General features: G+C 46.5%; 2 protein-coding genes and 2 long non-coding RNA genes across 7 annotated transcripts; 3 read left to right on the forward strand and 1 right to left on the reverse strand.

Annotated features, from left to right (window-relative positions):
* Positions 1 to 22806: 22806 nt before the first annotated feature.
* FANCB (FA complementation group B) lies at positions 22807 to 33642 on the reverse strand. Of its 2 annotated transcripts, none has more exons than XM_064152127.1 (9): positions 33548 to 33642; positions 31634 to 32666; positions 30626 to 30778; positions 30071 to 30163; positions 28650 to 28778; positions 27678 to 27844; positions 26435 to 26889; positions 25382 to 25619; positions 22807 to 23317 (listed from the first exon to the last, which is right to left on the reverse strand). In XM_064152127.1, the coding sequence occupies exons 2-9, from the start codon at positions 32567 to 32569 to the stop codon at positions 22867 to 22869; spliced, it is 2622 nt and encodes an 873-aa protein (XP_064008197.1). In that variant the 5' UTR covers positions 32570 to 32666; positions 33548 to 33642; the 3' UTR covers positions 22807 to 22866. The 2 variants fall into 2 exon arrangements, with proteins under 2 accessions (XP_064008197.1, XP_064008198.1); XM_064152128.1 differs by lacking the exon at positions 33548 to 33642 and adding an exon at positions 32892 to 33213.
* Positions 33643 to 33716: 74 nt separating this feature from the next.
* MOSPD2 (motile sperm domain containing 2) lies at positions 33717 to 63532 on the forward strand. Of its 3 annotated transcripts, none has more exons than XM_064152129.1 (15): positions 33717 to 33797; positions 33985 to 34051; positions 42136 to 42291; positions 42965 to 43051; positions 45187 to 45341; positions 48721 to 48781; positions 49648 to 49686; positions 50420 to 50544; positions 51930 to 52094; positions 54216 to 54328; positions 57540 to 57636; positions 58427 to 58523; positions 59156 to 59285; positions 60874 to 60976; positions 61493 to 63532. In XM_064152129.1, exons 1-15 carry the CDS (start codon positions 33789 to 33791, stop codon positions 61637 to 61639), a joined length of 1551 nt encoding a protein of 516 aa, XP_064008199.1. In that variant the 5' UTR covers positions 33717 to 33788; the 3' UTR covers positions 61640 to 63532. The 3 variants fall into 3 exon arrangements, with proteins under 3 accessions (XP_064008199.1, XP_064008200.1, XP_064008201.1); XM_064152130.1 differs by having other exon boundaries at positions 33718 to 33797; positions 33988 to 34051; XM_064152131.1 differs by lacking the exon at positions 33717 to 33797 and adding an exon at positions 33819 to 33897.
* Positions 63533 to 79704: 16172 nt separating this feature from the next.
* On the forward strand, positions 79705 to 83733 carry LOC135180037 (uncharacterized). The gene is made up of 3 exons (XR_010304256.1): positions 79705 to 79786; positions 81603 to 81792; positions 82475 to 83733. It is a non-coding gene; the product is annotated as an uncharacterized LOC135180037 (long non-coding RNA).
* Positions 83734 to 109131: 25398 nt separating this feature from the next.
* On the forward strand, positions 109132 to 112821 carry LOC135180038 (uncharacterized). The gene is made up of 2 exons (XR_010304257.1): positions 109132 to 109464; positions 111458 to 112821. It is a non-coding gene; the product is annotated as an uncharacterized LOC135180038 (long non-coding RNA).
* The last annotated feature ends 29627 nt before the right edge of the window (positions 112822 to 142448 follow it).

Below are 142448 nucleotides of genomic sequence, written 5' to 3' on the forward strand. Positions count from 1 at the left end.
GGGACAGCGACTCCACCACCTCCCTGGGCAGCCCATTCCAATGCCAATCACTCTCTCTGCCAACAACTTCCTCCTAACATCCAGCCTAGACCTCCCCAGCACAACTTGAGACTGTGTCCCCTTGTTCTATTGCTGGTTGTCTGGGAGAAGAGACCAACCCCACCTGCCTACAACCTCCCTTCAGGTACTTGTAGACAGCAATGAGGTCTTCCCTGAGCCTCCTCTTCTCCAGGCTGCACACCCCCAGCTCCCTCAGCCTCTCCTCATAGGGTTTGTGTTCCAGGCCCCTCACCAGCTTTGTTGCCCTTCTCTGGACACCTTCCAGCACCTCAACATCTCTCTTGAATTGAGGGGCCCAGAACAGGCCCAGGTGTGGCCTGACCAGTGCTGAGTACAGGGGAAGAATAACCTCCCTTGTCCTACTGGCCACACTGTTCCTGATGCAGGCCAGGATGCCATTGGCTCTCTTGGCCACCTGGGCACACTGCTGCCTCATCTTCAGCTACTATCTACCAGTACCCTGAAGTCCCTTTCCTCCTGGCTGCTCTCCAGCCACTCAGTCCCCAGCCTGCAGTGCTGCTTGGGGTTGTTGTGGCCAAAGTGCAGAACCCTGCACTTGGCCTTGTTCAATCTCATCCCATTGGCCTCTGCCCACCCATCCAGCCTGGCCAGGTCCCTCTGCAGGGCTCTCCTACCTTCCAACAGATCAACACCTGCTCCTAGCTTGGTGTCATCTGCAAACTTACTGATGCTGGACTCAATCCCCTCGTCCAGATCATCAATAAAGATATTGAACAGGACTGGGCCCAGCACTGATCCCTGGGGCACACCACCAGTGACAGCTGCCAGCTGGATGTGGCACCATTCACCACCACTCTCTGGGCTCTGCCATCCAGCCAGTTCTTGACCCATATCAGAGTGAATCTGTCCAAGCCATGAGCTGCCAGCTTGGCCAGGAGCTTCTTGTGGCAGACAGTGTCAAAGGCTTTACTGCAGTCCAGGTAGACTCCATCCACAGCCTGCCCCACATGCACCAGGCAGGAATCTGATCATAAAAGGAGATCAGGTTGGTGAGGCAGGACCTGCCCTTCCTAAACCCCTGCTGGCTGGGCCTGATCCCTTGGCCATGCTGTAGGTGCTGTGTGATGGCACCAAGATGACCTGTTCCATGACCTTGCCTGGCACTGAGGTCAGGCTCACAAGTCTGTAGTTTGCTGGCTCCTCCTTACAACCCTTCTTGTGGGTGGGATCCCATTGGCAGCTTCCAGTCTTCAGAAACCTCTCCAGTGAGCCAGGACTGCTGATAAATGAAGGAGAGTGGCTTGGCCAGCTCAGCTGCCAACTCTCTCATCACCCTAGGATGGATCCCATCCGGTCCCATGGACTTGTGAGGATCCAAGTGGCTCAGCAGCTCTCTTACTGCTTCCTCATGGATTAGAGGGGGACTGTACTGGTCCCTGACTCCATCTGCCACTTCAGGAGTCCAGCTGTGCTGGAGACAACCTGTCCCACTAGTGAAGAATGAGGCAAAGAAGGTGTTAAGCACCTCTGCCTTTTCCTCATCCTTTGTCACTACATTCCCCTCTCTATCTAATAGGGACTGGAGGTTGTCCTTGCCCCTTCTCTTGCCATTCATGCATTTATAGAAACATCTTTTATTCTCCTTACCAGCAGTGGCAGCCTAAGTTCTAAATGGGCTTTTGCCTCTCTCATTTTTTTCTACAAGACCTAGCAACATCCTTGAACTCTTCCTGGGACACCTCCCTTTTTCCAAAGGCGATACACTCTCTTTCAGGGGAGACCAGCAAGAAGAGCAGAGACAAATGTCTGTGATGAGCTAATTAGCCTCTAGACAAGGGGAGTGAGCACCTTCTTTCTGATAAACTAACCAACTCTGTCCTCTGGGAGAGATGTGGGACATCATCAGTGCAGCTCCTAACATGGGCTGCTGAAGATGCTCTTCAGAGGAGGAGCAAAGAGCAGGACTGCTGTTGAGGCATCAGCTTAGAAAACAGGAGCTGAAAGAGCTGCCTGCTGCAGGCGAGTTTGGCTTTCCTTTTGTGTGCTTTGCATTCATTGTAACGGGGCCATGAATGAATCTTCACAGCTTGGAAGAGGGTCAGGATCTTCCACTAATGCACCAAAGCAGCAAAGGCAGAAAAGTCTTTCCTTGGCTTCTTTCCTTCTAGTAGCTCAAGCGAAAACCAAGAGAAACTTTTGTGCTTATCTTGGATGCAGTCTGGAACGTTTCAAGTCGTTGTGAAAGCCTCAGCCTGGCCGGGATGCCAGCCTGCATCTCAGCTGATGCTGTTAGGACACTTTCGGGTCTCACCTGGGAGCCCAGTGACTTTGTTCCCTTGAGTCACTGCAAGGACAGGCTTTCTCACCAACTGTCCTGGTGTTGCAAATGCAGTAGTGAGCACAAAAAAAAAGAAGAATTTGCTGAGCAGCAATAAGAATTTCAATCACATTTTGCTCTGATCAGAATCTGTGTGCTGCAGAGGCCTTTCCCAAGTTGAGCTGGTAGAGGTTAGAGAGCATTTCAATCTTTCCTTTGGTTCACAAACATGAGCTCGGTTTGTGATTCGCAGAGAAGTGTCCTGCTGATACCCACAGCCTCCTTTTGTGTTAGACACCCCAAGTATCACCTCTTCTGTCTTTCAAGGAACTCATTTCTGTGCAGTCGCTGACCTTTTGCAGGCATCAGCAAGCCTCAGAATGTAAGCCCCAGTCCTGGGGGCAGGGGGGAGTTTGGTTTGGTTTTGATTGTCTCGCACTTTTATTCCAGCTGTAGCTTTCTGTGTATCAGCAGGCAGGCCTGGGGTTGTAACACTGAAAAAACAGAGGAGACTATAGAATCACAGCATCAGTCAGGGTTGGAAGGGACCACAAGGAGCAGCCAGTTCCAACCCCCCTGCCATGCCCAGGGACACCCTACCCTAGAGCAGGCTGCACACAGCCTCAGCCAGCCTGGCCTCAAACACCTCCAGCCATGGGGCCTCAACCACCTCCCTGGGCAACCCATTCCAGCCTCTCACCACTCTCCTGCTCAACAACTTCCTCCTCACCTCCAGCCTCACTCTCCCCACCTCCACCTTTGCTCCATTCCCCCCACTCCTGACACTCCCTCACAGCCTAAAATGTCCTTCCCCAGCCTCTTTGTACTCCCCTTCAGATGCTGGAAGGCCACAAGAAGGCCACCTGGGAGTCTCCTCTGCTCCAGCCTGAACAGTCCCAACTCTTCTAGTTTGTGCTCACAGGAGAGTTGCTGCAGCCTCTGAGCATCCTCCTGGCCCTGCTCTGGACACTCTCCAGCATCTCCACATCCCTCTTGTCCCAGGGGCTCTAGAACTGGATGCAGGACTCCAGGTGGGGTCTCAGCAGAACACAGCAGAGGGGGAGAATCCCCTCCCTCAACATGCTGGCCACGCTGTTAGCATGAAGGACATTTGTGCACTTGGCTCCCATTTGCACACACTGCAGACTCACACACTCCCGTCCTGCTTTGCTTCCCTTAATCTGATTACAGTAGTTCTGTGGCTGACACCCCTGGATATTCCTGGTGTCTTATCACAGAACAAACTCTACCTTACATATCTCTGTCCTAGTTGTGCAAAACATTCAGAAGTTATCTTCAGCCTGATTAATCCAAGCCTGATCTGATAATATACTGCCATAGATTAAGTGTGTGTGTGTATATACACATAAACTGAAATAGCTGAGGCATGGCTCAGACATCCTGCAAATGGCAGCACTCACAAGTACCTGCAGTGGGTTTTGCTTAGCAAGCATCTGCACAGTGCTCTCTGATGAGGTTTCTGGGGCACACCTCAATACATTACAGAAGGTGTGGCTGTGGTCACCACTGAGGTACATATTTTCTGTTAATTAAAATGCAATATTAATAAATCACAAGGAAAACAAACTAAGAGGCCTGAGAAGAGCTCTTCAACCTCTCCCTCTGCCTGCTGCTGGCAGAAGAGCCACAACGACACAGAAGGACTCCAAAAGCCCCATGTGCATCTGGGGATGATCCCCATGGCACTGGTGCTAGAGAAAGCACCTCCAGCCTTGCAGGGCACAGGGGACCCTTGCAGGGCAGACAGGGCAGTGAGCACCTAGATTAAGCTGTGAGTCACGCAGGGTATGCTTTTGCCATCACAGGTTAGGCAAAATGATTTTTGAGGCTCTGAAGCCCCAGGGTTCCCACTGGTGTCTTCCAGGTGTGGCTAAATGGTGGTGTGGCTGCACACTACTGGCTTGTGCAGCTGCCTCATGCACAGCTCTCCTCTGGCCACTTCAGCCTGGTGGGGTTTCTGGCTGCGCTCCTGCCTCAGTAGCTGTTCTGCCTTCAGACTGGGTGGGAGAATTGAGCCAGGTCTGCTGTAAAATAAGATGCAGAAACCCCCCACCTGTGAATGTCTAACCACACAGAGTCTGGCCAGCCTGGCCATGCAAGCTCGAGATGTTCCCTACGACCTGGTGCAAGGGCAGAAGGGTGCAAGTGTTTGCAGTGCTGTATGTGCAGGGAAAGTGTAACTGTAAAGCATATAGAAGCAGGTTTTGGAGAGACCTCAAAAGAGCAGAGGCCTCAGGGAGGTGGGAGATGAGAACACGGGTTGGAGAAATGGCTGTGTCCTGGGGAAGACAAGCAGGGCTCCACCAAGGATACTGTCACCAACTGCTCTTTGGAAAATCACTGGGCAGATTCCCAACATCAGGCACTCACTCAGAGGGGCATTGCTGTGATTAGGGCAGTCAGCTGGGACAGGGGCCAAGCTTTGTATTAGCTCCATTCCTGGCCAGCTCTAATGGGTACTGGAGAGCATCTCCGGGTGTTTGGAAGTCTGACTGCATCTATCGCACAGTACTCCAGTGGTCCTCTCTTTTAAGAGGGTTATCGCCGCCCCCTCAGACACAGAGCTGAAGCACAACAAAACCACACCAAAGCAATGTCTTTTGCATCTGCTCTTCCATCAGGAAGCTCTCCCTGACACCCTGCCCTGGAGTGGCCATCCAGGGAAGGATGAACGGCTAGGACCTGGAGGGAAATGAAGAGGGAAGCATCAGCAGGCAAACCGAAGGGAAACCTTTTGTCATGTACGTTTTTTTTCTCATTTATACACCCTCGTGAGCAATTCCTTTTTCAGCTTCCTTGCTGACGACTCCCATTTGCTGGGCTTTACAAAAGCAGCTGGGAAATTGCAACTCCAGACATCCATCCAGCAATAAACAGCTGGCTGCAGGAGCCACCACTTAGCTTCACAGTGTGGAATGTGCAGGTATTGATCCAAGCTAGGGACCATGCCCAGGTGAGGACCTCCCGAGCTCCCTGGCTCCTGCTAATTCCTGGAGAGCTGCTGTTTGCTAAAGCACAGCAGGGCCTGCTCTGGGGTGTTGCCTCATTGGGAGTCTTTTCTTTCTTAATTATAACTTTGCAGCTCTGCTCGCTGGGCTGCAAGGAAGGAGTGTTTGGTTATTATGATGTTCATGCATCGCTGGAGCATCTAAACAGTCTCCTACAGACGCAGAACACCAGGCTGCCTGTAGTGAGCGAATCCCTCGTCCCCAGGGATATGTTTAGCTCTTCTGTGTCACTGAGCAGGCAGCTAAATGCTAAACCCAGAACTTTCATTAAAGATTAAAGAAATATCGTTTCATGTTTCACCTGCTCCACTAATACCAGATATGAGCTCTGTCTTCTGTGGCACAGCTGAAGTGCAGCGTGAGATTCCAGACATGCCATGATTTAATCTCTCTTTCAGAGAAAGGGAAAAAATGCTCAGAGCCCTTGAAGAGCTGTGTCTCAGCCGGCAATATGCTTTGTCCGACCATTTTAAGTCAGGAAGGAACATCCCAGCCTTGTGCCTTTTCAATAGCTGCCTTTCTTCATGCACCACTTGAAATGTGCTAAAGGAGACATCATTGGCAGGGAATGCTGAGACATTACTCTCTGAGCGCAAGGACTCCAAAGACTTCTCTGGTGGAATACCCAAGAAGTGAGGCACTCAAAACCATTAAATGTTTTTGGAAATCTCAGCTTTAAAGATTATTTTTTTGTGCCTGGAGTTTTTCCCAGTTGTACAATCACAGAATGGCTCAGGTTGGAAGAGACCTCAGTGCTCATCTGCTCCAACCTCCCCACCACAGGCAAGGACACCCCTCAGCTAGACTCAGCTGCTCAAGACCTCACCCAGCCTGGCCCAGAGACACCCACAGCCTCCCTGGGCAGCCTGTTCAGGGTTTCAGTGCCCTTGTTCCCTAGCAGAAGCCCACAGGTTTCTCAGCCAGGACTCTTCATGCTCACTATCTTATGCACCTTCCCAGTGCTTTGGGCCTCTTCTTTTTCCACCAGCATGCACAAGAGTTGGCATGGGGCAGGCCTGGGCACTGGGCACAGAGGGGGTGAGAGTTTCCCTCTGGGACAGAGAGAGAGGTCCTGGTGCACGATCACAGCTGTGTAACGTCCGAGGATGGCTGAGGTATCCTCGGCACCCACCTGTTGAACAGTGCAGCAGCAGCTGCCCCACTCAGCCCTTCCTTGAAGGTGGCCTTCTCCTGGCTGTGGTCAAGCAGAAGAGCTTTGTGCAAGGCAGTGAGCCCTGCTTTAGGGACAGCATGGCAGTAATGAACATGAAGGGGGAAAGGCTAACCCATCTTTACTAAGCTACAGCCCAGGGCAGCACAACAGAGAGTCTCTGTGGTGCCAGGAGTGGCTTTTAATCTGCACAGCACTTGCAGGAAGGAGCTGCAGTCAATGGCCACAAAAGACCTGACTACCTGCTCCTCACCACCCCAGACCCTGCCATGAGGATGAGCAATACCAACATCCTCCCACTTTGCTTCTCACTTCCCTGGGCCAGGGCAGGCCTGATCTCCTGGAGGCTGCCTGCTATGGCAGTTCTGGCTTTCCTCCTCGAGATGGGTGCAGAGTTGGCTCGTCCACAGGAGAGCCCTCCTTTGACCCTGCCCTGCAGTGGCCAGAGGCAAGGGCCAGCTGTCCCCAAGTGTTCCCAGCTGCCTTGGCCACAGAGCTCGCAGATGCTGGGGCAGTTCAGGCAGGGCTGCCAAACCCACAGTGACAGATCACGGGGTCCCTGCAAACATTAATGTGATGTTTACTGCTTCTGCTGAAGTGCCACATGGGCTGCAAGCTGTTTCCTCTTGGCTGAGCGCTCCAAGGAAGATAAGCCCAGCTGCCCAGTGAGCAGGGATTCCTTTCCCTGTCACCAACCAAGTGGGGCAACAGCATCTGCTTGCTTTTTGTTTGCTTGGAAGTCCCAGCAGAGATGCCTCACATTTATCTCAGCTCCTCATAGCAGTCTTCTTCCTGCAGATGGTGAGGGAAGTGAGGGTTTGCAGAGGGCAAGGCTCTCAAATGCACAGCCTTGAAAAGTCTCAGCTGGAACTCAGCTTCCTGGCTCTGCACAGGGCTTGTCAGACCTAAGCAGGATCTTAACCAGCAGCCTTCCCTCCACAGCCTGACACTGCCTCCCAGCCTAGTTCTCCTGACTGTCCTTCAAATGCTTCTCCAAGGATTCCCAATCTTCTGACTGTCCTGAGACTGGCAAAGGTCATGTGTGGTGAGCAGGCAGTGGAGGGCAAGTACAGATGGGCTCCTCACTGGCCCCAACCTGCTTCTCAACTCATTAATTGCTCAGCAGTGCAAATAAGTGGAAAACAAACTGCTTCTGTTGGAGGGAAGACTGTGAGAATGCCTGAATTCATTGGGAAAGAGAAGCCCTCCAGAATCCAATTATCCAGACAGGACTTGAGTTGAAGATCTGTGAGGGAAGGAAAGCATCCCAGAGCGGCTCCTGTGCCGAGGCTGCCGGCGCTGGGAAGTACACGTTTGAGGTTCACCTGAGCTTGTTTTGCAGTTCCTCACACAGCCTTTTGAACCCCCTGAAACCCCAGTTGCTACCCTTCAGCTAAAGATTTTTGGTGTGATTAGTGCTGAAATAATTTAGGACTGGCAAATTTGACCTTCAAGAGTACTATGGCATCCATTAAAGAGAAACCAAGGAATGTTTTGGTAGTCCAGAGTGAGAACAGGAAACACTTTGGGTTTAAATATTTCAACCTGCTGGTCTGGCAAAATCATCTCATAGGAAACTCAGTGGATGGGAGCAACTCAGTCAGAGCTCACCTGCCAGGGGTCACTTAAGGTTGCAAGGTGTGTAAAGTCTCAGGGTGATGCCTCCTTCCTGGACAACATACAGGAATAATTTGAATAATCACCATTTGAACTGCAATCCTCTTCTTGTGACAGGGCCTGGGACTGTGAGGTTGTTGGGGATGATTCCAGGGGTGATCCTTCCCAGAGAATCTCCTGAGAAGACTCCTTCTGTCCTTCTGCTGGAGTTCATATCATAGAATCATAGAATCAACCGGGTTGGAAGAGAGCTCCAAGCTCCCCCAGGCCAGCCTAGCACCCAGCCCTGGCCAGTCACCCAGACCATGGCACTCAGTGCCCCAGCCAGGCTTGGCTTCAACACCTCCAGGCACAGCCACTCCACCACCTCCCTGGGCAGCCCATTCCAATGCCAATCACTCTCTCTGGCAACAACTTCCTCCTAACATCCAGCCCAGACCTGCCCTGGCACAGCTTGAGGCTGTGTCCCCTTCTTCTGCTGCTGGCTGCCTGGCAGCAGAGCCCAACCCCACCTGGCTACAGCCTCCCTGCAGGCAGCTGCAGGCAGCAATCAGCTCTGCCCTGAGCCTCCTCTGCTGCAGGCTGCACCCCCCCAGCTCCCTCAGCCTCTCCTCACAGGGCTGTGCTCCAGGCCCCTCCCCAGCTTCATTGCCCTTCTCCAGACAGGGGGGTGTCAGGGGGTACAGAAGGAGTAAAGCAGGGGAAGTGATCTTGAAGGTTGTGAGTTACAGCAGAAGAAGGTTGCCCAGCTCAGGCACTGGTTGTAGTTATCTGGTGACCTGGGTGTCCTAAAAGCAGTACCTTATGAACTGCTGCTTCAGTGCCACTGCCCCTGCAGCCAGGCCTGATGGTTACAGTGCCAAATGAGAGACTTGAAGTTCCAGACTCTGAGGGAAAACACAACCCAACCAGCCAGAATTAATCCCTTCATCTCCCTCCTGGAAGGACAGGCAGTTCTCAGCTTGCACATACTTCTAGTGGCTGCTGGCTGGAGTCTGGGCTACATCTTGCCCTCAGCCAGAGGAGGGACAGGTTAGGCAAGGTGACTGCGGTGACTCTAGAGTGCAGAAGGCTTTATTCCCCTGCTGCCACTGGAATGACTGATTTTAGCTCTCACAGCACACCCAAGGCTTCTACCGATTACAGCACCAGCAGAATGCGTAACAAGAAAGGAGTCCACCTTAGCTGCTCCAAAAGAAGCTCTGTTGTCGTTGACCCCCCTGAGCTAGGCTCAGTCTGTGCTGACACCCTCTTAGATTCCAGACTTGCATACAGAACTGAAGGATTCCAGAAAGGTCTGGAGCAGGACACTGGAGCAGGGAGTAGCCCTAGTGCAGGGGGCAGGAAGGACCTGGGGTATCTCAGATCGGCATCTCTCTAGCAAGAAAGCTGCTTTGCAACAGGCTTGCACTCAGTGCCTCAGCCAGGCACACGCAGAGAAGATGACAAAGTGAAGAGGAGTAATTCAAAGGAGCCTGCCATGCCGTGGTGATGTGCCACTACCTCCAAACCATGCACTGCATCCCCAGAGATCTGCAGCTCAGGCTGCATTTCAAAGACAAATACTTTAAGGAATGAAACCAGGCAGCTGGTCTTGTGTATGGCCTTCAGTCTACCTTGCAGTGACACCTGGAGGGGAAAAGATTAGCAACAAATCACTAGAAGATGCATTTCGGATTGATGCTGAAGAGACAGGAATCTCTAGTCTGGGTGGAGAGACAACCTCGTGGTTTCCTGGAGCACCTCATGGGGCTGTGGGGCTTCACTGCACTGCTCCTGCCAGAGAGCTTTCTGTCCAGCTGGGCTGCTTCTCAGATCCTTCTGCACACATCCCATACTTCTACATGCCACATTTTCCCTTTCTGCAGAGGAGAGGTTGCAGGTATCTTGTGACTTCCAAACAATGCTAGGGGCTCTCAAAGAGAGTTGAGGCCCTGGCAGCAGCAGCAAGCCACAGCCTTGTGTGTGCTGCCAGCTCTTCTGCAGCAGCTGCAGGGAAGCCCTTTGTGTGGGAAGGAGCCTGAGGGTTTTGTACACCTGGTGCTATGCTGAACCTTAGCAGTGAGGCTCTGTGCAGCAGCTGCCCTGGCTCCTCTGCATGGTGCAGCCTGTCAGTCTGCTCACCACGAGTGATGAGAGACAGCTGGGCTGCCCACTGTGGAAGTCCCTCCCTGCTGGCAGAAGTGGCCTGGGAACCACACAGCTGCATCTGCTGCTGCCAGCTCCTCTGACCAGCAGCACTCCAGCTCCTCTGCACATGGCCAGCCTGGGCCCCTCCTGCTCATTTGCACAGCTGGCATGGGGCTAGCTCTCACTGCCTTGTCATGGGTTGAGTGCTGAGGAATCTCCTCACCACCAGCAAGGGGCTTGAACAGGTTTTGGTGAGAAAAGAGGTGTGTTTGTTTGTCACCATATTCTTCTGTCTAACAGGCTGCTGGGCACAGGTTGGTGCCCTGTAGCCCCCATAAACTGTGACTGTGGTGCCCACAGCACTGCAATGCAGCATTAAGAGCTGGCAGCTTCCATCTTCCAACCTGAGTTGTGACCTGTGTCACTAGATGAGTGGAGCCTCAGCCTTCAGGAACTGTTACTTACAGACTTCCTTCGTGTGGGCACTGCTGGGCAGGCCTTTTAAAAAGGAATGGAAACCAGCTTCCAGTTGTACAAGCTGCAGCAAGCAAGGGCTAGCTCTGTGTGTGCCAGCCTGTGCCACAGAGGAGTACTAGAAAAGGTCTGGAATACCATTTCATCCTCCCACAGCAGCTTTTCCCCACCACTGCCCCCTCCCCAGCAATGGTGCTAAATAATACAAATGTGCTTTTGCTGCTTCACACTGTGTTCTGTTTCAGGTGTCAGCCTGGGACTCTATTTCCTTCCCTTCCCTGAAATTCATGGTCTGGGAGGGAGAAATTCTCTCTTCCAGCAGCATCTGAAGAATGAGGAACTGCCAGGAGCACATCTCTCTGCCATCACCATCTCCTAACTGAATCAGATGGTCAGGGTCTGCCATGCCATCTGCAGTGTGCCCTGCAGGTGGCTGTGCCATGCCAGGAGATTTTGTCTGACAGCCTTTATTCATCCGGCGGGTCTAAGGGCGGCTCATTACTGAATGATGAACCTTCCTGTTCTTGGTTAATTATCAGCTTCACAGCCTCTTGGGCGAGATCAGCTCTCTCAGGAGTGACTATCAGCTCTTGTAACAGGATCTACCTTCTTTTCCTTGGCTTTTTTACTGCACCATTGCAGAGTAACCCAGCAAGTCAGAAGCACTAACCACAGGTGTCTTTCAGGTTTCTGTGTAGACACATCTGTTTTAAACGTGGCAAAACAAGAGGCTGCCAAGCCCCAGACCAGTCTCTGCAGAGCACACTGCTCATCTTGGGTGAGCTCTCTTTCTGCTCTGAGGCATCCCCACTATCAGCAGGGAAGGGCAGACCCTCTCCTCCTGTCCCTCCACCAAACACCAGAGGTGCACAAAGAAGAGTTCGGCCAAATGATCTCAACATTATTTTTTTCCTTTGTGGATGTGTGGTGGGTCAGGAAACCTACACACAGAGTTGGGGCTCACCAGAGCAGCTCAGACTACTGGGAAGTAGGAAGCAGCTGCGTTTGCAGCAGAGCTATATTTACAAGCATGTATGCACGGTGTATTTACAGGCATTTACTACTAACAAGCACATATGCATGGTGTATTTACAGGCAGTTACAACTAACAAGCACATATGTGTGGTGTATTTACAGCTAACAAGTATGTATGCATGGTCTATTTACAGGCATTTACAACTAAAGGCGGGTGAGAAATTATACAGAAACACAAATTCCCTCCCGGAAAAAGAAACTGCCCAGAAGGGGCTCAAAGCCTCTCTCTCTCTCTCTTCATTCCCAGACAGAAAGCAAAATAGCAACCAGCCAGGCTTACTTGTGTTCTGGTTAGCCAAGGGTAGTGGAAGATGCAGAGTGAATGAGAAGTGAAAGGAAGCAGTGTCCCAGAACAAAGTGGGACAAGTTGTTTATGTTTGGCTTTTCATCCCTTTCAGCAGACCAATGAATTACACAGATTTCTTCATTATTTTCTTTTCACAACCAATGTTCTCATTTATCTCATTAAAACATTCCTGTTAGCCTCAAGCCAGCACAGGACGTAAAGACACAAACATAAAACCTGGTGTGCAGGATTGGTGCCCCGCTCTGTTAGAAGCTGTGCTGCTCATTTCAGGAGCTCACACCCTCTGGTCTGGGCACTATTCTCTGCTCTGTGTGGATGGAAGATGGAAGCATTCTGGGCACCAGTTTATGCTGGCACTGCACCATACCACCACAGCCAGTGAGCACAGGGGGGTGCTTAGCACCCTGCAGCATCGTCCAGCCAGCTCCTGCACTGCAAATACTGCTTCCTGCGATGCAGACTGCCCCAGGAGACTGGTCCTTGTAGGAGATGCTCCTAGGGGAGGGATCATCCAGCCAGCTCCTGTGCTGAAGATACTGCTCCCTGTGATGCAGACTGACCCAGAAGGAGATAGATGCTCCTGGGTGGTATGAAGGTACCATCAAACAGGGGAAAACTCAGCAGGGAAATGCAGACTTGGGAGTGCAGCAGCTTGCTAGAGGAGAGCTGCTGGTAGAGAATGGGGTTAGGGAAAACAAAGCAACTCCTCGGCACAAAGTGGGTGCCTGCTTTGTGTTACCTCTGCAAACAGAGTGACATAATGCTGGAGCAAACACACCTTTCAACCCACAAGTACAGCTAAGACCACACAAACAGAGATGCTGCAACCTTCCATGGCAGCATTCAGGGTGGATTTTCCAGGCAGTGTCACCTATGTGGGAGGCAAAGCAGATATCCCATGCTATCCAGCTGGCTCTCCATCAGCCAGGTGCTGCCTGTACAGCTTGTGTGTAGAGCCCACAGCTCATATGCAGTGGGGAATGTTTCCCTGGGGACAATTCATCTCATCCCAATTCAGTGACACTCCACAACTTCATAGTGCTCTAATCAGGAGCCCAAAATTGATTTATTCAGAGAAAGCATTGATTTTGCCTGGACGAGGCACTTAGTGCCATGGTCTAGTAGATTGGACAGGGTGGGTGCTAGGTTAGACTGGATGATCTTGGAGTTCTCTTCCAACCTGGTTGATCTTATGATTCTATGATTATTTTTTTGGTAACAAACTCCTCTCATCACAGAGATAAGCGATCTGTCTTCACCCATCACCCTAGCAGTGGGCTTGTGGCATGCAATACGAGTGCAGAGATGGAGCACAGCTCCTGCTGTCAGCACCAGGGGACATCTGGCTGCGCTGGAAGAGCTGCGTATCTGAGCGCTGGGGGTCACAAGTTGGGGGACAGGCTCTGCTCACTTGCTCACTGGGATAGGACAAGGAGCAATGGATGGAAGCTGCAGCACAGGAGGTTCCACCTCAACACAAAGGGTAATTTCTTGACTGTAAGGGTCACAAAGCACTGCAACAGGCTCTCCAGAGATGTTGTGGAGTCTCCTTCTCTGTGACCTGAGCTAGATTGTATGGTGTTGCTCTGGCAGAGGGGTTGGACTCCATGATCTCTTTGGGTCCCTTCCAGCCTCTAACATCCTGTGAGTCTGTGATCAGCTGGAGCACTGCATTTTATACAGGGTGATGGAAGGGAAGCAGCAGCTCAGAGACAGAAGTTAAGGTGTGGATGGGTGACAGATATAGATCCATAAAAGTGATAGAAGAAATACTCAAACCAGGTCATTACAATACTTCCAGATTACTCTAAGGTGCTTGACAGTAAGACTAAATCCTGGTTGAACTTGTCACTGAGAGAATAGGCACTGTTGGAGTGGTGGCTGTGTCCCGGTCATCAGTTGATGCCAGCTGAGTGAGATCTAGGTTCATCCCTTGGCTTGCTCCTGGGCTCCTGTAACACAGAGAAAAGTCAACAGCCACGGGACTCCCTCAGGAGCAGCTCAGGGTGCCCCTAGGTGCACCAGAGCAGCCACATTCAGACCACAGCTGCAGGGGCCACATCGGCCTGTGCTGCTGCTGTGTGCAGATCTTCCCTCCAGGCAGGTGTGCCTGCATCTGGGTCACTCACCTGATGGACTCAGAGGGCTACAGGAGCACACTGGTGTCACCAAACCCAGCAAGATCAGAGTGAAGCAGGTCTCACCAGCTAAGAAGCTACCAGACAGCAGGTTACTCTGTCTTCTCTTGTACAAACCACTTCATACTGACAGATGTAAGGGCTGCTGTGTCTCTGTGGTGCATGTGCGGATGAATGTGGCGTGCCAAGAGGTGTGCTGGACACAGCTTTGCTCTCAGCTGGAGAATTTCACATCTCCTGTTAGTGTTGCTGCCTTCCAGCTCCAGCACAGGAGTGTAAAGACCATCTAGAAAGGGCTCTGTGTTTTGTTTGGCACTTGAAGGACAACATCGAGGAGGAGGAAAAGCCTTTGCAAAGAAAAGAAACTAGATTTTGCCTGCCCTTTGGCAAGAGTTAGAACTGATCCCAAACATCCACTCTGACTTTGCTTCTAGAATCGCTTTGCGACACTCACTGCCTGGGCACGGCGGGAGGCTGGGAAGGGCTTTACTTTACATGCAGGCCTGGCCTGTTTCTCACCAGGAGCAAAGAATCTTCATTTATAATAATATCATGACAAAGCAGAGAAGGGAAAAGAAAAAAGGGGCAAATAAAATGCTTGCGGGAAAGAAACTTGTTTTCCTACCCATTTTCCTTCCCTCCTCTCTAAAATGGAAGGCAGGCAGCTGGTTTTCCGCTGGGCAGCAAAGTGCTAGCAAAGCTGTAGAAGCAGAGGGCTCTCGGCAGCCATCTCCCTGCGCAGCCAGCTGCGGACACAAGTGCTGCGATGTCCCTTCCCCAGTATTTGCAAAGCATCTGAAGCACAGGCGGAGCTCCCGGGCCCGGGGCAGGGGCGCAGTGCGCTTCTTCAGCCGAACAAACACCGGCTTCCCTCCGCCACCCGCCTGTGCTGAGGAGCCTGTCTGACGGCCGAGGAGGAGGCCATTTCTCAGGAGAAGGCATGCTCCCAAGCCCTGCACTGAGCCATTTGTTACCTCTGCCCCTGCCGATTGCCCCCGTTTCCGTGCGGCTGGAGCCTGAGCTCTGACCCGCTGAGGGAGGAAAGCCGCAGAGCTTTGCGACCTGCTGCATGCTGCGTTACCTCCTTCACCCTGGCCTCTCTCCCTGGCAAAAAGCAACAGACTCATGGGGTCCGCCTGAAGGTGAGAGGGCTATGTGAGGCCGATGCATGAACCTGCTCACCACAAATGAGTCCTCACCCGCATCCTGATCATCACAGACACACACACTGCCAGCCCTCAGCCACCGTGTCACAAACAGACCCTTCCTGCGGTGCTGCCTGCAGCCCCCACCAGCAGCAGAGTGCTTGGGGAGCAGATCTGCCAGTGCTGGGGACAGAGGCAGGCAGTGACACTTTGTGTTCAAACTGGACATGGAGATGTGGACTCTTGCACTCTTGCAGGGTGACATCTAAACATCCACCCCACCAGAGATGGGCTTGCTTCAGCTCTGAATTGCAGAAGCATCTCCAGGCCAGTCTCATCTGTGTCCTGCAACCAGATGAACACACAGCTTTGACTCTGAGCCACCAGTGAAGCAGTCCCCAGATAAGTCCTGCCTCTTAATCGGGAAAACTCTGTTTGGTCATTACTGCTGCAGGCAAGAAGCTGAGAGTGATGGAAGAAACCGAGGGCTTTTATGAATCAGGTTGTGTGGAGGGGAAAAATGCCCAGCACAAACCTGCTGCTGTGCTACCAAGCTGCTGGCACTTCCAGAGGCATAAATAACCCTGGGCTGCAGCCCTGTCCCTGTCCCTTCAGCAGGACGTGCAGCTGTTTGTATGTGCAGGAGCATGGCTCCTGCAGGCACAGCCCCTGAGTCACACAGCTGCTGCAAAAGCCACCTTCCTGTGGCCTTATGGGGCCATGCAGGGACAGCCAAGGCTGGCATGGCGTCAGCATGGCAACTGAGGAGTGAGGAGCATCCCCACTGACACTGAGTCCAAAATCACAGGGAACCCTTCCTGAAGACAGGAGGGTGAAGAAATAATGGGGCTAACAAAGCTCCAGTTCAATCAGCCCCTCATGGCTCCTGCTCCTGATTGCTCCTGCTCCTTGGTTTCTGTTATCACTCTGTGGTAACTTCCCACACTGCCATTTTGGTAGGGCCTGGAAAGGCACAGAGAAGAGACCAAGCCCTCAGCATTTGGCACTCTGGGCCCTGTAGCACCCTCCAGCTGGAGCCCAGCAGAGTGGCACTCCAGAAGCACTGCTTCTGGATGTGCTAATCTCAGCTTCACCAGTCAAGCTCAGTGTGTTTGGAGCCATCCTGCCTCCTTCTCTGGCGGCTGGCAGAGCACTCCTGGGCAAAGCAAGGAGGAGGTCAGCAGTCACTAGAAGGGTTTTGTTTGCATGGAGGAAAGAGTGAGCCACCTCCAGGGACACAGATCATGTCAGTGATAACTCAGCCAGGCCCAGAACTGCTTCTTCTTGCTTCTGCATGGGGAAGCCGTGTTCCTGCCAGAGTGGTGGAGCTGCAGCCAAACTGTGCCTGGGACTCATCCTCTGCCTGGCCTGTTCCCTGGAGCTACAGATGAGGAGCATCTGCTGACCTCAGCCAAAACTGTGCTGGGAAGCACTGAGTCATGCCAGGCCCTGGACAAACACCACCTTCATGGCTATGGACCCTGCTCCTCCAGCCTTGCCAACTGGGAATTGACTGCAAAACTACTTCCAGCTGTGCCCACGCCTGCCTGGCAGAGCAGAGTCTGCACAGCAGAAGACTGCATGAGCAAGGCAGGACATGGAAAGAGGTTTCATGGCCATGCGGACCTCCTGCCTGTCCCACTGCCACAAAAGGCAGGCTTGCAAAGCCACTGTGCAGCCATCAGGAGTGTCCCTGTTGTTCACAGGCAGGAGCAGCCTCAGCAGCCCCTGCTCTGCACACCCAGGAAGGGCAGTGCAGGCAGATGCTGGCTGAGCGAGCGGCACCTTCGCCTGCTCTTGACCACTGATCAGCCCATGTGCTGCAGGTTGAGCTCAGGTCCACGTCAGAGGAAGATGAAACACTGAAGTCTTCCCAGAGTATCTGAAGGACCAGGTTTTGCCTACTTCAAGCAACATACCAAAATAACTTCTTTTGGAAATACTTCATTTTGCAGGCATCAGAGGAGCTTTGCTACTCTTTCTTCAGTGACACACTCTTGGTCTCGAGACCACACCACTGTAACTTCAGGGCTTTGCTTCTGAGAACACAAACTTGCAAATGGTTCTGTGCAGTGTGCTGCAAACGGAGAAGCTCAGCAGGGTTTGCTGAGGTGAGATTTGTTCTGATTCAGAATAGACTGATAAGAGACTGGCAGGAAGCTGAGGGAAATCAATGTGCATCAGCTGGAATAAAGATCAGCCTTGTAAACTGATGAGGAAAAAGATAAGGCCTGTTTAAGCTTACAGAGAACAGCAGAGAGATTTACAGGCTTCCTTTTTCTTTCTAGTGAATGCTGCAAGGTACCAGCACCATGCAGCACCCACGGATGGCTTTGAAGCACTCTATCAGCAGGATCTATCTTGAAGCTCTGCAGGCTCTGTGCTAACATCACTCTCTACAAGGGATCACAGAAGCATGTAAAGAATGTCTCAGAGCTGGTTCTCAAACTGCAGTCTCACAAACCACCAGAATCACCTCCGGGTATCCTACAGCTACCTTGCTGCTGGCCTAATGCTCAGCTGCTTTGGCAAGGCTTTGCCCTAAGCTGCAGCACTGCACTTGGAGAGCTCAGTGCCTGTGACCAAGAGCCTTCTTCTGGCGCTCCCAGTGACCACTGACTTGTGCCTGTCACAGGGCAGCTGTGACCTGCGAGCAGGAGGGCAACAAGCAGAAAACTCCTTGTGCTCTGGCTGGCATACTCAAAACAGTTTGGCAGCTCCTTCTGGAGATGTTTAGCTGGGTATCAGTAAGGACAATTTGCCTTTTGACTTACACTTTGTGTCCTAAAACGTCACATTGGAAGTTGGAAACATGATTATATTAGTTCTCTGCCTTTACCTTTGGAAATTCAGCCAAGCTGTGCCTGCCCAAGCAGCACTAGCTCCTGAGGAAGGCCTGGGCACACACTTGTGAGGCTGGGCATTGGGAAGCCCACCAAGTCCCCCTGTGGAGACAAGAAGCAGATTCTGAGTCATGCTGTGGATGCTCAGACGTTGGAGGAGGCAAGGATTGAAGCCCAGGAGCAGAGGAGGCCTGTGAAGGAGTTCAGGCAGCGGAGAGCAGCAGGCCCTGCGCTGGGTCTCGGGAGGAAGGATGGCTCTGGCTGCACACAGGTGAATTACCAGCTGCCAGGCGTGGGGAAACAGAAGGCTGGCACGGCAGAAGTCTTGGCCTTTTCAAAACAAAGATCCTTGGCTTTGGGGGTACAGCACCGATTACATCGCACAGCTGCAACGGCTGCACTGGAGGGACTGGAGGTGAGATGAACAACCCATGGTGAGAGGGCATCAGCAACAGCACTGCAGAAGGTTCTGACCCAGGGCAGTGTGAGAAGTAGACTCTCTCCAGATTGGCTGGGCACAATTACACCCCCTGAGCTTGCCAGTGTGCCACAAACTCCAGCACGAGGCACTTCAGATGGTGCCAAAGAGCCCATTAAAAGCTCCTGGTTTCAACCTCAGGTCCTGTCACTGGGTACTGCTAGTGTGCTGCTGCTCAGGCATGCTGCTCACTTAGGGACCACCAGTGGGGCACTCAATCCAAGGCTTTTCAGCAGCCAGAAAGGAAGAGCACTTCACATAGAAGGGCTCCATTGCACAAGACTCCTCTGTTCCTCTTCTTTTTGCCTGCAATACGCCAATCTATCAAAACAGAGCAGGGCAAGGATTTACTTTCCCACAGCCTTTCCAGTAGTTTGTCTTTTTTTCAGAGATGGCTGTTAATTTCAGGGGAATACCTTGTTAGAACCTCATAAAACAAGCCCTTCCTGTCAGCAGAGCATGCAGCAAGCGAGGCTCATTCACTCATCTCCTGTGATGGCTGCTGCCAAGCCCCCTGCCTTGTCCAGCCCTGGAACATGGAGCAGGTCTGGAATTAGCAATCTCCTCATGAAGTCAAACAGGCTTCAGGTGAAATACAGTAGTCATCAGGCAATGCTCTGCATTCAGAGCACACCCTGTAAGAGTGAGCTGGGCTGAGGAGACGGGAACTGACAGAGTGATTCCAGAAGAGTGCTGAAAGCTGAGTCCTACCAGAACAGCACTGCTGAGCAGCTGTGCAGACTGCCGTCTGTCTCTTTGCTTTGCAGTAAGATGAGAACACAAAGTCATTACTTGAGGAAGAGAACTCTTTTTGCTCATGCACCTACAGAGGCACTCCTCTGGCCAAGTGGCAGGTGAAGCCTGCTGCAGTGCACATGGCTTGAAACCACCTGGGGTCGAGTGGAATTGTGCATTCTCGAGCAGTTTAGTTCAATAACAACTTCAAGGCCGTGTTTGGGTAGCTGACTGCAAATGATAGACTTGGAGTCAGGTACAGCACTAGGGAACAGTCCCAGAGAAACCATCATTAGGCCATAGGTGATTATCCCCCCCACCAGAACCTGCAAACCCATCTCTGTCCTGCTGAGGTGGCAATTACTGCTTTAATTACTGCCCCACGCAGGCTGGTGGCTGCAGTTAGTTTCCTGGCACTAATTCACAGAAAGGCTTTGGGTGTGACAGTGAAAGCTGACCCCCCTCCTCCATACAGCATGACCATGGGTAAGAACTCACAGTCAGGTGGACATGGCCATGAGTGTGGATCAGTGCTCACCCATGCTGCATGTACTCAGGCACTCCATGGCACCTGCCAGCCCAGCTGCCACTCCTAGTGGTTACTGCAGACGTGCTGAGGAGCACAGAACTGACACCAGGAGTGCAGAACTGGTCTGACTGAGTCTGACTGAGGCAGAGCAGGGTTAGGCTGGAGCTGAGGAAGAAGTTGTTTGGTATGAGACTCTGGCCCAGGCTGCCCAGGGAGGCTGTGGCTGCCTCCTGCCTGGAGGTGTTGAAGGCCAGGTTGGATGAGGCCTTGAGCAGCTGAGTCTAGCTGAGAGGTGTCCCTGCCTGCAGTGGGCAGGTTGGAGCAGATGAGCTCTGAGCCATTCTAGGGTTGTATGATCATTAAAGAATTTCATAGTAGTTTGGAAAAAGGAGAAAGATTCTGCTACCTCCACTGAAATCCACTTCTCTCTAGAGTTCTTAAAAGCTTGTGTATTAAAAATTCACATCTAAGTAGAGATTAAAAACGGTAGCAGCATCTTAACACCACTAATGAGTCCTGAATTTTCTTAAATGAGATTGAGAAGAGGCAAAATTAAAGCAAAAGTTTCTAATGTGGTAGGCAGCAGTAAAATCGACTGCCAGTAAGCAAAGCTGAATTAAAAATGAGCCTTAACTGCAGAAATCTTTAAACAAAATAATCCAACAGCTTCTACTGACAGCGAACCAGGAGCTGGTCATCTGGGACACAGTGTGGGCTGCAGGTCGGGGGTGTGCAGAGGAAGTGTTTTCCACTGTGTCCCATAGGCACTCAAGGTCTTCCTCAAGGTGTGCTCTGTGTCAGGGCTATGGCTCCTATCTGTAGCTATCTGACCCAGCAGAGTTCTGTCCTACAGGAAGGAGGCAAAGTCAGTGTTTTGCCTTTTAGAAGTGACTGTGTTAGCCATCAGTGTCTGATCCCTGGGGCAGGAGGGAAGTATGAAGGCTCTCACAGCGCCCCATTGGTGAAGCCTCTGGGAGCAGCACAGGCTGCGTAGAAAAGCAGACTCACCATCCATGAACTCTGCAAGGCTCTGTCAGCTTCTGCTTTCTGCCCTCACACTGCAGAGCTTTTCAAAGGCAGGATTACAAAAGAAACCATCACATGTGCAGTTCAAACCATAACTGGGGCTCTGAAGAGAGCAAAGGGGCAGGCACAGAGGCAGCACATGCTGGTTTGAAGGCCTCATAATTCACCACCTCTCCATTTAGACCATGATGATGAGGAGGAGTTGATCTGAAGCCTGTGTTGCCAACCTGTGAACCTGACCAAAATTCCACAGTGAAGCACCAGGTTTCTGTGAATGCAGGACTTCAGGCAGCAGCTGGGCTGATGCAAACCTGAAGCTCCAGCAGCCTTTGCTGTAGCTGCTCTCCTGCACCTATGCAGTACAACTGTCTCAATCCATCTGTGGGCTAAGGTTGTCACATACAAGAAACCTGAGGTCACAGAGAACACCAAAGTAGCATCACCTCCATAAAGCAAAAGTGAACATGAGTAAACAGCAGCATTAAACCTGCTACTCCCATGCTCTTCCCCTGGGAGGATCTGGCAGACACATGGATCAAAAAATGCCCAGCAGCATGCCTGGGGTGCAGAGGAGACAGCACTGAGACAGCACCTAAACAAAGTAACTCCCAAAAGAAACTAAACCAAACAACATGCCCGAGCCTTGACATCTATCCAAGGTCTTAAACCCTTGCATCTGCACTCACCTGCCACTTGCTTAAAGCTTCCCTCTGCCAGCAAAGTGGAGAAGGCAGAAGAAAACGGCAGTTTGGATGCTGCTTTTGCTGACCCTCTCACCTCTGCTCACAGTCTCTGCTGAGCCCCTCACTCATAGGTAAATGTGCCAGTATTTGTTTGCTCTGAATCATGCTGACTGTGCTGAGAAGAGAGCAGTCATAAGACTGTCACAGTTCCCAGACTGTGGGAAAACAGGAATTAGGAGCTGAGAGAGGTGGTTTGACTCTCAGTATGAGGACCATTCCAGCAGCCCGTGGGCTGGCCTGAAATATCCACAGAAAGTGAAAGGAAACTCTGCTACCCCACAAAGACTGTTCCACCTCCCTGAGAGCCCTGAGGAGGAGAGAAAAAACACTGCAAGTACATTTATTGGACCGACTTGGCTGGACAAGAAGAGTTCTTTGGCACACAATGCCTCCTGTCCAGGCCTCAAGCCATGCTGACTTCAGACGTGCTGGTCAGAAGAACGTGCTTAGGCAGGGCAGCTCAGACAGGAATGGACCTCTCAAACCTGAAGGCAGAGTGAATGTTGCTGAGTTATTGACATTTTGCAGGAGGCCTGATCTGTTTCTTCCACATCTGTCATCTGAGGGTGGGCTCTAGAAGGTACAATCTGTCAGATCTGAGGGTGGGCTGCAAGGTGCAATCTGACTTTTCCTTCTCAAGTGGTATCATTAAAGGTTATCTCAAAGGCTTGATCTATGAAAAAGATAAGCTGCCCCTTCTTCCAATCTGCCAAGCTCAAACTCAAGGTATTGCTTGCCTTAGATCCTTTCTATAGCTGCCGTAAGATGTCTGAAACCCTTAAGTTTTACCTGTGCCAAATGACCTCTCAAGTTTCATAGGACCATTTTGTACTTTTGCTAACATAGCTAATTGGTATTTCAGGAGTTAGGATTTTGGAATAGGACTGATTAGAAAATACCTTGAAAAGAACATTCCTGAAAACTGTAACCAAATGGCAACTCATCTGTATTTCAGACTAAATTTCTGCCAATCCAGCTATGAGACAGCAACCAACACAAAAGGATTTCTTTGCAGAAATAGGTGAGCTCTAGATTAGAAAGTAACATAAGTACCCATTCAAACAGAAATATTATTGACTAGTCCACTTTTAATAAAACTGCATTCAAAATACACTTCGTGCCTGGTTCCTAGGACTTGCTTAGTCTCCACACAATCATGTCTGAACTGAGCTGAGCTTCTGCTATTTTCCAAGTCACCTCCTGGTACAGGGCAGCAGTCATGGTCTGAGCCATGCTCAGCACACCCTTGTCCTGTTCACTCTGCAGCTTCTTTCTGAATTGCTCAACTCCTCCCTCTCTCTCCAGTAAGGAAGCCACAGCAGCACTGCTGACTTTCCTGTTAGGCGTGCTCCCCCATGTAAAAGTACTGTCAGCTTTACTTTCTTTTGAGAAGAAAGAACTTCCTGAGGTGAGTGTTGAGAAGAAAGAATTTCTTGAGGTGAGCATTTCTTTCTCCAAAGCCAGTGCCAGCTGTTCAGAAAGTGCCTCTCTGCTGCCAGATCTCAGCAGTTTTACTTCACAGCTCGCTGGCAGAACTCTTCTAAGGCTGTGAAGGCACTGGAACAAGACAGTCAGGTTTCTGTAAAACAAGATGATTATGATTTTTGTGATTGCTACCCTATAGCTTCAAGTTTCTGTAGTGAAAATAAATCAGAGGGACAAACTTGCAGTGCTGCTGGTTTCAGGTATTGTGTGCGCTGTGCATGCGAGAGTAAGCAAGGGCTCTCTAATGGCATGTAGAGGAGCCACTGGACATCAAAAGAACTGACACTGAGCAAGCTTCAGCAGCACAAACACTGTGCAAAAATAGCTGTCCATGAGTAGGATTTACATGACCATTACTTGTTCCCTTATGGAGCAGTCCACCTGTAAAAGCAGAAGGGAATTGTGTTGTCTGGTCTACAGCAAAGAGGTAGAATGAAAGTCACTTAGAGACTGAATGGCATCCACCAGGCCAAGGGCAGAGTCTTGAACCTGGGAAATAACAACCCCCAAAGATCCTAGCAGCATCCTCAAATAGGTAGTTCTGGGACACAGGCCAGAAAGGCATTTATACTTCAAGTACTTCTGTTTTGATTTACTGATCTTAACACTCCAGCACCTTAACAAATAGAGTTTGTTCTGGTTCTGGAAGACTGTGAATTAGTCTAGCCTGCAGATGACTCCTCCTCCAGAAATACCCTATTTGGGTGGGAATAAAAGGTTACGGAATGTGTAATACACCATAAACACACAGCTCACTGACAATGCACAAGTGGGTCAAGAGCAAACGGGATCAACTCTTGAGAAGAATCTTAAAATTTTAAAGGAAGCTTAAAATTTTACTAATTGACTCCTTGACCATTTCAGCCTTTCCTCTAAAAGAGCAGAGGAAATCTCAGCTTGAGGAAAGAGACTGAATCTCAGTTAGACACTCTGGAGAGATACTTCTTTTCTTTCTTTACTTTTTTGGCTTGAGCTCTTCAGGACAGGCAACCTTGGTCACTGCCCAAGAAGCATCCTTTGTGTAGTGAGCTTCACCCAGCTAGCTCCTAAATTCAGGCAGAATTATGAACCTGTGCAGCCTGGCTTGGCAAACTTTACAGACACTTGGCCAAAAATCTACACATGAACAGGAAATCACTGAGCCTGTTCAGATTATTTATGTATGAATTTGCATCATTTATACGCATTTAAATTTAGCACAGCTTGGGGTTTGTTGTTGTTTGTTTGGAGGCTCTGGGGTCACTTTTTTTTAACATCTCTTTAAGGAATTTTTTTAAGAAAATCAACATATGTAGAAACAAAATAATACTAAGGAAAACCAAAAATGAGAATCAACTGGTGATGCTGCGAGGTGGCCGCAGGCAACAGCAGCAAGCAGACAGTAACGGAGACTGGACTCAATTGTGTGCTTGTTTGAGACTACTGAGAGAAAGGAAACCCTTAGCTGTGAGAAGAAAGAAGACAACAGTACCCTGTATCACCCATTCTTCTGCTGAGAAATGCAACTAGTCAAAACACAGATCAGACACTCACTGCTCACACAGTGCTCAGCTCTCACTTCTGGCTGTGCCTTCTTTCTAGCGGTCTGCTCTGTGACTACCTCTGCCTTCACTCTGATCCAATCTAACCCTTTTTTCCTCTAACCTCCTTCTCGTCTTTTTGACATCTCACCTCAGATTTATCACATGAGAGATATGTGGGCTGATCTGGTTATTTCTGAAGGGAGGGAAAGGGGGAGGGGGAAGGGCGTACTGGGTTGGGAGCCTCCTGGGGATTCTGATTGTTTCTGGGAGGGGTATTGTATTTCTGTACTACTTTTAACTTGTATGTAACTGCTTGTACATTGTGGTGAGCTTGTATCCATAGCTTCATTCTTTAATTTCCAGCTGGCTGAGTCTAGTCTGGATGATTTTATCAAGTGTGGGGGACTGGGTAACTCCCAAACCATCACAAGCTGTAATTCTGTGCTCTAGCCTAGGCACAATCAAACACTGCAGTTCAGGTCCTGCCACAGCTCTGTTATTGCTGATGGTAACCACAGTCTCATATTTGAAGCATACTGGTTAAGATCTTGGGTGATTATAGTACCAGTAAGAACCAAAGATAAAAAAGTGTGCATACAAGATTAATATTCTTTACACCTTTGGAGCAGTTTTACCTGCAGAATAATGTCAGAATTCCTTCCAACGGATTCTTCAAGGTCCAGTTGAGAATTGTCCCATACACATTTCCTGCTTGGTGACAGAATAGGTTGGCTTTGCATTCCTTAAACGGCATGCACTCCATTTCTCCCAGTAACCAGGAGCTGACTGGAGTCAACGTGCATGCGGCAGACACAACCTGAAAGGAGAATCTGGAAGCCACAGCAAGGACAGCAAGTATGTCTTCCATGGAACCTGCAAGAAAATACAGTAAAAATACACTGAACTGAAATAGTTTTATTGTGTTGCATGTACCGAACGTGCTTAGATTGCTGGGTCACACTCCCAGTTTCAGGTGAAGTTTGTACCTCCTCTGGGAACTCTCTTCTCACTTAAATTCTGATACCTACTCCTGCCAAGCAAGGATAGCTGGCTGACTAACAAAGCCCAGCCTGTGAAGTGAAGTCGCTAAAGACAAGCATCACCTTGCCAAAGGCAGGCTCCTGTGACAGTAAGATGACATGTTGGCTTCAGTGATACAGCACTAGAGGAAGACAGACATTCAAATTCCTTGCAAATGATTCAAAGGATATTTTGCTACATGGGCAGAAGCTCAGTTCAAAATCAGTGCAATCAGGAATATGAAAAGAAAGGAAATTAAATGATCTCAGCAGATGTATAAATGAGGAAAAGCTGCAATTGCTGTGGTCTCATTTAAGAGGTAATACTATGCCAGCAATAAAAATCTATGTGTATAATCAACAGAAAGCATTTTACTTATAGAAAAGAATGAAGGCTTCAGCATCTTGCACCAACTGATCCACAACACCAACCTCTCCAGCCACACTGCAGCATCAGTGCTAGCAGAAAACCTTACAGCATCTCACTTGACACTTTTGCCACTGTGAAAAATGTCCCATCTTGTATTTCACCAGCTTTTGATTCCCAGCAGGTTTAGGATGTTCTAAGAGAGATGTGGTTTGACCTTCAGGACTTAGTTTGATATCTCCCAGAGCAAATGGAAGACTGAGCCATATGTTTATGAAGCCAAACCAAACCAATGCATTTACCTGTGCAGTATCCATTATCTCTTAGCATCTTTACTGAATGTTTTCCACTTGAAATATCTTCCAGACTCAAGGAAATCTTCCCACAGAACACAGCAATCTTTTTGCTCTGCTGTAAGCTGTCACTTTGAGGCTCCTGTCTCTTGGCATGCAGAAGAACAATACAATGCACACGATGAAAAGCCAGCAGTGGTGACAGGCTGGTCACAGCAGTGACTGACCTGCCTCCATCGAGCTCAGCTCCTGAACATCCCTTGGGAGACTCTTTCTTCAGATCATTGCTGCTACACAAATCCAGTTTCACCTTTTTTGCAGGAGGCTCCATTTGACATGGGGAGACAGGCAGTGCTGAGAAGGCTTTGTTCAGCTTGCTGACTTTATTTTGACACTTGATAATGGGAGCACTCAAAGAGAAGTCTTGATTCATCACCAAAGATAAACTGGCATCACTCAGGGACCTGTGGCAACACAAGCAAGAGGACTACACTCCCACTTTGTAACATGTCTTCTGACAAATACTTTGCAGGGATGTACAGATATTGGAGACTCTCACAAACTCCAACAGCATTCCAGGTGCAGTGACAAGCTGTACAAAGAGCAGAAGTCCCTCCAAGGACTGTTCTATCTAAGGTCGGTATAAAGTGAGAGAGCAAAACATGGACTAAGCTTCTAAGAGCTTCCAGGATTTGGATGCCTCATTTCAGCTGACAGACTCTGGATGTTTAATTCACCCCCACAGTGTTGGAAAGCTTACATAACCCATGGGATACTCTCTTCTATATACATCTCCATTTAAAAAACAATTTCTTTTAATAAAATAAGTATCCAATTCTGCTCTGTAAGGACTAAAAGCTCATTTGATGTTCTGTGGTGTTTGATAGCTATTCAAACAAAAGGTTTAAAATACCTCACTCCCATCAAGCCACCTTCCACAAGCAGTAATTACCTAAACTGTATTAAGTTAATTATCCAACACGGGGTTCTTTCAATGGAATCCTCACAACACTGCTTCAGATGCCCTCTTAGTGACTACTCTGCTGGCATCTTGGCTGCGTAGTGTGGTGTTTTACACGGGGTCAGAGACACAAGCAGCAGCAACAAGACACACACTTGAAGCAATTTATAAATAGAGAGATAGTTCAAAGTTCAAAGCTCAGAAAACCACTTTGCTACTGCAAAGCTTAACCTGCAAAGTCAGCTTCTACAAACCCACCCAACGACAGCAGATGGTAGAATTTTTACTTACAAGTGAAATGTTGCAGCCAGTTGCACTCCAATGACCAGGCTGTCCCCCACAACACGCTGCCACAAGTTCTCTACCAAGCGCTCTTGGACTTGGTGTGCCAGTGGTCTCTCTTGACCAAGAGAACGAGGAGGATCTTCTACCTCATCCCAAAGAGGGACAAGACCTTCCTTACAGAAAAATGGGGTTTAGAGAAATTCAGTGGAGGTATTAGTTCTTTTATTTGTACTTCCTTACTGGTGTTTCGCCACAAGTGACTGCTGGAAGAGCTTTGAAGACACATCAACTAAAATGCACATACATCAGTGTGCCTGCAACTGCTCAGAGTGAACTGTGGTTCCTTAACACATAGAAATCATGAAGAGCACAACTTTCTTTCCTTAGAAACACAACATGCCTAAATCCTAGACTGCTATGCAATTAGTTGTCCAAAGAAGATATAATCACTAACTGTTTGAAATGTTGATGTCTAAGCCTGGCTGGCTCAAGAGGGCCAGCATGAATTGGAAGGGATATTAACTCCATTTCAGGCAAGTCAGGAGGCTTATTTAGAGCAGTGTATGACAATGACTTTTGCCCAGCCTCCGTCACCTTCTCAGCCCACGGTTGGACCTGCCCCTATTGTCAAATCAATTTTACTCACACAGATCTGTGGCAGCTCTTTTTCTGCAGCATTAGATCCCAAGCAGATATTCAGTATCTAGGTGACTGTGCCAATTAAGACTGTCACTGCCTCTTCTTTAGAGGCTATTCCTCCATACAACTCAGTTGTCAGGAGCTATTGTGCAAATCCATTTCAAGTAAATACAATGAAATTTAGTCTCAAATAAAAGCATTGAAAGATTAAGGTAATGAATCAGAAGTAAAAGCAGATGAGTGAGTTTTGCTAATGAAAATAGGAAGTAGTTGATGGAATTCCCCTCTCCAAACAGCTCAGCAGAACCAAGAAGTGATCTGTCCTCTCCCACGTTTTACCTCTTTGGCAGTTGGTAGAACATGGGTTCTGCCCTCAACAAGATCCCTTAATGCTTTACAGGACTGAAGAATAACCCTCTTTTGGAGTGCTAAATGCTGCTGCAGCTCTCGAACAGCTGTGCAACCAGCCTGTAAAAGATACAGATGATCATTAAACGTATGCATGTGACAACAGAAGTTGAGGCTACCAAGACATCTTCTTAGCTTCCTATTTTTATGCAGGTATCACTACATCGAATCAGGTACACATCGCTTTGCTCCTAGCATGGATTCCCAGAGCTGTGCAGCTGGAAGCCGCTTGGTGCATTGCAAGAACAAAGGTACGTAGAACACCGAGCCATCGAGAGCAGGATGGGCAGCCTTTATTGTGGCAGTGGAAGCAGCAGAAAATGAGAAAGACTGGAACTCCTTTCTACTTTGCAGAGTAAGCTAATGTAGTAAGTAGAGAACTAGTGCAGAAGCAAAGAAACCAGTTAGAAAACAGGTGACTGTCCAGAAGAAGAAATAAAGGTATTTGGAAGGAAACTGGCACTTCTGCATGTGAAAGCCAACAGGCCTCCAAGACTGAAAACAGAAAAAGTGGAGGGTTGAAACAGACCTCCAGGGGTCCTCAAAATGAATCCCACTTCTACTTTCTTGTGCCTTCCAGGACAGAAAAAACAAAAGTACTGTCCAGCCTCTCATCACTGATGCAGTCAGACTTCTGCTACCTTCTAAAGCCTTTTTTTTTTTAAATTAAAATAATCTTATTTTATTACTTGTTACCCATTTGGTATAGGTCAAGGCACAATACTGCAAGGAACATCCTGGAGAGTGGAGTGTGCTGTGTTTACTACCAAGGTGACAGGCAGAAAGAGAGGCAATAACGTACTGCCACTGCTTGCTGAGACTCAGGCAAGTACCCCAGCTGCTTTTATAGATGATGGTAACTAAAAGAAAGCTGCAGTTTAGCTTCATTTTAGCTGTTAGCAACAGGAACAGACATCATTAGGTGGTGAAACAACAGCCACTAATTCAGGCATAAGTAAAAGCCAATTTGACTGAAGCCCACAGGCAAAGAATCAGACCACAATGCTCTTTATTTTCAGAATAAGCCACCACTCAAAATAGGACATGAGGAGCAAGCACTGATTTTATTAATCTGGTATTTAAGTATCCATGAGTCAAATGACTGCTACTAAGCTTTGATGGGATGGCCTCAGCATTGTCTCAAAGATTTAATTAAAATTAAATTAGACCCTTGCAATTACCCAACTCATTTGTAACAGCTGAGAGTACTCAGAGTACCACTTGTTCAACAATGGATACTTAGTTGTCTTCTCCCTGAACCACTCCTCCAACAAACATCATCTTTTTGAGCATGCAATGACACAAAAAAGTACTTTGGAGAAAAGATGGAGGGACAAGCATTGAGCACAAACCTGTAATCTTGTCTCAAGGGCTCGGACAGTAAGCAACCCATTCTCCTGCAATCCTTCTGCAGCAGAAACATTATGCTTGTAAGTATTATCACTCTGAAAAAACAAACCAAACCACTGAATTAATTAAAAGGATGAAAGTAAAGCACAGGCTATTACACAGCATTTTAAAAAGATGGGGGGAAACACAGAAACCCAGCAGAATTACAGCATGCCTTCGAAAGAAAGTATCCTATGCAGGCAATTACATCAATAGTACCTAATGGCAAGGCTCAAATACGCTAAGTGACAACCTCTGTGGCTTTCATTAAGAGTTCTTAGCCAAAAGGTAAGCACTGTAGCAAACCTGTTACATGTGAAGCGTTTTCAGATGCACTTTTTTCCCCAAAACATGTAGATGCTACCAAGGAAGCAGGATAATTTCTTCAGATAACTTATGACTGTATTCAGACTTCAGGGCATTTCACAGCAGACATCTGACTTCACACCAACGCTGTGATGAGTTCTTAATGTGGTAAGCACACACCAAGTAGCTGAGAAAAGGGAGGCTGAACTTACTGCATAGCTGACTGCTCCAAGATCTGTTATTGTGAATGTACTCAGCACATCTGGATTGGAACTATCCTTGAAGAGCAGTAACAGCTGCTCGCTTCCAGAGCCGATGAAATCATCCACCAGAACACACTTCACTTTTTGCCACTTGGAAGCCACCTAGAGCAGAGAGGTTTAAACAAATACAGATGTATGAGATGTAGCACTGGTGAAGCCTGTTTTCTGTGCAGAGACAGCCTGTCCAGGTGTGTACAATGCAGTATTAGAGGGCAGCTCAGGCTTTCACTCTTATTTCATCACTCAAAGCCTTTGTTATCTCTGGGGAAAAACAGCCACTTCCCTGTAAAGATTGCATTGCACAGTACATGTCACAGAGGAGATGGCAACTTTTCAGTGTACTCAGCGACAAAGAGCAGGATTCTCTAACACTTACGTCAACTAATAATACTTGTAGAGCACCTAAAGGCATTACATTTGACACTCAGAAGTATCTTTGTTGTATTGCACTCAAATATGTTGACGAGGCGAAGACAAATTTGTACAGTAACGCTGCCAAACAAAGAAGAAACTGCTGGGTTTTGCAAGTCTTCTTCACAGAGTACCATAAACCCTGAAGTTATCTTTACCTCTCCTGACTTTAGGAAACAAAAGGCCTCATCATACCCATGAAAGGATACTTTTTCTTACTGGGAAGTGAGACTCAAAAGGCTTTTAAATTGACCAGTTTAGTTTCACTGTAACACAAATCCTGTAGACACACTGTGACTGCCTTACAACTTCAAGCTCTTCTACTACGGAAGGTTTCGATTAGCTAGGAAGTAACAGAATCCAAGGTTTATTGTCAGATAAAAGAAAGCACAACAATCTCACACCTCAGAGACATCATTTTTATGGAAGCAACAACAACAAACAAATCTAACCCTGCCCCTTCTCAGCTGCAGAAACTTCCACACAGCCAATATAGACAACCCAGATCTAGAGCAGTGCAAGGGAGCTGATTAAAGTCACAAATACCTGCAAACTGCCTCTCCTCTGCACAACACAGACATTTCCAGAGTCAAAAGACACAACAAACAGTAAACCATTGCTGCTGGTTACAGCTGTGTTTACTGAGTATGGTTCCTCATAAGGAAGCTCACAAATGCCTCTGGGAAGACCACCTTGGAACCAGATCAGATGATTCTTGCGAGTTATGGCCACAAGTGATGTCCAAAGCTGTTTTCTCAGCACTTCACTCTTGCAGACACAGACAGAGGTCACCACGCTGCCATAAGCATGAGGCATAAAGCATGTGCCAGGCAGCATCTTCTGTGCTTTGACTGCATAGCCAAACAACTCGCTACCCCAGATAGCTTGGTCTGAAGTGGAAAACTCAGTCTCAGGTTCACTTTCCGTCAGGCAAGCAGTTCTTATCCCTAAGACAACAGGGCCTTCATCCCTGATTTCACCTGTCCACACAACAGAAGAAAGCTGAACAGGAGCACTGAGAACTGTGCAGGTGCTGGAAGAGATGTAGAACAGCTTGTTAGCATGCCTCCACAAGACTGAAGGGCCAGAAAACAGCCTGATGTCTTCTTTCAGCTCATAATCCAATTTAAACTGAAAGGACTGCTCAAACTGATTTGAGCTGTGAAGTAAAAGCAAAAGGTATTTAACAAAATTGTTCCTTTTTTTCCTTTTCAGCAAAATGCAGGGAAGGATAATCCCAGTTCTGGAATCTGTTGTGCAGCTACAACAAACGATTTCCATTTTCAAAGGACTGCCATGCATGCTGAATTCTCCAGAAGACTTCTGAACAAACACCTTAGTGTCTCTGTTGAAGCTCATTCTTCTGACACATAAATCCACTGTTTTATCAGCTGCTCCCTCCACATGTTTTGGTTGTGACAGCTGAAATATAAGGACTTCACCATTGTAGGACAAGAACTGTTCTTGCTCACTCTGCAGCATCTTTACATAGATTCTTCTACAACAGAACTGGATGCATCTCCATTCTTGTTAGCACTACTTCTCTGCAGACATTTTAACCTATCTGGATGTTTTCCACCTAAAAAAGTGAAACCCATAAAAAGGTAAATAGTTTTGGCACTAGCTGACAAAATTTATCCCCAAGAGTAAGAAAAAATCTAAATCCCAAAGCAAGGACATAGGCTTGTTTGAGAACATGAGGCCTGTATGTGCTCTACCTCACAGATTAAAATTAAGTTAGACGATTTGGTACGGAGAGACAGAACAGAAACACTGCAGAGTTGTATTCGAGCCACTTATTTACCAAGGCATAGATTTGCTGCTGATTCAGCTGCTATAGGACATAATATAAGCGGAAAGAAACCAAACCACACACAGTCTGCGTGATGCATTGAAGGTCTTAGCTCCACAAACAGCAAGGCAGCAGTGCTCTGAATTCTGAAATTTAAGAGCCTCCACTCAGCTGCAGGGTTTCTTAATGAAAGCTCTTGGCTCATTTATTCTTGGTTAAAGTTACACAGCCTCTTTAAGGAAAAAAGTCCACTAAAGAAGAGCTTATTTTGTCGCCAGATAAGCTCCTTTCAGTCCCCAGACAAACCCCCAGGGAGGCAGAGCAAACCTGCCTCAGCTTTCACTCAGCTTCCGGGGTACGCAGCTGCGCCCCCTGCCTGGCTCAGCCACTCCGACCACTGCCTCCCTCGGCGGGCTGACAGGCGGCAGCAGCCCCCCGCATCCCTCACACCCTCGGCCAGGTTTAGTCTCCCCGAACGGCTCCCATGGTGCTAAAAGTGGCTCAAGGCCTCAGGCGGCAGCGAGCTCCCATCCCAAACGCCGTTGACAAGCTTTGGCAGTCATTAACGCCCTCCCGACTCGGCCCAGCAATGGCCACAAAAGCTCTCACGGAGAAATCCGACTCGGAGAGACTCAGCAAGTACAGAGTCAGCACCAGCAAGGCCTTACCCTGCTGCCGGCCCCAGCCCAGCTGCGGATGGGGCGGGAAGCCAGCGGAGCGCCCAGGCGCGGCGAGCCTCCCGCGCAGGGAGCACGGCGGGAGTAGGGCGGGAGGCGGCGGCAGCAGCGCCCCACAGCCATTGGCTGCGCCGGCACCGCGGCGCTGGGCGTGGGGCGGGGCCGCCGTCACGTGCCGCGTCCGGCCCTACTCCCGGCTGCTGCGGCCGCGGCCGGGCGGCTTCGCTGGACCATGGCTGAGGTGAGCGCTCGTCCTGCCTGTCCGCCCCTTCGTCCGCCCGCTCACCTCCCGGCTTACGCCCAGGAGTCAGGCGGTGGGGACGGCCGGGCCCTCCGAACAGGTAAGGGCCTGAGGCTGTCTCGGGCCCTGGCTTTTCCCTTCCTTTTCCCTTACTTTCACGTTCTTCCTGTTTCTTGTTTCCTCTCAGCAGCGACAGGACAAGGCCGTGCTGATAAGCGAGACCAGGCGGCGTTTCGAGGCGGAGTACCTGCCAGGTGAGCGCTTGGGTGGTGGAGCTGGGGCGAGTGGGCTGGAAACGATGGGCCTGGCCCGGTGGATGAGGTCTCTGGGGCTTGACCTGTGCAGCACTTTTCCTGTGGGCTTCGCTGTATCTCCGCTTCCCTAGGTGAGCGCCTGTTCTTGCCTCTTCTTCAGGTGGCTGAAGCTGAGGGCTGGGCATGATGCACAAAACAGGAGTCTTTCTCTGTTGGCTCTTGGTGCTCTCCTCTGGGTTGCTGTCTCGGGCAACAGGGGACGTCGGGGGAAAGGTCTGGGTGCTTTTGACTCGTCGTTGTGTTTGGTTGGCTCTAGTGTGGGGTTTGGGACGTCTGTGCTTGGTGCTGTCCTCATAAAGTACAGGAGGGTGGGAAAGATGAATTTTGACCTCAGCCAGTTTGTCATCTGCTTTTCTAGAGTAACCTGCATCTCAAATTCCTGTTGGCCTTAACTGAAATACTGTGTTCAACTCCATTGTTAAGTGCAGATGTTCTTAAATTTGTCTGTGGAGGCCAGGAGGTGCTGGGGATGCTTAGTGCAAGGGGTAAACCTGGAGGAGTTTCACTTCATTGCAAGGTTGATTTGCATTGCTTATGAATATAAAGTAATGCACTATGCTAATAACTGCAATAAGCAGTACATTTTACTGTGAGTAAAGGCTTTCTATTAAAAGCATACTTCTGTCTTATTTTAAATGCAAATGCAATAAGAGCCCAGTGGTTTTGAGTCACCTGTGTGTCCTTCAATGTAAGCCATAACCCTGCATTCACATATGCCTTACCCTGATGTTCCTGATCAGAATCATGGAGGTCACCTGGTTATATGTTTTACTGAAGGGATGCACACTTCCATGGCGTCCTTGTGTTTGGCTCTAGCACTTCTCACCAGAACCTGAGTTTTAGTCAACTTTGTTTCACGTGATTACTCTGCTGACCTTCTTAAGGGAAACGTTGTTGGCCTTGGCCAGCAGCGACCTGTATTTATGGCAGACTTATTAGAACAGTGCCTTGAACAGGGAGCTTGTTTCATTACTTGGTGTTTCTGTGTAAAGAAGTCTTTGACAGCCTTAAGGCTTAGGCTGAGGCGAGTGGCAGATCAGTGTTAAATGATAAATTCTCTTGTCTGCTAACATTTTCAGTGAATATCTGTAGTTCCATATGGTGATTTATTGTTCTTTGTATTCTATTATCTCAGAATCACACTCATTAAAAAAAACGTCTCGGAAAGTCTAAAGCTGCTTTGGAACAATTGCTGCTGAAAAGGGAGTTAGCTTTGCAATTGAACCATCACCTGCAGTCTTGGGATTCCTGAGGTTTTTGTAGTTGTAATGAAGTCTCTGATGGGCTGGATGTTCCAGCCATTAAACTAATTGTACGCTGCTCGAAAGTAAGCTGTAATCCTAGCTGCAGTGTTTCGTACACAGGTTCCCAGTAAGCCCATTTTTGGGTCATGGTTTAGGGCTCTCATCCCTTTCAAGAAAATAGGATTTTTAAGTTTACATTCTTAAGTGTCTCTCTAAAATTTGGGAATGCCACAAGCAAGTTAATGTTGTCATGCCCTGTTCAAGTGTGAAATCCCCAGGGCTTCAGTTCTGTTGTGGTCCTTCGGCCTTTCCTGTGTATGTTTTAAAAGGTAGGGAGGGGTGTGGAGTGCCATGTGCTTTCTGTGTTGTGGAGGTAGGAATGGTGCTTCACATCCAGCAGTTTTAGCCTGCGTTCAAAACACTGAGAAAATGTGGGAGACTAGTGTGGATATAGTCGTGGGCCTTGACAAAGTGAGCCTAATTTCATTTATGAGTGGGTTGCAAGTGTTAACATTTGACTGAAGTTTTCAGGTGGTTTGGGGGTTGCAGCTACCACTGTTTTATTTTCCCTTTGAGTTCCTGATAATTCTATAACTTTAGTGTTTGTGTTATGAAGTGACTCTTCCATATGGAAGAAGTCACAGGTTCCGATTGCTGTCCTCCCCACCTATGATTCCGAGAATTGGCAGTGGTCACAAATGCTGTGATGGTTGTGCAGTAATGTTTATTTTTGTTGTTAAATTAAAACTTAAAAGGGCTCTGAAATCCTGATTTTTGGCTGTAATATTTTATTGTCAGTACACAACAGATAAATTAAAATAGACTGTACAGAACTGGCTGAGAAAATAAACTGCCATAGCCAAACCATTTTGGAGTATTTCACAGCAAAGTTTCAACCAAATCAAGGCTCTAGTCGTGGCAGTTGTCAGAGTGGCGTGATAGAAAAAGTTTTGTTGAGCAGGTGGAGAGCAGCAGAAGCACACAGTTGTTTCACTGGTGTGACCAAAGAATGGCTTTGATGGTCAGTTTCCAGATAGCAGTGTCACAGAACCTTAGTGACTCACTGTCCCAAAGCTTCACGAGAACTTCCTTGCTGAGTTTGTCCTGCAAATGTGGCCGTTGAGGAGCTGTCAAAGGAAGGTTTGGCTGCTGCTTACCTACACAGCACTGCCATGTGAACTGAGCTCTGCTGATAGTGTTTTCAGTCCATATTTTAGCTGTATTTGGAAGTACAGCTCTTGTGAGGAATACTTAGCAATTAAAAGCATCTTTCTAATGCTGAAAAGGTCCTGTTAGTGCAGTAGACTAGCAAATGCTTTCAGATGTGGTGGCCGTACAGACTCCACGTCTTGGCTGTTCTGGGCTCATTCCTGCTTTGTCTGTTTGGACGCTTTGTGAGAGTTGATGTGACTGATTTGTCTGGTGACAGGAACAATGAAAACAAAAGGCTCTTTTTCTAGGACTGGCTGGTACTAACAACATTTTCTAGCAAGCAGTCTTCAGTACATTTGTATTCTTCAGAGAATTCCTAAAGTCGGCCTTTATTTCTGGGCTGCTACTTTCTACTTTAGTATTGCAGTGGAAATTATAAATCATCAAATGTTGGTAGATTTTTTTTTTTCTTTCAGCAAGTCTTTTCCACACTTCCTCTTACGTATTTACCATTTCTTATTGCCTACATTCCATGCCTCTCCCCATTCAAATCCCCTTCCTTTCTCCTTTGGGCCAGGCTTTATTTTCATAAAGATTTTGCAAGGGTGATTTCCCTCTGTAATTACAAATGCTGAATTTCATCATGATGCTCTTTGAGTCAGGAGCAAAACCTGGGGGTTATTGGCTAATTGCAAGTCACCTTTTAGACATAGGAAACGTTCTTTTAAAACAGTTGTTGAAGACTCCTAAATCGTGTTTTGGATACCTGTGTGTTTATGCTTTGAAAAATCTGTTTTCTCCAGTTGTTGGCTGTCACAATGAGAAGTGCTGGAAACACCAGACAGGATAAACCCCATGCCTTTTTAGAGAGCTGTGAGACAGTAGTGCTTGAGCTTTCCAATGCAAGTGGTCCTTTTAGTCAGTGGGAGTCTTTGGCTTTGCTAAATGTTTAAATTAGTTTTAGAAGGGGATACTTCATTTGTTTGTTGCTACTTGAGTTCACTGAAGCAACTCCTTATTGAGCAGAAATATGTCCTCCCTGTCCCTCTTTTCTGACTTTAAATTGTTTTCAGTCTTGCCAGTTTCCTCATCCAGCAGCTGAAGGCACATACCGGGGTGGTATTAGTCCAGAGCTTGATGTTAGGCACCAACAGGCAATTAAAATGGGTTCCTCTTTCTAGCCAAGGTCAGAGCAGTGATTATCACAGAATTATGACCATTGCAAAGCTGAGTCTTTGCATCCGAAGCAGCTCCAGGCATCAGTTAAATTGCTAAGCTTCTTTTCCCCAGTTTTTTGTACAGTGGAGTGTGGGGCTTTCCTCTATTCAGAAGTATGTGGTTGCCATCCCTGCTTGGCTTGTTCTGTAACATTTATCCTTTAGATACGACTCTTCCCTTCAGGAAGACCTCTCCCTTGCAGTCTCAGAATTCAGTACTTCTCTGGGTGAATGTAGTGTGAATTAGGTGTGCTGCCTATTTCTCGTTCCTGGAGTCTCTTTTCTATATTCTTGCTCCATATTCTCAGATGTGTTACTTTCCCCAGAGTATGAATGTCAGAAGGAAACTCAGCAGTGCAGCATTGTTCTGCTGGTAATGCAGCAGGTACTGAAAAACAGGAAAGAAGGGATGTCACAACTTGTGCATCGCATCATTTCTTCCACTGAAAGCGGTGCAGAGATTTTGTTTATGTAATTTGCCATGACTCTGGAGTTCTTTTCAGGGCTGAATGTCTTTTCATTAACACAGTAATTACATTGTTGTGTCACTGTGAATTTTGTATCTTGGAGACAAATACTAAATGGCAGCAAAGAGCGAGCTAACTTAAAGCGAATAGGGAGGAAAGTCATAGGAACAAGCTGCTGTTGAAACAATTGTTTTCTGTCTTCTTCCTTGACTCCAAATGTTCACTGAGGAAACAAAGGTACCTTTAGCTATTTTTTTAAATAAAGGTAAATAAAAGTAAGAACTTTGAAACCTTCCAGGTTCATTCTGACACCTGATCAATCTCTTTACCCACTCAAATTTTCCTGCAGGGCGTTTGGGAATGAGGAGAGCTGGTTTTGACTTCTTGTGGTTGTCATTTCCTCCCTCGTGCATACGTTAGAACTGGATTTGAACGATCTGGTAAAGATCACGTTTGCTGAGCAGGTTCTTTCTCTGGCTTCTCTGGATCTGGGGCTTTTCTCACCTTCTGCACACCTTACCAGCCGAACAGAAAAGTCCTGCAGTGTCCTGGTTTGCATCTTCCGCTGGCTGTGGGGCTGTTGTGGGATGTGTTTGCGGCTTTCTTTTTCTGAACAGAAGCGTCTGTGAGTGCTGTTCCTTGTGTCACTTTGGAGACGAGCAGGGTGCGTTCCAAACGCGTTACCAAATTCTGCTTGTTACGGATTAGAGATACCCATCTCCCCAAGCAGCAGGTGACTGAGCAGTGTCTCAGCATCTTAGTGGCAGTTCTGCAGGTGTGAAGTATACCAGGCACTTAACTTTCTAGTGAGTATGTATTTACAGGTACCTGGGGTGCCTAGGCATGGAGAGTGTCTGAGGTAATGCACTTTGCCCAGGTTTCCATTTGAGTGCTCCTCAGTTCCATTTTGGCCTTTTAACTGTTGTGCTCACCTGTTTTTAAATTGTTGAGAACCCCAAAGGTCTCTCTTTTCCCCCCACCAATTCTGTTTTTACTCCAGAAATGTCTAATTACCCATTAACTGCAGTCAGGTGTTCTATGAGTGATCTTTAAATCCAGGTTATTTCACATCATAGTTTGAAAACAGATTTCCAGATGTTTCTAGAATTATGAGAAATATGACAAATCTGAAGAAGATTTCTGCTCTGAACTGACATTCTCAGTGGCTGCAGCAATTTCATATCACAGCTTTGGGTGAGATAAAACACTCTTCTTGTGGGCTCACAACTTCATTTGGAGTATTACTTAGTTTTGTAGCAAGAATTGGATGAATCAGGTAAGATTGAGTGATCAGTACTCCCATCACTCTTAGGTGAGTAAAATGCTATCATTCTGCAGGTATCTGTGAAGGCAAGATTTGGGCAGTTGGTCCTGGCTTAGTGTGCTGTGTGTATGTGAATTTGGATTGCTTATGTCATCCTGCAGAGCATTTAACTGCTGAAGAGAGGAAAAAAAGATTTTCTTTTTTTTTTCAACTATCCCTGTCTCTCAGTGCAGCTTGAATTTGCATTGGTGTTAAAAACTTGGAGGGAATGGTTTGGTTTTCCATTCCTCCTTTTTGTTAAAATGGTCAAAGTTTGTTGAGGTTTGGGGATTGTGATGGTTGTTTTTTGTCTTGGTTTTGTTTGTTGTTGGTTTGTGCTTTTCATTGTACAAGTTTAAACTTTAGGGGGAATTTGGTGTTCTGAGGCATGTTCCACATGATGCTATGTGCATGTTTTAAAATGATTTAAAATCTGCTGTTGTGTCACCCTGACAGTTCTGCTCTCAAACAGATCCCAGAGTAAGGAGAGCTTCAGGAAGTGTGAAACAAGCTTTATCCTCTTAGTTGTCACCTAGGTGTGTGGGTTTGCTCTTCAATGGCACAGTGCCCTAATGCCTTGTGCAAATAGGGACTGGCCTCAGACTTGCCTGGTTGATTAGATGCAGTCAGTCTTGGCTAGGAGCTTGCGGATGCTTAAGATAATGCAATCAAGTTGAATTCCACAAGCTCGGGCACTGGAGACCTGTGATACTGATGCTACAGTACATCTTTGCTCTTGCCAAGCCCTACCTTGCTGTGGCTGTGAGTGTAGGTGGCTTCAGCAGCTGATGCATTAACTCATCCCTGGCACAGAGCAGCTAGGGTGGCTAAGAAGCCAGTGCTGGCTGCAGATGTGCTCTACAGGACAGGATCTCTGAAGGAGATCTGTGTTGGGATGTGTGTTACATATGGAAAGGCTGAGGAGTTCTACCCTTGCAAGTTATCAGAACATGACTGGAAAAGGTGCTTAGTGGCCTGCTTGAACTCAGACGTTAGCCTTGCTGTGAGCAGAAGCTAAAACTGAGATAGCTTGTAGAAATCTTCTCCAATGTCATCTTTTCCTGGTTCTCACTTGAAGCTAGGTGCTGTTACTATGTCTCATGACAACATCCCTAATAATAATCAAATTTCAAATGAGCATTTGAGCCTTTACTAAATGTAATAGCCCAGATCTTTGCAATCTGTTCCACCTGTGCTTGACCTGCCGCAACAGAAATTAAACAGCATTTCGGTCTTGTGCTGAGCATTCACAGAATACATCTGGTTGGCAGAGACCTCAAAGATCATCCAGTCCACTTTATTTGGCTTATTCACTGGGGAGTTTTTAGTAGGTTGGAGGCTTTGAGTTGAAAGAAGCAAGACGGGTACTAAGATTAAGGAAAGTGGTATTTGACTCTAGGCATGGCTAAGGAATGTGGTAAGGTGGTGGGATGGGACCAGAGGAGGAAGAAATTGAAACCAGATGAAGGCACCCAGTAGGTTGAGTAGTTGAACTCCCCAGTGCATCTCTTCATGTTCAGCTGTAATAGCCTTTGGTGGATGAGACATTTAGAACAGGTATGTTCTGACAGTTGTCACCTCCTTGGGCAGGAGTGTAAGAAGGAAAGACAACTGACATAGGTCCTGTCTTTGCATGTGAACCAGTAAAACTAGAAGGGCTGGCAGAGTTTAGTGGTGTCAGTCTTCACATCTTCCTCAGGGTTAAGGTACCTTGACTGGAATACTCAACCCTCAATCAGCCAGTCACAGATCTAAGTCACTTGGCAGTTGTTTTTGTCATGATGTCCCTGAAGGTAGATCTTTTGAGGTTATTGCTGCAGACAGTCTTTCAAGTAGCTGAAAATTACATCTGTTTTATTCACAAACTAGGTTTCATGTTTTTGTCTTGCTGATCACAAATTTAAGTGCATAATTTAAGGTCTGTGGGGGGTTCAATAGTGTATAGGTGCTCGTTGCTTTCAGAAACCGTTTTTCTGTTGCAGGCTCTTGATTTACATTCCAGTTATGCAAGTTTCTCAAAGAGGCTCAATTGAAGCATATCAACAATCAAAATAAGCCCATTTAGGTGTTTGTACATTACAAATTTTCCTTCTTAAGAAAAGTTAAATTTAAAAAGGAGTAGCAGCAACTCCTGAAGTCCTTCCTAAAGCACGTTAACCTGTTGAACTGCTACAAAAGGAGTGCAGTCAGCAGAACATGGGTTCTTAGACTATATACTCGTATCAGTATATAGTCCATAGGATAACATTAGTGTGTAGAGGCATTGGTATAGACTAGATTATACTAGTAAATTAATACTACATATATATATTAGCATTGTATAATTTTTCAGCATTACTAATATGTTATATAGGAATTTGAGTTAATTGGAGAATCTTGGGCTTAAAAACCTGACACCTGCTCTGCCCACACGTGCTTGTTTTATCATAGTTTCTTGGATTAAGAATCACAACATTTCTGTGATGAGAATCATCTTGTACTCCTAAATACCATCAGAACAGATAAATGTTTTTAATCAGTTTCTCATGCTGTGCTTTACTGAAGGTTGAGGCTGTCAGAGGAGTTCTGTGTACTTGTTGGAACTTGATCAATTTCATCATAGTAGATGCTGTGTTCTTATAGCCCTTGCTTTGTTTGCTAGATAGAGCAGATAAATATGATGCTAGAGATGTGGAAAGGCTCCAGCAAGATGATCAATGGGTTGAAAGCTTTTTGGTTTGGCGTCACGATGTCATGGATGACACCTTGAAGATGATTGATGAGAGCTTGCAGTGGAGGAAAGAATACACAGTTAACGGTAAGCTGTGGTGTGCAATGGTTCTGGTGTTGGGTTCCTGTTGCCCTACAAGTGAATTCTACACGTGGTTCCCTTAAGCACACTTTAAAGTTGTTATAGGTGCCACAGAGTTGAGAGAAACTTCTCTGCTCCTTTAAAACCCCAAACAACAAACCTGTTCTGTTGGTGTTGACCAATGTTGTTCTGCTGCGCATGTGCCTACTGGGAGGTTCAGAGGAAGGAAGGCAGGCAGCTATCTCATGTTGCCTTTGTGGGTTTGCTGGAATGGACTCCTTAAAAATGAAGTGCACAACAAATTTCACAACCCCCTGGTCTCTGTTTGTCATGGTTGCACAGGTCTGACAACAGATCTTCCTCTGTGCAGTGAGCTCAGTCTGCAGGACTCCACAATCTAAATTAAAGAGTAGAGCAAGAGGGCCTGCAGACATCAGCCAAAAAAAAAAAAAATTGCAGTGATTCTTCTTGCATAAATGTTATTCCTAAGTACAGCATAAGGGGGAAGAGTAAGATTTCAAGAGCTTGATATTTGCATGAGTTTAAAGGCCTTGCAAAGTGGTGTATGGAAACGTTTTTTGTTTGCTACTAGAACCCTGCATTTCTAGGGACTTGTCTTAATGAATTTACAATGTGACTATTAATGCTTACTGAAGTAATCTTTCCTTTGGCTTTGCAGACTTGACAGAATCTGCCCTTCCAAAATGCTTGTTTGAAAGTGGCGCGCTCTTCCTGCACGGATATGACAAGGAGGGCTATAAATTATGTAAGTTACAGCACATCATAGTTCAGTCATCAGTAGCCTTTGTTTCCAGCATTTTAGCATCAATTCTGAAAAATATATGTATCAAAAATAGGAGTAGCAACACATTAGCAACTGCTTTCATTGGCCATGAGGAGAAGCTGTTAAGGAGTATCCCTGGAATAGAGGAGTGGAGTAGGGGAGCTTGGGAGCTTTCAAAGGTTGTTAATCATAATGCAGCTTCACTTCGGTTTCTAGTTTTGTGCTGGTGCACGACTGGTGCAAACGTTCATTTCTGCAGTGCATTGGCACTGCTTCTCTAGCAGCCCACGTTCTTGTGCAGGGGTCCACGGGGATCTGCAATGGTTTCCTTGGGTTTGGGTTTGTTGGGCTTTCTGGGTTTGGTGGTTTTTTGTCACTTTCTGATGCTTTTGAAATGCTCAGTAACAGCATGGACAGCTGAGAACAGTCGGAAAGCAAACCCCCAAGTTATGTGATTAAACTCTAGCAATTGAAGAATAAAATCTATAGGGAAATAGTAAATACTGCCTGAATGCTCCTGTGTTGTGTGTATCAGATGGTCAGTATTTTCTGTAAATTAATCTGTGCTAACATCTCACATTTACTTTTTCATTAAGATGAACTCCTATGAGGTGCAAGAGGCTTTTTAAACAAATCACTCACAAGGCTTTCCAGGCAATGATCTTGAACAACTAGACTAAAACAATCTGTAATTCTGTTTTTCCTTGCTTTACAAGGGCTAGTTTATAACAGACATAAAATAGAATTCTAGTCTGTTATAAAAACTGCTCTACAGAACAGTGTACTTCTTTGAATCATCACTTAAAACATCCTGCTTTTCTCCCATGCCTGTGTTTAGCCAAGCTGTCCCTTTTCCCACCATTTTAAGGTATCAGTGCTGTAGGAAAAACTGCTGCTTTGTTATGCTTCATGAGGTTTTGGCCTCCAAGGTAAGTATATTCAAGGGTACATGCTGGTAATATCTGTCTGTAGTGTTTAGAAAGCTGAGCATGGTTATGCTGAGCTGTTCAGGTTGGTGATACTGAGGGGAAAAGAGTATGAAAAAGACTTTTACATCAGTGCTTGGACTGCGAAAGTTCAGAATTGTTCCATGACAAGAATGTGTAAGCCAGTTCAAGAATGATTTCCACTTTATTGTGCAGTAAGTGTAACTAATGTCTCAATTGTCCATACTTGAAATGCTCCTTCTGTGTATGCTGACTGGGCTGGAATATCTGATGTGGTAATGCACATTCAGATTGCATCACAGCTACGAAGTCCTGCTTAGTTGGGGTTTCAGCCACATGCCCCATTCTTCTTGCTATGTAAAATGGACATTTTAAAGTATAAAGAGGCTGTTCCAGAGTAAGGGGTTACTTCACAAGAACTCTGTTTGGCTAGAGCAGTCTTTGTGAAATGCAGCACTTAGAGCTCCAAGCTAATAGGGTGTGTTTTTTTAAAAGCTTGTTTCTCTGCATGAGCCATAACACTTAGTTCCAGTGGAAGTAAAAGACTTGTAGGGCTTTCCAGGTTTGGAGAGAGAAACATTAGACTGCCCATACAAGTGATTTCAGAGTTTGTCTAACCTTGGTGCTGTGGAGGTACCAAACATGAAGGCTGCTCTTCATGTTGCTGCCTTGAATTTCTTTTACCACCTCTGCTTTCAGTGGAAAAACTTTGCCTCACCAGTTGCTCCTTGCCGAAGGGTTTGTGTGTAGCTTTCATTTATGGACTGTTGCTCAGCATATGGATTTTTTTATTTAGAAAAGTCTATTGCTTTTTATATGCTCCATGATACATATAGAAGTAGTTCTTCAGAATGTGTCAACTACAAAGACCTAATCAGGGAAAAAAAACAAAACACCAAATTCCATAACACAGCAATACTTAGGCATAGATTCTGAGGACCATGTGATATGACATGGAAGTATGGAATGATGATAGTCTAGATGAAAAGTGGTCCCTAAATGCTTGGGAAGTATTTTCCCACATTCTGCGGTACTGTAATTCTTCATATTTTTGATAATACCAGCCTGGGTGTGAATGTCAGTAAATCCTGTACAGTTATTTACATGTTTTCTATTAGTTTGGATTTTTTTTTTCAGCTTTTGTGTGTTTTTTTTCTTTCTTTTCACAAGTTTGGTTCAGAGTGAAACATCATGTAAGAGATCCTAAACAGCAACTTGAGAAAAAGAAACTGGTAGCTTTTTGGTTAGAACATTATGCAAAGAGAGATCATGGAAAGCCCTTAACAGTGGTATTTGACATGTCTGAAACTGGGATCAGTCACATAGTAAGTATTGTGTTTTTCAGATTGCTTTCTGCATTACACCTTTGTCCCTAGAAGGAGGGGAGTCTGTTCAGTCCTTAACAGCTAACTAACGGTTGCTAACATCAGTGGTGTGGAGCTTCTTCCCGTGATACAAGCAGTTTGTGTAACCTCTGTTGCTAGTATTCAGCTGTAGCACACTAAAAACTGGCTTGCAGTTAGGCTGGGCCAAAGGCCTTGTGTGGAGTTGTTGCTCACCAGCTCACTTTGTCATGAGTTACTGCAACAGAACTTGGTTTTTAAGCACCTAAAAGGCAATAGTCTGAGCCATTTCTATCAGCAGTACAGTTGCTGCAAGTTAACAGATCCATTTTCATTCTTTGGGATGAATTGGTCAAGCAAAGGATGGAAAATGGGGCGATGAAGAAGCATTGAACCCATAGTTGTAGTGGCTGAGATCTTTGTCTGTGCTAGCATGTCAGCATCTTCAGCTGACAGTCCTGATCTTGTCTTCCCATCCTCCCTGCTGTCCCTTGTATATTTGAGTTCTGTAATTCGCTTCCAAAGTCCCTGCATGCATCTCTCTCCACCCATTGAATTTTGCTGTGAAGAGAGGCCAGCTTAATGCAAAAGAGCAGCTCATCACGGAGGTGTTGTTCTCGGTGCTCATCTCAGCCAAAGTTATCTCCAGCCTGTTCTGTCTTTTGCTAACGTGTTCACGCGGTGCTGACACTAGTGTGGCAAAGAAACCTGCTTCCTTTGGCTGCCTTGCAGAGACAGGACAAAATGAAGTGTCTGGATGTGGGCAGATGTGGAATTCTGAATTGTAGGCCTCCCTGCCAGACTCAACTTTATACTTGGTCAGAAATACTTTGTCCAACCTGCAGCTTTGCTGGAAACTGCTTCCTCTAAAGTTGACCTTAAATAAGCAAGAGACTCCAACTTTTTATTTAGACATTTAACAAAGGTTCTGATGCATTTCTGGGTGTCCTTTGGGGCTACAAGCTGAAGGAGGAGCAGTGCAGATCAGTCATCTCTCTCTAAGTAGGGATCACTCCGAAGGTTGCCATTAGTTCTGCAAATTGTAGTGGGATTTCACTTGTGCTTTGGACATAGCAGTGGAACTGCAGCATGACAGAAGTCTTACTGTAGCAGACTTGAGCTGGGGATCTTTGGCTGCTGTCTGTCCACATGTTGGATGTGTCAGCACCAGTGTGAAGGCCAAAATGACAGCATGCTCCTTCTGGAATTCGTTGTTTGCAAATCTTCTGCAGGTGAAGGCAGAACTGTCAGCTGTGTGCTGAGGGTTGTCCTTGTGCTTCTCTTTTGCTTCCTTTGAGATGGATTTTTTTTGAGGGCAGTGCTTACTCTCCCTTCTCAGCACTCATCAGTACACTGACTAGCTGCATGCTGTCATCTGGACTAGAAGTTTTTTAAACCCCACACTTTATTCTCAAGATGGTTGCCTAGTTGAATTTATGCATGTCTTGCATCTGTTTCCAAAGCTGGTCTTGTGGTGAATATTTGATCACTCCTTAGGTCTGAGTGCACCAGGTGCACTCTTTGTGAGGCCTGATATTCACTACATGGGGGCATCTTCTGATCCACTGTAGGTGTGAGTCTGGGCATCAGCTTGTGTACAGCTTTCTCTGCTGCTGCTAAGTCTTGAATGAGACATTACTACCACCAGTAGCAGATGTCTGGTTAATGGCATGGAATGAAACTGCAGTTTAGCATTGGTTGAGGTCCTCTTCTGAAAATTCAAGGTTAAATTGTTGGGTGTTTTTTAAACTTGGGTATCTTTTAGAAGTGACTGCATCTTGTGCCATCCCTTCCTTTTTCTCTAGTTTCCTACCCATTAATGTCTTTGTCAGGAAAGCATAAATCTGTCCCCAGAACTTGCTACAGGCAGCTCTAAGATTTTCTTGTTTAGAAGACTAGAACAGTATCACCACCTGCATTTTTAATTGTGCTCAACCCGGAAAACCTCAAACTAGGATTTTAATGGTTTTGAGGAGTGAAGGGAAGTGACATATAAGTGACTTTAATGTGGACAGTCAAAAATACAGAGAGTTCTGCATTCGTTTTGGTTGGGTTCAGTAAAGTACATTTTTAATTTTTAGCACCTTCTTGCCCTTTGGTTTGTGTGTTGGTATGGCAAGAATGTGTTTAAACAAACCAAGGAGAAAAGCTTTCTTTCTACTTCTTGCAGACAAGATGGTTAATATTGCATCAGGACCTTGCAGCTGGCCAGCCACAAGCTTTTGAAATGATCTTTTGACAGATAGCCAAGGTGTAATTGATCTTAGCAAGGCAGAGTTGGTTCTCTTACCTGTGCCTTGAGAGCCATCTGTCCATTCCCCTAGAGATCATAGCGAGCTGTGGTCCCATGTAACAAAAACTACGTATGTGGAAAAGCAACTTGGTTTGGGGGATCCTGGAGCATATACTGAAGCAGACTTAAGAGCCCCAGAGATACAATCTCAGCAAGAACTGGAATATCAGGAGTATTTTCTGGTGGCTCCTTGTAGCCATATAGAGTAATTGATGAACCCTCAGACTGGGTTTCTGAGTTCTTTTCCAGACCATGCCAAGTGTGTTTTTTCCCCTTGCTATCTCCTGTGTCAGTTTTTGTTGCTGGTGGGCAGCAAGGGTGTCCTGCTAGCTTGTCCTCTGTTGCACTGCTTCAGGTAGCTGGAATAGGTGCAGTGATTGAATGGGCTGCTGGCATCTGTATTTCTCACTACAGACTTAAGTAGTGCATCTATGCTCCTGCTAACTGATGGTGCTGTTTTGGAGTAGGCAGTGGAATCAAGAGCAGCATCCTTGATACTTCACAAGGAAGTTGTAAGCATTGGTTGAAAATGGAGCACTGTTGATGTGGTGAAGCCAGAGGTACTGCAGGTAGTAGTACAGGCAGCAGTCAGATGAGATGAAGGTTTCTGCCTTTGAAGGCACCAAGCTTTCACTTAATTTCTAGTTATCAGATCTACTGATAGAAGCAGGTTCTAGGTAATCTCATATGGTTCAGTAAGGCAAGTTTCAATAAAGTTCAGGATGCTTAGTACTTCTGCCTTGCAAGGCTGTAAGAATCTCTCAAGCTTCTGTGCTGCTAAAGGTTTCCCTTCTATACAGATTCAACCCTGTTGATGCTCTGCAGTAGTTTAGATCTTTAGATTTGTTAACTTCTTTCTTAGATCAGAACCCAAAACCTGATCATAGTCATGCAGCTATCTAAGGAGGTGAAAAGTATTACAGTGAGGTGGGATGGTGTTTGTAGTCTGTGTAAAATTTCATGCAGCTACTTCCAGTGAGTGCTGCTTGTGCTGTTCACTGAATGCCTCTCAGATCCAGTCTGTGATGTGCTGATCTCTGCTGTTTGTCATCTCTGCTTTCATTGCAGGACTTGGATTTTGTTCGGTTTATTGTCAACTGCTTCACAGACTATTACCCAAACTTCCTCAGTAAGTACTGCATGGCGCATTCTAAGCACTGCAGACCTTTGTGGTGAGAGCACTTCACAGTGCTGCAGATGATGGGGAGACCAGGTTGTTTTTGTATGTGCTTTGTGGTAGCTGTATGGAACATAGAGGTGTTCCAGATTTGCAATGGCTTTGTGCTGGTGAGTCAGCACAGCTTCATCCTGTAAAGAATCTCCACATTCATCAACTCTATTTCCATGAAATAATCTAACACAGATTCAAAGTTCATCTAGAACTGAGCTGGCCTAGTTTTAGCTTTTTCCCTTGTTACTTGGGTGGAAGCTTTTCACACCTGCGTGACAGTTGGTATCCAGTAGGAGTCTTCAGGGGACAAGGCCTGTAGAAGTTTGCAGGGAGCAGTGGTTTAATCAGAAGAGAAGTAAGGCATGTTAGTGTGCACGCTTGCCTGCTAATTCTTTTAACCCCAGACAGTTTTTGATAGCTCAGCTTGTATGAGTTCTAGATTTAAGGTGAAAATGTGTCTGCAAATACTGACATTCTGTACAGCAACTACTTAAACTCTGCATATTAAGTTCAGCCTCCTCATCAGAGCTCAAAACTTTGATCCAGTACCAACTTCAAGGCAAGCACAACTTTATGATGCTGATGTTTATATCTTCTTACGACATTTAAGCAAAACATCTTGGGATGTTTCAACTTTTCAGATTTCTGTGCTAAATCAGAGCTCAGGGGAAATGTAGCTTTGCTGCTCTTGTTAAACTTTTTCTTACATTCGGTAGTTGTTCATATACAAAAGTAAGCAGGGAGGTTTCTGTCTGAATAGCCACTGTTTGTATGCCTGTTGCTGCTGTGCTGCTTCTCAAATGGCCTTTTCTTTGTTTCTTCAGCAAAGATAGTGATCTTCGAAATGCCCTGGATAATGAATGGTGAGTTGTAGAATCTGTTGTTCCCTTTGGGTGTTTTTAGACCATGATAAGGCTTCTAAATAGCTCGGGGAGGAGGCATATCTCTGCTCAGTTTGGGGACCCGGATGGAGTTTTAGACATGCACCTGTAAATCTCTCAGGTCGCAGGCTTCTTTCTGGTCATCCTTATAGTGTTACATGTGTTGGGTCCTGCTTGCAATGGAGTCCCTATTCATCCTGTTACCTTTTAAAGTTTGGGACAGTCATTAAAACCAGAATGCGCAGTTCTGAGAGCTGGGTGCCACTGGATGCACATGTTCTGCCCTGATGTGTCTGCTGAATTATCTTTCCAATGTATGAAAGAAACCACAACTCCTGTATTTTGAGTGTATGAATGCATCACTTCATGCTGGCTCTGCCTTTGCTGTATATCCATGTTTTCCCATCACTGCACTAAGCTGTCTGCAGATGCTCTATAGATCTAAGTAAGTGTCCCTCAAAGCAGCAGGACATTCTGCCAAGAAGAGTGCATCCACATCTCTCCTAACCTTTCCCTCAGGTGCAGGATGCAATTGGGTTTGACCCCTGCAGTACTCTCTGAACTAAATTCCCAGGTGGCAGAGTTGTCCTTTCATGAAGTCAAAGATGCTTTCTCCCTGTGTCCTTGTCTAGAGGAATGCATTCCTTACTTGTAATACTTTTCCTTGCACACACTGCAAAATCCAGCTGATGTATGCCTTTTGTTTCTGCTCAAGCCGCATTCAAAATCGTGAAGGGTTGGCTTGGCCCAGATGCCATCAGTATGCTGAAGTTCACCAACAAGAGCGACGTCCAGGAGTACATCAGTGGAGAGTATCTGCCCCCTCATATGGGTGGAACTGTGAGTACCTGAACGTTTTGTGGCTCTTCTGTGAGAAACTGAGACTTAGCTGTGTAACTTCACGGGTGGGGCTGAGAGTTGCTTGATGGATGTGGAACTTCCTGAAGCTGTTTTGCTAGAGGTAATTTCTAAATCATACTCATGTAAAACAAGGTAGCTTGGAGAGCTTGATATCTGACTAACTCACAGAGATCTTCTCCACATAACCTCAGGCTTTTGCAGTGGAAGTGGATAAGTTCTCTACTTGCATTGGAAATGACTTGGATTTTTTTGAGGGTGTGACAAGCTGGTTTAAACCTCATTCTTCCCTCAGCTTTTTCTGTCCCAGAGATTGTGCTGACTTGTGAACAGAGCATGGGCTTCATGGCCCTCTGCTCCAAAGCTGATTCAATCAAGACAATCCTCTTGCATCCTATTTGCCATTGTCTCTGGGACTACACTTTAAGTTGTGTGCAGAAGATTCTTTTCTTAGGACCATGTGAAAGCCCCGAAGGGTATGCTGCATGGATCCTCTTCTAGCACAGTTCAAGGAGCAAACCAGAAGAAGCATTTCCAAAACTAGGAAATCGGTTTGCATGATGCTCATGGTGAAATTTGCAGCAAGAGGATATTTTACTTTACATTTTTTGCACTATCTGTGGTAATGGAATAAGCTCCCTGCAGGGGATTTATCTTTACTTGTTCTTTCCTGTTTAGTGTGTTGTTTTTTTCTTCCCTGAAGTAACAGTATAGAGACAAGGAAGATCCTGCTTCAGCAATAGGTCATGTTCCTTTGTATGTGCACTGAAGGTGTTCTGGTAGCCAGTACATAATGAAACTTGTGTGGGGAACATAAAACACTAAGGTACCTTGGTTTGTATTAGACTGAAAGTAGCAGCCTTTAAAAAAAACAGTCTTCCATAAGATCAAGTAAAAGCTACCCCCCCTTTCCCTCTGGAAAGCTGCTGCTCAGCCTCCCCAGTCTTGTGTAAGAACTTTCTCATGTTCAAGTTGAAGTTGCTGAAATTCAGGAGTGAGCACTGAGGAAGGCTTGAATTGGCTTCAGTAAGGATTTGAATGGATCTAGCAGTGGGTTTGAGCCTAGCTCCCATGGTGGTGTCCTATTGTTGAGCTGGAGGTGAGTTCTGTTCTTCCCTCTCAGAGATGAGAGGTCTGAGCTACAGGATCCATTCGGGGTCCACACAGCAGATGAAACTGCACAGGGGCTTCCCATCAGAATGGAAGAATGAAAGATAAAAGTGCTGTGAAACAGCAAACAGTTAATGGCATGGACGTTGTAAAAACCCCAGTCCACAGCAACGACACCAACACAGCCACATCAGAAGCTGGAGAGGACATTGCTCATGCTCTCCAATAACTGCGCCTCTGAAACTCTTGTGTTTTAGGATTCCTTCAAGTACAGTTACCCTCCACTGGTGGATGATGATTTTCAAACACCCCTGTGTGAGAATGGGCCCATTGCTAGTGAAGATGAGCATGAGAGTAAAGAAGAGATAGAGTCAGACACCAAGGAGCCTGGGGAGCTGAGTGAAGAGCCTAACCAGAAAAAGGTATCTAACTCTGAAGGCTGAATGGTTCCAGAGTGGCACAGGAAGCACGATTTTCCTTTCTGGCCTGACTTTTACTTTGTTTACCTTTTATGCTTTGTTTTCTGCCCTACAGTTTGCCAAAAGAGCTCAGTAAGCCTGAAAAGTCTGCTTGTGGTTTGAGCCTTCCTCCTTATCTGTCCAGACCAGTTTTGTGCCTCTGAGTGCAATGTGGACCAAACGTTCAGTGCCTTTGGAGTACAATGAACTGTGCAATACAACTCAAAAGATTTGTCTTGTCAATATCATGACTCCCTAGTTGGTGTGTTTTTAATCTTGGATACCTGCTGGTGTACCTCCCATAGTACATCTGGCCTTCTCAGATGCTGAAGTCAGTGTCTATATGAGAAAGTAGGGACAGTTAAAAATCTATGCTTCCCTGGGTGTTAATTTGCTTTCTTCAGTCATTGACGAAATCTCTACAAATAAAAGTTTTCATTTAGTCTCAGGGGAAATTCATCCCTCATCCCTCAGTGCAGTTTGCTCTTCCTGCAGTGATGCTTGTGCAGCAGTACAGGGGGATTGTTTTGCACAAGTCCAGATGAAGTGGTGTTTCAGAATGTGCACTGTCTGTGGGGACATCACTCTTGGAAATTGTGGAGAAGATCTGAGAACACAGCTGAGTCTGCAGTCACACATTTGGTGCCACAGCGCTGGACTAGACTGCAGAACTTCTGGGTCCTGGAGTAGATTACACCAGTGTAGTTATTTGGGTTTGATTTTACTCTTTTTGTAAGAACCAGATGGTAGGGGTTGGAAGGGCCCTCTAGAGATCATCCAGTCCACCCTTCTTTGAGAATAGGTTTAAATAGTCACATAGCTCTCTGACTCTTCAAATATGCTTTACTAAGGCCAGATTTCAAACTCTCAGATCTCAAGTGCCTCCCAGGGTGGGGAGCTTGGAGCAGATGATCTCTGAGGTACTTTCCCACCTAAGCCATTCTGTGAAGTGATCTGTGATTGCCTTCATTACTTACTGCACTCCCAGACTTTATCTGCAGACTCCTGTCGGCACTAAGGATGTATTGGATGTATTTTCCATGCCTGTGCCTCCTCGCAGCCCAGAGAGGAGCCTGGGGAGTCAGTGCCTGTCTGTAGGTGCCTTTACCTTCAGCGTGTGCTGCTGTCTTATTGTCACTGGGAATTTTAGTTAGATTTCTGTAAAGCCTAGCACATGATTAATGCGGTAGAGGTGCACACCAGTCTTTCACCATAACTCTAATCATCGTGGAATTGTCAAACTGCTGTCTGGTCTGTTTTCCTAACCTCTTTTCCAGTCACATTTGGTATTCCTTGCATTCCTGTTCTTCACAGTTACAGAAACTCCAGAGAAGAAATGAAGACAGTGAAGTTTAAGTGGAATAAAAGCAAGGCGAAGCAGCCTGTTGCGAATTGATCTGGAGCTGTGATGTCTTCACTTCTTTGTTTTCTGTATCTGCCCTTCCCCTGACATTTTGCACTTAATTCCAGCATTCCTTTGCTTTTCCTTGATCAGATGTCCAGGCCTGCTAGCACCTCTTTTCTTAGTGTAATAGGAAGAGAAACCTCAGAACCTAAGATACCTGCAGTTTGGATGCACCAGTTAAATCCACACTTTCTTTAAGTTGTCCAAGCCTTCAGAGTTCCACCCAAAAGCAGTGAAGATGTGAGCAGCTCTGCAATGCAATAAAGTGTGGAACTGTCACTATGTTTGCTTCCGTTCTGTTCCATGTGGCAGTGTTTGTAGTGGGCTGTATGCTTTAACTGAGAAGGTTTATGGAGGGGAAGAATAACATCACTGCTTTATGATCCTAAATATGTGAAATTCTGTAACTTGGCATGTCTGGAGCTGTCAGAAATAACCAGCTGAGGCATCAGGAAAATGTCAGTTTTGATTCGTGCATGTGTAATACAACCTGTAACTTGTACAGCAGATCATTCTGTTCAGTGGGCTTCCAGCAGCTTCAGGGCACAAACGGATACTAAGCTTGATCTGTCAAAGACATTGTTGGGTTAAGCCTCCCCATACGTTTCAAGTAGCTGCATGATTGTGTATGGTGTAACCTTGCTTTCTAGTTAATCACTGTAACTATCATTTCTACTCAGATGAATTCTGTAGAGCAAATTTCCAAGTCAGAGGAAACTGACAAAACAGAGATCAAACCAAAAAATGCCAAGAAAGCATTAACCACTTTTAAAGGACCTCTGTTACACATCAGGTAATCACTTTCTTCCATGTTCGTTACAATGCCTCAGACACCTGAGTGCTGGACGAGTTGATTTGCAAAGTGTACTCCTTTTGCAGCAGCCTTACAGAAAAACAAGTTCTAAACAGCCTTTTAAGAATGCTTTTGCAAAGCTCAGTGACATGGTTTGGGGTTACATGTGCTTGGTAAATCCTCTGCTGTCACCATGGGCACGGTTTTCTGCTGATTTACTAGCTGGACACTCCCTAGAGTTGCAGAAACAGTTTCTGGCTTCATTTCTATTGAGAGTGTCAGTGGATTGAATTAAACCTGCAGTTACCTGCACGAAGAGCAGTTGTTTGGCATTGTATTGACTTGAAAACAATACAGCTGCTAAGCTTTGTGCTGAGTTGTTTTAAATGGAGATGGTGTGCATGTCTAGACTGGTAGTTTGTACCAATTAAACAATGAACGAGTCTCATTAATTGTGTGGGGAAGTGCTTCAAGTGGCCTGTCTGCTCAGAAGAGTTTTGTCACCCAAGATGTTTACTCTTTCAGTTCATCTGCTTGGTGTCATTAAAGCAGAAGAGCAGCCAGTAGCACTTTTTGTCTCCACTGCCTTTCAGGTTAAGATGCTTGTTCAGAAATTGATTTAGATGTTAACTTTTATTTTCACTTCCAGTTTGCTATTAGATGAATGAAGAAAATATCTAATTCCTAGGTAATTCCTTAGCTGATTTTGTAAGTGCTGTACTGAATTGGTTCTGGAATGGGTTTGAACAATGACATGCTCGGTAGCATCAAAACTTGTATGTGTTGAAATTTCTTGGATCTGAAATGAAAATTAGCTCCTCGTCTTTTGCAAAAACCTCCCTTCTGCATCCTTAGTTTGTTGTGTGGCAGGATAAAAGTACAGACTGCAGAACTGAGTTGGTTTGAAATTTCTCAGCCCTGTAACAGAAGCACTTTACACCACAAGCTAGAACCAGACAACACTTCCAACAGCAGAAGCCTCACTCACATGCCCTTTTTTCCTTCATTTCTGCTCTTGGAGTGAAGCATTGGCATTGATGTAGATTAAGGGAAGAGTCAACTCCATGCTGCTGCCATGGAAAATAAAGTACTGGTGTCTCTTGTCCTTTGCCCTTGGGATTGTGAGTAGGAGGGTTCTGCATTTTTAGTCAATCTGTGCTGTTATGGCTCTTTAACATTCCAACCCTGCAGAAGCTAGAACTAGGTTTGATTCCCTGCAGCCTTTCTCGGGAAACTGAGCTTTACTGGGCTGTGGGCTTGGAAGGAGATCGTCTTTAAGGTCCCTTCCACCCCAAGCCCTCTAGTGGCCTTTAACTAGATTGAAATCCTGCTGTGACCATTAGCTTGTGTCCTCCCTGATCCTAACAGTGCCCTGTGAATGGAGCAGCCTTGAGCACAGCAGCTCTGCCATGGTGAAACTGCCAGAGGCTGACAGCCTTTCTGTGCCTCTCTGGCTGTTGCTGTGGTGGACTCAGGGAGGCCTCCTTAGAGCCCCCTTCCTCTCACTGCTTAATCCCTGGTTCTCATATGTGACAAAAGTAGAGTCCTTGTGCTCTGCTGTTTCTTGTGGCTGTAGCCATGCTTATCCTCACTGTCCCTGGGTGAGGTCAGCACTGTATTGGCTTGTGCTTCTTGCTGTGGAAGACTGGTTTTAAGTGGCTTTCCTCATTGGAGAGTGACAAAAAGCAGCCGAAGGGGTTACCCCACACACATCTGGGTAACAGAAGTATTTCTGTAACAGTGGAGAAGCTTAGGTGTTGATTTTCAACAGAACTCCCCCAGCAGCTGCCCACCACTCAGCCTGATGCTGGGGAGCTGGTTGGTTTCACAGATGCCCAGCTTACAGCAGCGGCTTTCAGCCCAGGCCTGGGGGCAGTGCTTGTGGCTTTGGGGAATTTTACTACCCAGAGTTGGTGATGGAACAGGAAAGGTCAGTCTTGGGTGGCAGCATTCCTTTCCTGAGGCCTTCACCTGGCTTTGATGATAGTTGGTGCTGTGCTCTCGTGTGTGCTTCATCTTGTCCCTGCTGTAGTGCAGCATTAAGGTAACCTAAGTGCTTTGTAGCTGCAGCCCTTCCTGTGTCTGCTGTGAGTGGGTGCTCAAGAACCTAAAAAAGCCCTGAGAGAACTGAACACATACCCAAGGAATCTGTTTGAAACACATCAATGTCTTGCTTCACCAACCCTATTCACTTCTCCTCTAAACAGATAAATAAAGGGAAGTGCCCTGTGGCCAGCCTCATGCTTTGTGACACACGCACCACTGGGCTCTGTTTCCAGCATGACCAGTCAGGCTTGCCCCACAGTACCAGCTTCTCTGCTGGCTGGTTTAAAGTGGGAGAAGAAAGGATTGGCACTATGAAAGGTGGTGTTTTGAGGAGGGCGTCCAACTACTGTGAAATTGGCAATCTGAAAAGGGGAGGTGGGGAAGAACAGAAGCTTTTGGGAGAAAGGCGTTGTGGTGAGAGCGCAGTCCTGCGCGCACTCCTGCTGGGAGGCAGGCTGGCACTTGGTGCTGCAGGTCCTTCTTAGCTCCTGGTGTGTGAGCATGACCCACCTGTGGCCTGGGAGTGCTCATGTGAATGTCCCAAAGTGACCTGTGGGTTTGATGTGGTTTCAGAGACTCTCTGCATGGCTCCTCTGATTGCACAAGAATATTAAAGACAACAATAAGTGTTCTGGTGCATGTCCCCAGAAATGTGGGAAGAGTGACTCATAAGCACAAGTGAATTTAGCTGTGCTGGCTGAGATGGTGCCACTGGCAGCTCTCTGCCTGCTTCCCTTATGTGTGCCCTACACTTACCTGAAGGACAGAGGTGTAAGGTGGAACCCTGGCTGGCACACTTGCACTCTTCAGTGCACCATGCATGAGAACTTCCCTACCCGTGCTGCTGCAAGAGGCAGAGGTTCTGAGGTGACTGCAGATGCTGTTGTGCTGCTGCAGATGCTCATGCTCTTACAGATGGAAGAAGACAAGGGCAGGAATCAGTTGAGGCAGCCAGGTCCACTTGTGGTCATGAGTCAACTCCCAGCTTCCCTGAAAACTGTCTGCATTTTGTTCTGGCAGCTTTGGGATGAAAGCCTGTTTACTGTTGGCCATAGCTGTAGGGCTGAGAGGGGATTTTCCTGTAGGGGTGGTCAGGCATTCTCTAGGATGTGCTGGAATGCCAAGCCAAGGAAACTGACTGTTCTTTTCTCTGATTTCTTGTTAGCCCAGCAGAAGAGCTGCATTTTGGATCCAAGGAAAGTGGAGAGAAGAAATGTCTGATTGTTCTCACCAATGTCACCAAAAACATAGTAGCTTTTAAGGTGAGTATGGTTTGCATGGCCTGCTTTGCATCACTAAAAGTGTGACTTGTTTGGGTAAGAAGGCAGAAGTCCTCTGAAACCCAGTTTTCAGTTTAAATTCTTTACTCTTTTGTGATGTTGAAGAAGATCAAAGGTGATACTTTCTGGCTGGATTTGTGCCTGTTGTGTCTCACCCCAAAGGGGAAAGTTAGTAATGCAAGTCCTCAGAGAACTGTCTGGTGAAGAGCTGTGCTGATGGTTAGTTCTTCAGGTAGAGCCTAACACTTGCTGAAAAACAAAGGCTTGAAAATGCAAAAGCCATCTTTTGAGTTTTTCCTCCACTGGAACTTTGGCTAGGGACAAGTTAGGAATGCTCCAGTGGTGCAGCTCCAGCTGCAAAGGTCACTGTCTGAGGAATAAGTGCAGTTATGGCTGCTTTAGGCTTGCATCCTGATTTGCTGTTCCACTACATCTTCTGTCTTCTCTGCACATAAGTAACTGAAGTTCTGTGCTTCCACATTAAAACTTGCAACACGTGTTCCATTTGAGAGTCTTGACTCTCTTTAAATGTGTATATGAGGGAGAAAGCCAGCTGCTGTCAGAAAAGAGAGAAGCGGTTGTGAGGGGAAAACTGCAAAGCTAGTGTCAGCTTACTCCTAGAGAATGAAGTGCTTCCTAGACTCTGCATTGCCACAGGTTTAACAGTGAAGCTTTGGGGGATTTCAGTTCGTACAGAATGAGAGAGGTTCTGGAACAATCACCTTGTGCAGGTATTTCACTTTTCTGTTTGCTTGGTGATTCTTGTTTGTAGGTGAGAACAACTGCTCCTGAGAAGTACAGAGTGAAGCCCAGCAACAGCAGCTGTGAGCCCGGCGCATCACTGGATATCGTAGTCTCTCTGCATGGTGGTGAGGAAACCTGAAGTCTGCACTAGGGTTACCCATGGGCTGCTGCTCTGATAGTAACTTGCGTGTGTGAGACTGTCACCACGGGCATCCTGCCTGGCTTATAGGCTGCTGCTGCCAGGAAGCTCTCAGAGGTGAAGTGCCCAGGCTGATTCACTGTGCACGAGCAGCTGCTGGCTGCGGCCCACCCTCTGGCAGCTGTCTCGCTCATACTCTAGACAAGGAGGGGGTTGTCTGCATAGATCTGTTCCCTGTCTCCCATTGGAATGGGCTGCCCAGGGAGGTGGTGGAGGCACCGTCCCTTGAGGTCTTCAAGAAAAGACTGGATGAGGCACTTGGTGCCATGGTCTAGTTGACTGGGTAGGGCTGGGTGATAGGTTGGACTGGATGAGCTTGGAGGTCTCTTCCAACCTGATTCTATGATTCTATGACAGGTGAGTTTGCTGGGAGTGCATGGCTGGCAACATGCTTGAAGCTAGCCCTGTTCAAATGAGACTCTGGAGTTTAGGAAACTGGGCAGAGTTGTGAGCTCCCTTGCTTTGATTTCTAGTCAGTGTCTGATGGCCTGCAGCAAACAAACTGCTCCTCTGCAGCATTGTCACTTCTGCCTTGTTTTGTTTGCTTCTTGAGGACAGGCTTTGCAGCTTCTCTGCAGGATCGTTTCCTCGTCATGGCAGCAGAAATGGACCAGTCTGCTGCAGCAGGAGTGCCAGAGCTGACGCAGTTTTGGAAAGAGGTTCCTAGGACCAAAGTGATGGAACATAGGTGAGCAGGGGTTTCTTCACTCATTGCCATCCAGCTGATTTGTAGCACTTGCATGGCATAAGTGAAGGATTCTCCAAACCCAGCTGGGTGCTTACTGCACGTTCTTCAGGTCTCCATTTTAACTGGTCAGAGATGGTGTTAATGCAGGAGATGTCCTGGTGTTCTCTACACGCTCTGCTGATGGAGAGTGAAGTGCAATGGAAGGGGATGGATGTGATGGCACATATGGATAGTAGATTTTTTTTTCTGTGCTCCACAACCTCCCTGGGCAACCTGTGCCAGTGTCTAACCACCCTCACTGCAAAGAACTTCTTTCTAACATTTAGATTCAATCTCCCCTCTGCCATTTCAAACCCATTTCTCCTCCTCCTGTCATTACCAGACCTTGTCAGTAATCCCTCCCCAGCCCTCCTGGAGCCCCCTTCAGATAATGGAAGGCCACTCCAAGGTCTTCTCCAAGCCTTCTCCAGGCTGCAGAGCCCCAGCTCTCTCAGCCTGTCCTCAGAGCAGAGCTGCTGCAGCCCCCTCAGCATCTTGGTGGCCCCCTCTGCACTGGCTCAAACAGTTCCATGTCCTGCTTGTGTTGGGGGCTCCAGAACTGCACTCAGGGCTCCAGGTGCGGTCTGAGGGGAGCAGAGTAAAAGGGCAGAATCCCCTCCCTTGCCCTGCTGGCCACACTGCTCTTGATTTTTGAAAACTGATGCCTGAGTCTTGCTCTATCTTTACATCAAATGCATATCTGCACTTTCCTAACAAAATCTGTGCCACATGAGTGCCCTTAAACTTCCTTTCAGAAGTGTTTTAAGCCTCAGCCTGAAACAATAGAGTGAAATTCATCACTTGCCAGGCATGCTGCGCACAGACTGCTGCTGGATACAAAACTGACCTGGTTTTTTTATTACACCTAGATTAAAAGTAGTGGGGAATAGGATTATCTTTTGTACCTGTGTGCAAGTACCTGATCTGAGGAGTCTGCCTAGGTTTTATTACGTCTGTTTATCTCTTTTTTGTTCTGTCTCTTCAGAAGTCTTTTGTGTTTCTCTTCCCAAAACAAAAATGATGTCATAGCTTCAATTTAACTATTTCTTTTGCAAATAAATCCACTCTGACACTTAAATGCATTGTAAAGGAGCTTCTGCTGTGTTTGTAATTTATGGAGGATTCCACTACCTTAAACCGTGGTTGGAAATTCTGATCCTGTGTTTTCAAGTGGAACGGGCAGACATTATGAAAAGTATTGTGGTTGAGGGTTAGAGTGCAAGGAAAACCTTCAGATTGTGTTGTTCAATAAATTGTTGCATCCCCAGTGGCATTTGGCTGGCTGGTAGAGGATGCACTGAGTTCTGAGTCTGACATGATGGAGATCTGTTCTAAGTGAGCATGCAGGTAGTTCTGCAGCAAAAGCTGTCAGAGTGGAATGGGTGGGCTTGAGGAAGCCTTTTCAGACTGACTGCAGGAGTCATTTGGATCATTAATCAAAACAGATAAGAAAGTGCCTCTAATAACTATTAGATGGACTAGTTGCTATTAATTATACAACGTTACATTGAACTGATGATTTTTGGTGCTTGTTCTTCCTTTTCCACAGGCTTAGGTGTCACGTGGTTGAAAGTAGTAAGCCTTCTTCTCTGACATTCAAGGAGAGCACATTTAATATTCCAGCCAAACCCAATGAAGATTTACACATGCAGGTAAGAGTGCTGGGGTTGGAACACAGTTACAGAAGGTGACAGAGACAAGAAGAACACGTATGAAAGCCCCCTGGTGCTTTGTACTTTTGCCCATTTATAAAGCTGAGCAGTTGAAAGCAGCTGAAGCCGTGGCTCTGGTTCGATCCCTTTGTGGAGCAGCAGTGGTTTAATAAAACACTGCTCTGAGTGCAGCTTGCTTATTCCTCCTGCGTATGCTACACGTCTGGGCTGTCACTGAGCCACACTGGTATCTCTTGCTTCCTGGTGTGAAGAAGTCGCCTGCTTGCTGTGAGCAGTGTGGGCTGTTGCATAACTGAAGAGCCGAAGCCCTTTTAATGGAGCGGGGTCCTGAAGCGTGTGGTGGTAGGAGAGGTATTGCCAAGAGACATGTTGGGGTTCCTCCTCTTTCTTCTGCAGTCTGTTGTTGTTCTTGTTTTTCGTGTGCTTATTGGCTGAGCAGCTCTAACTCAGCAAGTACTTCAGCAACTGGTTTAATGAAACCATTTCTCTTTTCAGATAACTCATTTGCTGCAGATTAACAAAAGACTTCAGGAGCAGATTGACCGCTGCCTCTGGTTCCAGCAGCTGTCACTTGTGCTGTCATTGCTGTCAGTTACTGTTGTTGCCTTCTGCTTCTACCTGGCCTATGTCCAGAGAAGCTAAAAAGAGCTGCTGTGCACTGGATGTGCTGCCTGCCATGGTTGGTTAGAGCGGGAAAGATTGCAGTGCTCTGCTGGGAATCTGGAGCTGCCCAGGTGAGAGTGACTGCCCAAGACGAGAACAAGGACGCGCTTTGCTGAAACCAAACATGAAGCAATGAGTGACCTGCAAGGGAAGCTGCTGAGGGGTGACACCTGGAGCAGGGCACGAGGAAGATGGTAAAGCTAGGATGCATTTTCACTGTACGACTCAACAGATGGGAGGAGGAAACCAAATGCCACAGAACTTACAACCACTTAGGTCTTTTCCCTCTAATCAACCGCTTTAAACACAGTATTTAACTGCATCTCAGCCTGTTCCTCCCTGCACTCTGAATTGTTCTGGTAGAGGTGCAAGCAGTCAGCTTTGTGTATTCCAAAGGTTAACCTGTTCAGACAGGGAAATTTACAGAGATTCTCTAGTACAGGCAGATATTAATTATATTTTGTACCTAATTACACACACCCCCATAGAAAGGAAGATGCTTGTTGTTGGTAAGTTTGGTACTTCAGGCTCACTGCTGTGCTTTCATTGTTTCAGTTCTTTCTCTTTGTGCTTTTGCTGTATGCAAAGTTCCTGTAAATACTTCCTGCCAACTACCCTACAGCCATGGGGACCAGGAAGATAGCCCTGTCTGATTCCAAAGGTACTAATGAGGTAGTAGTGAGCAGACCCGGCTTTACCTGCTGTGCTTTGCAGCTTTGTTGGGAGCAGCTTGCAGTCAAGTTGCAGAAGGAGTGTGACAGTTGAGGTGTGATGAGCTGTTGCTGGCTCCTGGAAAGGCTGCTCAGTAGTCAGTGTATGAACAACTTCTGGGATGTGCAATATGCTTAAACTCACAAGGAATTTACTCCAACAGCAGAAGTCAGGAGGATTAGCCATGGCTGATTGCAGCATGGGAGTGCTGTGTCTGCTGTCTCAGAAACCTGAGGAAGTGCTATGTGAAGCTAAGGAGAGTTCCTTGTACTCACTGCTGTAAATGTGTGCATTAGACTGATGGACACTTCAAAGGAGGCTGATGGCATCTTTCATACACTGAATTTTTCACTCCTAATGAGGTCTAAAACTTTAAAATAATTTCTCTACTGGGATTATTTTTTGCTACAAATGGGCTCTGCCATAGATTATCTTGTTTTGTCTGCTGACTTCCAGAGATGAGATTGCTGATGAAGCCTTAGGCCATACTGTGCTGCTGTCTTTGCTCATAGTGTCTTTGCAATCATTCCTAGGAATCAGAAGGGCAGATTAAAAAGCACCACTAAACAGGTGTACTCCTAAGGCAGCACTATGGTAACTGCAACAATTCCCTTGTCATAGGCAAGGCTGCAGGAGACTTTGGTACACACTCCTCTGGCCTTTAACAGCTTACACAAGGTTTTGCCACAGCCAGTTGTTGCTTAACTCTTCAGTAATCTCATTTCTGTTCCCATTGCTTCTTAGTGTTTTGTTTTCTTCACGAGCTGACTGCATCTGTTGCTCACTGCTTGCTACGAAACTGCTGTTTAGGTTATGGTCAGCTGCATGCAACTCCAGTGTTTCGCTCCCTGCAAAACGAGTTGTTGCCTGGCTGAGGAAGGTAACAAAATGGTTTGTAACCTCAGAGTGGTGGTGACCATGCCATTGAAATGCCCATTCCTTCATCTGAGTGGATTCAATTGCACTTTACTGTCAAAATGCAAGAAATCTATTCTTAGAGTCTCTGCCAATGGAACATTTGGATGTGTTGGTGCTTTGGGATATTTGCAGTATTTTGTTACTGATGGCATTTCCTTCATACGGTGCAGCAGGTGGACACCTTTTCTATTTTAATACCTTCTAGAGAAAGACAGTTGCAAAATAAACATGAGGAAATACTTAGTCCTGAGTGGTTCTTTAAAAACAGTTTCTTCCCCTCAAGGGTTGGGTCTCACTACTCCGCAGGTCATTAACAGGAGGCAGGGGCAAGGGGTAATGACTTCTGGTCTGTTGTACCATGGAAGCTGTTGTGGCACTTGCAGAACATGGAGTAGGTGGTCAGGAGTTCTGGGAGTGCCTGACATAACATCATGGCTCTGCTAATGGCTGGTGAATATTGCCATGGCACACTGGCAGTGGCTAATCCATCACACTACCACTACTGACCTCGGATGGACACATCACACCAGGGATGGGAAAATCCACCTCAGTGTGCAGGGGGCAAGAGGAGTTCTTGGGGATCTCCGCTGCCTCCAGTGCTGGGTAACAGTGACTTAGGCAGTGGCATCAAGTGTACCCTCAGCAAGTTTGCTGATGACACCAAGCTGTGTGGTGCACTGGATTCACTGGAGTTCCAAGCTCTCTTATTTCCTCAGAGGTCCAGCAGCATTCAGAAGTACTTTGAATTACGTCTATTGTAATCATAATTCTGTATTATGAAAATTAACACTTACTTGTCTTCTATCATAAAGATTAACTAGAATGAACTAATCAGAACAAGAGAAATCTAAATGAAAAGCCTCTCTAAAATATGCTTTAGTCAAACTTAATGTCCCGAATAGATGAAATACAGTTAACTCCCCATTATTCAGGACAATGATAGACAGAGACATCTCGGATAATGATTTGTAATAATTGTAATAATCTGGCAGGGATCCAGACTTGGGGGTGCTGGGTGCTGGAGCAAGCAGTGCCCTCATGCAGCCCAGAGGGCAGCTGTGTGCTGACTTGCAGCCAGAGGAGTGTGGGCAACAGGGCAAGAGAGGGGATTGTGTCCCTTGACCTCACCTCCAGTCCTGCCTCCAGTGCTGCTGTCCCCAGCAGAAGAAGGACACAGAGCTGCTGGAGTGAGTCCAGAGGCCACAAAGATGCTGCCAGGGCTGGAGCAGCTCTGCTGTGAGCACAGGCTGAGGGAGCTGGGGGGTGCAGCCGGGAAAAGAGGAGGCTCCAGGGGCAGCTCAGAGCTGCTGCCAAGAGCTGAGGGCATCCTGCAGGAAGGCTGCAGAGGGACTTGTGCTGAGGGGGGCTGCAGGCAAGCCAAGGGCAATGGTTTGGAGCTGAGGCAGAGCAGGGGGAGAGTGGAGCTGAGCAAGAAGCTGTTGAGTGTGAGGGTGCTGAGAGCCTGGCCCAGGCTGCCCAGGGAGGCTGTGGCTGCCTCCTTGCTGGGGGTGTTCTGGGCCAGGCTGGAGGAGGCCCTGAGCAGCTGAGTGTGGCTGAGAGTTGTCCCTGGGCATGGTGGGGAGATTGGAGGAGATGAGCTCTGAGCTCCCTTCCAGCCGGAGCCAGTCTGTGATGCCCTTGCACTCACACCAATCTCATGATGATGTGGCGTGGTCTGTCAGCACAAATCAGGGATTTCTGGCTGTGGATAAGAGCTGTTCACAGTTTCTAGCAATCGTGACGTCACTGGGTGCAGAGCTGTTGGTGCTGCAGTGAGACCCCAAAGTCTACAGCTATTGTGTCCCCTTGGCTCAACACTGCCCACAGATATGAAACACAGAGAAAATCTCTCAGAAGCTTGGCAATAGTATTTTTGGAGCTAAGTGAGGCAGATGAGATTTGCACTGATAGGGTACTCAGTGTCACTGGCAGAAACCACTCAGTTGCTCCACTGCAAAGGTTTTGGACCCTGAACTAAGCGGTACTGGTGCAGTACCCTAGCAAGTGTCACAGATACTTTAAACGCTGCTTCCTGCTGTATCAACAAAGCCTGTGTGAAAGCATCTTCATTTCAGAGAGGCTGACAAGCTGGGGGAGAGAGGGAGTGCTCCTTTGCAAGGCTTGTTGACTGGCAAAGGAAGAAGCCCCCAGACAGTCTAGAGATGAAGGCAAGCAGAGCTGCTGCCTGTGAGAGAGGCAGAGCATGCTGCAGGCTGCTGGAGGATGAAGCAGCTAAGCAAGCTGGCTTCCTGCCCAGGTTATTTATTTCTTGCTCTATGAGCTCAGTATGAATCTCCAGGGGTAAGGCTGCCTTCTGCTGAGCTGTGTAAGGTATTTTCTCATGAAAAACATGAAGCAATATAAACCTTTTTTTTTTTGTTTTTTTTTTTTTTTACAGCAGGAGGCATAAAGTGTAGGAAATGAAATTTCTTCTCCAATTCTTGTAAATTCAGGCTAGAAGACTGAGGCAGCAAAGAGGAGTTTGTGTTCACTGCCTCAGCCTTGGATGCTATCAAGGGCAGGGTGCCAGGTTGGAGGGACCATCCATCTGACACATCCAGCTGTATGCCTGGTCACTTCTTCTGCACCTCTGCTTCTCTGTTTGCACAAGTCCTTTGCTTCTACCCCAAATGCATAAATGTCAGGGATTCCTGGCATTGCCTTTTAGCAGAGAAAGACAAACTGGGAACTGCCAGGCTCTCTGTATGTGCTTGTGCCATGACACCTTTCTCCAGTTCTGCTGCTATTATTTGAGGGAAGCACCCCAATCCCTTTCCAAGAGACTCATAACTGAGAGTCATGTTGGCTTGCTGTTGGCTCAGAGGTGCAGGGATATGCACAGTGCACCAGACACAAAACATGACCTTTGCCTGCTGCTCTCCAGCATAAACCAGCCTCTTCCCAGGCAGCTGCAGAGCTTGTAGAGCAGCTCAGAAACATGTCACCAGCCCTGACAGGTTTGCACCATCTGTGCCCAGTGTTTTCCCTGGGAGCCTCTGCTGAGGCTGGTGGGAACAAGTTCCTTAAGCATTTGAATTGCTGCAGGGTGGCAATGATGATGTGGGACCCAGCAGGGAGGGAAAGAGAGAAGCAGGATTGCAATGGACATGCTGCCAGACTGGCATAAAGCAACAGTCTGACCAGCCCACCCTCCATCCCCCCATCCTTCTATCCTTCCATCCATCCCTCCATCCCTCCACATGTTTCTTCCCCATTCTCCCACCTGACACTATATCTACACTCAGGTGTGCAGGAGCCCTGATGTGCTTTGCCCTTGGGACTGGACATGTTAATGTCACCTCCTTGTGCAATCAACAGCTGAATGCCTCTGAGACCAAGAGAGCAGAAGGTGCCAGGCCAAGTGCAGCTGTCACTGTGTCACCCTGGCCAGCATGTGCAGGTGCTGGGCTGGTAGTCCCAGTTCCAGGCAATGAGAGTGTAGCAGCAGCACTGTACTGAGGGTCAGACCTGGTAAAATCCACCCTGACAGCTGGGACCACAGCTTCAGTCCTTTGGCCCCTGCCCTTTGCTCTCTCTACAAAAAATACAAGCACGGCACTAACAAGAAGTCTGTCCTGGTGATGCAGAGGGTTACAGTGACAGCCAAGTCAGATGTGCAGGTCTTTGGTTAAACTGTTACAGAGATCAGTGGTGGCAGCTGCCACTGAAACACAGCAGGCAGCCAAGTTGCTTCCTCGCTCTGTAGCAGAGGGGGAGAGTGATGAGCTGTGATCCGTGGACTCAGTATGAGCAATCAATCCACTAACCCCAGCCTGTCTCCCTCAACCCCTTCCTCTCTTCTCTGTATAGACAGAAGAAAACGGAGTTCCTTCACACTGCTGCAGGCTTTGCTGCCTTGCCACAGGCAAGCTTGCTGCCCACTGTGTAGCTTGCTCCTCTCAGAGCAAGGCAGGTGAGAGACCACGAGACAGGAGTCAGAATCCAGTGAGCAGTGGAAAAGAGCACAGTAAGTTCTCATCTTGAGCTAGAAAGCAAATTTGGGTAAATGAGTCACCCTGGTACATAGAGATGAGCAGAGATGCTGTGGGTGGAGGGAGGTGTGTGTGTCCCAAAGGAGGACTCAAAGCCAGCTGTGTGGATTCCAGGGCAAGAGAAAGGACCAGCTGAAGAAAGGCTGAGCCGCAGAAGCTCTCCACATTAGTATGTGCTCCAAGGGCTTCTGAGCAGCTCTCCCTGATCTGGTCTTGTTTGGGAGACGTTCAGATTCCGTCATTTCAGTAGCGCAGCTGTGACACTTTGATGAGATGATTTCTTCCCAGCTGCATGAGTTCATTTATAATTCAAGTTTTCATCAATGTGAAGCACATGCCAGGTCTGTACAGATTTAATAACGGTGGATAAAGATGAAGAGCCTGAGAAAAGGCAGTGCTGCAGTTCTGGGGGCTGTGGTCTCTGACAACTTGACATCGTTATTTGCAGAGCCATGCAGGCTGAAGACACTTGGAAGCTGCAGTTACCTGACAGAACCAGACACAGGTGACTCTAAGCAGCAGCTGCAAGCACACAAACCCAGCCAAGCAGAGCAGCCTGGCCACCTGTTTTTTATAGCTCAGGAGTAATGACACATTTAGCAGCTCGTTAGACAAGGACTACAAGAGGCACATTTACATCCTCACTTTCTTACTCCAGGATGGTTTTCTGTTCTCTTGTTAAACTGCATGGGAGAGTCCGAGCTAAGCAGCTGGCCCACTGCTTGCTGCAAACACCACTGCTCCTTCCACACGGTCCTGCAGGGAGTGGAAGTCACAGCAACCCTGCTTGAAGGCTACCAAGCCAGTCTGATTTTGCATGCTCTAGAAGTACCCAGATAGCCACCTCAGAGATGCCTGCTGGGCTGTTCTGGTCACCTGAGGCCAGCATTCGGTGTGGTGCTAAATACAACAACCCGGAACACAAGTCCAGACAGAGATTAACCCAGCAGGTGTTGCCTGCCTGCATGTGGACCAGTGGAGTTACTGTTTTATAGACCTCAGACCTAAAGACAGGTTGATAAGCACACCCAGAGTATCAGTGCTTGTGGCCAGCAACAGGGCATGAGAGAGCTGACAAGACCTAGGAAGCTGCCAGAGGCCAGGCATGGGGTTACAGGACCCCCAGCTTGCTGCAGAGCGTCTGAGTGTGAATTGCTTTTCCCAAGCCCTTGCTGCTGGGCAGAGGGTGGGTCAGCATTCATGATGCAATATGCAGGCACCCATGGGAAGGTCTCTGGACAGCTGGCCGTTGGGGCTAGCAGCACCCAGCCACGGTATGACACCCACCCTGCTGTGTGCCTACTGATTGAGAGCAGGACAGAGCAGGTGGGGACATCTCTCCTGTGCTGCTGTCTGTGGATGGTATTCATGTGGCCTCCTGACTTTCCCCTAGCAAAGCTCCCAAGGTACTTACAGGAGCCCTTCCCAATCCAAAGGGAATTGCCTTCATACAGTATGGGAGAGGATGTCCCACATCCTCCCTCTCTCTTTCCTGTGCATACTCAAAGGCTTTGTCTGATGAGATTCCATTATCCCTCTTCTCCCCTAAGGCATTTGTGATTCCATGGGAATACTCTCATCAGATCAGTATAGCAGAGTGTCTCAGTTCTAATTTGAATTTCCCAGAGACTCGAATATAGTTAATAGAACCAATAACAATTTATAGGAAAGCCTGCCCAGCAAACGTTAAACATTGCTAGGTAACAGCAAAGATCTGGCAAGGGCCAAGGAAGCCATTCCTAAAGAAAAGCATCCTCACCTTCCTGGGCTTCCACCTGAACAGCCACGGGCGATGGCTTTCTTTTGAGCCAGGCTTCAGGAGAGCTCCTTAGCAGTGCTTTAAAATCTGTGTCTCTTCAGTGAAGCTTTGCTTGCTGCAAAAACAAAAGTCCTGCCTCACAGCACTTTGTGGTGGAGTTAGTGACTGCTCACTGTACCTTTGTGCTGATTTTATTTTCCGTGTACAATCCCATCGGTGTGGAAGGTAAGCTGCAGCATTATCAGTGTAGTCATTAATTCCATGCCGTGAAGTGGGGATTTACTAGCAAACACCGAGCATGAACTGAGCACAGAAGGGTTGTTTTCTCCTTGGTGCTGGACTGCCACCCTCTCCTCAGGGTTGAATCCAGCTTCAGAGTGAGATGTAGAGCCTGGCTGTAGCCAGCAGGATTCTCTGGGAGGTGGCCTGAGGCAGGGAAGGAGCCACAAGCAGTGGGCTAAGCGACCTGGGATGAAGCAAGTTTAACTGCAAAACATTTGTACTAATTATCTGAGCAAAGCAAAGTGGAGCAGCTGGGGCAGCAGGAGCTGAGGCCAGAGCCACCTCCCGCATGCCCAGCTGGGTCGAGACAGAGATAGGCCTTGCAGAGGCACCTCTCAGAGCAGCCATCAGTAAAATTAGTCCCCTGTGGGTCTGGATAGGGCTTTCACTGATGGTTCTCTGGATTTAACACTCAGTTTTTTAGAGTGAAAATGAAACGGGGAGCGTGTTAAATGGCTCCAAATTTAGTTCTTATAGTAGAAAAGTCGGACTTGAAAGGAGCCATTAAAGGCACTGCTAAAAGCAGCTGCTGGGCTCAGTGTTGATGGGGAAAGGAGGAATGGAAATGTAAGGGGTGGGTTCATGTGGAGAGGGAAGCACCACAACATGACAACTGTCATGCGGTGAGGAGAAGAGGAGGCATCCCATTGCTGACTCTCAGAATGTGGCAGTTCCCTGCTGAAGAGTGCAGGCAAAGTGCATTTAATTTTCTGTTAAGAGCTGTTTGTCTCAGGCCCAAGAATGACACTCGTTTAAAAAGAAACAGAAAGCATTGGTGCAGAACACTACAGCTGTCAGCTCTAGAGAGCACGAGCTCTTGGCATTTGGACAATGACAGTGCACCAAGAAGATGCAGGCAAGAGATCCTCACGAGATCAGGCCAGGGGGCTGCAGCTCAGAACTTCTGCACCTATTGCTGTGAGACCTCGCTGAGGTTATTTCCTCTGTGCTCTGGCTCCCACCCTTGTCGGGTACAACCTCTGCCCCTGGACACTCTTCAGACCTTTTGCAAACTGATGGAAACATGCTAAGAACTCCTCTCTTTGAGGGCACAAGTCTGCAGGAGATGCTGGTGCCAGGCTTCTCACAGTTAGCAGAGCTGAGTGTTTGGTCTGGTCTGCCAGCACGGCCAAAAGAAAGGTTGTTGAGAGGTGTTGAGAGGTACTGAGGAGGGCCCCAAATTAATGGGGCACTACAGAGTTCCCTTCTCATGCCAGCAGGATCTACCTGCATCTCTGTAACACAGGGACAGAGGAGAAACATCTCCAAAATCCTTGTCAGCAGCTTGATGGTGAAAACACTGTGGTGAGCCCTTCCCCTGGCTTCTCCAGGCAGAAGGACTGGGCTGGCTTCTGCTTTACCAACTGCTTGGGCATTTGGGCATTGCTGACTTTCAGACTGACAAGCTTGAAGCTGAGATGTAATCAAAAGCTGAACTCTGTTCTCCATGCATAAGGACAGCTGGTAGGTAGCAAAGAGGATGAGGGGCAATGGTTTGAAACCAGATGCTTCTTAAACTGTGAGGCCCTGCACTCCACACAGCACTCAAGGTGAGGCCACAGCAACACTGAACACATCAGACTCATCACCTCTGCTGACTTGCAGAGGTTTGACCCCCTCTACCCCAGGGTGTGATCTGCCTTCTTGGCAGTAAAGCAGTAAAGGACTTGAGATGAGCCTACAGATGTGACATCTGTTGTCCCAGAGCAGAAGAGGAGGCAGGAACAGTGTCTAAGAGAGGGACACTTGCAGACCCTTGTGTCAAGGTCCAGAGAACACAGATTAAGAGTATCTCTATCCCGAGGAGCAAGATCTGTTTGTATGGATTTCCATGTTGTGAAATTAAGGTGCAAACGAGACCATATATCACCACAAAACTATTTATTAAAGGATAAGGTTGGACAAAACAGAGGGAGAGAGGGGGAAGGGGGGGGAGGGAGGGATAAAGAGAATGACAGAGAGAGGAGAGGAGAGGAGAGGAGAGGAGAGGAGAGGAGAGGAGAGGAGAGGAGAGGAGAGGAGAGGAGAGGAGAGGAGAGGAGAGGAGAGGAGAGGAGAGGAGAGGAGAGGAGAGGAGAGGAGAGGAGAGGAGAGGAGAGGAGAGGAGAGCTGTGATCACATTACCCTCAGCGGCAGATGGAGGGGAGGGAGCGAGAGAGGGAGAGAGACAGAGAGAGACAGAGAGAGACAGAGACAGAGACAGAGACAGAGACAGAGACAGAGACAGAGAGAGAGACAGAGAGAGACGGGTGCGCGGTCCAGGGGTGATCTTCTGTGGAGTTCGTCAGGGGTCCTTCGGGTGCTGTGCAGCTCTGGTGGTCTGGTGGTGGTCCGCCCTCGGTGGTCCGTCGGAGGTGCCACCGGTGGTCTGCTGGGAGTGCCCCCTTTTTGCAGGCATCCTCCTGCCTTTTACACAGCTCTCTGCTCAGTGTCCAGCTGCAGCTCCCCCGAACTCTCCCTGTGTGTCCTCATGCATTCGCAGGGGTCCGGCGCCACCGGGGGGAGGGCCTCCGCCCCCTCCCTGGCTGCACCTGTCCATAGCCTGGACACACACAAACCTTTTCCCTTGGGGGTAGCTGCGATAAGATGTAGCCCCGCTGGGCATTCCAGCCAGGCTGAGCTCCAGGAGTTTGGAAGGCGCTGTCTGTTGATTTGCATCCCTGAGCTTTAGGCCAAGCACCTCGGAAGTTAACAAAGACAATCTTTATCTTTGTTGATTAGGGGGAGACGAAGCAACCTTTATCTTCGCTGATGAAAGAGAGAGAGGGTTTAGACTCTCACGCCTTGAAACCCGGGGGGCTGTAGATACTTGCTGCCTCTGACCGCCTTGCCCCACAGGTCCCTGGTTCCTGGACTCCAGTCCAGCCCTGTCCGTGGTTCCTGGACTCGAGTCCTGCTTACTGCATGAGCCTGAACATCAGTCCCTGCCGCCTTTCATGGTGTGCACAGAGAAGCTGTTTCAGTGTCTCTGTAATGCCAGCCCAAAGGGCAGGCTCCTAGTGGGCGGATAGAGGCACGCACCAGCACCACCCTTTGAGCGCCGATGATGGTGCAGAAGGCTCACGGCTCAGACTTTGACCCTCCATTCATCAGCTACAGCATGAAAAATTACTTCACCCCACCTTTGTATTTTTAATACCCCTGGTGACCTGTTGCTTGGAGATATTCACTGCTCTCCCTCTGGATGGATCTCTTTGCTGACGTTCAGTCAGTCTCTGACAGTTCTGTAAATCAAGGAGCTGTGGTCATCATCGTTACCAGAGAGCGATAATTGTGACAGGATTGAAAGATGACAAAGGAGCAGGCTAATCTGTGCTGCTCCAGAATCATTTAGCTCACAAGCCCTAAAGAACATCACAACTGGAAGTGAAACCTCCCTGCAGCAGACACGGGGCACAAGGTGCAGAGCAAAGGTTGCAACCCACGCTTGCTGCAGCCATGCAGTTTCTTGAGAAGACAGAATGGAAACTGGTTTATGATGGGATTCCTTCTACGACAGTTTTGACTACAGCTGGTGAGGTGCCTGCACGGCTCCCAAGGCAGGCACTCGGCTCCGTTAATGGCAAAGGAGTGCTGGATGGCTGGGAGGGCACTGTCCCTCCCCTCACAGCTGAGCATGAAGAAAGCAGCATCACTTCCTTATGTTGTTATTGTTGTGGTAGGCCTGATAGGCCCAAATAGGCTTATCCATGTCCTGCCTTGCCTAGGCATGCTTTTCTGCTCCACCAGAGAGGCAAGCGTGGGAAATGGACACAAAAGAACCTGAAGCCACTGAGTCTGGGCTGCCCAGGGTCCTGTGGTGTAGGGTACACACACTTAGCTTGTGCCTGCCTAGTGTAAGGCCTGTGCCTTTCCCAAATTAGGGGAAAGCAAGCCTGTGGCTTTGCCTAATATGGTCTGGTTTGGCTGACTGCCATCCTGATTGGCTATGCTTGTGTCCAAAGGGCAATTCATCTCGGCCCACACTGATAAAAGGAGATGTGCAGGTGAACAATGTGCTTTTGCTTCCCTGCTCTTTGCCTGCTCTCTCTGCTGTGGCCAGCCCTGCTGCTATTGCACACTGCCTTATTACTTGCCTGGTAAACTCCACTGCTGCCAGTTACCGGAGCAGACCCTGGATGCCTGCAGCCTGTGCGGTCAGCGTGGCTGCACATCTGCCTTCTGCACCTGAAGGCCCCGCTCAGAAGCCCTGCACATATACTCACTGATTGTCCAGAAGAAGCCAGCAGACAAGGTCAGAGATTGTCTGCGTCCTCTCCCCAGAAGATTCAAGTCTCAATGCCCAACAAGACAGAGTCCCCTGAAAGCATTTGGGCACTGTCTGGACTGTGGCCAGTCCCCACAAGGGTAATAATAATTATTTGTGAGTAAATGCTTCAATGCCTCTTTGTAGTTCTCTACTGCCTTCTGTCACAGAGCAGAAAGAGCTTGGGCCCAGCTACTGGGCAAGCGGCATTTGACCACAAGTGGCATTTGACCACAGGGATTAGTCTCTTCCAGTTCAATTAATGTTCATATATTTTGCTGGTTATTGCTGGATCTAGATATTATCCATGGAATGTTCCCATGACCGTGTAAGAACCAAAATATTATTAAAATTAGTGGTGGCAGAGTTCTGAATAGCAAAATTAATAAACAATATTAATTTCGGAAGAAATATCATCTCACATCAATTCATTTCCCCTCCCCAACAATTATGTAGCTAGGAATAAGAACATCAAATAACACATGGTAATGGAAACCAAACTTTGCTTCTTCCACATTTTAGCTGTCATGCAGTTCTGACTTTAGCCGTGAGGATCTGTCCATTCCCTAAGGAAAAAAAACAGGATTTGACAGCAGCAATAAAAGCTGCATTTCCCAATATTTTCTGCTCAAGATGCCTGACCTTAGACTTGTCAATAACTGCCTTAGGAACAGGATCAAGATTAGCTTCATTTTCCATCTCAACTTTGTTTTTTCCCCTAAGAAGTATTGTTTTCCCTTGGGTAGCTGACAGTCATCCTTGACATGGATTGTCAGGTTGATTTATACTAGCAGGATGAGAGGGAGAGTTTTCCCAAGCAGCTTGCTGTGGCATTTGTCACTGCCCTTTCACAGAATCACAGAATGATAGGGGCTGAAGGGACCTTGAAAATCATCTAGTCCAACCCCCCTGCCAGAGCAAGACCACCTATAGCAGATCACATGAGGGCATGTCTTGGTTCTAGTTTAAATTTCCAGTGACTCAGATAAATTTGATAGAACCAATAACAGTTTTTATAGAGTGCCCTTCCCTCTTCCTCCCTCCTTTCCCAAAAGAAAGGGATTAGATGGAGAAAGTAAGCACACCCAAATAAATGAATCTCACTCAATTTGTAAGTTAAAAAAAGAAAAGTTTGACTTAAAAAGGTATCCAAGGTAGGGAACTTACAAAAGGTACAGGGAAGGGAAAGCAAATGCAAAAGGCATAAATACAACCCGATTGTGGTGGTGATGGCCACGTGGCAAAACAAAGAGAAACCAGGAACAGGTTGGTGATGGTGGTAAGACCGAGGCAGGGAGCACAGAGAGATGCAGAGAGAGAGTGGAACAGGAATTCCCCCTGCTTCTATGGGGCAGGAAGGGGGAGTGAGCTAACCATCACCTGGTGGCATTCAGACCCAGCCTAGGGAGGGGTCAAGACCACCTAGGGTCAGGTTCAGGGTTACTCCCCCTGGAATATTAACCCTATACAGGGCACTATAGCTGCCCTTTTCCCCCTCCAAACTGAGAGCACCTGGGCTCTGTTGGAGGCTCCTCCCACCCCAGGTGTGACCACTTTGCCCTCCCTGCCCACTCCCCTTTTTAATCCCCCCAGGAAGGCAGCAGCCCCAGCTTGCCCAGCTGGGCAGAGGATCCTCCTCCTGGCATCACAGGTGAGTGCCCCTGGTGCACACTGGGTGACTGGTGGAGGGGATTCAAAGGCCGGGGGGCCTGGTGGCCCCCCGGTTCGGTAGGAAGAGCTTTGATGATCACTCCAACATAGAATCACAGAATTGCTGAGGCTGGAAGCAACCTCAAGGGTTATCTAGTTCCAAGCTCCCTGCCATGGGCAGGATCATTTCACACTAGATCAGGTTGCTCAAAGTTTGATCCAGCCTGACCTTAAAACTCTCCTTAGGCACCGAGAAGTCTGAATTGTGCTTACTGAACATGAATGTTCTTTAGCATTTCTCACCAAAGACAGAGAATGCCAGGAAGCTAACCTCAGGGACTGCAGGTATTTCTGACCCTCCCATTCACTGCAGTGGAAGGTTTTGGGTCCTATCTCCATATCCAAATCTTCACCCAAGTGTCCATGTAAGAGTGATTTGAGAAATGTTGAGGTATGGGCAACACCGACTCCTGCACGGGAAATATTCCCATTCCGAATGTGTCCCTGTTATGAACTGTTTATCAACCCAAGGCAGTTCTCCTGCCTTTACATTAATTTATTGCCTTGGGAGAACCACATTGCCTGAGTCCTCGATAATAATGCCCTCTGAGAGGGGTTGAAGAACTTCACCTAAGCCATTTCAGACTAATTTGGTGATTCAGAGCCTATACACAGGCACAGGCAGATGGAAGTGGAGAGTGCCTAAGCCAGGCTGCAGCCAGCCTGTGACTGGGTGACTAAAGGACAGCAGCTAGCATGGAAGCAAGCTGCTTTCTGCTAACTCATTACAGCAAGTGCAAGCACTGCTGATTCTTGCTCTGCAGCTGCATCAGCCACCATTAAGGACAGCAATTCTCCCATGAGTGCCATGCTTAGGCTCGACATGTAATGACTGATGCCGCTGTCTTGCAGGCAGCAGCTGAGCTGGTGTGCAGCAGTTGAAAACCACCACCAGCAGGAGAAGGCACCACAACTGCTCCGTGAAGGGCTTTGGTCTGAGGGAGCAGAGAGAGGCTGATGGGGTAGGGGGCGTACAGCTTGTGACGCCCAGCTTCCCTGAGGGAGGCACTCGCTTCCCTCAGGAAGACACCTATTCCCCTGAGCAAGCTGCACAGACACCTCCTTGGCACAGCATGGTGCCACCAAAACTCTCCTCGTGACCTGCTTAAACAAAAGCAAGCTGAGATCTGAATCTGCAGCCTGCCTTATCCTGAAGGAGCTCTTCCATCAGGAGCCAGAGGTGGTGAACCCTTGTGGGCTGAACAACTTTAAATACTCAGAACTCATTTTCTGGTTCTCCTTTTTCAAGACAAGCCCAGCTGCAGCCCCAGGCTGGCTGGGTGCTGTGCTGCTTCACTCCATTTCCCCATGTTCCCTTTGCAGCATCCCTCTCTGGTCTTGCCCAGCACTATTCTACTTTTTGTGAGAAGTCACCAAGGAAATAATGTTCTAGGTCCTTCACTCCTGAGTCCTGACCTAAATCCCACCAAGAGGAAGCAGCGTCCTCATGACTGGTACCAGCAGCACTAGTTTCAAATGAGCTGATAAAAACAGTAGTGCTGGGCTGGAATGAGAAGGCAGTCATAAATCATTGAAGGCTTCATGCCCAGAGTCTTTGAAACACTGCTAAAAGTGCAGCTGTGGTCATAGCTGAGCTAACCTTCTGCAGTTCAGCCCAAAAGTATTCCCAAAGCTCTCTCAGACTTGCTGGTCTAAGATCTCTCTGAAAACCTCAGTACTTTGAGGTTTACAATAAAGTCTTTGAGCACCCTGTGTAGAGATCTAATGAGTCTTTACACTGCAGCCAGAGTTATGATCTGAGGTAGGAAGGATAGAGTAGGTTGATTAACAATGTCCAACAGTGAGACCTAGAGGAGCTGTTATTTGGGATTATGACCTCTGCAGTCTGAGACACTCAGCACACACTAAGCCACCTTGGTTTTCAACTTCAGTTGTAATGAGCCCATTCCAAATACAGTGAATTCTGTAGGGCCCCTACCAACAATAAAACTGAATCTAATTTTTATTTCAACAACTGGAAATTTACAGCCATAGTGTGGTGGCTGCAACATCTGAGGAAGTGTTCCTACACCAGCTGACCTTGCTGTAATTTCTCCTTTTATCTCAGTGGTCCTCACAGCACAGTCCAGTGGCCTGTCAGACTCTGAGTATTACTCACCTCACTGTCACCAGCACCTAGCTTTGCCTCATGGTGTTTGCAATGAAGTTGCCTTTTCAGTCCCTTTGGTCTCAGAACTGAATCCTAGGTTGAAGTCACAAGCACATGAACCTTAATAACCACAAAATTCTTTGTAAAGCTTGATCTCTGAACAACTGAGAGTTACAGAACAATTGGAGTTGGAAGGGGCCTGTAAAAGTTTCCTAGTCCAGCTCCCCTGCAATGAGCAGAGACTCCTTCAACAGCATGGGTTGATTAAAGCCCTCGAATGTTTCTGAGGATTTAGGATATAGAGCCCATAAATAACCCTTCACCTTCTGTCTTTGTGATTGAAACTTCTCTCTCTACTCTCAGCTTTAAATGTAAAGCCAGGAGCCTGGTCTTGTATTAAACTACTGTAGCAGAGGCTTCTCTTCATGTCCCTGGGAAGCCCACTGCTGAACCTATGATTGCTGCACATGCTCTTCAACACATTCTCTGACCCGTCCTTTAGCGCCCCAGCGACTCACTGCCGTTAACACCATTTAATTCACCCACGCCAAACCTGGTCCTAGCTTTGCAAGCTTTCCATTTCCCATGCCAATCCACCTGTGAGGATGGCTTTTCAGTTGCTGCAGTCCACAGCCTAAGCTAAATCACAATCTGCTTTTAGTGTTAGGGACCAGTGACAGCCAGCTCCAAAACCCCCTTCACTGAGTCCCACTGGCATGATCTGCCAAGGAGCCTCCTTCCTCATGCACTGCCCAGAAGCTGGGTGGTGATGCTGGCCTACCACCGGCTGCACCCTCGGCTGAGGCACCTCTTGGACTCAAGCAAAAATGGTTTGTGATCGTCCCTGCCTGCAGTCACTTTAACTACAGTATCTGTTACAAACTTTTCTGGCCCTGCTGCTCTTAGTGCTCAACTCGCCTAAGCTTCCATTCAAACACCACCTGACCCCAGCATCAGCTGTGACTTCTCGGTCAGGTAGCTACATGGAAGCTGTTAGTTCCTGCCAATCATCCCTTCCAACCGCAGTCATGCTTTGGTGATTGCTCAACATATTTATGTCAGCAGGTTATGATAGCTTAAACCTGTTGCTGCCTTAGCTCCAAGTCCTTGCTGAGGATGAATTCATCATTTACACTGCGAGTAGCAGCCACTCAGGGCCCTGTAGGCTCCCCAGAGCCCTGTAGGCTCCCCAGAGCCCAGCATTGATACTACTTTTTCTGGTTGTCACCTTCTTCCTATCCCCAACCTCCTCTTCACACAGAGAGGGATGGCTCTGTGTGCTCGTGTGGACACCCACAGTGCAGACACAGTGGCTGAAGTCAGGCACCTTGGCTGCTGTGGGAAGCTGCCTGAATTCTGCCTCTGCTTCACTTGAGGCAAAGCTTTGTTAAGCAGGATCCTGCTCACTCTGCCTAAAGCTCTCTCTTGTCCACACCAGCAAACCAGGTTTGTTTCCTTTCTGTTAGGGTTCTGCTGCCTCCTGCCAGCAGTTTGGCTGCACCCCAGCAGAGTTGCCCTGCCTTCCCACCTTCCTTCCCTTGGGACTGCAGCAGCTTTGCTGCCATGTGCCAGGTGTCAGCGTGCATCACTCCTGTCTCCAGGAGGATCTGTATCTGAGCTGGCAGTGCAGAGAGCTGACATCGGGCCCAAGTGATCTGAGCGTCACAGCTCTGGTGTGTTGCCTGTCAGATGATGCTCCTGGATGGAGCCACTTTGCTGCCACCAGAGCCTCTGCTGCAGATGCAGTTTGCTGTTGGGGAGCAGCACTGTCTGGGAGGAAGGGGCACTTTTAACAGCTGAGAATGAAAAATCCCAGCTAATCCTGGCTGTCTGAAGTGACCCTGGAGCCTGCACTGAAACCAGTGGCATTGCCTTTAAAAAAACAACCAAACAGAGAGAGAAAGTGTGGCATTCTATCACTTCTGGAAAACTCAGACTCACTGCATCAAAACAGTGCTGTGGAAATGAAGAGATTCTGTTCTTAATGACAGCAGGTAGCTTCTGCTGACTGATGGAGACATTTGCCAGAGTGAAGTGGGTTATTTTTATCAGAACTCTCTTTCCACTAGTCCATTCCCTGCTGGCTTGGAGGATTATATCTATTTTGGCTCAGAGGATTACACCAATTTGTGTTGCTACAAAATCAATAAAAATGAAAGCTAAAACGACAATTAAATCCAAGAAAGCCCAGCTGGAAAGCATGCAAAATTCCTTTTTCCTAATTAAAGTCTGTACAAACCACAGCTTTACAGAGGCATCAGGGAGGAAGGGGATAAAAGGAGCATGCTCCCACTAACACATTTATTGTAGTTGTCTTTCAGGCTGAAAAAATCACCAGCAGTGGAACAAGCAGTAAGGCTTACAGGGACTCCCTTGCTTTGGGAAGAGAAGGGAAAAGGTGAGTTTGAGTATGCAGTGGGTGTGTGCACGCCACCTCTTGCCATTGGGCGTGAAAACCTTGCCATGTACCCTGCACACCAGTGAAGTTAGCAGGAGACGATTTCAATGAACTCTGGATAATGTCCACAATGTGACTAGGAAGGTGCAGTATATGCACATCTGCTGCTTCAGCCTGGGCAGCAGCAGCTGGCTGCTGCTTTGGAGCCAGCATGTAAGAAAGTGGGTTTCTGAGTAGCAAAAAACCTAATGTCAGGCTACTGCCTTCATCTTCGCTTCCCCTGCAGCTGCTAAGGAAAGTTGGTAGCACCCTATAAAAGCCAACAAAGAAAACCCCCAACAGCAAATCTCCTGGCATAAGAGAGTAAAATACAGATAGGCACAACTGTGAAATGGGAAGCACAGAATGGCTTAGGCTGGAAGGGACCTTAGAGATCATCTGCTCAAACCTCCCCACCATGGGCTAGAGGAGAAGGGGAAAGAAAATGTGATGCATAGAGAAACACCAAAGAACTACAGCAGGCAAAACTGTCCACCACTGAAAATCCAATGTGGAACTAGAGAGGTCAAAAAGGACACAGGACCTATATTCCTGTGGGAGCTGCTGCAATATTGATACCATGGGCAAAACAAATCACAGGCCGCACTTCCATATCAGTACTTTATGGTAGGTACCAACCCACCAGCTACCAACACTGCATTGCTCTCCCTCATCTAGACCCCAAATGGAGATGAGGAAAAACTTCTTTGCTGCAGGAGTAGTCAGGGATTGGAACAGGCTGCCCAGGCAGGTGGTGGAGCCCCCATCCCTGGAGGTGTTCAGGAAACATGTGGCCATGCACTCTGGGACATAGTTTAACGGCTGTGTGGATTGAAGGGTGGACTCAATTATTTCAGAGGGCTTTTCCAACCCAAATGATCCTGCAGTTGTCTGACTCTAGAAATGCCTGTCTGTGCTGCTGCTGCTCTTTGAGCACTCAGCATTTCTTACCAGCCTTACAGGACTGCAGGAGGGTCCACCTCAGCCAGAGGGGTACTTTGCAGCAGTAATTTTACAGTTAAAACTGTCCAGAATGCAAAGAACACTTTCCCACTGGAAGCACTGGATCTTGATGACCCCTGAATGAACACCCCTTTGAGTTTGGGGCTGTAAGTGAAGGACTAAGCATGCTTGTTTATTCTAACATGGGCTGTTAAACTGTGGGCATCAACACCACACCTGCTGCACCACTGATGGCTGGAGAACAGGGAGCCAAAGCTTGCTCTGGAAGGACACAGCTATTTGACAGCATGGGCTCAGCTCTCTGCTCTGCTGTGCGATGCAGTCTTGGCAGCCACCAGAGAAACACTAGAAATGGGCAGAGGCAAAGCTGTCTGTCAGAAGAAGGTTATTGAAGCTGGCAGAAGGGCTCTTGTGTCAGCATCATCAGATATACACTGGGAGGGTGCTGGCATGATGGAGAGCAGGAAGATTTGTGTTCCGCTGTTGAGCCCTTGGCAACATTCACAGTGAAGAGCACATCTTGGGCAGCAAACTTACAGTCCTCAAAAAGGAGAACCTCACATGACACTGGGATTGGTGCTGCTTAGCTAGGCAGACAGAAGCTGTGATGAGCCCTGCCAGCTCCAGTGGAGGGCCCTTTCTGGTCATCCTTCTCTAGCAACGTACTGGAACAGAGCACCCCTCCCAGATCCAGCATGCTGCTCTCTGCATAGCTGCAGCAGCTAACCTTGACGGGCTGAGGAGCATGGCTTTAAATCTGATCTTGTGTTCACTTCTACCCTCTGCTGTCAAAAAACATTATATCTCCCCTCAGCCCTTGCTTTGCATGGGGGAAGACAGATGGTTATGCTGGATCATTCCACAGCTGAGCAGATGTTGTAATTGAGGACCTGAGAATTCTGCCAAATTAATTAGACTCTACCACTCATCTGGATACAAAGAACAGTGCTTTGGCATTTCAGAGGGGTCTCGAGTCTGACTGGTGCCACCCTGCCAGTTGAAAGGTAGGTATGATGCTGGGTTCTTCTGGGATCATATCAGATGACTTTGAGGTAGAGTAGGAAGGTGGCAGGTGGATATCACCTCTTTACTACACCAGCCTGAAGTCTACAGAGAATCATCTTGGACTGGTAGGGCAAGTGGATCTGTGGCACATACGCCCCACACCCAACATGCTCACGGGGAATCCAATTGATTGTGTCTAGTCTTTTAGCTTAATTCTTTGGCAGCTGAGGTTTCCACACACAAGTCCATGAAGGATAAAATATATACATTTTGGCCTTATAGCACCGATGAGTAGTGCTCAGGGTTTGCATGCCTTTTGTTTTCCACGCTGGTGCAGTTTCAGAGCTTCTTGGGTTTGATATGGGAGGAAAACATCTGAGTAATGTAGCTAGGTTTTAGGAAGAAGGGTTAGGGTAGAGTCAGTGAAGCATGGACAAGAATGGTAATGCTGAGCTGCACCCACCTGCTAGCACCTGTCAGCAGTGGAGCATGTGCGGTGCATAAGGCAGGGCAGGAAAAGCCGGCAAGCTCTGCACGGTGGCTTAGGGCAACTGTGGAGCTCTGGAGTGATTGACAACCTGGCTGCGGCTAGGTGGGGACCTGGGAGCACTGCCTCTGAGCCTTTGTGTTGCTTCTCGGGGAATTCCATTCCATTTTAAAACAATTCCCTAATTTCCATAGGTTGCATTCTTGATCTCCCACAGAGCCAGAAAAACAGAGTTTGTACTCCTCATCTCTTCTTCTCAGCCTCCAGTGAGATTTTAAATCATGAACGCCGTTTCAGATGGGGTCTGCATAACTACAGCTCCACTTTAAGTGGTTGTCTTTCCTGGTGTCCATTCACCTTGCACACTGCAGTGCAGAGCACAGACAGCTGGACTGCTTGTGTCAGCTATGCCCAGGACAGTTGGGTTTGCTTTGTCAGGTGTCCTTAGCTGTCATTACAGAAATCAGGTTAATTGATGCTGAAATTTAGACTTTTGCCCAGCCAGAGCCCTAGAAATACTAGAACTTTTCCTGCCAGCATCACACCAAACACCATTCTGCTTGTAAAACCAGCATCAGACCAGATTGATTCAGATGCATGTTAGCACTGGGGGAATCCTCTTGTGCAGCAGGACTGGATATAAATTGCTTGGCTTAGAGAGTGTTAGCAATGAATGTTCTTAATTTGAAATTGAAATACCTTTGATCATACAACAAAACAAGATCCTTGAAGATGAAAGAGCTCTCTGCTGCTACATAACTGTCAGAGCCTGTGGAAATAATGATTCCTTGCATTTAGCTGCAGAAAAGAGACTCCAAGCTTGGAGTAAATGAGTAATGATATCATCCCTAAAGTGCACACCAATGCCTCCAATGGCTCTGTGCTTCACAAAGTGAAGTATCTTTTGAGAAGACGGAGATCAGTTGCCACAAAGGGTGGGCAGAAAGGCCACCCCCACCACTGGAACAGAGAACAGTGTAAACACACAGTTGGCTTGGTCTGCCCAGTTTATGCTTCAGCCATGAACAAGTCCACTCTATCTGCCCCTAGAGATGCAGGGGTGGGGGGAAAAGTATTCTACAGAAAGGAAAGGAGCTGTGTAGAGAAACACTGATAACAGGCATTAAAACATTTGTCTGTACAAATTGTTTGCTCTGCTGTAATGACCCAGTGACACTCAAAGGAACTCAGTGCTGGAAGGGGCAACCTGATCACCAGTGGCAAAGACAGTTTTCTGCAGGTGTCAACAACCATTTCAGCACAAAAGGGATCACAGAACATCTGATGCCCTCCCTGGCACAACATTCCCACTAGCCTGTATTAACCCAAAAGCCTTGTCACTCCCTGGCTATCTTCTAAGTTGTCACTACAAGGAAGGGATGTCATACTGTAAAATAGTAGCAGGCTAGCACAAAGCACAGGGCAGGGGCAGCCTGAGTGCTGAAGAATAAAAACAGTAACTTTGAGAAGAACTTTTCTTTTCCCATTTTTTGTTAAAGTTCAAATCTGCAACTTTGATGGCAAATGCTTTGGGGAATGAGAATTAAAGTCCAGCTCACATACAACATTTTTTACTTATACCTTTATTGCCAGCAAAGATAACCCCATGGCTTTGTGGTCAGATGAGAATGTTTTTTCTCTTGCTTAGGTAAATGCTGCTTAGCTGCTCTCAGGTAGGAGCATTCCTTATTTCCTTAAGCTAAATCTGATCTCTTCACCATGTGGTTCCAGTCTGCTTCTCAAGGATGCTTGTATTACTTGCTATTACAACTGCTATTTTAACTCAGAAAATTGCCACTCTGAATCCTCAGGTGGACTGTGGAAAAACCAAAAATGGACCCCAGCTCCCAGCACCATAGCAGCTGACTGTGGAGGGCTCCAAGAAGCATGCCATTGCCATGTGATGCAACAGAAAGTCTCCAGGTTGCTTCTCTGTGTGCCTGAGTTCCTTCAGCGCTGGAAGCTAAGCTTCGCGCCAAAACAGCCCTAAACCGAACAGATCAGCGAACAAAACAATACAGAAGAGAAGCCGCTCAGTGAGTTGTGTGCACTACTCAGCAGAGCTCTCAGAGGAACTGGACTTCCCAGGAGGCAGGTTTCTGTGTGGCTCTTGGGCCTTGCTTAGTCCTCAAGCTTCTCTAAGCTGTTGCTTCTCCAGTAACAAAGCCAAGTATTGCTCCATGACTTCAGGAAGTCCTCTGCACGCGGAGCTGGACCAGTTGAGCCAATGTCCTCCTTCCAAGGCAAGGGCTCTCATGCCTTCTGTTGCCTGCTATCTTTAAGCCCAAATGTGTCTGTGTGTTTTCTGCCCAGTGTCCAGCCATGCTTTCCCAAGAAATTGACTGCTGCTGCCTTGCCTCCTCTGACACAAGCTGCAGCCTCCAGCATGCTTCCCATGCACCTGTATGGGCACGGGCAGGTTTTGTCCAGGTTTTCCATACTCAGTGAAATGTAGACATGTTCTTAATACTCTGCATGTATGCCCCCAGCACAGGGCAGGACTAGGATCCTTGGGGCAGAACAGCAGCATGTTGAGTCCACCTATCACTGCTTGGACAGACTGCACTGACACTGCGTTTGAAAGGAAGGAATTCTACAGCCACAAGAGATTACCTTTCCTTTCGTTCAGCTGTCTCAGGCTGTACAGTCACCTCTCCAGAGCACATCCAGCTTCACCTGATGAGTCTCTCTAGTGCCTCTTCCTCTGTATATGGAGATGTGTTTGAAGACATCCAGCTCAATAGGTCCAAGAAAACGCCACCTTCAGCTTCCTTAAACCCTGCTGCTTCCAAGAACTCCTGTTGTTCACTTTTAACCCTTTATCTCACAATGTCTTTCAAATTTCTGCTAGCTTACTTTTTCCACATAACATTTTACAGACTTGCATGATCCATGTTGCATTAATACACATTTAGGTTTTTTGTTTCCTTCCCAAAAAGTGCAACTCGGTACTGTAACAAGCTTCAAAACATCTACACTTCAAATCACGTTTGCTTATCAGAATTTAAAGAGCTTCTCCACTCTCTGATCTCTGCATCGGTGCCACCAACTCCTACTTTGTTCACTTTTGCATTTTATCTCCCATTTTCTGTAGTAGTAATTAAAAACACATAACACAGGCTTTCTCTGAAACGGGAATATATTAAACGTTTTCTTTTTTAATCATATGATGAAGCAGAAGAAAGTCTCAAACACCCTGCACTTGCCACAGCAAGCTGTCTTGTGGTTTACAGCATCCTTGAAAAGTCCTTGTAGTGCAACTACCAGTCATCTCTTTGCATAACCACAGACTTGACACACGCTATGAGTAAAGAAGAGAACTCCTGTCCTCTCCACTGGCAGAGAGGGTACAGGACAGAAAGATATCTCGCTAGTTTTTGCATCAGGAACGAGCCTACATTACAAAAAGCTCACATTCAGGTTCCTCCTATCCAGGTTCAACTCTGCTGATGAGCAAGGACTAGAGAAAGCTGGGTCTGATGGATCAGTTTGGCTTCTGGATACAGAGACATTTCAGCTGTTACCCATCTTGCTGTCTGCCGTGGAACTGTGAGCTGTAGCCCACTCTCTGAAAGGGCAGCTCATGGACACTGACCATGTGTTTGGATGGTGTCCCCAGTTTCTGTACTCAACTGTGACTCAGAGCTGCTATGGTGTACACAGGCATAGTGGAGTGTAGGTATTGTTTCAGGCTTAAACAAATCCTTGTATCCTGGCCCAAGCAGGGTGAGGCAAGCTCCTTGCACAGGCTGCTCGGGGGTACACAGAGAAGTTTATAGACAGGACAAAAATCATGTCCATCTCTCCCAGGGTCTGCTACTCTCTTCATCCAAAAAACCTGGGGCTTAAATGCATCACAAGACAACTCAAGAAGCCAGCTGGAATATTTTACCTTCTCTGCCCTAAGGCACCTTCCTAATGATAGGAGTGTTGCAGTCACGAGGATGAACTCATGGTCAGTGAAGGGTAGAATCACTCCTGGGAGGAGGTCCTTTTCAAAACAACCAACACACCTCTGGGATGATTCAATCCTAAATCTGAAGGATGATGGACAACTGAGAACCAAAGGATGAAAGTGGAACCATTCCAATGCACACTGAAAATCATGGACTCAAAAAAATTATTTGGGCACACTACTGCTTAGCCCTACCCTCACCTCCATCAACCTCTGACTTCCACTGGTGATAACTACCTGCTTCTGTTTTCACCCTGTCACCAAGACTAACTTCTCTTTACCTTGTTGTCTTCTCCAAAGGCGCCTTTCACTCTTTTCTCTCAAATTTTATACAAATAAACATAATTAACTTAAATTCAGCTGTTCACAGTAAGCTTGTGATTTGAAGTGTGCTGCTGCTCCTCCCTCAAAGCTCAGGAAATGCTGTGGTGTTCCAAAGCCTGGGAGCTTCTGCAGGTGCAACTGGCAAAAGCCTCACTGCTTGTCTCTTCAAAACTTGCCTCCAGGAACTCTTGTCTGTTGGTAACATGATGCTGGCATGACTGACTGACTTCTCTGGCTCACTTCTGAGGGCTTCCCTCTGTGGCTGTTTCACATGGCCATAAACATATCTAAATCACAAAAACACAGAATGGTCAGGGTTGGAAGGGACCTCAAGGATCAGCCAGTTCCAATCCCCCTGACACAGCCAGTGACACCTCACACTAGATCAGGTTGCCCAGAGCCACACCTAGCGTGGCCTTAAAAACTTCCAGGGATGAGGCTTCCACCACCTCCCTGGGCAGCCTGTGCCAGCACCTCAGCACCCTCATGGGGAAGAACTTCTTCCTAATCTCTAATCTAACTCTCCCCTCCTCTATCTTAGATCCATTCCCTCCCAGTCCTATCACTACCTGACACCCTGAAAAATCCCTTCCCAGCTTTCTTGTACCCCTTTCAGATACTGGAAGGACACAGTTAGTTCTCTTTGGAGCCTCCTCCTCTCCAGACTGAACAACACCAACTCTCTCAGCCTGTCCTCACAGGAGATGAGCTCCAGCCCCCTGATCAGCCTCCTGGCCCTTCTGTGGACATGTTCCAGCACATCCAGATCTTTCTTGTAATAGGGGCTCCAGAACTGGGCACAGTGCTCCAGATGGGGTCTCACGGGAGTGGTGTAAAAGGAAGAATCATCTCTCTTGACCTGCTTGCCACACCTTTACAGTGCAAGAAGCTCATCTGGACAAAAGCCATGAGAGAGGCTAAAGCAGCTCCTAAGATGGGTGCCCCAAGATGGGAGCTGTTTCAGAAGAAAATAAAGGATTTGAAGAATTCATCCCGCAAGGCCCCATAGAAATATTCCCAGAAAGACTCAGCTGTGTGCATGAGGACCTGGGGATACAGCACAGCAGCACAAATTCAGCATAGCAGTGTGCCAGTTGCCAACACATGGATTCAGATGGGCTGCATCCATACACAGTGCAGCAGCCGTGGGGACAGGCAGGCCACAGGACATGGAGTTTGAGATTAGTCAGCAGAGAAATAGATACAGAACTACACAAGGAAAGGCAAGAGGTGGTTACCAGCACTCCAGGAATAGAAAGCCCACCTGTTCCAACTCAGGCCAGCAGAACACAGAAGCGTGTGTGGCACTGGTTATTAGGGGACTGACTTGTCTGTCAGCAGCTAGGAGAAAACAATGTCAGAAGGAAAGAGCGTGGGAAAACTGTGAACATAGGTGTTAACCCCAGAAATGGAATTAACAATTACCAGAGCTGTATATCTAATACAGATCTGTAATGGCAGGCAGAAGGCTGCTATCTGTCCCTAAGGCTTGTTCCTGGTGCATGAGGCAAACGTGAGGACACAGGAGAACTGTGGCTGAGGCTGCTACCTTCTGCACTGGATTTGCTGAATGCCATCAAATCTCTCAGTAGGGGTTGAGTGGGAAGACATTTGCAAAACCACTACATTTGGCAAAGTGCAAAGCTAAGTTTCCACAAGGAAAGGTGCCTGAAGGGCAGCACAGATGGCATTACAGACAGATGCTAGGGGGAAAATGTGATTTTCTGCAAACACACAGAAGTGTTGAAAAGCTGTTCAGAGGAAAAGTTTGTGCCCTCATCTACTGGCTGCTAGCTGCTTCTTCAAGAACAGAGGCACAAATTTCAACTTGTCCTTGACAAATGGGTAAGACAAAGTAAACCCCACTCATAGGAGGCACTGTGAGAGAAAAATTCACAGCTTGGGTGTGAATTCCATATTAGTTTCTCTCCCCTTGTTTTTGACCTCAAATACTGCATTAGGCAGATGTGAGTGGACCAGTAGGGACTCCAAACAATTCCATGTGAATAGAGCTGGAGATCTTTACTGCTGCCTGTGCCTCTGTTTATATAGTCTAGAGCACAGAGCACACACACGTTAGCACAATCTAGGCGAGTACAGTCTTTGACATACATCAAGTCTTGTTTTTCCCCTGGCCAGGTGTCCCACTACCTTTCCTCCCCCGCGGGAGGCATCCTGCAGCCGTGGGAACGAATGCTTATAGGCTGCTCGTTATTATTCTCTCTTACATGGCATTCCCAAGGCAGGAACCTGCTTCCCGGGGGTGACAGTGCTGGCCTGTGCCTTTCCTGAGGGCTGCCCGGCAGGTGAGCACAAACAGCCTGGGAACTCTTCACTCTGTTTAGCAGCACTGTGCTGCAGACCTTCACTTGCAGGCAGAGCTGTTTGGTGTTCCTCTCCTGAAACGAGTCGTGCAGTGAACGCCAACAACTTCCACAGGATGAAACTGAGAACTCCCTCAGGCCACAGTGTCACAGTTCCTGTTTAGAAGTTCAAACACTCCACGACCTGCCACACACACAGAGCTGTGTCAAGGCAGCGTGGGGTTCAGCTTCACCAATGACACACAGCAAACAACACCACCCACTTCCTTCACTGAAAATTAAGTTGGAAAGAATTGATTTTCCATTTTCCCTCATGGAATCCCTGTGAAATACTTCAACAACCTTTGTTTTCCATGGAGCTGCCTGCTGGACAAGATGAATACCTCACTGTAATAACATCATGGTTATTTTTCACAGCCCCATTTACAGATATTTGGTTTTCTCATTTCCTCTCTTCCCCCCAGAACAGACCCAAATCTCCCCAACCCCTGCCCAAACCAAGAAGGCAATGTATGGAAGGAAACTGAACTAACATTGATCTACTATCCAACCTCTGCTGTTTAAAAGTTACTCCTCCCATGAAAGGTATCTCTGACCTTCAGAGGAAACCCAGTGTTGTGCTGAGCAGCCACATAGAGCTGTAGCTGGAGAGTGCAATGTCCCACAGGAGATGCATGGAAACCCGGGCTCCCTCCTTCTAGGGCCTTGCCTCAGGGAGCTCTCTCTGCATGACCACCGTTACCCTCTGGAAGCAGTCAGCTACAGCTCACGAGAAATCATCTGTGGTTTAGTTGGGTTTCCAAGCTCTTTAGTTTAAAAAAGAACGACCAGATGACTATGCCAAACCCTGGAGTTCCTGAAGTAGCACAGCTGAAGTTTCCCAGCAGAAAACCAGGAAATGTAGTTTACAAAATTTGTTAATTGTATTTTCTAGTTGCAGTAAGTGCCAGAGATGAAGCACAGACTGTAAGGAAGCTGAATGCACAGCTCAGAAAGAGGGTAATTGTGCTTCTCATCAGTAAAAACTATCACCTTTTAGGGAATTAAGCTTAGTGTGAGAGCAGAAAAATCAGCCTGTCCCTCTGTTCATCTACTCTACCAGTGTATTTCTGTGTTTTTCTTATAAATAGAACTGAAAAAAAAAAAAAGGAAAAACAAGTATGGAAATTTCATAGGTTCATGGAATAGTCTGATTGGAAGAGACCTTGAAGATCATCTAGTTTCAACCCTCCCTGCCATGGACACCTCCCACCAGCCCCAGTTGCTCAGGGCCTCATCCAACCTGGCCTTGAACACCTCCAGGGAGGAGGCATCCAAAGCCTGTGCCAGAGTCTCACCACCCTCACTCTAAAGAATTTCTTTCTACTCTCCAGTTTCAGTCTCTACTGCTCAAGCTTCAGTCCTCTCATCCTGTCACTCTCAGCCCTTGTAAAAATTCCCTCCCTGGCTCTCCTGTAGCCCTTTCAGGTACTGGCAGGCTGCTCTAAGATCTCCCTGGAGCCTTTTCTTCTCCAGGCTGAACAGCCTCAACTCTCCCAAACTGTCTCCATAAGGAAGGTTCTCCAGCCCTTTGATCACCTTTGTGGCTCCCCTGGACCCTCTCCAGCAGCTCCATGTCCCTTTTACACTAAGGCACCAGTGGAGGCAGTGCTGAGGGTTGGGTCTCCCTAGATCAAAACCCATGGTCATTCTCTCAGTTAGTGCCTTCTAGTCTGTAAGCAAATGACAGGAGATAAATGCTCGCGCTGGGAGAGAAGGAAGCTTCTGGGGAATGTATGACAGACTATCAGAGGTATAAAAGAGATTTTTAGATCCAATGCCTTATGCAGGTCACAAGCACAGCTCTTGAGAAGAGCTATGAAATAAATGACAACCAAGCATAAATTCAATGTTAAAATATGTTTGTTAACTTGCCTCCAACCAGGCAGCAGCACACAGCAAGCAAGTGCTGTAGTGTACCTACTTCAGCAAGGCTAAGGCAGATTTTGAGTTCTCATCAGCCATGCACATGGGTCACATTTAAAGCACATGCACAGACTAATCACTGCAAAGCAAAACTGGCCTTCTACACAATCACCAAAGCCATTATCCTCAAACTAGCTCTGGCCACTTAATAATGTTCATTAGCTGGGAACAGCTCCCAGAACAGTCTATTAACAGCCTTTCCCAAAGCATCTTGTCACAAATGAGGAAGAAAAAAGAGCATATGTAAAAAAAAATAATTAAAAATGCTGCAACTGCTTCTGTTCCCACAGGGAAACTGAAATGAATACACTTGGATTTTGTCACACACGACTCAAGACCACAACACAAATAAGCAAATGAGTAAGAAAACAACAGTTTCATTGCCCACAAACTGCTCTGTAGCAAACTATTCCTTCATTTGTTTCTACCAAGTGGAGAATCTCAGCACCACTACTCTGCCGTTGACCCAGTGGCAGTGTGAGTATTGGGAGGAACAGCAGAGGAAAACCTGTTCCTTTTTATGCATTTTTATGAGTAAAGGTGATAAAGTCCCTTCTTCACTTCTGGTAACTGTCCAGAGATTCTGGGGAATAGCTCTATGAACAACCTCCACTTCAACAAATCCCTCTTGAAGTGTGAAAGAACACCTTCCAGTTTCTGAAGTAAGCATTGAGCTAAACACATGCTCACTCACAGAATATCCATGCCTTGGTGCACTCAGGCTTCCTCTCTCCTTGGTGCATGCAAGCTTCCTCTCTTCCGGATCACAACTCCTGCAGGGCAAGGAGCAAGTTTTCAGAGCCAGTGTGGTAAGAACTCACGTGCTGAAAGGCATGCTCATAAAATGCTGTGCAAAGCATGAGGAGATGATGAGCTTTCCTGTGAGCAGCTATGGCAGAGCTAGGGGATGGCTTCTTTAACCTACAACATATATTCTGTGAATACATTGACCTGAACATCCCCTCCCTCTGTCTCATCCTCACAGGATGCTCGCCTGAGAGGTGACGTGGGCAGAAATCATAGAATCAACCAGCTCGGAAGAGAGCTCCAAGCTAGCACCCAGCCTTGTCCCATCAACTGGACCATGGCACTAAGCACCCCAGCCAGGCTTTGCTTGAACACCTCTAGGGATGGTGATAGGACACCTGGTGCCAGTTAAGTGTCTTTACTCTCACTTGGTCTACAACTTTCTATCTAAAAGGGTCCAGATCTCCTGTATGATCCATGGCTTATCTGCAGCTTTATGAACGCCTCATGTGTCCCAGGGCAGCTCAACTAGTACTACGCATTGATACATAAGCACCTAAATGCTACCCCACGATTTGGAAGGTAAAAATCTCAAGTGTAACATGAAAATGCTTTCTTGAAGGAACACCATCTTCAGGCTTTGATTCCTCTCAGTGGCTGGTTCATATGCTCTCCTATATCAGTATTCTTTGGTTGGTGGGGGGGAACCAAAATACCTCAACAACAGCAACAACAAAACAACAGTGGTGATATGCATCCTCTGTTCCTAAGCCTTTGGTGACCTGAATTCCTAGTGCAGACTGGAGAAGTCTCTCAGTGCAGCTTTTTCTAAACTGCACCCAGCTGCAGCAGTTCCAGAGGGCTGCCATCCTGCACCAAGTGCTGCTGGAATACAAACCCACCCTGGATAGACTTCCTTTCTTAAGCAAACAGTGCAGTGTTTCCTATCTTACAATGTTGGTTGCAACCAGAAAGAGCACTGACAGATTCCAGGAGGAGCCAGCCAAACAACAGCATCTTGGATTGTAGAATGAAAACTACAAGTGAGGGAATAAAAATTACAAGAGGAATGAACATTAAAAGAGTGTGACTGAGGTTTCCCTGCTAATCTACCTGGATCCCTGGGAAAGGAAGAAAGCACTGCTTGTTGGATGTGGCACAAGGAAAACCACATTAAAATAACTGCCCCAAAATTTACTCCCAAGATCCTGCTCTTTGCTAAGTTACTGCTTGCAGACAGGTCAGCTCTTGTGCTGGATCCTCTTTCCTCTACAGGTAGCTGTGAGAGAACCATTGCCTAGAGCGCACAAAATGAGTTAGTCTGTTCTCAGATAAGGACTCTGCTCAAGAAATCAGGAAAACATTTATTTTTTTTAACTTGAAGAAGCATTTAAGATGCATTTGTATCAAGTACATATTCTGCTGACAACTGTAACGTAGAAGTCCACCTGTATAGCCCAAGGAGCCAAACCATGAACAAAGTGATGGATTGTATTTACTGCAGGACTGATTTGTCAGGTCACATTTGAACTGCACCCTTCCTACAATGTTGAATTATGAAAGCATTTAGCTTGGTGCTTTGAAATTCCTCTGCTCATGCCAAGCAGCACTGTGGCTGCAGAGAACATTAACGGGGTCTCCACTTGAGCATCAGCCTGTCAAGACAGATAGAGTCCATAGCCACATCTTCCTGCTGAATGTGCACACACTCTGCTGTGATTCCATCAGATCTGTCAAACTACGTCAGCTCTCAGATCCAGAGCATTCTCTGGCTTCAGGCTGCCAGAATCAGAGCTGTATTTCTTCCTCTGTGCAGCTTTGTCAGTTTTATTACATCACCTGTTTCAGATTTGTTTGGTATCGGTAGGAAGAGGTTGTCGATTCCTTCTTTAATGGTTCATTCAAAGGAGAAATGGAATACACACAGAGAAATAAAAGGGATTGTTGATTGCTTCCTGAATTTCTCTAGAAATATGATGCTGGCTTAAGTTTTGGTTGATGAGAAAAAATATCTGTGCTCATTGTAGGAACTTCCCTATCAAAAAGCCAATCTCTCATTAAAAAAACCTGTTTATAAATAGGTTTGAAGGAAATTCCGTATTAGACTTTCCTGACAACACCAGGAGGAAGATATATTCTTGCCAGTGAACTGGAACAGTGGCTTGGAATTTTGGACACCTATTCTCCGAGAGCGAGGTCTACACCACAATAAAGAGAGACTTTGGAGAGTAGTAGCAAAGAAAAGTGTAATTCGGAACTCACATTGTGAAGTCAAGAGCCTCATACTAACAGTCTGAAGGCAGCTGGTTCAAAACATGAAAAGGCAAGTTTTCTGTCTGGTACTGGGCCATCAGAAAATACAGCTGTGCCTAGGGACTGGATCTGACATAGCCTGACCCTTCACACTGTGGATTTACAAAGCAGGTGTGAAAAACTACACATGTAACATGGCAGAGAAAACTCTCTGCAGCCACAATCTGCTGAGTACTTCAAAAGTTAATGCTGAGGGGATTTTGCTGAGTGTGAGCCTTTGCTCCCAAAGCTTCAGCAGAAGGAAGAATCAGTAGAAGACAGAATCATAGAATCACAGAATTTCAGGGGCTGGAAGAGACCTTGAAAGATCATCTGGTCCAGCCTCTCTGCCAAAGCAGGATCACCCAGAGCAGATCACACTGGAATGTATCCAGACAGTTCTTGAATATCTCCAGAGAGGGAGACCCCACAACCACCCTGGGCAGCCTGTTGTAGTGCTCTGTCACCCTCACAGGGAAAAAAATCCTCCTCAGGTTCACATGGAACCTCCTATGCCTCAGCTTCCACCCACTGCCCCTCATCCTGGCACTGGGCATCACCCAGCAGAGCCTGGCTCCAGCCTCCTGGCACTCACCCTGTGAGTGAATGAGGTCACCCCTTAGTCTTCTCCTCTCCAAGCTCCAAGCCCCAGCTCCCTCAGGCTCTCCTCATAAGGAAAGTGTTCCACTGCCTTCATCATCTTTGTGGCTGTCTGCTGGACTCTCTTAAGCTGCTCCCTGTCCTTCTTGAGCTAGGGGGTTCAGAACTGGACACAATACACCAGATGAGGCCTCAGCAGGGCAGAGTAGAGGGGCAGGAGAACCTCTCTCAGCCCTTCTAATCCACCCCAAAAGGACACTGGCCTTCCTTGCCACCAGAGCACACTGCTGGCTTATGGCCATCCTCCCATCCACCAGGACTCCCAAGTCCTTCTCCTCTTCACTGCTCTCCAGCAGGTCAGTCTCCAACCTATACTGATGCATGGGGTTGGTCTTTCCCAGGGGCATGACTACACTTGCCCCTGAACTTCAAGAAAATCTCAGAGAACCCAAATTTGAACAAAATCAAAGACTGATAGTAAGTTATTTCTTAGGAGTTGTCCTTCAATAACACTCACACACCACAGTCCATTAAAACAACCTCTTGCCCAACCACATTTAAATTGTACTCCTTATCTCTGCCCCAAAACAACTCCTGACTGCTTTTTGTCCCCTTCAACTTACTCCTTTCTTGAAACGCAGCCTTTTAGACAATGCATCCATGTGTGCTAACACTTCCAACTTCACAGTGAAGGAAGGCTTTAGTTTTGGTTGTGCCTGTTTTGAAAGACTCATCTCTAAGGTCCACACTTTGGCAAGAAACGCAGCTTGGGAGCAAAAATCAGGAAACAACCAAACCAAACAAACACACACAACACATGGAGAGACCCTGTGCTCTACAACTACCTGCAAGGAGGTTCTAACAAGGTGGAGTCGGTCTCTTCTCCCAATTAAGAACTGACAGGACAAGAGGGAATGGACTCAAGTTGAACCAGCAGCAGCTTAGGTTAGGTATTAGGAAAGATTTCTTCACCCAAAGGCTTGTTCATCACAGGAGCAGGCTGCCCAGGGAAGAGATTGAGCCACTACCCCTGGAGATACTAAATACCATGTGTTTAGGGACATGGGTTAGTGGTGGACCTGGCAGTGTTAGCTTTACACCTGGACTCGATTTTAGAGGCCTTTTCCAATCTAAGTGATTTTATAAGACAGGCTGTCCCCATCCATGGGGATTGCTGCTCTTCAAAGGTGGCACACAGGGCACATCAGAAGGCATCAAGGAGTGCCTGGCGAGGGCTACTCTGTGTTCTGCACAGGAAGGAGAAGCACACACAGCCAGGTGCAGATAAGAAACCTTTGGTGGCTTCTCATCTTCTCTAGCCAAGATTCCATTTCTCTTTTCTCCTTCCAGACAAGTACTGCTACCTTAGACATAGAAATCGTTTCCTGGGTATTTTAAATGGAAAAAAGAAAAGTTTCACCAGTTAAAAAGGACCACCACAAATTCACAGGGGAATTTCTGGTCAGATCTTGCGTCTCTCTGTATTCCAGCTCTGCAGGGACTGCATTGGTAAGGGCCCTTCACAGCTGGCCCTGCTGGGGAATCATCTCTCCACAGATACTGCTGAAGACCATTAAAGGTGGAGATGCAGCAAACCTACCTCCTTCTGCTGTCCTTTTCATGGGCTAGAATGTGACAAACACAAAAGAGCAAAACTTTCCTCTCAGTTGCACTTGAACATCCTTTCCACTGAACTGGCAAACTAGACCACTGACAGTGGATGAGGAAAACCAGTTGTCACTGAAGACCAAGTTTCAGGACATGTACGACAGAAAATGCTCCTTTGAACCAGGGCAAGGAGAAAGCTTTGCAAGGAATTAATCAGAGATAGGAACAAAGCATTAGTAGCCAGGTAGCCAGGTAGGATGGAGTGTAAAGGAGACTGGAGCTATCCACAGTGTCACCACATCAGCATATGCTATTAAACCTCCTGTCCAAAAAGCATCACAAAGGACAAAGCACAAACCAGCAAGACATTGAGAAAGCATCTTCTAAAAAAAACTGATGTCCAAAAATAGTTCAACTTCAAATTTAGCTGCCCGATGTTGCAGTGCCAAGAAGAAACAAAAGCCTGAAGGTGACGGAGAACCAAGCAGCCTGGTCTCAGGGAAGGCAGCTGCAAGCAAAAATACACAACACTGTTTGGACAGCTTTCTCAGCCAGAAAAATATTCGCAGGCCAAGCTGCTCTTCTCTGGGGGTGACTGGTCCATCTTGCCCGTGTGGCTGGGTGCTCAGAACACATCCTGCTGTTGAGCTGGCCGCTCACGACCACATCGCAGGCACACCACAACGCCTCGCTGCCTACTTGTTCAAGTCTGCGGGCACAGTCCCCACAAGGCTTGCCCTGTCTTGTGGTCAGGCCTAGCTCTGCACGGCTGCTGTTCTGCATTGATGGGACAGCGGCAGGACAATAGGACAACCAAGCCACAAGTAAGCCTTGTTCTAATGGTCCTAGGACTCAGACTTCTAAGAAGTCCTTTCCAGGGTTCTCATCAACCAGAATGAAAGGCTTTTCCTCACTGCTGTTAAAACATTCTTTTGGTTACTTCTTACATACTCTGGCTTTTTTTTTTTTCACCTGCTGCTATACTTTAGCTACAGTTTGAGAAACAGCACAGGACTCTGACTCTTGGTGACCTTTCCCTCTACAAGAGAGCTCTGCCTCTTATGGCTCATTTTAGCAAATCAGATTTTGTCGTCTAATTTGTTGCTTCAGCCCAGTATCTCCCTGTTGGTTGATTTTGGGATTTCCCCACTGGCTGTGCTTAGCACACTTGTGCTAGAGTCTATAAAGCAGCACTGTCAATTTCATCCCTTGTCAGTTTGGGTCGTGACCTTTCCTGCTGGAAACAGGGTTTGTGGCTGAGATTACAGTTTAGGATATTTATCCCCAACTTGACTCTATTCTCACTCCTTAGGAATAACTTTCTTCCCACTGTGTTTGTAAGCCTGAAACGCAGTTGAGGACTTTCAGGCCACCAAACAAATTTAAATGTAATTGTTTCATGAAACAGAGTTGCTCTCTTGAGAAAATCCTGGCAGAAACCCTGTCTGTGATATTAAACAAGGATTTGTATGGCAGACTCAGGAGCATGACTGCAATATGATCTCAGCGCTAATATAAATAATTGTTAAGCAAAGGAGGAAAACACATTCTGCCTTCAGAGCCCATCTATGTAGCGTGAGAGAAGGTTCGTTTGTTAGACCAGGTATACCCTTATTATAGCAGCTCTCTCTCAGATGCTCCATTCCTCTTTGATTTTTAACTGAAATCTCCTAAATTTCATCCCAGCTGCTTCACCATTATCACTCTCTTACCACAGACTGAACTCAGCACTGTCTGCAGGAATCACAAGTGTGAAGATGCTTCTCAACTCCATACAGTTTTTAGTCCTGCAGTAAAGCAGCCACCCGTAGCACTTCCTGGGTATCCATCTCACAGGCGTGTTCATCAGAGAGCTGGCCTTAGCAAAAGCTTGCACAGCATCATGCCTTACCCCATAAAGAGAGAGGACATGAGATCTCTCCTTTGTCCTTCAGTCCAGTGCTAGTAAGCCCAGCAACTACTCCTAGATGACAAACCACATGTCGCATGAAGTAGGGGGTCCAAGCACAGAAGTGGTCAGATGCATTTTTACCCAGACATTAGCAGCAATAGTCACAAGTAGATAAGCCACTTGCCAAGGACCCTCCTTATCAAACTCTGCTTAGTTTGGTACTTCATTTCTGATGTTCTACCTAAGCTGGAAATTCAGGGGAGAGAGAGATTCCAGTTTCCTACATTTTCAGAGGAGCTGCCTGCCTACTCTCATACAGCTGACCTTGGCCCATCCACCCAGCCTGTTCAGATGCTTCCTATCTTCAAGCAGATCAACACTTCAGCCCAATGTGGTGTCACCTGCTAGCTGAGGGTGCACTCAATCCCCTCATCCAGATCATTGATGAAGATATCAAACAAGACTGGCCCCAAAACTGAATCCTGAAGAACAGACACCAATTGGACTTATCCTCATTCACCCAGCCATCCAGCCTGTTTCTGACCTAGCAGAACATCCACCATTCAAAGCCATGAGCATCCACTTTCTGCAGGAGGATGCTGGGGGAGACAGTGTCAAAGGCTTGACTAAAGCTCAGGTAAACAACATCCACAGCCTGTCCCTTATCCACTAAGCGGTCACCTTGCTGTGTGTTCAGTCCTATGCTTTCCTGCCTGGAGGTGCAAATGATTCCTCTGGTAACATTATCTACTATGAGAGAAAAATTCACCTGATACCTCTCCTGGCACCCTGAATATGTCTCAGCTCTCTGCAATCTATATCATTTGACAAGTGTATGCCAGGTCAAATGACCCCTGAAAAGGGCAGAGGATGGGAAAAATGTGCTGCTACAGCTCTATCAGAAAAAAGCCTGCCAGTTCTGGAAAGTGGAGAGCAGATTCATTATCCTCAGAATTGGATTCACATTCTATCTTCTGCCCTCTTTCATTAGCATCAAGAAAACTCCCTGGTTTTGGCTCAGGAATCAGCCATGCAGAGACAGCCCCTTCAGCACAGGAGAAAAAAGGTGACCCTAATCCTTATTATTTGAAAGAGAGTGCAGCTATTTAAGCACGATATGCAGGCCACTGATCATAAATTAGATCTTAACCACATCTCAGAGTAAGTCATGCTACCAGGCTCTGCAGCAACCTATTCCTTACTTGATATTTTCCTGTGAGGTGATCCCTTGCAAATTGTGATCAGATGCAGGAATTGCCATTTCAAACACACTAAGGTATCTCTTGCAGAGAAAACCTGATCAGTAATGGCAATCACCATTACTTTGCTGGTTCATTCCATAGTAAGATTTGTCTAACAAGCTTCCTGGCCTCCAACATCTTCATGTCATTCAGTATCATATATACACACAGAAGCACAGATGCAAAAAGAAAACAAAAAGGCTGCAGGCTTTCTTTACAGCTGCTTTTGCAAAAACAAGTGCAAAACTTGAATAAGGACTTTACCATTGATTTCTTACTTCGGAGATATAACTTGCTACCTTCACCAATGTTATTTTAGTATCTTCCTAGAGGGTTCAGAAACTGGTCTGTGCATTTTCTCAAGCTTTGATTTTCTGGCAGGTGCTTGAGTCAACTAAGAGAAAAAAAAGGAAGGAAAAAAAAAAGGGAAAAAAAATGTAAGCACCCTGGCTAAAAATCTGTGTCCTATTTCTCACTTCTCCTGGCTTTGTGAGTTATCCTTAGAGTTCTCTGGGGAAAAGAGAGTAGACAGTGTCTGTGCTTCTAGTGTGAAGGGAAACTGGAAGACAAATAATCTAAAAGAAAGGAACAAAATAAACATTCCAGACTTGCTTTACCTAAATAAAGAAGCAGAAATGAGGCCACAGACTTAGATGCAGTCCACTGCAACCTTGTCGAAAGGTTAAATATTTGCACACATGTGCTCGCAAGGATTTCCCTTGCGGTGTGCACCCACGGCAGCCTTCAGCTGTAACCCCAGCCTCCAGGCTCCTAGAGAGGTCCTTTCATCCAGGCCACCCTCGGGACGAAATCATGAGGGGTAGGGGCCTGAGTGTGCCCAGCCTCCTTCAGACAAGGCCCCGCAGCAGCGTGTGGCCTGTGCTCTAGGCACGCAATGGACAGGGGCCAGGGAAAGGAGAAATCGCAAGCCACAATCGCTTCTCCTTCAGTGGCTTGCCTAGACTGGTTCTGCCAGGAGGTGAACACATTCACCAGCACCTGACGTTCTTGCCTGACTGCAACACCTTTCTACTTTCTCCACAATTCACCATCGACTGACAGCCCAAAACTCATCTGAGTATCCTCCTGCCTGAGCCCTGTGAAGAAGGGCCATGCACCTTGCAGCCCTCAGCCGTCCCTGTATCACTCCTTTCTGCCTCTGGAATGAGCAATGCTGCTGAAAGAGTTACTTCAGGACACCTCAAACGCTGTGTTAGACAATATATGTTGTGGCTGACTACATATACAGTGCCTCCAGCAGGAAAACTTTCAGGAAATTACAAGGCAAAAAACTATGAGAAACATTTTATTCTTTGACTAATGAAGTAAGTGACCTGACAGAAGAGCTGGGAGCTATATTTATTGCAGTAGCACCGAGTTATCTCCTTTAACACACAAGGCACAGGGAAGGCAGACAGCAGATAATTCTGGAAATGGCAAAAGGATGTGGAGCCAAATGACAGCTGGACTCCTGGTGCGTGTTCCTCCTCCATCAGCATGCAGCCCACTGGGGGTCTGCCTGACAAGGACATGGAAAGTCATCAGTCCCCCTTGAAGCATAGCAAGTTTAGAAGAGACATCATCACAGCCAGCTTCACAGAAAGATACCAAGTCCTGCTTCCCCACTGCACTGCAAATCACCACACATCTCCAAGAGCTGCAAGCACTCTCTGCTCTGTGGGATACATGTTTTATATTCGCCTGGTACTTCAAGGGCTAGGACAACAAAGCAGTGGAGAGCAGGGGCACAGCACCCTTGACAGGAGCACCATTCACCCCTTCAATCCTTCCAGGCTTTCTTGGACAGACTGAAGCACTGTGGCTGTGGAATGCAGGCATGCTGAAGCTGTGCATGTGCAGTGCAGATGAAAGGGGTTCCCCTGCCTCCCCAAGTCAGCAGCACTAGATCCTATGATGCAGATCAATTACTTGGGTGACAGTTGTGCGTGAAAGGAGAAAACCGTGGAAGGCTTTCCTGCTGTTTGCATATCACAGTGCTCTAGGTCTGTATTGATGGTGGTTTCATTGCTGTCTACAACTACCTGAAGGGAGGCTGTAGCCAGGTGAGGGTTGGTCTCTTCTCCCAGGCAACCAGCAATAGAACAAGGGGACACAGTCTCAAGTTGTGCTGGGAGAGGTATAGGCTGGATGCCAGGAGGAAGTCCTTGCCAGAGAGAGTGATTGGCATTGGAATGGGCTGCCCAGGGAGGTGGTGGAGTCGCTGTCCCTGGAGGTGTTCAATAAAAGGCTGGATGAGACATTTAGTGCTGTGGTCTAGTTGACTGGATAGGGCTGGGTGCTAGGTTGGACTGGATGACCTTGGAGGTCTCTTCCAACCTGCTTGATTCTACAATTCTATGATTCTGAAGGCTAGAAGGGGAAGAGGTCATGGAAGGCTTGATGCCTTCTTCGTGTTGGAGTAATATATGCAGTGTCACCAAGGCTGAGCTAGGTAGTTTGTGTTAGCTGCCTGAACCCAAGACCTAGTCTCTGCATGAAGTCATTGCACCTGTGTCCATGGATACACAAAGATAGCAGCCACAGTCACTGTACCTTTGGCTTTTTGTCAGGAGGTTTGGGCTTTTTTTTCCACAGATAATTTCTTGAAAAGCAAAATCATCCAAGCTCCTCCAAAACTATCTCATGTCAAAAAGCAGCAATTGGCCAATTTTTGAGGACAGTGCTGCACCAGCAAGGAGATGGTCTAGGAAGGTAAAAACGCTTCAGCAAACAGAAAATGGGCTTTCTTCAGGCACAGTGAATGACTTAAGGGGCTTTAGAACTCCCCCACACCTCCACTCTCCTCAAAAAGCTGAGCTGCTGACCCTCAACAACTGCTCTGCAGAAGCAGTGTTATGACTCATTCCACATCACCCTGCCATTTTCCCAAGGATTTCCTTAATCTATCATGTGTTGCCTCTCCACTGAAAACTGTAAACATCCCTGCTGCTTTCAAGATTAGTTTTTACTCTCCTCTGCTATTTCTCAGAGGTGTTTAGTCCAGGAATAGCATTCTCCTTTTCCAACAAAAGACTTGTACCAGGAGGCTGCATAACCCTACAGAAAAGGTAGATCTCTTTATCACTGCAGAGACACAATTAAACCTTCTCACACATTACTTATAGCCAGCAAGACAGATTACTGTGGCTGCAGATGAAGAACAACTCTACTGAAAGAACATGAAGCTCCACCTAATTTGTTCTTGCCTGCTAAGAAAGCCAAGGAAGTGATCCTCAGTTCATCACAACACACATTCCTGCCACTCATTTACAATAAAATTCCTCTGCTGCACATGCCTTCAAAAGGTTTTGTGCTGAGGAACCCACGGATGGTGTCACGAGAATGTATTTCGTACAATGCTCCTAATTACTTCATTTTCTGAGTGTACTTGCAGGTATTTCCTTCAGATTTCTAGCCCCGGCCTGTGGCTAAAACATGCTAGGTCCATCCTGGGCCCAGAGGTCTGTTGTCCCTCTGATTTATAAGGTGTCCCTGAGCAATTCAGGCAGAAGAATCAGACGAAATCCTACCTGCCCAGTGGCTATATGCAGAGCTGACTGAGGGTTTTGATGAATGATTCTTTCAGATTCTACTTTCGTCTGAACAAAAGTGGTGCAAGTGAAAACAGACAACCCTCATTTAAGGGATAGGAGGAGATAGGCTGTTTACAAAGCTTCTCCATGTGGTGACTGGAAATGGAAACTGCTGAAATGCTCATGGTGTGAACTTTCCAGAAGCCTCACAGCATCCTCTAGATCTCTTTCAAACACAAGCTCCATTCTTGCAGTTGTTCAGACAGCATTTCTGCACAATTGTACAGACAGAAGAGTAAACAAACCTCAAAAGGATGCCAAGCTGTAGGTTCTGGAGATCCCTGTTTGCACTGGAGGAGCAGAGTAGCATGCATAGGAGAAAACCTGTCTGCCACCCTCTTCTCAAAGATACTGGCCTGTGTGACTGCATCCACTGCTGCACTGTGCCACCAGCTGTGCAGCAGTACCGCTGTGATTTTGCTGATCTCTGCTGTGACCTCTGGAGCTCCTGGACCCTCTGACATTTTCTTTATAGATCTCTAAATCTATAAATTATCCCTACATGGAACTGCAGAAACTTGTTTCCAGGGTGAAGTGACTCTGGGAGAAAATGGCAGAGAAGCTGCCTCTGAAAGACGCTGAATACTCCCAGCGTCTCCCAGGGTCCAATTTTCCTTTGAAGATGTTTTGAAAAGAGTACAAAGAGGCATTCAAACCCAAGAGCGTTAGGCTAAAGGAGGATCTGAAGGACGGAGGAGCTGTTCCCCCATATGCTGCAGATGACTTGGTTCCTCCCGCGCTTGTTCAGCAGTGTTTCATCCGAGGAGGGTCAGACCAGAAGCTTCACATCCGTGCTGTAGAGGTGCCTCTCAGAAATACATGAAGTGTGAAAACAAGGCACATCCCTTCAAATCAGTGTTAAGGACTTGCTTACTCAGATTAGATTTTCACAGTTTAGAGCTCTGTCCTCTGTTTTAATGTCATTGATGGACTGCTTCAGGCACCTGACAGGTAACTAAATCCAAAAGGTATTGTTCTTATTCCCATATTCTAAGATAAAGAGTGACAAATAAGGAATAGCAAATTTCTGTTCCATGGAAAAATATGCAGCTTCACATTAAATCTGTATGGAACGCATGCATGCTACACAAATACAGCCACATTCTCTGCTTGCTTGCAAACACTGAGCTGCACAACATGGTGCAGACTTCAGCCTATTTAAGGAACTAACTCAAAAAGTTCCTTGGGAAAGAGCCCTTAAAAACAAAGGTGTCCAGGAAGGATGGACCTACTTCAAGAAAGAACTCCTGAAGGCACAGGAGCAGCTGTGCCATTGTACCGGAAGATGAGCCGAGTAGGGAGGCAGCCAGACTGGATGGGCAGGGAGCTGCTGAAGGAATTAAAGATTAAAAAGAGAGTGTATCACCTTTGGAAAAGAGGGGAAGTGTCCCAGGAAAAATTCAAGGATGTTGCTAGGTCTTGTAGAAAAAAATGAGAGAGGCAAAAGCCCATTTGGAGCTCAGGCTGGCCACGGCTGCCAAGGAAAATAAAAAATGTTTCTTTAAATATCTGAATGGCAGAGAAGGGGCAAGGACAACCTCCAGTCCTTGTTAGATAGAGAGGGGAACATAGTGACAAAGGATGAGGAAAAGGCAGAGGTGCTTAACACCTTCTTTGCCTCAATCTTCACTAGTGGGACAGGTTGTCTCCAGGACAGCTGGACTCCTGAAGTGGCAGATGGAGTCAGGGACCAGTACAGTCCCCCTCTAATCCATGAGGAAGCAGTAAGAGAGCTGCTGAGCCACTTGGATCCTCACAAGTCCATGGGACCGGATGGGATCCATCCTAGGGTGCTGAGAGAGCTGGAGCTGAGCTGGCCAAGCCACTCTCCTTCATTTATCAGCAGTCCTGGCTCACTGGAGAGGTTTCTGAAGACTGGAAGCTGCCAATGGGATCCCACCCACAAGAAGGGTTGAATGGAGGAGCCAGAAAACTACAGACCTGTGAGCCTGACCTCAGTGCCAGGCAAGGTGATGGAACAGGTCATCTTGGGTGCCATCACACAGCACCTACAGCATGGCCAAGGGATCAGGCCCAGCCAGCAGGGGTTTAGGAAGGGCAGGTCCTGCCTCACCAACCTGATCTCCTTTTATGATCAGATTCCTGCCTGGTGCATGTGGGGCAGGCTGTGGATGGAGTCTACCTGGACTGCAGTAAAGCCTTTGACACAGTCTGCCACAAGAAGCTCCTGGCCAAGCTGGCAGCTCATGGCTTGGACAGATTCACTCTGTGCTGGATCAAGAACTGGCTGGATGGCAGAGCCCAGAGAGTGGTGGTGAATGGTGCCACATCCAGCTGGCAGCTGTCACTAGTGGTGTTCCCCAGGGATCAGTGCTGGGCCCAGGCCTGTTCAACATCTTTGTTGATGATCTGAACGAGGGGATTGAGTCCTGTATCAGTAAGTTTGCAGATGGCACCAAGCTAGGAGCAGGTGTTGATCTGTTGGAAGGTAGGAGAGCCCTGCAGAGGGACCTGGCCAGGCTGGATGGGTGGGCAGAGGCCAATGGGATGAGATTGAACAAGGCCAAGTGCAGGGTTCTGCACTTTGGCCACAACAACCCCAAGCAGCACTGCAGGCTGGGGACTGAGTGGCTGGAGAGCAGCCAGGAGGAAAGGGACTTCAGGGTACTGGTAGATAGTAGCTGAAGATGAGGCAGCAGTGTGCCCAGGTGGCCAAGAGAGCCAATGGCATCCTGGCCTGCATCAGGAACAGTGTGGCCAGTAGGACAAGGGAGGTTATTCTTCCCCTGTACTCAGCACTGGTCAGGCCACACCTGGGCCTGTTCTGGGCCCCTCAATTCAAGAGAGATGTTGAGGTGCTGGAAGGTGTCCAGAAAAGGGCAACGAAGCTGGTGAGGGGCCTGGAACACAAACCCTATGAGGAGAGGCTGAGGGAGCTGGGGGGGTGCAGCCTGGAGAAGAGGAGGCTCAGGGAAGACCTCATTGCTGTCTACAACTACCTGAAGGGAGGTTGTAGCCAGGTGGGGTTGGGCTCTTCTCCCAGACAACCAGCAATAGAACAAGGGGACACAGTCTCAAGTTGTGCTGGGGGAGGTCTAGGCTGGATGTTAGGAGGAAGTTGTTGTCAGAGAGAGTGATTGGCATTGGAATGGGCTGCCCAGGGAGGTGGTGGAGTCGCTGTCCCTGGAGGTGTTCAAGAGAAGCCTGGATGAGGCACTTAGTGCCATGGTCTAGTTGACTGGATAGGGCTGGGTGCTAGGTTGGACTGGATGACCTTGGAGGTCTCTTCCAACCTGCTTGATTCTATGATTCTATGATTCTATTCTATGATGGAGTCTGGCATCTATCAGGCATTTAAGTGGAGTTGTTACAAACTCTATTCTGGGTTTATAATGCAGTAAAAAGTGCCAAAAGCTAGAAGTTAACCATAGCCAGTGCTTTTGTCAGCCTTAGTTCAGAAAAGATAGATGCTAACACATGCACACTGGCCTCTGCGCCATTCTCATCTATGTGAAGCTAAATTTGCCAAAATCCTCTTTTCATCTCTCCCAAATAAATTGGTTTTAAGAGCAATTCACAGAATCACAGAATTAACCAGGTTGGAAAAGACCTTTGAGATCGGGTCCAACCTAAATTCAACAAGGTGACAACATCCAGCAGGAAAGCATGGGAGAGCAGAGACGGGCTCGACACCAAATGCTGTTCGGGAAGGTTTGCCTCTAGACAGCTTCCATATAAGCTTGGATAAAATGGGAGTTTGTATTTTGTGCAATCCCAGCTGCTTACATCTTTCTTACAGTAACACAGCACCCTCGTTCTCTGCTCTTCTACCCTAATCATGACTGAACACGTGTCTTCAGCTTCACTGCATCCTTCTGTGGGCTATCAGTCTGAGGAGCAGTAAACCCCTGTATCAAAACCCTGTGTATCCTTGCAGCTCTGCAAGTATCAGGGAAAGACAAGGGCTGGGTGAAGACAGAGCACTGAAGAATCATGTCTGCTGCAGAGTGACTTTTGTTTCACAAGTACTTTTGTGCGCTTGTCCTGTTATAGACACTGACAAAGTAAGATGGGACAAAGAGCTATCCGTGGCTTCTGCTGAGCACTGGCTATCGTATTGCCCTCCTGAGTCTGACAGCTGAGCCAGTATCTAATTCCAGTTCCTAACTTTCTATAAAGATGAGTGATCTGCACTGTCGCTGCTTTGCAGCTTTCTGATTTGGCATATTTTTGATACCAGAAGAAACTGACCTCTGAATTCTGCTTCAGTCAGCTTTGCGGCCTCACTGGAGAGCTACATCAGCTACACTTAAACACTTCTCAGTCCATACTGATATTCTTTGGGATGAGATAACTTGACCTTTAGGAAGTCCATCTACAGCTGAATGTGCAACAGATGACAGCCTGGAATGGTATGTTCTTGTCACAGACATAAAGCCAGGCTCCAAAAAAGATCTAATGTATGCACATTCCTCTCCTTTCCCTGGGGACTGTAATTTTGGGGAAAAGTCAAGCAGGTGATTGATTTGTTTACAGGGAGTCATGAGAACATACTGGAGGTGAATTTTAAGTGGGCTCTCTCTTAGAGCTGCAGAATAATTTGTGGGTTAAAGGGTCAGTCACAGTACCTGAGGTGCAGGTGCAATCCTGGCTACCTGTTGGGATTCAGGAAGGTAGCTCAGGGTGCAAGGATGTGATACACATTCAGGGAAACATTCAAAAGGATGACCCATAAGATGATGGAGGACTGAGTGGCTGTCCCAGGTTGAGGCCATAGGGTTAAAAAATGTTCTGGGAACTAGAAGATTGCTATTCAATCCCATGATTCTGCTATCTCTGTATAAGATCACAACAAGGTCAGATTGTTCTCCTTTCCTCCTCCTCCTGCCCTGTGTGTGTGGCAGGAGCCACTTTATCAGGAAGAACATGTAAGTGGTAGGCCTCCAGAGGCTTGTTTAGGCCTCTGTGGATGGTAGAGGCGTTGGGGGGGGAGGATTGGAGCACTGGGGAGTATTAGATTTAGCTTTTGGGATGGGGAAAAATTCAAGGGGGTTTGCCATAGATGCCCTGATTGCTTTGTAATGTCTATCGCTGTACTTTGAATACGATTCTGTATTTTCTCTCCAATTGGATTTGAGAGTTGAATTTCTGTTGGCTCTCTTTTAAAAATCCACGACAGTGGTTAAAACTGTAACTGCCCTTCGGAAAATGTGCAGCACCAACGATTTAAAGCAGTCTGACTGCACCTGCAGCATGCAAGATTCCTGAGGACTTTATAAGTGTGGTGTTGTCAGCACACCGGAGGGGCAGGAGGTCACCCAGAGGCAGCCAGACAGGCTGGAGGTGTGCCCAGGTGAACCTCATGAAGTTCAACAAGAGGAAGCGCAGTGTCCTGCACCTGGGCTGGAACAAGCCCCACTGTCAGTCCAGGCTGGGGGATGAGGTGTTGGAGAGCAGCCCCACTTCGGGGTGCTCGTGGACCAGAAGCTGGACATGAGCAGACGGTGTGAGCTTGCAGAGCAGAAGGAAATCACATCCTGGGCTCCATCAGAAGAAGTGTGGCCAGCAGAGCCAGAGGGGTGATTCTGCCACTTTGCTCTGGTGAGATCTCACCTGCAGTACTGCATCCAGTTCTGGAGCCCTTATTATAGGAAGGACATGGACCTGATGGAGCGGGTCCAGAGGAGGCCATGAAAATGATCAGAGGGCTGAGCAGCTCTGCTACAAGGACAGGCCGAGGGAGCTGGGGGGGGGGGTCAGTCTGGAGAGGAGAAGGCTCCGGGGTGACCTAATAGCATCCTGCCAGTGCCTGAAGGGGACTACAGGCAGGATGGAGAGAAGCTGTTTACGAAGGCCTGCAGGGACAGTACAAGAAGAGCAGATTGGACGTTAGGAGCAAGCTCTTTACCGTGAGGGCAGTGGAGCACTGGAACAGGTTGCCCAGGGAGGTGGCTGAGGCCCCTTCCCTGGAGACATTCAGGGCGAGGCTTGAGGAGGCCCTGGGTGCCCTGGGCTGGTGGGGATGTCCCTGCTGAGCGCAGGGCTAGACTAGATGACCCTTTCCGTCCCGGCGCATTCAATGATTCCATGGTAAAGCTAAACAAATGATGAGGGTCTCTGCACCGTGGTAAGCACGCAGAGGTGGCGCAGTGACTGCCTGGAGGAAGGCCACCTGCTGCGCGGCTGCACTCGGCCGTGGCCGTTCCAGCCGCAGACCTTGCCCTCCTGCCGGAGCTTTGCCTGATCTGCAGCACAGTTTTCTGTGAGAAGCACTTTCTCCTTTCCGGTGCTAGAGAATACGCTGTGGGTTTGGGGGTTCTTCGGGCAGACAGTCTCAGCCTCACCGAAGGGAAAACGAAGCCAAGCCGCGGCTCAGGGCTCAGGCTCCCTCCAGAGGACAGATTCAGTCACTTCTGCAAAGCCCTGGCAACAGAAACCTGCCCTGAGGGACTCCTGCCGAGCACCAACCCTCCCCGGCTGGGCACAGGCACGTTGCAGACGAGGGGGGTAGGCACAGTTCTCCAATGTGCATGCTGCGCACCGTGGTGCCGATGGGGGGGGGCACCCACGCTCCAAAGCCGTCCCCGCACGACTTGTGGAGTGCAGCGTGCGGGCTGCCCAAATGCCCTGTTCCAGCAGGCAAGGAAAGCGACTGAAGAAAGGCAGGGATGCAAGCAGAGGCTGTAAGTATTTATGTCTACCCATGACCCTACAGTGTATCCTACCGTGGCCCTGCTAGTCGTGTTTCTGCTGAAAAATGTTGCCCAGACATACTAAACTAATGGGATTGAGTAAAGGATTATTTCCAAAGGTACAACTGCTTGAAAAAAATCTAGGATGACTTATTTGTAATATCATGTAAAGTACAGATCATTGTCTGGCTGTCATCTCAAAATGGCAGCGAACTAAGCCCTTGGTGATGGGCTCATTCATCCAGCCCATTTAAATGCCAGCTGCCCTTTCTAGCTGGCACTGCAGCGCCGCGGAAGCAGCAGCTCTCGGGGTTCAGCACGTCGCTGTGAATTCCTGAATCCGAGGCTGCACAGCTCTTTCTATCACGGTGCAAGTTCCCCGCAGTCTTGTGGATTCGTTACTGCCAGAAACAACGGGACGTAGACATTAATTAGACTAATTATGAGCAATTTACACAAATGAAAGATGACTTTTATCCTTTTCCCTCGTTTTGGCAAACTTTCTCCTTACTGCTGACAAACAAGCAAGTGGTAATGTGTGTTTTCCTCTCGCACAGCCACGCACACATTGCTCCCAGGATCCTGCAGTAAAGAAGGACTGTCTCAGGTTGTTTCTAAGCAGTACGCACTGTACTGTCTAAGGCTGATGCTGCTACAAACAGCCCGTGCAAAGAACCCGGGGGAGACTTAGCTAGGGAAGGGTCCCCCTCGCTGTTGCAATTCGGCAATACTTTAAGCCACAGGGTAAAGAATGCCCTAAAGAGTCTGCATCTCAAGCTTTGTTTTGAGCACACACCATACAGCTCCTGTATATTTTCTGACCATGAGGTCTCAAATCGATTGAAAAATGCATACAGCTTCCACAGAACAGAGTAAACCCTTCCTGCTTTCAGACGGGGCACGTTTTGGCACACAGCTGTTTCACTCAGCTTTTTAACAGGTGCTGTTCTCAGATCTTTCATCAGCCTGGGAGTGACTTCAAAAAATCTCAGCTCTTAGTGTGATTTGCACTCCTCTGTTCCACGTTGTCATTAGCCATAACGAGCAGCTGAGCTCATTGCAACGATAAAATAATCTCTGCTCGTGCAATACTGGTTTTGGGGTCAGACACAGCCCTTTTTACTTTCCCCAGCGTGATCCCCAGCACGCCTCTTAAAAGCACTTGCTCTTAGGTATGGTAGATGTCCCCACAGTTGCTGCTACATCCTCAGCAGAAGCTTTCTGAACACGTGGAGTTCTACTCTGCTGGCAGCAGAACACCTGCCATACCTTGCTCTCCAAGTCCCAGCTGAGGAGGGCTTTGGCAAAACGTTGTAAAGCCCTGTTTTGAGATTCTAATTCCAAGTGTGATGATTCAAGACAGATTTTTGCAAAGGAAAGCCCCAGGCTGCCTATTCGGTAGGGTTGTGCAGTCCATAATTTCATATATAAAATGTAACGTTTTTGTGAGATACATCAGGGAAGACTCAGTCATTCAGGAAACAGCATCTGACTCAATAGAGGGAATGTGGTTTCTCCATTCTTATTGTTCTAAACAGTATTTTAAGTGGAAATGATGCTCTGTGTCTATTTTCAGTACATCATTTTCCCTTGTTTGTGGAATATCCAGTCTGGATTCTATCTATTGCTCTGGAATCTGTCCATATTGCAACTGACAAGGTGAGGAACAAGTTCAAGCACAAGCTGAATCACACATATCTTAAGTAGATGATGTACATGTACAATATTTTGAGAGATAAAGGATAAACTGAGATCTGTGAGGTTCCTCTGGATTGTGGAATGTTCTACACAGTAGCTACTTCCCCTGACAGAGTAGTATTTTAGTCATCACAGCTTACTTCTTTTCCCCACACAATGTACCATTAACACATATTTCCCTTTCAATGTCCTAAAGGCAGACCAGCAGGAGGACTCACTGACACATTGCACTGCCTGTCCACTAAAGGTATGAGTGTGTTTACAAGCGTACTGTATATTGTTCCAGACTGACTGGAGAGCTAAAGAGGATTTCTTTCCGGTTCACATCTGGACACTGCTGGCTTGAATGCGCTGCAACATCACAGCAAGAGGGGAAAATCAAACCTACCCCCTCATCAAGGACTCAGCATCCAGGGGAAAAGAGACCTAGTGCCAAGCATGTGCTGAGAAGCTGGTTCAGCCCCTCACAGATGAGAAGAGCCATGTGCTGGGCTCCCCGGGGCAGAGCCAGCCTGCCCGAATGCCAGGATTTCAACAAAAGGTGATGCTTCTCCCACTCCACAGTGGTAGCACAGAGCAACTTTGTGGCCAAGCAGTGTCCACTTCAGCTATGCAACCATCCCAGTTAAATTTCACTGAGATACTGCCCAAAACATCAGTGTGTGCCAGGATGAGCCTTCTGTTACACAAATAACCACAGAAGCAGAAATAACAAAGTCAGCCCCAGCATTTACCTATCAGTGCAGGCTCAGCCCATGCAGCCTGCTCTTGGATCAGCACTATAGATACGTGACAGAGCTAAGAATAACAGATTCATTTTTTCATGGTAAACTAAGGCAGATCAGACTCTGAGGGGGTCAGGGAGACACTAATTATACCTGCCAGAGGGAAAGCAAATAACACTTAGAGAGCATCAAATCAAATGCTCCTGTGGCAGTTGTGGGCCCTTGCTCTTACAGAATGCCTTAAATTAGTTGCACCAAGGTTCACCAGCTTCTGAGGAATTTATTTTAAAGTAAAACTAATTTCATCTTAAAACTGAAGAAGTGCTTTTATACTGGAGTTCTTACATGAATATGACTCTATTTGTTGTTACTAGTAATAGCTGTGGTTGTTAAGGTGCATGGCACCTGCTTGGCCAACAGTGAGTTTCTTACTCATACAAATCTCTCCTAGTGCTCATGCCAGCCCCTGCTGTCAGCCTGCCACCACAGCCTGCCATTCAGCTGACGGCAGGGCCTCCACAATCTGTCCTTCCTTCCTTTAGTGCACAGAGCTGGCTGTGCACACAGGCAAACAAAGAGCATGTGTGCTTAGTCCAGGGCATCAAGACCATGCACACAGTAGGAGTCACGACAGCAGACCATCAGATGACTGCAGTGCCTTCCTCAAGCAGCCATGGATCCATCCCAAACCAAGGGTTTTGAAAGCAGAACCAATCTGGGGGCTCACACAGACCAGTGAGCATAGGGCACTAAGCTGGATAAGGCTAATACAAACAGGCATTACTGCTTCTGTCAAACAAAACTGAAACTCTGCTCTGGTTATTGAGAAATTCTAATGTAAAATGGACAATGCTGGGTCTCACAACTCTTAATATGCTAATTTCATATTGATTCCTTCATAAATCAATAAAGTGAAAGGTCCTCAGTAACCCTCCCTTTTTAATTATCAGACAGTGACACACTGAAGTCTACTGACTCACAGCAGTGGCTGCATAATGGAAATGCCCTTGGAAATGCAAGCTTTTGTACCCTTCATGTTTCTCTGTTGTAATTCCACAGATCTATACATCACCAACGAGCTATTTTCAGGCTGATACAGTGCAAGGACATTGGGGTGGTGGCAGTTTATCAATGACTTTCTCTTCCTGTTTTTTCATTAATGCTATTTAAGAGGGCAAGCTATTTCTGTCAGGAGCTTCCTAGAAACATAATGGATTTTACAGCACAGCCATAATAGTGCAGCACTATGCCTGTCCCTTCCCTGTATTAATTATGATCATATTTGCATTCAGAATGCAGCCTTATCTGAATCCAAAGCAAATTGCTGTCTTTGAAGGAGAAAGGCTTCAGCACAACAATTGCAAGAGCTGTCCCTTTAGGTACCGTGACACTACTGCATGTGCTACCTAAGAGCCAGAGCAGTACCTTTCATGATCCACATGAATATATCTCAAAGTACAAAGCATCTCTGAAAACAGGAAATCTGCACTGCAGTGTAGATTTTGGGGTCAGTCTAACTGTGCCTCCCTGCACATCGCCTCATTGGCATTTGGTCACTATTATGTATGACAATAAACAGGCTCACCTCAACATATTTTCTTATCAAGTCAGTCAAAATTGACAGTGATCCATTTTTCATATATATGACTTTCACTGAGAGAAATGTAATGGTTCTTCCTTTGTCTGGACTCTACCTGAACCAGCCTGGTATTTCTCATTTCTCTGCCTTATAAGTGACAGATAAATAAGCCTTTGCTTTTCCCTGGGCCCCTAAGCAAGTCTCAAAGGCTTCAAGCTCTGGGAAGAGCTGGAAATGCACTACAGTACATACTTAAAGCCTATTTATTTGGTGAGATTAAAAGTAAGGGTTATGTTCATTTCAACAAAGAAAGCATTAACTCTGACTTCAAGGCCAGCAAACTGCACATATTTGCTTACAGTCCCAATTAAAATGTTTCTCTAAAACACAAGCGTAAGAGCACTGCTAAAGCTTGACCTTTGGGTCCTATGTGTACCAGAAGAGCAGGCTATTTATGATACTGTCTGCTGAAATAAGCAAATCAGAAGGTCACTGACTTCAAAACTCTCTAACTTCAATCTTTTTTCCTATTTCACAAACAAGAGGTGCATAGGCTATGCAGAGCTTCAAAACATTTGAGTCCTGCTGCAATCTTTGCCCTTGTAAATGGGAAGTAAAAAGAAAACAAATCTAAAAGTAAAGAGTTGCTTTCTTCAGAGATTTGCTCTTCTCTTCACTGGGGTGTTGTTTCTGAAAAGGATATTGTAAAAGAGTTTAAATACTTTTTTTTCCTGATACTATATGCAGGTGGAAGCTCTCCAGTATGAAAATGGCTCATGGTGTGGTTGATAGGTAGTCATGAAGAGCCTTTCAAAATAAGGCCTCCAGATCTCCTGGGGTCATCATGTAAACAAAATATGTAAGCCAATGTGTGAAATGAAAATGTGTGAAGCCATTCAACAGGCATTGGAAAAGTACCTTCAGTCAGTCCTGATGACAGCAGGTGTCCCACCACGGAACACACCACCAGCTGCAGGAAGAGTCAGTGTGCCTTTCCAGTGTGCCTTTCTGACCCAGCAGCTTATGGAGTTGTTTCCCCATCAAGGGCTTTACAGGTAACAAGGTCTTGCTGAAGCATTGTACAGAAAAGAGGAGGAGAAAGAAAATGTTCAAATATTTTGTATTAGCTAAATATCATCTCTGCTTTCCAAGAGCAAATGGTGATACATCAAATATCAAGGCCCTGAGGTCTCCCATGGTGGCTGAGTACCTGCCCTCATTCAATACTACCACACTTCATGGGCTCAGGAGTCTCATTTCAGCACAGCCCCGAACCATTCATCCCAGCTCCAGTGATGCCAAAGCACTGCCAGGCTCTTACAGAGTGGCCAGCCCTCACTGCTCCTTGACAGCAGGCAGGGTTGGAAAGACTTAGATCCTTAGGATGTACATCTGTCTGAGGCACACCAGACACCTGTCCAGCAGAGCAATTCCTGCTGACACACCACCTTTCTCTTGCCATTCTCATTATGAACCTCAGGGTGCCCTGATGTACCTTAGGACACAGCACACTGAGAGTCACACCTGAGACACAGATGCTATGTACACCGTTCCGTGGCTTCACAACGTCACTGGAGAGTTTCATCTGCTTTTCAGTCATGATTTCATCAAGTATCCATTCATGCTGTCTTCTCATGGGTAAACAGTAATAGAACAAGAGGGAATGGCCTCAAGCTGCCACTGGGTAGGTTTAGACTGAACATTAAGAAACATTTTCTCAACAGCAAGAGTGGTCAGACATTGTAATGTGCTGCCCAGGGAGGTGGTGGAGGCCCCAACTCTGGTGGTGGTTATAAGTCATTTGGATGTGGTGCTTGGGGATATGGTTTAGGGTGAACCTTGTAAAGTAGGAATATGGGTTGGACTTGATGATCCTGAGAGTCTTTTTCCACCTGAATGTTTCTGTGATTCTGTGATAAGCTCAGCACTTAATGAAAAAAACAAACCAAAAAAGAAACCCCAAACCACAAAGCAGTCACATGGGGGAAAAGTTTCAGTAATTACACATATATAATTCATTTGCCTATTTGCTGACAGACAACTCTTTTCAACCATTTGTATGAAAATGAAAACAAAGAAGTATTTTTCTCACATGTATGTGAGAAAGTTGCCCACAGAGAAGACACAAAAAGCAAGTGCACTCAGGCTGTCTTTTCTGAACCACAGACCGAGCTGCTTGAGGCTTTCCAAGCTCAATGAGATGCCCTTTGCTGTGTGCAGCTTCCCAGGCCCATCTGTACCAGCTTCTGTCACGCAGCCATCTCAAAGTGCATGCGTTAAAATTTAAGCTGGGCTGTTTACAAAACAGCTCCAGGACTGTCCCTTTGTGGAAACACTGGTTTGCAGAACATCTGTTGCTCTCAATAGCCAATACGGAGCCATTTGTTTCATCTGAAAGCAGTGGCATTTCCCTCTGCTATAGCTACTCTTCCGTGAATCAAAGGGAATATGTTCAGACCATTCAGCCATTATTAATCTTTTATCTGGGGACCCTGTCTTTCTCTGATCACGTATTTACCAGCATTCATTTTGGCTTGATTTTTAATTGCCTGTTTTCTCTGATGATTTCTACTAAATAGAAAGCAACTCAGAATCTGAACAGGTAGAAGAAATAGGATACGTGGGAGAAAACTTGTGCTGCTTCTTGATTGGAGCAAATGCTCAAACTATGTGATTTCCCCCAGCCAATAATTTGGAAGAAAAAGAGCCCAGGAAGGTTCTTTTTCAGTTTGCGATGTTTAATATTTCTATGCAAGCCACTACTATTTGAAAAGGAATAATGTGTTTTTCACTTAGGAATGTGAAAACAGAGAGACTGCCATTTCATACATACGTATCTTGAAACATGTCTTCCTGTCAGAGAAGCTATCAAAGCCAGCTCACTCTTGTGCTCAATATCCTGCTTGAAACATCAGCAAGAAAATCAGTGAGCACAGTTTTTCAGGAGTGTTCCAGTTTCATTTGGGAAAGAAACCAAAACACAACCTAACAACACTATGAAAACCCTACCTGGAATCCCTTCTTGACTGTACCTCCATTTCTACAAGCTCTAGGTACAGACAAAACAAACATTATTTTCCAAGGAGAAGAGGTGAATCCAAGGGAAATAGCATGCAAAGCAGATTCCCACTTCGTGCAGCATGCATAGTGGCTGGCTACAAATGCAGTGTGTGTTTTCTCATGAGCACAGATGGCACCTCATCTGGATAGGAGGAGAGCTGAGGATGCAGCATAGAGAATATTGGAGTACTTGTGCTTCCTAAGGAGCAGCCCCTCTGCCTGCCCAGGCAGTGATTTAGCTTTTGCTACCTCAGGGCAGCCCCTGGCAGATATCACACAGTCCAGCATTCGCTACTGTAGTGCAGATTCTCTGAGATTAGTGAGCTCCCGAAACTAGTCTGGGAAACTCCCCAGCAGGAGACTGTGGTTCTGGACACATGCAAATCATTTCATTAGTGATGCTTAAACCCTGCAAAGCTTCAGCATTTCAGAAAGCAAAATGATCAAAAGCTCTTTCGCTCCTATTTATCCATTCCAAAGGTTGGATTTCTGTCTCTGGCTTAGAAATGCCAAAAAATTCAGTGGCTTTCTCCACCAAGTTTTATTTTTCTTCTGAGACTCAGTGGCAGAGGGAGAAGAGGAATTAAAGGCTAGCAGGAGGAATGAACTCTCTTCATGCTGTAAGCATTTGGATTTGTAGCTACAAAGGCCTTTCCAAGTGAAATAAGGTAACTTCATTTATGATATCATTAGGAAAATAGGGAGAGAAAGAAAATGATTGCTTCTTCAGTTGTGAGGCTTCCATTGGCAAGTCGGGATTTTTTGTTGTAAATACATCTTCCTACATCCGGCTGAGAACCTATCTCATTAAGTGCTCAGAATTGCTATAGGGCAGAGAAAGCTGTAGGATATGAAGAAAAAAGCCCTTGTGGATTTGTCTTGTTGCCAGAAATAACAAAGCTATTTAAGAAAGAAAGAAAAGCTCTCCCAGGCTAGGATTGAGTTTGAGAAACTGTTCCTTTCTAGGTATAAATACAAATTTGGTTTACTCTTAAAAAACAGAAATATATGAGGATTTCTGAGTAATCCTAACAAAAAAGTCCTCAGTGATCTTTAGAAGAGTTATTTTACACTGTAGAGTTACTAACCAAGTAGCACTACTGACTGTGCCTGGACAATCGGGTTCACACAGAGAGGTGACAGCAGCTGAACATACAGCCACCTTCAGTACCCTGTAGCCATCTACAGGGTACAGATCCAGAAACTGGTTTTCTGTCTGTATGATTTGGATGGGTTTGGGGGTTGCCTCCCTCAATATTAATCTTTCACCTCAAAGGCTGCTGTGAAGGGCTTTGATTTTTTTCTGTCTGTAGTAGTTGTTAAAGCTGACTTCAGGGTTACTGCTTTAAACACTTCATGCTCGAAAAGATCTCATTTCTCATCTGGTATTTCCATTCCAGTTTCTACTGATGAAACACTGATGAATCCTTAATTATCAGAAGCACCCTTCTTGGATTGAGCAACAGGGCTTCTAGACAGCTGATGATCAGTTGGGGTTTCCTCAGGATGTGATTGAAAGTTGAATTCTTCTTGTCTCAAGGAAAATACCTTAAAAGTTTATCCTCATGGATAGAAACATTAAAAAAATAAGGCAGGGCAGTAGGCAAGGAAATTAGCTGCGTAAGCAGCAAAGTTAAAAATATACTCAAGTGCAGTCAGCTTCATTCAGAAGAAAGAAACCTCTCCAAAGTCCAGTCAGTTGGCAAAATAGCAAGGCCACCACTGCAAAGTGCAGGCGAAAAGAGAGAAGAGCAAAGACAGAACGTGGACAATATGCCAGATGTAACACAAACCTGCTTAAACCTTCCAGCTGTTACACAAACAGGACACCATAAGGGAATTAGTAAATCCCAAGACAAGATGAACAAAAACTACAAAGAAGTAACAATGGAAATAAACTAAAATAACCGTTTGACCACTTCTTCTCTCAAATTCACAACATGATTACACACTCACTACTCTAGGGTCGGAATGTTCAAGTAGTGAAGACTGGCCAGAAACAAAAGGAGAAGAGAAGCTGGAGCAAATGATAAATTGAATACCAAGTACTCACCAGGACTGGCTGGTACCAATCCAAAACCTCTGCAGGTGCTAAAGATAGAAGGGCTTCAGCAGCTAGCAATATAGGCAATCTCTGGTTTAAATGAGCAGCTGTCCTGGAGGCCTGCAGGGGAGCAACTGTTCTAGGTCTAAAAAGATCTCAAAAATAAGGATCAAGGGAATTACAGATCACAGAGCTTTATCTCACTGTCAATTAATCTTGTTTAGACAATAATTAAAATCAGTACTTTAAAAAAACACATAAAGGAACAGGACAGGACCAATGTAAGGTGGGACCCCAGATGTTTAGTACATGTAAAATCATCAAGAGAAGACCAGCGTGGTGAGGCAGGCACACAGCAGAAAATTCTTTCCTTTGGGAATACTAGGGGAAGATTGTCAGGTGCTCTGCGGGAGCCTCGTAAACGCATGCTAGTGAGAAACGAAGTCTGAAACCCAGGAGTGGGCGAGATCCAGGAGCAACAGTTTAAACTATTTGCATATATAGTTACCTTGAGGAATTTGTTGACCCAGATTGGTTGTGGAGCCAAATCTACAGTTGTTTGTTTGTTTGTTTGTTTGTTTGTTTTTTAATGGAAGCCTGTAAAATATCTGCACTGTGAAAGATCTCTGCAGCTTGTAAGATGGTGTGGGTTAAGATAAAGAGCGTTAATAAGCACAAGAAGTTAAAGAGCAGTAACCTCTCTCTTCAAGAAGGGCAAGCAGGAGGATCCCAGTAACTGATGTCTGAAGAGATCTGCTTTGCCAACTACAGCTACCTGATCAGAACATGCACAGAAGGTGGAGCCAGACTCCTCTCAGAGGTGGACAGCAGTAGGAAAAAAGTCAGTAGGCACAACCTGGAAGGATATTATTACAGTAAGAGTGGTCAAAGACTGGAACAGTGTTCAGAAAGTTTGGGAGATCTCCTTCCTTGTAGATGTACAAGATTTGCCTAGACATGCCCCTGAGCAACCTGACCTCATTAGATGTCCTTTGAGCAAAGGACAGAGATTACCTTCTGGAGTCTCTTCCCACCTAATTTACTCTGTTATTCTAATTCCTTTCAAAACTGGTCACCAGTAGTAGAGATGAACATTCATTTGAAGCATCCGATACTGAGCTGTGCCTACTCTTCAGGTGCCACAGCCTGTTGCAGCTGAGTGGAGCAGGACACAGAGGCATGCGTACACACAGAGGGAGGCAAGGTATGCAAGCCGTCTGTGACTGGGCATGCAAGAGTCCATATGGAGAAGCACACAGGCAGTGAGGTGGCTTTAGAGCTTACCTCAAAAGCTAGTGAAGACTTAGCTCTAAGACAACTTGGTTCTAACCTCCTAAGGCTGTTCCTGTCAGTTTACCAGAAGCGTTCTTCTAGTGGAATTGTTAAAGAGCAAGATAGTCTGAAATAACCAGGGACAAAGAAATTCAGACATTCACCCCTTTGTCCAGGTTTCCTTTGATGGTCCTTCTTTGATGAAGCTGCTTTTGTTACAGCATCTCAAGTCGAAAGTGCATTCATGCTATTACTTAAAAATCACATGCACATTGGCAGGAGTATGGAGGGTGAAAGGGAGAAATGGCTAAACTAATTAACATAATTTAATACATATATAAAAGTAATTTCTTTGAAGAGATCTGTAATTGTTTTACTCACTTTTGAAGTATGATACAGTAGCAAAAACTTGGAGAGGCAATTTAGAGCTTCACCATTAAAAATTCCCAATTCATTGATACAGTTTCTTTATAGTTCTGGGAGTTCATTTCCACAGCTCTGTTTGTTATCTGTGTTGGTTCCATATGTTTCTCTGTTTAGAAATACAGGGCAATAATTATCCTGAAGAGTGAAAATTACCAGTTTGTTTTGCATTAAATGGCAGATTAGAGGAATAATGAACTCAGTGAAGGACTACAAGCAAGAAGTAGCAATATTTAAAAGGAGTCAGTATAGAACAGAATAGGGCAGAGGTGCAAGAGATGCTGCTCAACTGTTTGAAATCTTCCACAAGTAGATGAAAGAGTCAAAAGTGTGTCAGAATAGAAAACACTGCAATTAAATGGACAGAGAAGGAATAAAAAGGGTGAGAAGCAGAAAAAATAAGTCAGGTTTTAGGCATGCAGACTGATGCCTGTGAGGGGAATGATTCCATACATAGATATTTGCTCATGTGGAGCATTCTAAAATACATAGAGTTAAAAATATTCTGACTTGTGGCTGAAGATCAAAATAGGTATCTGCTTGTAATGCAGTCAGTGATTGTGAGGAGTGATAGTTTTGTGACGCTTGTCAAGGAGCTAGAATCTGTTCGTCGTTGGCAAACATCAGCTTCAACACTGCACACACATCCAAGTACCTCTGCAGAAGAAAGATGGGGCAAGATTTTTGAGAAAAAGGAGAGGGGATGTGGATGCTGCTGCTGAAAGGAGAGTACATGCATGTGCTTTATAAACCATTCCTTGTCCTTGTAACTACAAGACTAAGACACATTAGGAGGCATGAGAATCTATTTCAAGCAGAGATTCACAGCCACGTGTGCTTAAAATAAGAACCCTTCTGTCTCAGACCTTTGAGAAACACAAAATGAAACTTCCTGAACTAATGTTTCTTGAGTATATAGTCTCTGTAATACAAGACAACCTATCAGTCATTCTGCCTTTCACCACCTTTCCAAGCCCCCAGCATTTTTAATGCTGTTATCTGTAGAAACATGCAGGAGAGCCTGAGAGAACTGTCTTTATGCAGTATTAAGATGAGAAAGGTAAAGATGCGCTTTACTACTTTCTTCAGCTAATGAGAGGCTGAAAAAAAAGACAGAAACAGTCTTCTTGAAGATGCATAGTGAAAAAGGTGAGAGCCAAGACACCTCTGTTGCAACAAGGCTAGTTCCAATGAGTTGCTGGAAAGTCTCACGGGAAGGGCAGTCAGGCTCAAGAACAGGCTCTTCCACAAAGGCTGTGAGGCATCTTATTTGCAGATATTCAGGACTTGACTGCTGAAGGCCTTATGGCATGTGTTCCAGCTTGTACCTGGCCTCACTCTAGGCCCTTCTTTGAGTCTCTAGAGAGGCTTTTTCCATCCTAAGTTATTCTATAATTCTAACAAGCATCTAGAGGAGAAACCCCCACACCTGATTCCCTTCGTAAGCCAGCAGCATTCACAGGGTGAAAGTGGGTAACATACCTGGGAGCAGCCGTAGTGCCAGCTCATCAGACAAGTGTGTCAGTCACTGGGTCTGCACTTGTCATAGCTTTTCATTAATGCATTCATCAGAATTCTGTCTCTTTGACATGATCATGGCAATGTGACTTGGAAAGTGACAATCAAAAGCTAAGCTATCCCCACAGGCAAAGAGGAATTCTCCTCTTGCTGTCTCTGCAAGTTTATTTTGCTTATTTTTAATAAAAGCTTCTTAACTCAGGGGAAAAAAAAACCCAACTAGTGTCATTGACAAATGTAGCCCAAGCATTCTGTGTTCCAAACATGTGGTTCCATTTGCTCAGAGAGAACCTCCTATAACTGCTCACAGTGCACTTAAGAGCATTAATTTCTTATACTTCCTTTTTTCTCCTACTTACAACCTTCTAAAGCACAGGGGCTCAGCTGCAGTAAGGTCTTATTAATAAAAATATTCACAATGCACATCTGAGATACTTTTGCCAATTTGAACTGGCTCATGGCAGGGCAGTGGCAATAGCCATTCTTACGCATGTCTTAATTCTCATGCACATTCATGCAATTAGCCTCTCCTGCCAAATGGAAAGGGTTCCACCTGCTATCAAGTTCAATTTAGCACAATGCTAAGAAAGGAATTTTCAGGCAAATGTTTTCCAAAGCCAGAATGGTTGTAGATACATTCAAAGAGCTGCAAGTGTTCCATGGAAAAGTGAATTTCACAGTGAGCAAGAAGAATTTCTCAATTCCTTCAGCCACCATACCGAGGGAACATACGAACACAAACCTCCATGTTGAAAGGAGGATTTACAAGCTCGTAAGGATCTTTGTGTCACCCTGGAAGTGAGCTGCATGGTTGGTGTGGGCCTAAAGCAGTAAAATATTTTTTGTACATTTTTCTGGCACAGGAGGGGTTATGATTTTGTTGCTTTTCATCTTGTCCAGCTGCAGCAACTAAATCCCTTGTTTCCACCACTGCAGCATGCGGGTACATAGACAGGAATTTCATAGTGTTTCCCTACTGCTCCTAATATTCCACTCCCACAGGTGAGAGAGTAGGGCTTAGAAACCTTGGCACTTCACCTTACAAGAGCTGGTTATAACAGAAAGAGGAGAGAAAGTTCTGCTGTCACTCCTCTGCTGCTAAAAATAATCTGGATATTAAAGATGGTGCGAAATGGAAGTCCGGGTCAGACATTCTACGCTACACCTTCTGACCTTGCATTGGGTACCCACACATCCCAAGATAAACATCCTGGCACCGTGTAGCTGCATTGTGCCATCCGTGGAGCAGAGGGAATGACAGGATGACAGCCCTTCCTGAGGCGGGTCCTTTGTGTCACAGAGCAACACCTCAGCACAAGGTACAGAAGCAGCAGGGGCAATCAAGAGCTGAAGGACACACACAGTGAAGGGAAGTTAGCAATCTTTGGAACTAGGACAGCAGTGTGAGATAAAGAATCTGACTAGAGGCAGGTACTGGCTAAGAGAGGCTGTGGGAATAACAGAAAGACCACTTATTTCTATGTTATAAAGCAGCTATCATCATCTACCTAGGTCTAGAATAATTTACTTATCAGCTCTGAATCAGGGACTCACAAAGAGCTTCTTGGCTCTATTTTTTCTCTTCAGTGCTCCCCACTCACTGCTGCATCTGCATGCCACTGGGACAAGGTAGGAAAGGCAGCCTCCAGTTAATAGAGGAGAAAAGGAGAAGCCTGCTCTGTTTCTATAGAAACCATAAGGAGTAATAACACTGACTTCAGTGGGCCCTTAATTATCAGGAAAATAAGTCTTTTGAAGAGACAATTACTGCTAGAGGTCTCAGAATGTTATTTGCTCACTCATAATGGTAATGATAGCCACTATGCACCACTTCTTGCTTCCATTCTAAGGTATAGATCAAACGCTTCACAGGAAGGAAACACAAACTATTGTAATTAGTGCCCTGATGTCTAGTCGCTGGCAAGGCTGCTCATTAGCAGACTCAGTAACTTCCCTGGTTACTCTACTGCACCTTCCAAAGGAGAAGAGAGAAAAGGACACAGTGTCTTCAAAACAAGGGACAGGTTCAGCCATGCTTGCTCCAGCTGATCGAACCACATCTCAGAGGCTCTCCATGCAGGTCTGAGAAAAGGGATTTGACATGTCTGACCAGCAGCAGAGGCTTCAGTAAAACACGTGCCTGGCAAAGGCTGACAGTGTGAGCAGGGGTGGAAGAGCAAATGCAGCAGAGAGATTCTCTCACACCTTCACCACACGGCAGCAGTGACCTCACTGGCCAGCCAGACAGGTAGTTTGCAAAGCTGTAGGTGCTGATGTGAGAACACCAGGTCTTGCTATCTCCTGTCCTACTTCCTGATACTCACAAAGTGCTGGTGCCTATCTTTGAAATGGAGGCATGACACAGCACCATTTATAGGATCACTCCAACTGCTGCGGGCCCACTTTGGCTTTGTGAGTGGAGCAACAGCTCTCTCAGCGTTGCCACTTCTCAGTAGCAGGAAAAGGGAACATTTGTCAAGCTCTGAACAGTTGGTAAGTCTGCAGAAAACTGCACCCTCAGACTACGGTGCTGCTTCCTCCCCAGCAGTTCCCTCATTGGGTCTCACTCAGCAGCTCAGAAGGATCCTGGACGTCCTGCTGCCATAACCGAGGACAATGTCCTTGGCATTGCGGAGCATTCAGAGGTCTCATCACCAAGAGTCTCTGCGAGCAATGGAGCCCATGCAGCTTTGCACAGAGTCCCAGTTCCTTTTTTAAGATGCACAAGTAGCTGAAAGCCTTTCAGGCAATAACGTTTGGGTTTTTCTCAAGTATTTCCTCAACTGTAAATGTTGATCTCAAAAATCTTACACTTCTGGTTACTACATCTTCTGCATGGTTGAGTTTTTTGGTGGGAGATTCTGACATAACATAAGCCTTTTACCAATTAGTTTTCCAAACTACTTTCCCAAAAAGGCTGTTTTTAGATTTCTTGCTGTTGTCAGTTTCAGCAGAACAATATCCTGGTTGTAATCTCCCACCGTGCCTTCTTTCTAAAGCCATGCTTCAGGTTATGTCATCAAAAAAGGGAGTCAGAGGTAGGAAAAAGTAGGTGCTAAGTCTCTCCCTTACGTTGTTACTTCCTGGCAGTAGATACATTCAGATTGCTTCTTCTAAGGATTCGGGGAGATTTAGAAATTCCAGGTATCAAGGATTAGACTTTGTGAAATGCAACAGCCTTTCTGATTCCCCTTCGGAACCGATCTGAGTCTGCTGAGGCATGTGCAGAGCTCACCCCTGGTGAGACAAGGCAAGGGTTATTAGAAACAGGGACAGAACTACAGCAACTAAAGCAGGGATCCTAGTCCAGCGCTCAATAGAGACCCAACAATCAGTACTTTTAATGGGCTCTAAGTTAGCTAAGCTAAGTTGCATTTGCTGTAACAATGAGCAGGAATTTAGCCCTTTTTTGTGTTTTTAGTAACTGTTTTGGCTACTGCAGAGCATTCAGCCATGGCTGAGTCACTTATAAACAAATCACAAAGAGACTGCCCCAGTTACTGACACCTCAAGGTCTAGCACAATGCAAGAGCAACAACAGGTACCCACTTACTATAGTTTTAACTACAGTTTAAACAACCCACACACCCACCACAAACCTAAATAACCTATACTGAGCTCTGAGTATAAAAGGAAATGTTTCTTACCGTGCTGCATGGATGAGAGAAATATCTGATCAATATCTAATGGGGGTGACTGAAAGAAGTCACAAACACCATTCTGCATGTCATAATTTCAGTATTAATACTGTCATTTGCACTTACCCAAGGGGTGAGTTCTTGGTATCCAGCCTGTCAGAAAGGCAGATCTCCATTTTTATGCATCCCCAAGTTCCCAAATACATTTATTTCAACAAGTAAAAAACTGCATTCCAGTGGCTTCTGTTTAGCCAAAGTTGTCACAACACTTTTTGAATCCTGGGTAGTTTCATTGGTTTAATTAACGTTTTGAAGGGACAATGTCTGACAGTTTTCTTCTTTCTGAAGAACTCAGTCCTGCTTTCTGACCTGGAAAATCCTGTTGTGTTCTTGGAAGTTATGCCTGCTCACCCTTGCTTTTTCTGTTCATCCTCATCCTGGCACCTAGTGTGATGCCTCATAGATCTAGCATTGAAAGGACAGTAAAATACAAATCAGTACAACTGGTGGCACCAACTTTGATTGGAATGTAGTTTAATTGTGATTGAAAGTGTAATATCACCCAGAGTTAGCTTTCCTGTAAAGAATGATGCCCATTAATGAAAGAAATTGGCATATTGGATTTTTTCCATCTAGGAGGCCAAAACATTGCAAGCCTTCCTCCCCAGAGTCCTCATACCCTGCATAAGCAAAGCTGCAGCTATGGGAGCCAGCAGAGCTTTGGGTATACACAGGGTAGTGCCATTCACACAGAGGCAAGGGAACGTAACACCGTCTGGATTTTGCTTTATCAGCTTCCTGGGGAACAGTGTTCTTTAGCCTTGCCAAATCCCTGGCACAAAGTCATTCAGAGTTCTCTGGTGAAGCCCTCCACTCTTCAGCACAGATATACTCCTGCCAAAGGAAGGGACCAAGGCTGTGGGTTTTATTGAATACCTGAACAGCTCTATGCCACTAGCTGCTTACAAACAATTTACTCTAGAGTATGTTCCATTGATGCCTTAGTTCTGATTGAGTTCTTCAAGCTCCTATCCCACTAAAGATTATAACCAGTTTAAGAATATTGCTATTTTTTGTTCAGCAAGCACTGATGCAGAGAAGTCAGTTTTTTTTTCCTCTGGCCTTGCTGTCCTTGAGTAATCCTCCTATGCTCATGCCAGCCATCAGCCCCATGGGCTCTCTGGCAGGCTTCCTGCTTGCAACATGTTTCTAAAAGTCATCTTTTAATGGTTAGTTGAAGTGCTTTTAGCTATTTTCTCATCAAATTCTTTTTTGGCCTGCCTCATTACAAATTAGCTTTTAACTTCCCAGAGTTTGTCTGTTTCTACTTTCCACGTTTGAGCAGCTCTTTAATGATGTCTTCCTACTTTCAAGATCCTCCTCCTTTCTTTTCTTTTAACATGGTCTTTTTTCCTTTTTGAAGATCCTTTTCAAGTCCTTTCTGATTTATGATGTACTTATTCTGAACCTAAAGCATTGGTTTGTGATGCACATTAACTCCGACACAAAAAAATTAGCCTGAGTCCTCAAAAGTCTCCGTTCTGTTTGCAGTACTTTTATGCTTTCAGTCACTTTTTGTATAACCATCTTCTCACTTTTGGGTAGTTTTACTGTCACGCCTATTCCAGGTTGTTTTTTTGTCTACTTACCAGGATAGTGAATCTGAATAGTCTGTTATAGGTGGCCATAGTTATGCCTTAAATGATTGCCTGTACATTGGTCAAGATTAAATCAGGAGTTGCTTTCCTATGGCCAGGAAGATGTGCTCCAAGGAGCATTTGAATACTCAACCAGCACTTCATGGCAGTCCAACTTTCCTGAATCTCAAATGGACATGGGGAGCTGTGTGATATTATTTATGTGTTTGTTTCCTTGTCTCAGTCTACTGGCAAGGTCTTCTGGGCATATAGAGAAATAAGTCATAACCCTTGCTGGAAAAACAGCATGCCTGATTTCTCTTCATCTGCCTTTCTGAAGAGCTGCACACTGCAAAAGGAGGAAAGAGAGGTCTGTGTGCAGTTGCAGGGCTACAATATTCTCCACATGTGGAGGAACAGCTTACACAGCTGCAGTCTTTCAGACAGCTGGAATAAACCTCACATTTGCAGATCCTGACATCTGCTGAAGATATAGTGTGGCATAAACACTCCAGGAGGTTCCTGGAGGGCACCGATGACATCACAACACATGTGAACAAGCCACCAAGTGAAGATACATTCCTGGACCTCTTACTTAGAAACAACAAAAAGCCAGCCAGGGATGTGAAGGTCAATAGTAGCCTTGCTGCAGTGCCTGTAAGGTCAGTAGTAGCCTTGCCGCAGCGCCTGTAAGGGCAGTAGTAGCCTTGCTGCAATGAATGTAAGGGCAGTAGTAGCCTTGCCGCAGTGCCTGTAAGATCCTGAGAGGAGGGAACAAGACAAAACTCTCGATCACACACAACACTGGTTGTGAGATGCACCTGGAAGAATCCTGTGGAATACAACCCTGGAGAGAAGAGGGGTCCAGGGGAATTGGCTGATTCTAAAAGATCACCTCTAAGATCAAGACCAGTCCATCATTCCCACAAACAGAACATCAGGTGGCAGGAGGCCTGCCTTGGCTAAACTCAAACAAACAGAATATGCACAGGAACTGGAAAGACCCAAAAGAAGTATAGAGACACTGTCCAAGTGTCAGGATCAGGGAAAGTGAATGCTCACCTGGACGTGGATCCAGTGAGGGAGGTGAAAGGTAACAAGAGGGCCTTCTATAGGTAAATAAGCAGAAGGGCAAAGCGTGGGGAGCCTGCTGCTGAGTGTGGCAGCAGCCCTGCTGACAGAGAGCACAGAAAAACTGAGGTGCTCAATGTTGTATTTGCTTCTGTCTTCCCTGGCTACACTGACCTGCATCTCAGGCTCCTGATACAAGGGGCAAAATCTGGAGCAAAGAGAAGTTACACTGGGTCGAGGATAACCAGGTTAAGGAACATTGGACATACATAAGCCAATGAGACTTGATGAAATACACCCGTGAGTGGTAAGGGAGCTGCCCAGTGTCACTGCGAGCCCGTGCTCTAATTACCTTTGAACTGTGGGGCAGGTTGCCCTGGCAGGCTGTGCCACTTCCATCCTTGGCAGTTTTAGAGACAACTGGACAACAGCCTGAGCAACTTGTGCCAAACCTGGAGCTGCCCCTGCTTTGGGACAGACACCTTTCACAGCCTCTTCCTGTCTAGATGACTCTGGAGGAGGGAACATGCCCTGTTAGCTGGCACCACTGGTTTCATGGGCTGTCATGTCCTGCTCTGCCTCTTTAGGTGTCGAATTCCCAACGACAGGAATCCCATGGTGCAGCTTGTTACGTCACCTTATTTCATTTATATTGTATGGTGCTTTCTGTAATTTACTCAGCCTCTTTCCCAGTGGAAATGTCTGCTCTGTCATTCCTAAATAATTTGTGCACTCTTAGAAGTGCCCTGGAATTCTGCCCTCCATTTACTTTCTAAGGTGCCTACAAAGTGATTTTTTTTTTAATCCAGGCAATTCACTCATTTACTCTACCAGACTTACAGCCCAAGTCTCTTGCAAAAAATAAGCTGTGATTAGACTCTAAAAATTGGTCTGTGTATTCTGAAAATGTCAAAATACCTCTCAGATGTGTATGGGAGTTTTAGACTGTGCTAATGGAAACAAATTCTTCAGGTGCTTAACTACAGACTTCAGGAATTCATGTTTGCCAGAACAGATAAGAGCAAACAGAAAAAGGAGCAGAGCTTTTGTGCGCATTGCTTTGCCTGCAGTACCGCGCCTGAAGCCGTGCTGTAAGCTTGGCACACCACGGCCAGTGAGGAGTGGGGCTGCATAAAACATGCCACCCAAAATCCCACAAGCCTGCTTATAAAACTTAATAAAGCTCTGATGAGTTTCTAGTCATAAAAATGGACACCCAGGATCACCTTCCGCAGATCAGATTCACCCACCTATGAGCGCTAGGGTCAGCAGATAGCCAACAAACACAGGCCAGCTACATAGTTCCAGAGAGGAAAACCTGCAGCATTTTCCCCTTGCACAGGTGTGGCTCTGGTTTCATGTAGTGTACCTTTCTGTGACTTGTAACATTTGAGCCAGTAGTTCTGATACACAATCGGACTTCGCGAACACGAGCATAATGCTGCAGGGAAATTACAAAGAGAGGAGAATATCTGAACGGCAACCTTGCAGCAGCACACTGTGCACAGAGTGCCTGTAGATACAGTTTGTGTGGCTGGGCTCCAGGAGAATGAGATTGTAGAACTGATTGATATCTTGTTCCAAACACTAGCCAAACCAGATATTTCTCTGTGGCCAGCATAAATAATTATTTTGACCAACACTGTTGTTGTTGTTGCATGAATTCATTATAATATCCTATTGTGCTGCTTGACAAAGACTCGGAGTGGGAGTTTCTGCCTGCTGTGATTTTTGTCTTTGCTTGTTTGCTCTCACACACTGAGTGGAAGAATGTAGACTCACAGGAGATAATGAGGCAATTTGTAAACCTGTCAGCAAAAGGCATGAGAATTAGTCTCATGGTGGTCTGGTGAAAGGGGAGATGAGTATTACAGGAGCCTCATTGCACCGCTGCAGCAAAATCCTTAATTCCACATCAAGCAAGGCTTTTACTTGCATAGGCAAATCTCAGAGCTGGAGGTCTTTCTGCTCTGCAGAGATACATGATCAGCAGTCAACAGTCATCCACAGGATGCCTGAAGTAACACCTGGATTTCCTCTTCCCCTAACTCCCACTTTGAGCCATGTATTCCCCTCTTTGTGCTTCTATGCCAGTAGTGCTACACAGAGTATAAACTCTGCAACAGATGCAATATTCCATCTCCATCACTCCTATTCATTGTCCCAGGGTCTGCTTCTGGTCCCCTTGAAGGGGGCTTCTCAGGGATGAAACTGTGCCCAAGCCCATAATGGCTGTTTATTGCCACGTTATTTTTATTCTGTGTGCTTCTCGGCAGCAATGGCACATCATCAAGGATGTACAAAGCAACAATGCAGGACTTAAGTTATGAATGTTTTGGTATTTAATTCCTCAAGAGGAGCTGAGGAGGGCAGAGCAGTCCATCATGCAGCTTCGTGCTCGTTAGCTGAAAATGTCTGAAATTCCTCTTTGTTACCTTGCCAATAAAAAAGAACAGATGTTCCCATGCATCACATCAGTGCCACAGAATTTCTCCCCCTGTTAGCATAGAAGTATCTTCACACAAAGAGAGCTTTAGAGTAGGTTGCTGTCTTGTGAGCAATTAAGTATCTCTGGTTTGTATGCTCAATCTGGAGCTCACTTTGAGAAGTTTACTATATTAGTGATTCTGGCCTCGGTGTAAAGGTGATGCTGCTCTTGAGTACCATGAGATCTGGCTCTGAGAGCTCACAAACTACATCCGTAAGCTAACTGAAATTACAGGAGGCACAAATCACTTGTTCATTTGTTCCCTTGCATGATACTTACAGATGAAACCCTCCAAGTGGGTAGGAAGAATATGGTTGATCTCATCCTGTCACTGGCTGTTGCATCCCACCGTTAGATGGGTTAGCAAGTTAGAAATCCCGTGCAATACTTCATAGCCCACTTGAGCTATTTGTAGTTAGGGCCACTGCATACTCACTGTGGGAGGGTGGATGGCAACTACAGCATTTGAGGGACAAGAGAAATGGAATAGCTTCAGCTAGGTTCCCATGATGGAGTATTTTACATAGCTCTTACTAATCATCTAGTTTTAACTTCTTTGTCTATTGGCTTGGCTCTTCTGACACCTCATGCTCCCAGCAACAGCCCTGCAGCAGAGCTCTGTGTCTCTCCTGTGCCCTGGCCCCCATTCTCCATGCATTGCTTGAACTCACCTTGGTTTCTGCTCCCACAATCTCTCTTTATCACTGTGACATTTATAACTGACACTTAGCAGAAGGGGGAAAGGTAGGAAAAGGTAATGGATGCTCTGAAGAATCTGAGTATAGAAGAGCTCTGCAGAAAATCAGATCACCTCTGTTAGAGGTTGCACAAAACCAAACCGATAAAGAAGGCTGTAGGTGTTATCTCCATCCCACCTAGCAGGGATGTGCTTTGTACCTATTTCACATATTTGTCTAGGATTAATGACCTCCAGATTAATTAGGTGTGGGATCTGAAGCTGTTGTTGCTATCAGCATGTAAGGAAAAACACAAAGCACTCTGACCTGAAATAATTTTAAAACTCTGAGTGTAAAGGGCACAGAGAAAACATCAAAAGGTCTCCACCTTGAAACATGTTTTTCATACTGCCCTAAGTGCAGGTGCTGTTTGCTAGCAAGTGTTATGCAAAACTCATCTGCATTATGCACATTAATTCCATGTATTTTCACACTTGGTCTTCAGTCAGTACAGCCACAAAGTCTGCTGAATGCATCAGAGAGATCTGGAGATCTGCAGGGACTTTTCACCCAAGAAGGTGCAACTGGGAAAATACTGTGCCCTTCATTTCCAACGTTAATCCCTCACTTCTTTCGCCAAAGAGAACCCCACAGAGGGCACCCTGGCAGCCTCCCCACACAGATGTCTGAGGGGCTCTGGCTGTGCTGGGTGCCTACAAAGCTGCTTGCACTCTGGACTTAACCACCGACTCTTTCTTTGATTTCAGTGACTTGACTTTGAGTATGGTGCTTGCTCTTTTAACCACTCCAGATAGCTACAGCTAATACAGTTACTGACAAAGCTTTACTACAGCTTGAACTCATGGAAAACAGGGTTGGTTTGTGAGTCTTCCTTAGCAAGACACAGTCACTACAGCACAGGCTCTGATCCAAGGTATCAAATAAACTCTGAGGTCTATATTTGCTACCATTTTTCCAGGCTGAAGTGTTCACTGTGACAGAATAACAAGATACAACTTCAGATGAGCCTTAAGAAATTAATTTAGCAATGACTGTGAAATGAGCAAGTAACAGAGCAGCTCTAGGCACTAATATTTGGATTCCAAATGCATGAAACCTCTGCTTTCTCTGCTGCTGTGAAGAACCATCTCCTAGTACACTAACATACTCCCTTTTCATCTGCCTTTCCCACTTTCACCCGAAGGCATGCAGAAAAGTCATTAGAGACTGGCAGATCTCTCCTTCTCATGGCCACCCTCTCAATAAAACCAAGCACTCCAGTGCCCCCCTGCATTAAGATATGCTATGCCAGAGGGATAAATGCTTGGGTGCTTTTTTTATTTCAATAGAACCTTCAAAATATGGGGGTTTAATCACCTTTATTGATAACTCTTAGCACAGACATCATTAATAACTCTTTTATGTGGTATCCCTGAAGTCTTTTATCACTAGCCTTTTCTAGCCTTAACCCAGGATTAAATTAAATGGCTGCAAATTCAGGCGTTCATAGCTTAACAAAATGCACTGAGAAAATTCTGGCTATGCCACTGAATCCTACGAAGTGGAGCCTGATGCTGGGGTGGTAGAAATGCACAGCACTCTGGGTGACAAGCAGGCCTCTCTGTGAGAGAGTATTGACAAAGGGACTGCACCTCTCAGACAAAGCTATTCCATCAAATCCCAGTATCTTCATTTTCCAAGAGAAGGGAGATTAAGAGCTGACATTTCAAGACCAAGTCACAAAACTTACTCATTAAAGCACTAATCCAAACTGTCCCTTCCCTGCTACGCCCACGGAGGAGGGAGAGATATATTAAAAGGAGAATATATTTCTCCTTGATTGATGGATTTGCTGAGTCCTTGCATATTTCTCAAGGTCATGAGGTTGCAGTTTGCAGTGAAACATGGGAGTCTGGCTCACTCCAACAAGGGTGGAACAGAACACATCAGCTTCTCTGCTCTAGTGATAGCTGGCAAGCTCCACATGCGTGCACTCACGAGCTCACATAGTTTAGTCTTTCTTCACAAATCTGCTTAAGGGAACCCTGAAGAGATTTTTAACCACAGTTAGGGTGATTAAACCAATCACATTAAAAGCTCTTTTCAGAAGGGTAGGATGCAGCCCTCCTCTGGCAAGAGGACCTTCTGGTAGATGAAGTGGCACACCTAGCCCGCTGATCTGTAATACAGCTCTGCAATTGCTGTGGTCAGCATTCTAGTAGCACTAGCTCAGAGATTAACTGTGCTAGAGTAGTGGATGCTAAAGTGACTCTTCAGCTTGACACTCATGGTACAAAGTTTGCAAGTCCCTCAGTTGTTTTCCATTAAATGCATTTATTTGTTCTACCATTTTAAGACAAGCAATCCTGATTTGTTGCAAAATAGATGCTAATTCAATGTGAACCTAGAAGAGATCAATTACTATGAGAATGAGTAAACATGAGAAAAATGCCAGCTCAGGGCACTTGAAAGAAACAAAGTATAATTCCCCTACAGAAAATTCCCTCACTCATTTACGTTCCACCAAAAGATGATCATTTCTGGTCTGTGCTGAACACAGAAACCAAGACAATACTGAGGTGTTTGAAGCACAACCCCTGAACAAACATTCATGTTTCTTAATTCTAATGCAGCTCTGCTGATGGAGCAATTGCTCAGAGTAGAGACTTCACTGAGCTGCCTCCTTAGCCTTAGAGTGTTTATACCCAAATCATCTACCTTTGGGTTAAGCACACTAAGCATGAGTCTTTGAGAATGGCAGATAAGGGATATAAAAGTGCATCCCACTCACATGTCCTACTCACCCTCTCTTGATCCCAGTTTAGTTTACTTCACATGAACAAATCAGGAATAGGCTAGCCCAGGGAGTGAGAAAGAGAGAATGTATGGAGGGTCCAGAACCATTTGGACTAGCAGTGGGAGCCAAGTGGAGACAGCCTATGGCACCTCAAGTGGTTCCCTTTGTGTGAAGAAGTGAGTGAAGGACGCCTAAAAACATCAAATTCAGGAAATGAATTAAATATTTTGAAGTGGACTCTTACTTTTCCTATAAAAGTCTGCATGGAACTTTCCAGAAGCTTTCAGACAAGCAGCAGAAATTATCTAAAAATGTGGTTTTCATTACAATTACATTGCCACCTCCCCATGACAATACAGAGCCCCTTCTCTATTCCCAAATTCTCCCACCTCTCTACCCCTCTCTGTGGAGCAGGGAAGCAGGGACACTGCAAGCAGTACCAGCCCTAGTGGGTCTTACTACTCCTTGCAAAACAGTCATCACGATTATACTTGTAAGTGTCAAGGCCCTGGAGGCGAAATAGCTCCGTTTGCAAATTCTCTCCAAGGTGTATATGCCTTGCCCTTCATTCCCACCTGTGCACCATGCTTGACTGAATTCATACAAGCCCCACTAACGATTCTGACATAACTGGGGAAGTTCAGAGCTGCTGCAGAAGTCAGAATGGAAAGAATCATCTCTTAGGTTTGACTGAGGACTGCTCCAATGCAGACCCCTGCTGAGATTTCAGATTCCTTACTGAGCTGTAAATGAAATCGCCTCTGGAGCACATTTGTGCCTTTGGACTCTTCCCTAATCACAGCTGATTGTTGGTGACTCTGCTCCTACACTAGTGTGAGTCTTTACCTCTGAGGTGTCCTATTTGAGCAATAGCCAAATGCAGTCTTGGCTTCATCTGCGTGATACTATGAGATCTGTGTCTGACAGGGAATCTCTGGCTGGAGGCAGGAGGCCAGATGCCATTTGGACTTCTGATTACTCACATCTGGCACTTCTGTCGGGATCTGAGTGAGTGTCTTGTGTGCTCCAACCGAGAATTCAAGATTTCTGCTTTTGCCTTGCAAGACATCCCACTAGAGTCACATGGGAGGTGCAAGATAGCCATGCTGATTATCAGCAGTTCTGCCAGAGAGGAACACAGGAATTAATGGTTTTTAGGTACCCTTACTTTTCAAAAGTAACCCCAACTTTTCTTATCAGGGCAGTGCTTTCTGAAAGGACATTCTCTTTTTGCAGAGACTGAGTCCATGCTCCTGCATTATCCAACACATGAGATGAACCAAAGGTACACACATGCTGCCATTCACAGTGAGATGTATTGGATCATCCTGTAGAGAGAGGTTGTAGATTGTTTTCTTTAAAAGCCTTCCAGCCTGAGCCAAGGCAAAGATAAGAGGCACACAAAATGAATACATACTATGCACTTCAGTTAAAAAAAACCCCAACAACCATCCAGCCAGGCATATGCTTTGCCTACAAACAGCATCTCTGAGGGAGCTGCTTGTTTAGGGCTCAGCTAAGGCCACTCTGCCATAACTACATCAATCCTGGATATGATTAGAGTGAGCTGGAATTTAACACCATGAGAAAGCTTTACAATCTAGAGGTTAGGAGGCAGAATATGAAAGAACTTTAGCAAGAAGAACAACCATTTGTGTCTCCTTCAAGATGTTAAATTTGTCAGCTGCTTATCCCAAAACTGTACATAGGTAGGTTTAAAGACAGTTTCTATAGTCTAAACCAAGCAGTGGATGTGAGTAAGTATATGGAGAGTCCTCTGATCTGCCGTGATGTCTGTTTTGTGCCACTTTCTTTGGTCACAGAGAAGTCAAGTGCCACAGCAGAGTAGTACCTTAGTGGAGACAGCATTTCCCACATAAGCACTAACAGGAACCACTTCTGTTTTCTTCCTTTCCCTGCATGTAAAGTCTCTTCTTATTCCATCCTTTTGATTAAACAGAAGCTCATCAAATATACTCGTGGGCGCAGCTGTCCTGGCTTCTGAGAGATCACATCTTTTTCCACTGAAACTGGACTTGGCATGCAGGTTTGCCCAGACTACATTTTCCTTCATATTTTTATTCCATTTAATCAAAGCTGTGTGTTGTTATACAGGAGAAGCATGAAGCAGTTCTCAAAGTAGTGGAGGGCAAGGCAGCAAGTGTGCCAAAGCTGTTGCATCTGCCCTTGGCCCCCAAATGCTGCAGTTACCATCCATCCTCCCAGAGACAGTATGCAGTGACCATAACTACAAACAGCTCAAGTGGACTACAGAGAGAGGTCAGAAAGGATACCTGAGCAGTAAGACTGGCCATAGTATCTCAAGCAATACTGCCTGAGATTGTAGCTTTCAGCCCCTTTCTCTGGAAAATGCCTATGAAGAGAAAACCTTCCCACCCTGAGGAGTTCCTGTCCTGCAGCAAGAGCTGCCCACTCTGGATGGGCATTGTGTTGTTCTGAGATGGGTAGCTACTCTGTCCAGAGTAGCTGCAGCACACCACCTTTCCTTGCCATACCATGAAATGGTGTTTTAAAGCATTGGATATCTTTAATGCTCTTGGGTGGCCATGCTAGGCCAGCATGGTGAAGCCACAGCCTGAGTTGAGTCACCCACCCTGGATGTGTTTAAGGGTTGTTTGGATGTGGTGCTTAGGGATATGGTTTAAGGTGAATCTTGTAGAGTAAGGGTTCTAGGTTGGACTTGGTGATCCTGAAGGGCTTTGCCAACCTGCATGTTTCTGTGATTGTGAATACTGTGTTCAATTCTGGGTACCAGAGCACAGGAATGACAGAGGTGCTGGAGCACATCCAGAGAAAGGCAAAGCAGCTGGAGAAGGGTCAGGAGAACATGTCTGGGTGAGGAGCAGCTGAGGAGCTGGGGTTGTTCAGTCTGGAGAAGAGGAGGTGCTGCAGGGCGCGTTGCCTGCTATCACTGCTTGGCATCGGGCCACAGTAAACCCATCCATAGACCTGGCCTTCAACACAGGGGCTCTGGCAGCCAGTGGCTCCTTCTGGCACCACATTGTTACTGTTGTCACAGATAAGCACTCCTTTGTCCCAGCGTTACTGTTTTCAGCATCCAGAGCAAAAAACATATTACACAAATCTGTATTTTAGTTAAAACAGAAACTCCCATTACGACTTATGAAGATTCACTTTGGTGCCTTTTCGCTAGGTTTTGGTGCCTGCTGTGAGCTGACCTGCATTAGCTTGCAGCTATTACTATCATGCCTTGCACCTGAGTGCAGGTATTTGTAAGTGCCTTGTGAATGTGTGTGACACAAAGGTACCAAGCATTTTCCATGAGAAGTGTTATTGCTTGGAGGAGCGAATTTGTTCTTGGTTATATAAAGCATTTTTTTCTCATTCCATTTGAATTATTCCAAGGACTCAACAGCCTCTTTCTGCTTATAAGGCTAAACAAGTATGTCACTTCTAATCACTATAATCTTTCCATCCAAATCTCAGTCACAGCTGATAACCTCTTTGAAGTGTTGAGAGCTTCAGAGTAAAAAAGAAAATTCATCCAACCTCATGTCACTTACACACAAAATATAATTGATAAGTTGCTTTCAGTATCCAATAGCAAAAAAAAACACCCAATATTTGCTTCTAATAGACCCTTCCTCAGTTCTGAAAGGCATTGTCCACAGAACAACAACAACTGTTGTTGAAGGAAGTCCATCTGTCAGGTATTGAATTATTAAACTGAACCCTTTTGTCAGATTAAGTTTGTCTCTAGCAGTTTTCCAGAGCAGCATTTAGTGACCAAGGCTGTTGCTGGGTGTGATGAAGTTCAGGGCTCTGCCTAATGCTCCAACATGACCAGATCCAAGCTGAATGAGTGCTTGGTACAGTGAAGCACATTCTGAAGTTAGACTCAAACTACATCAAACCCAGAATATGGGCTTCTGCCCTGCCCTTCACAATATCCACATGAACAGAGGGATTAATGGGTTAGATACGAGTCTTAAGCGAAAAAACAAAGTAAACCATGGCAAATGGGGATGACTTAAGGGCTTTGCCTTCTGTCTGTGTTGTGATGTTTACTTCGGCAGTCCTCAATTTACAGCTGAAAATTATTATTCCTTAACCAACATGAATAGAAACAGAAGATGACTTGTACGGAAAACAGCTGGATACTCAATTGCAAGACCTTAATCTTAGCAAAGAAAGTTTGAGAGACTTAAACGACAGCTTTGTGAGAGTTTAGAAATGTCTATAAACATATCTTGACAGCCTGATTAGATAGAATCAGCGTGGCAAGAAATCTCATCAACCCCGTATGGAGAGGAGTTTGCACACTAAGGCTAGGAAAATGGGGGGAAAGGCAAGTCAATAAATGCATAGAGAGAAGGAGAAGGAAATGAGCAAGTGCAAGAACAAAGCATAGTGAGGACTGGATATATTTTACATTGTGCTGAGCAATAAAATTAGAAACTAATAGTCAGCTCTGGGAAGATAACCCTTATTAGCCTACCAAACCTCAGGACAGGGATGGCTGAAAGTAAGAAGCATTATCCTAACCAGAAAAAAAATGCTTAGAGCTGTTCTGATGTTTCCCTACATAACGACTGCCAAGCTGCCTTTGGGCAGCTCTAAACCCATGCTTGCTTTCTGATTAGTCATACATAAGACTGACCACACTTACTGCAGCATAGTGCTTCCAGCCAAAGCTAATTACCAGGGTACAATCAAGGACCTGGGGAGCTGAGTGAAAGGGAACTTAGCAAAGTTCAATGAGCATCTTGCACCTGGGCAGGAATAGCACCATGCACCGCTAGAGATTAGGGGATGACCTGCTGGAAAACAGCTCCATGGAGAAGGACCTTGGACTCCTGGTGGGCTTTAAGTTCTCCATGGGACAGCAGTGTGCCCCTGTGGCACATTGGGGTGCATTATGAAGAGTGTGTCCAGTAGATCTGTGCCCTAGTAAAAGCACATCTGCAGTGTTGGATCCATCCCCAGGCTCCTCAGTTCAAGAGGGATGGGGAAATACTGGAGAGTCCAACAGAGGGTACAAGGATGATTAGGGGACAGGAACCTCTGTCTGAGGAGCACAGGCTGGGAGACCTGGGGCTGTTCAGTCAGGAGAAGATTGAGAGGGAACCTTATTAATGTTTATAAATATTTGGAGGGTGGGTTTCAACAGGAAGGGGCCAAGCTCTTTTCAGTGGTGTCCTGTGATAGGACAAGGGGCATCAGACACATACTGGAACATGGGAAATTCCACCTGATCAGGGAAAACTTCTTTGCAATGAAGGTGACAGAGCCCTGGAGCAGGCTGCCCAGAGAGGTTGTGGAGTCTCCTTCTCTGGAGACTTTCAGTACTTGCCTGGAGGCATTCCTAGAGATGATCTTGCTTTGGCAGGAGAGGTTGAAAAGATGATCTCCAGAGGTCTCTCCCAACCCCTACAATGTTATGATTCTATCATCTGAAGACAAGGACAGGAGAAGAATACCTACCAGATGAGAAGCCATAAAAAAAAGTTGTAAGGTGAGGTGATGTTCAGGGTTTTGGGACAAAGGCTGCAGATGCCACAGGCCACAGATCTGACAAATAGTAATTACGCCTGCCTTGTATGGACCACTGTGCTCCAGCAACTCAGGAGCATGGGAAAGCCACACCTATGTTCATCTCATCAACCAACAAGCCTTGGCAAGGGAGATCCCAAGAGAAGAGAAATTAGCCTTAAAACAATAACAAAAGCAAAATCCTTTTGTGCAAATACATTTGCCATGCTAGGTGCACCAAGATTCTGTTCCAAATAAAAGGTAGCATTTAAACAGCAGTCTGCTGCATCTATGCATCTGTCCACTGTGCTAACCCCTCAGTTCGCTTCACACAATTCAGCAGGAGTTTCTTCAGACTGTGATGAATGATCCCTCTGCTAGCATCAGATCAGAGACACATTGCTCTTGTAGCAGCTGTTAAAATGCGTGGCTTGTTTGTATGCTCTCCATATGCTTGCAGGTGGTTGCTGTGGCCTCAAGGACCAATTATAAATAGGTGACAGGCAACTGAATCATCATCTGAGAGCAGCTGCAGCTTCATCAGTACAATCAGGACACCAGGGCATTCTGTTAGGAGCAGGCTGCATGGGGAAAGGCTGTAAAGCAATTGCAGAGAGAGTTGATGCTTAAGGAGTAGGAAAGTACCAAAAATAGTGGTGATGTGAATGCAGCAGGAGCACATCTGCAGGGCTTACCTTGCCTGCTGTCATGTCATTAGAACGGGTCTCAAATTCATGCTCCACCTCAAACTTCTGTCAGCTGCTCACTGAGCCATGAGAGCACTTTTGTCTGCAGGCTGGAGAGGAGATGCACCCCTGGAAAGCACAGGCAATGGGCTACAGCAAGGGAAGGAAGGACCTTGGCACAGACCTTTGGAGGCTTTATTTATTCTCAGAGTTGCTTGCCTTGGGGAACTTCCTCAAACTCAAGCAAAACTACCTGGAGACGTAAATATATGTATCTCTACATATCTGATTGGGTCATATAAGAAAAGGTTTTTACTATTTCTGTAATACCAAAGGCATGTTTGTAATGCTTTCATCCCATAGTTCAGTGATTGAGTTACCTACTCACAGTTTTATACTATCTGGCCAACTCCAAATGGTGAGTTCTTCATGCAAGCAGAAAGACACATAGGTTATTTCAATCTCCTACTGAAATCAATTCTTGATTCTAACATCTCAAGGGAAATACTTGGACCAGGACTCCATATTCCTCTAAGTACTTATAGATGCCTCTAACTTAGCATCTCAGAATCTTAGTGATGTTCAGATAACATCCACCCTTGCCTTTGTTTGTTTGTTTGTTTTTCAATTCATCCTCCTTGCATTCAAGAAAGTAAAGGACAAAAGTGGTATTAAGTGCTTAGTTCTTTGACTGGATTCCTCCATTTCAGTTGTGTTAATCCATGGCCTGTCTCTGTTCCAAAATGCTAGAATTCATTGAGTTTTTGCTTCTTGCCCCACATACTTCCCACTTATAGGGAACATCTGTTGGAAAATCCTAGCTCAGTTCGCCATGAAACACAAACAACCGCTTCAGGAATATATGGAAGCATGCCACTTGTGTGGGCTGGGGCTGGGCACTTTCTAGCCATGCTGTTTGGTGTCATCCAACTTGAATTAGTCTGCTGTATCTCCAAGAGGCTGAAGGAGGGCTGAGCTCAGAATACCTGCTGGTAGCCTAGACTGTCACATGCTCAGCCAGGCCAGGGCCTGCCTACTTGTCACATGTGAACAAGAATCTGGTAGGATGCTTGGTCTTTTACCCCCAAGAATGTTTTTGAGGTCAGTATAAACCTGCCTCTCCATGAATCCTTCCAAATGAAAATGTGTACAGGGGAAGAGTGGACTTAAAAGCTCAAGAGGATTAATTTGTGATGTAGATATAATATCACAGTATCACAGTATCACAGTATCACCAAGGTTGGAAGAGACCTCACAGATCATCAAGTCCAACCCTTTACCACAGTGCCCAAGGCTAGACTATGGCACCAAGTGCCACATCCAACCTTGCCTTGAACTGCCCCAGGGATGACGACTCCACCACCTCCCCAGGCAGCCCATAATATATTTCCTTGCACTTCACTTCCCTTTCAATTTCTGCAAGCTAGAAGTGGATCTGCTCCTCGGCCCAAGATAGAAAAGAGAGTGAGTTTCCCTACAGTGATGAAAGGAATGGACTCAAAAGATTCTTAGTAAAAATCATCTGATTGCAGCACATTTACTGCAGGCTGTTTCTCTGGAAACTAAGTAAGCTCTAGCACTTAAACCCTCTTCCATGCTCCCAGCACTGCCTTCACTGACAATCAGAATGAAGGAGTTAATTCTTGAGAATGGCAAAGAGAAATACAGTGAAAATACTGGATTCTAGCTAGAACATTTTAAAACACTAGGGTGATATTAGCCAGGAGAACAGATGACAAAAAACCTGCAGCTAGACTTAGGACCTTCCCCAAAATACTGACATCAAGTGAAAAAAAAGAAAAAGCAATCACTGAGATTTGCAGACCAGAAAATCTCAGGATCACACTCATTCAAGGAGGCAGGTTTACACTTGATCAGCTACATTCATTACACAGTTGAGAGGAAAGCACATAAGTAAATAAAGGTTGTTGCACACAGCTCCTCCTGTAACAGACAAACAAAAAATACAAAAGTGGGTTAGGTGTCCCTGAGTCTTTCAGGATCTCTATCAGCAGAACCATCCTGGCTCCCTGCTCCATCACCCCAGCCACTGAGGACCTCAGGATTGTTGTATTGCCTGCTGTCCTGGCTGCATGACAGCTGCCTTGCCCTGTGCTCAGGGTACTCTGCCAGGTACTGAGCTCATCA

This window comes from Pogoniulus pusillus, chromosome 12 (assembly GCF_015220805.1).
Source record: "Pogoniulus pusillus isolate bPogPus1 chromosome 12, bPogPus1.pri, whole genome shotgun sequence".
Classification (NCBI taxonomy): Eukaryota; Metazoa; Chordata; class Aves; order Piciformes; family Lybiidae; genus Pogoniulus; species Pogoniulus pusillus.

What these genes read in the sequence shown, in the direction of transcription:
- MOSPD2 (XM_064152129.1), top strand. An exon ending in CAAGGAGGGCTATAAATTAT is followed by an intron (nt 43,052 to 45,186) that starts GTAAGTTACAGC and finishes TCTTTTCACAAG; the next exon opens with TTTGGTTCAGAGTGAAACAT. An exon ending in ATGAAGATTTACACATGCAG is followed by an intron (nt 60,977 to 61,492) that starts GTAAGAGTGCTG and finishes TTCTCTTTTCAG; the next exon opens with ATAACTCATTTGCTGCAGAT.
- FANCB (XM_064152127.1), bottom strand. Translation starts at nt 32,569, where the DNA reads ATGCTGCAGAGTGAGCAAGAACAGTTCTTGTCCTACAATGGTGAAGTC. An exon ending in TTGGAGCAGTCAGCTATGCA is followed by an intron (nt 30,164 to 30,625) that starts GTAAGTTCAGCC and finishes TTGTTTTTTCAG; the next exon opens with AGTGATAATACTTACAAGCA. An exon ending in ATTCTGACATTATTCTGCAG is followed by an intron (nt 23,318 to 25,381) that starts GTAAAACTGCTC and finishes CTTGTTTTACAG; the next exon opens with AAACCTGACTGTCTTGTTCC.